Genomic DNA, 144,179 nt, shown 5'->3' with positions numbered 1-144,179 from the left:
AGTTAGCTCTGTCAGCACTGCCACCATTGTTTGCACTGTTGCTAACTTGTATTAAACAATACGAAGCGATGATACTGATGGAAATATCATTAGTTTTGCTGATATTTGGTCATAAAAGATTGGCTTGATAAGGGCATTCGATCACTAAAGTTATTCCAATCAATTGATAGGAGGGCATAAATGTCTGTATCAAATTTTATGGCAATCTATTCAACTTTGTTTATATATTTTGTTCTGGACAAAAGTAGTGGACAGGCCAACCGACATTGCTAGCCCTCCAGTCATGCTACTAACATGGCAAAAAAATTACATCCACCTCCTTTGTATTTGTACATAACAACCCATGAAGCGTGTTATTATTTCTCAAGATTGTCTAGTGTGTCCCCTTTAAAAATACATTTATTGTGAGGCAATCACAGGTCTGCGGAGTAATAGGAAGCAATAAAAAGCTCCATCTTTCTATCATTTCTCATCATCCTTATAGAGATACAGATTGACTAGACCATTGTTTTGAGATAATCCATTCTGCCGCTATGATCATGCTACAGGTGACGTGTTCTAAACTCAAGCCTGGGGCTGTGCGTACGAAATGTCAGTCTGAAGTGCAGCAGTAATGACTAATGTCATAAGTCTGCCATATGGCTCTTTAAGGCAATCTGTGTTCATCTTGTGTTGTAAGCCCCTTCGATCGTCCATCTTCCTTTCTGCCTGAAGACAAAGTACTGTGTGTGTGTGTGTGTGTGTGTGTGTGTGTGTGTGTGTGTGTGTGTGTGTGTGTGTGTGTGTGTGTGTGTGTGTGTGTGTGTGTGTGTGTGTGTGTGTGTGTGTGTGTGTGTGTGTGTGTGTGTGGCTTTGGATGGATAACAAGACCAGATTTTTCCTGAAATGAAGTACCACAGTGCAGTATATGTAAGCGTCATGCTTAGATAACCGGACAGTTCTGATCCTGGCGGGACAGGTGTCAATAGTTCCTGCAGAGATAATGGGACTGTTCTAATCCTGACTGAACAGGTGTCAGTAGATCAGCCTGTCATGACACAGCCAAGTCCACAGGCTTGGTCCATAATTATAATCACAATAGAAGCTATTTCTTAGGGGTCAATCATTAAGCCGCACTATAATACAATAGGAGTTGCTTTCTTCTGAGACTGAGTGCCGACGTTAAGTACTGTGGCTACCGTCACATAAACTCCTGCACTCTTTCTTCACACCAGTGATTTTCTTTTTCACACTCTGAAAAGAACTCCTGCTGGAACGCTTTTCTTGTATAAAGGCTTTTTCCTTGATTCAGACCCCCAACTGCTTTCCTATTAATTCTTGCAATAAATAATAAGATTGACTCCAAATAGCAACATGGTCTCCTGGGGAAAAAAAGAGTTATTGCAGTTATTGAAAAGTCTATTCTTATCGTATCACATTTCAAATGGTAGGACTTATTCTAACTTCAACCTAACTAATGAATAGTCATTTAATGGATTAACGAAACATAAATCTAGTTCTGGGGCTAGCACTGTCACAATCTGACTCAATATCCATTTTATCCATTAAAAAGCTCATTAGCATGGGAGTTTCATTATTTATTTTTTTCCAAAGCAAATCAGCATCAAAGTAATATGTTTTCCTCATCCACCCACATTTGTTTCCCACTGCTCATTTGAATTTATATTTGAAATGCTATGTTAATGGAGATTTTGAGAGTCTGCACAAAGAAGCTTCTTCAAAGTTATTTTATTATGTTTATGCTATTTGGCTTTGTAATTGATTCAGCTTTTAAGTACATTAGCAACCTAAAAAAACAAATTGAAGCTACCCATATATGACTAATGCTTTAACTTTAACACACCTACATGCTAAGATATGCAGTTCAAATGGTTTATAAATTTCACTGATAGACATGAGGAATGAGCTTATTGCACACAGTTAGTTTTACATTTAAAGGACATTCATATCTATATCTACAGTAAAGCAACAGGATTTTCATTTATTTTGATTACACCTTTTCTTGTGTAGTGATATCTGCCTTTCTCTATTGTTAGCTTTGATACACTTGTTAGGGGGGACAACACTTCATCATAATGTTAGTTAAGTCTGGTTATCTAACGTAATGTCCAGCATAGCCCTGCAAACCTTTTACCTTAAGAAGAGTTGTAATTAGCCCCAAAAATTTAAATAAAAAACTAAACTTAAGTTAATTAAACCACCTGTCTGAGTAGTTCGATAGGAAAGCAATGAATAGATTATCAACCCTGTCTCCAAAATTGAATCTATATTTTGCTAATTTTGAAACAGCAAATATGTTTACTTCTAAAATCTATTGCTTCCACCTTGCTCTCAACATGGGGACTGCTGAGCTGGCGGCTGCTAACAGTGTTCACAATGCAAACCATGGCAACAGCGCTGACAGAGCTATCAGTTTTTACCTGAGGGGGAATTGAAGGGTGGGTGCTACACTTCCAAGACAATGCCATCACTCATATGGCAAAACCGCCATATGAGCGCAGTGCAGAGCGGCAGGCTTGAGAGCTTGGAGTATGCATAGCCCTCTAAGAGCTCTAGCTATTGGATTCATTCCCCACACATGCCTTAAACGTTTGTTTGCGCACTTGTGTACTGCAATGGCCTCTATTTCATCTGCATTTCTTCACTTGGCGTAGGTTGCACCAAAGGGGGCCCAACGCTTGCAGGTCTGCGTCTATACACATAGAATCTGGAGTAAAGATATGTAACTAACATTTTGCACTGGACAATTTCTTGGCCGGGCCAACTAATGTTGGAACTAACGTCGTATTTCATATAATCTTTGCCCTGTGTGGCTATTGGGTTATTGGCGAAGCTGAGGTGTTCTGTGTCCCATTGTAACACCAAGGTCTACGATCAGACAACTAACACCAGATCACAAACTATGGGTGACATCAGTAAAAAGCCAGGGAGGTACTGACTGTGTATTTAACACTCTCTTCACACAGCATTTCAATTGTACAAGAGTGGGGAAATCAATTCTGTTCCTAATGGTCCTCATGCAGCCACGCTAATCCGTGATGATCAGATTAGAGGCACACCATTTGATATTTGCGTAAAAGCGCCAGTTCGTCTGTATCTAACAGTGATTCAGATACATCAAGCACATAGAAACGGATGAAAGGACAGGGAGAAGCCTGGGATGCCGCTGCACAGATGTCTACCTTTGTCATCCCTCTGATGAGGGCCATGGATGAGCGTAAAGCTGTTGTGGAGTTTGCAAAGACACCCAGCAAACGCTCCACTTTCACTACACTGCAGGCTTGTGTGATTGTGTCACACAGTCAAAAGCTATTTTGTGTCCTCTCTAATGAATGAACAGCTGCTGCGTCCTTATGTTTAACGTGCATGTGGCATGCTGAGGAAAAAAAGTGCCCCTTGGCAGAGTCGATGAGACTGTTGGAGGGAGGAAACCCTCAAGAGAAATGATTCTTTACTGAAACTAAAATAGTTTGTTAAAACTTTAGGTGTGAATAAGGGATTTGGCTGTAAAGTTTCTGCACTTCCGTCCTCTCTTATACAAAAGCCAGGACGGCTAGATCCCACAGGTCACTCACTCTCTTAGCTGACGTCGGGGTTAGGAGGAGCGCTGTCTTCGCGGACAGACCAGCACCATGTTGCTGGCCGTGGTGCTGAAAACGCAGGACACACTGTGAGTCTGACACCGTTAGTGCTGGGTATAACCTCTTTTTAGGTCAGTATTGGGCATTTTAAAATTTTGTTTCGTGACAATGTGAGTAAGTGACTTGGCTGTGCCAGCTGCATCGTGTGTGTGCAGTGGATTGATTTGTGTTTCGAGTATGTGCCTGTATGGGGGGAACTGGACAATGCCAAGTGGGAGCATAAGCAGACTGGCTGAGAGGAAATTGCTCTTTAGATGAAAGTGATGGGCTCCTTAAAAGGGCCAATATGTTACCGTTGCTAAACTAGAATATGACATGTGTTCCCCATAGCCCTTCACCTCCACTTTCGTTGTTTGTGGGGCTACAGTGCAACCTGGTTGGAGCAGGTGGGGGCTAGCCTGTTGACTCTAACCAGGTCGCAGCCACCTTAGTATGATATCTAGGCAAGGGAGGGGGAAGGCCTGGAGCCGTTGCATGCTGAGGTGCAGCGGATTGAGGGCTTTGTTCCAGCGTCAGGACAGCGGGAAACCCCCTTTTCCCTGTCCCAGAGGGTGACGGGCTCTTAGTTTTCTGGGGTTGGAAAAACCTTGCTTCCGAAGGGCTGGAGCTCTGGGAATCCAGGCCACAGCGGAGAACGTCTGGCTGAGGAACTCCTGCTGGTAGATGTCCTCGCTTAGTAGGCCTTGAGCGCGTGCGGGTTGTTCTGCCTCTCATGATCTGATCATGAAGGAGAAAGCTGGTGCAGGTCTGCTGTTCTTGAAGAAAAAATGATTCATGGTTATATTACATGTTCTGTCACAGCCTGTATCTCAGCACAATAGAAACAATCATCCCGGTGCATGGCTATTGGATACAGTCGATTACCATTGTTATTCTTTTTATATGACATTTTTTTCTCTCTGTGCATTTTGGTCCCACTGGTCTTTGTAGTTCAGCAATCATGAAACATCAAAGTGGTGGAAAGTGATAAGACATCCTCCCTTTGAGGTCTGCTCTACTGTATGTAAATTTCATATATTTGTTCTTCACTCATCTCTTATTCTCTCTACTCTCCAGAGTCCATTTTAATCCAGGAATGAAAACCATCAAAGGGTCTCTGAATGTGCATACATTCACTCAAAAACGTACTTGCACATGTATAATATATATTCCGTATATTAACTGATCAAAACTGGTTTTCATAGAACTTTTATAAAATTATGCATGTCCTTCTGTGTTGCCATTTTTTTATTTTTTTATTGCAGTGTTTGGTCAAAATGATGGCTGATGCAGCATTCATTATTTCTTATGTATTTTATGCAAAAGCAAATTTTGGTTTCCCTATTAATGCAATCTGCTTTGCCTTGACGTTTGTCTTGCCTTACTAATTGCAAAAAGTTTACATAACTTCTGGAAGACAAACTGTTAGTGCTATGCTTTATTGGCAAAATGTAATTCACTTCAAAGTCTTTAATCTTTCACTGGCATGTAATTTAAGAAGTAGTGGATTGTGGGATTGAAATTATTGAAATCCTGTCTTCTAGCATACCTAGAAAGTAACCTCTGGCAAGAATCATATTTTGTAATCCTACTACACATATATGGTAACCTTAAAACCCAGTAGTTCTCGGGAAATTAAATAAACAAAAATAAAGACTAAGTTACAGAAATATTGCGTGCAATAGTCCCCCTCTCTCTGTCTCTCAAACTAAAATGCACACGAGCCGTGGTGCCTAAGTCCGCTTTCCTCTGTCTTTTGTCTCTGACGTCGTTCCTGACCATTGTCCTGTCAGGGGTGAAGATTGACTCTCATAATGGGTCGGGTGGGTGCGGGTAAAAGGCAGACAGTTGGTGTATGTGGGATACAGGCTTAATTTGAATCATATGGTTCCCTCAGTAGTTAGACCTTTCTTCACTTCTTTGTCCTCTGGAAAATTACTTTCACATCAGGAACATTAAGTTTGAGACAGAAAGAATTACTTTGCTCTGTCTGTTTGATTACGAATCAAACCAGTCAGTCTGTCCCGGAGGAAGGTAGAAATAATAAAAGACTTGAGTGTGAAATGTAAAAGTTTTTAATCATCGTTATGCAGATTTGCCACATGTTAAAGCAATTCGTATTACCTACTGGCTACCTTGAGGGCCTTGTATTTCTTTATTGAACTTCAGACATGGAACAAGACGTGTTCAAGTTTCTCAGACAAAGTTGTGTGAAAATTACTAAAATCTTGTCCCTTCTCAAACAGATTTTTTTTAAATTGCAACCTGATACTTCAGGTTAAGCACTGTAAAACAAACTTTAAGTCGTTTTTTTTGGAAAGTCAACCTATGAAGTGTTTTTATCATCAACTTTTAAAGAGTCTTCTAGCGATCAAGATCCCCTCAAGATGATGACGTCCTCCCATCGTCCATTTTAACACATAATAACCTTCCAGACAATCTCAGTGAGTTATAGGTGAGATTTCTTTAGTAAGTCTTTAGACCCACACTACTCTCCTCCCATCCCCCCTCTATTCTACATCTGGAGAAAGAGGGGAGCATTCAGGAAAACCAATACTGTAAGAGGAGGGCAGCAGGGTCGGAACAGTATCAGTCCTGCTGTACTCAACCATTGTGCAGCTCAACTGGCTTCACATCTTCAATATACTCAAAACCTCCCTACGCCAGTATACAGTAGCAATCAACTAAAAGCCCTGTACCAGAATCAACCAAGGTATTGTACCTCAAAGACTTCAGACCCTATGCCCCAACATCTGTGCTCAGAAAGGCGTGGGAGCGCATTATCCGCTCCTATTTGAAATCCATCACCACCCCTCTGATGGGTATTCATCAGTTTCCTTACCGAGCCAATATGCCGTTATCATAACCCACACAACAATTGGAGTCAATCAACACCTACAGCCAGGTCCTATACATTGATTTCAGCTCGGCTTTCAATAAAATAAACCTCATTAATCACTTCAATGACAGGAGTTTATTCCAGCTCACCATGTTGGTCATTTTGCTTGAACACCCATCTTTTAAACCAGTGGTTCTCAACCTTTTTTCAGTGATGTACCCCCTGTGAAATACTTTTTTAGCCAAGTACCCCCTAACCAGCGCAAAGCATTTGTTGGTTGAAAAAAAGATGTAATACTAAGCGATCTGCCATCAGTGTCTGATTTATTAAACTGTCAACACTGACGATTGCATTGTTGCATTAAATTCAGTTTATGAACTTACACTTATATTTTATTGAATATTTATTAAATAACAATTTTTAAAGGATTTTTGAATGGATGCTAATTTTAAATATATTTTTAAAAAATCTCACGTACCCCCTGGAGTGCCTTCACGTAGCCCCAGGGGTACACGTACCCCCATTGGAGAACCACTGTTTTAAACTATTTCTCAAGGTAGCCTTGTTTGACAGACGAAGAGTGAAAACATGTATTGTTGGTGTGTAATCTACAACCAATTAACCTACTTGGTAAATGTAATTTGTGAAGGGCATCCCATATTTAGATTGTTTAAAAGATCTAAAAGTATTAAGAGAGCAAAAAACTGTTCTAATAACAGTGATTGACCAGGAAGAAACATTTTAGTTTGATTGGTTATAGTCCACAGGCATATGCCATGCCAAATAAAAAAGGTTTTATGTTTATTTCTGAAAAAAGGAAATTGATGGAGGATATTTCAGATCCTCTGGCAGGAGGTTCCATTTCACAGAGCATTAAAATATATAGCTGCAGTTTTGGAGACGACTCTTGATATATTTGAAAGGCCAGCGCCAGATGACCTGAGTGATCTGGAAAGTCATAACTCATGGCTGTGTCGGATATACAGTGTATTGTGCCAGAATATTCAGAGCTTTGTTTATGACTAGGAGTTATATTCGATTCTAAACTTCACTTGAAACATTGATGTTATTTGACAACAGGAGTTATGTGACTTGCTTTTTTTTACAAGCTGCTGTGTTCTGAAAGTGCAGCAGTTTACCTAGTACCTAGACTTGAAAATAGGATGTGAAATAATCTATTTATACCTGCTGGTTCTTTGCACATGTTTCTTTTATCCAGTTTTGTCATTGTAAACTAGCAAAGTTCATATTTTGCTTCCTGTACCTGGTTACCTCTTATGGCCACATACTCAGGCTTTTAGGTCAGACCATTAGTTTAGTGCATCTTCTACCCAGTTTCCTTGAGTCCACTCCAAAAAAAGTTACTTACATTTTTAACAAGACTGAGGGGGTTAGGCATCAAATTTCACCTTGACTTTTAGAACTGAGCATGAGCATCTCCTGTGAACCAGTTCTCATGCTCACCCACTTTGAGTAGATCAAGATGTCCGGTGTGACATCCTGCTTAACATTCCCACCACCTTTGTCACATTATAAGACCCCATATTATCCACATAGTCAATAAAGGATTAGTTTTTTACTGTACCAGCACCCTATTGTCAAAGATATAATGAAAAAACACCCTCTTTACATTTTTTGTTGCTGTGTTTTTAGGCTTATTTAAAAAAGTCTCCTTTTGAACAATTTTTAGTATGTTTTTTTTAATTTATGGCATTAAATTGTCTCCTATCATAGTGAGCAATGATTACTTTCAGTGAGGCTTGACGCTAGACAGCAGGGGTCATTAGACAAGATTTTCTCTTGCTTTGTGTGTGTTTGTTAGAGAGAGAAAAAACATTACAACTGCTGAACTATGTCATTGCAAATCCACAAAGCTGTTATGAAAATGGGATGGGCTCACATTATCGTATTATGTCCATCTTGAATAATGGATTAGTGTTAAGGATGCAGCTGTTTATTGGTTTACCTTGTTGGAGGAAGTTAGTGTTGTAATGAGAGTGGCTTTTTTTCTGTACCTGCCATCATACCCATTGTGGTGTTACCCAAGGAACAATTTGAGGTCCACGTTTACTTTCCTTTTATAGGCCACCCTATGCATGAGTTACATGTCTATGATCATGATGTAAACCCCCACCCCCGCCTCCATTTCTTCTAATATTCTTTGTCAGTGGCAACTTGTTTTAGTTCCTGATCTAACTATTCTATTTGCACCCATTACTATTTATATTCTTTCCCTCTCTATCAACATCCTTGAAGGATTGAAGGTATTGAGTTTGTTGAAGCATATAAATAACATTTGGTCCGACAGCAAAGCATCACATTGGAACTTTAAGAGACTCAATTTCTTTTTACAATTCTTGAAATAACCAAAACATAAACTCTATTTTTGCCTAATTTCAATGTCTGTCTATGATACATTGAATCAATTTTAAGAATTGTTTTTCACTCTCACTGTGTTACATAAACTGCAAACAATACATGTAAACACACATGCTCTTTACTCTCCTTTTTTTCTTTGTTGTTCGGCTCTTTTTGAGCACCAGTCAGGCTTTCGACTTTCATTCTCAACAGTTTGCAGAATGAGGAGGCTCAGTTCAGTTAAACCTGTATAACTTACATACTGCTGCCATCAACAATATTATATAATATAGACATTGTTACAAATATGTACTCTGAAATGTTCCCCCCAGATGAAAAATGGACAGCAGGGAGACAGAACTTTTCTACATCTCAGTCTTTTTGTAGCTCACAGCCCTTAAGCCCAATAGTGTTTATATAAACCAGTGCATGTGCTAGCCTAAAGCTCCTGTGCTTCTCAGGCTATACTTTCAATATTGTTTATCTAGCTGTGTGAGGAAGAGACTATGGATTTTGTCTTTCTATCATGCTCAAAACTGTGGCCACCATTACTGGATCTTACAGTAAATAACAAAGGGGAGGGTATCTTTTTGTGTTTGTTTTGACCATTTTAGTAGCCTGTTTATTTAGTTGTCACTTAAATGCAATTTAAAAATATCTTCAAGACATGAGTGTCTCCTTGTTACCTTCTTGGCTGTTTATAACGGCTGATATCACAGCCACAGTAACATTTAATGTGTTTAAGTTCTTTCTGCCAAAGCAATAAGTCTCCAGCAGAGACTGTGTTGAGGCAGACATACTTAAAATGTTCAAGAAGCCGGCCTCGTAAAAAATATCCTGTCTGTTTAATAACAATAAGTTATATGGATTGTATTTCTCTGGCAGTCCAAATACGGACCTTTTCAACAAGACCCAAGAGCACATAGCAAATATGTTTCTCCTCCTCAAGTTTTTTTTTACATATTTAGCCTATTGAGAACTTAAGATGTCTGTCATAATGATGGGACAACTTTTAGAAAAGCTTTTTTGTGTAATTTTTCTAATTTACATTTGTACTTTATTAGATGATTACAAAGAAGTTAAACAGACTCGCTGACATTTTTTTGGCCTTTTCCGTCACCAAGGTTTTTGGCCGCCTCTGTGTCAACGCCGGTTGTGCATGTAGATGAACAGATTCCTTTGCCAGGGCTCCTTGCTCATCCAGTGGGCCGTATGCAGGGAGGTGGATGCCGTTCATCTGCATGTGCTGCGGTGGCACAGAGACGGTAAAAGTTTCCCTTTTGGGATATTACATGACCAGGTGTTTTCAGTTTACTTCTACAGAATTGTTGACACAATTTACTGATACACCGCATACACTTTAAAATAAACACTTGTAAATAATCACTTGACTTTTCAACTTCCCCTCTAAGCGTTTTACCCCTCATTGCTGTAATGTTGTTGTAGGACTCTTTCCAACTCTGTCTCTTAAAAATAATTTCCTAAACTACATTCACAAATATGTTTCGAGGGAAAGATATTCTCTCCTGAATTAGGGTCACAGTTTAATAAAAGTGGTTATCGTTGTGGACCGAAACAAAACAAAAACTCAACAAAATAACTTGGTTGGGTTTACTAAAAGATCTTGGTTAGGCTTAAAATATGTATGTTTCTTACATCATTTTAGTTGCTCAACTTTACGTTTAAAGTAACATTAAAATAAGTCAATGATGACTTTGACTGAGACAAACTTAATCCGGGAGAATATATATTTCCCTCGATATATACGTGACTCTGCAGCTTTGTTGTTTGGGAACATAATTTTTTAAGAGATAAGGCTGTTCTTTGGGAGCAGAGCATTTCACGTGCGACTGAAACATTAACGCAACCATAACAACTACCTTGGTCCTCACGTCTTTCAGTTAGTCCTCTTACATCATTTTCAAGCTCGACTTGTATCCTCTTGAGAAAATACGAGCCTTCATTTATCCTCCAAGCTTAATACTGACGGACTGGTTCACCACTGTTTAGGAGCCACCTAGCTTAGTTTACAGCATGGCTTGTTTCATGTCACAAGCATATATGAAACATGCGCAGAAAACAAGGGGTGCCCGAGCTTCTGTTTGGATTTCAGTAGAGACCCAATGATGTCTGTTTTGTCTCTGGTAGCGTGCCTCAGCCTTTCTCTGAATTGCCACACAGTATTATGGATTTATTTTGTTTCAGTTAATTCCGTTCACCTCCAAATAGAGAGATTTGAAGATAGATGCATGGGAAAATCTTACAAATGGTCTTCAAGGTAAATGGTATGTTAGAGGATCAAAGGAACAAGAACATACTGTCCTGATTTCTGTTCAAGTCTTGCAGCTCTGTTCCTGCAGTACCGGGTGCTACAAAAAAGCTGTCAATTTAGAAATGGAAAGACTCATATTTTCCCCCAAAAATATTCTACAGTTTCAGAGACAGTGACTGATTGCCAGTGGTATTTTTTTTTTCTTTTTGTAATTTCCTCCGGCTTACGCACTGCTGTCTTTCACTCTGTCCCTCTCAATGCTTCCAGGAATCATAAACACAGCCAACAGTGACAGCTTGTGAATGTTTCTCATCATTCTCTCTCTCTCTCTCTCTCTCTCTCTCTCTCTCTCTCTCTCTCTCTCTTGCAGGTGGTGAAGATGATGATCATCGTAGTGGTGACCTTTGCCCTCTGCTGGCTGCCCTATCACATCTACTTCATTGTGACGGGTCTCAACAAGCGTCTGAGCAAGTGGAAGTACATCCAGCAGGTTTACCTGTCAGTGCTGTGGCTGGCAATGAGCTCCACCATGTACAACCCCATCATCTACTGCTGCCTTAACAGCAGGTGGGTTACAACAGGGTGGTTGTGACGATCCAAAAAATGTAATGTTTCAACTGAACCTACTTTTACAGGGCTACTAAATGAGACTACATAAGTGGAATTGATTTAGTTAAAACACGTCACTCAGTGTTATTAAGTTCCATTATATGTTTTACTTGAAGATAAAAGTTAGGCATGGATTCATCATTTTTTGACAGTTTTTCAAGTATAGTTGCATGTTTTGTTTTATAGCATTCTCTCCATGCATCCCTTGAGTTTCATTTAGTACTTTATAAATGTTGTCCATTGTCTTTTGGTCTACTGGATTTAAAAGTTTCTCCTTTGCTTTTTCAACAACTTGTAGATTAAAGTTAAACTGAATTTATAGTGAATCTATGACATAACTCTGTCTACTCATAAAATGGATGTTTTTTAAAACAAATATTGCTTCTCTAAACATCTGAAGATGTTTTCTGCATTTAGAAAAGCATCCGTGCTCAGGTTCTCCAGTAGCTTACTGTCGGCCTACTGTTGAGTAGCCCACTCTCACTGTAAATACTGCACTTCTACATCAATTGACCTCTTTTCCATCACTGCACAAACATTTAGACGTGCATCCCTATCCATCTGTTTGAAAAGCTTTAGGGACACCTCAGTACAACCCCTTCACAGCTGAAGGGCCTGTTCACAGTATATGCTGCTTCTTGTCTTATTAAAGGAAAACATAACAAAAAAAAACACACTAGACACTTTACCATGTGTTTATTTTTCATGTTATCCTCCCTTCATTTTCTAAACTTCTCCCCCCTCTTCATGTGGCACCAGGTTTCGAGCCGGCTTCAAGCGAGCGTTTCGTTGGTGCCCGTTCATCAAGGTGTCCAGCTACGACGAGTTGGAACTGCGCTCCACGCGTCTGCATCCGACGCGCCAGAGCAGCATGTACACGCTGTCACGAATGGATAACACCATGGTGTTGGTTTACGACCCCGCCGAGGGCGACGGCGGCCCTGGAGGGAAGCAGTCCCTGTCGGCCAGGAAGAGAAGCTACATCACATCCCGCCACACGGAGATCACCGGATGCAACGATGAAGGTGCGAAAACGCGGAATGGAGAGGCTACAAGCGTGCAACCCGAGGAGTTCTGTTGAAGGCTGTTTTCAGAGACCAATGCATGCAAGAAATGTACACAGATGCATAATGCACTGTACATACAAATGGCGCACAGATGTTTGCTTTATTTAGACGTAGAAGCATTGTATCAAAGCGGTTACTTTAACATGCAATGGCTCACCACATAGATCTGTTTTTAAATACTCTGGAGCATGGATGGGTCACTGAGCGGGCTTCCTTGGTACAGACACAAGGTCAGTTTGAAACTAACGCAGCAGTTCTCACTGAGAGTCACACAGCTCATTACAACAGTAGCAAAGTCCCTTTTATTTTTTTATGCTCCTGATTTTTAATATGTGGAATTTTGATCCCAACTTATTTTTGTTGAATGCGCGTTAGTTTTCCTTACATAATACAGCTTACAGTATTAAAGCAGCTGTAGTAAACCTACACCAAGTATAGCAGTTTAAATATGTGTCACAGCAGAATAGCTCTGCTTAAAGAACATACAGCATGCATCACAGGTTTTTATCCATTGGTTTCCCAAACACATGTTGTGTCTTGTATTGTTTTGTAAATTATCTGTGGTGAGCAGTGTCTTAGTGGAACCGGAGCCTGTTTCACAAAAGCGGATTGCGAGCAGTATTTACATGCTGTTAAAAGTGGCAGCATCACAATTCACAGAGGATCGTTGCTTGCAAATTCTAGATACATTTGTGAGTCCCAGAGTGCTCTTCTATCCTAATGCACTGGTCACGGCTAAAGTGTTTGTTTTTAATTGGTGAGAGGTCTCAAAATCAACCATTGTGGAAATTTGGGAAAGATGTATACAGCCTTTCGTCACTGAAGTGCAGGGTTTGTTCTCAACCAGTAGCATAGCAGTTGAGTCATGGTTAACCTGCAAATTAGCCCAGGAAAAAAATATGACTGTGGCTGTGGTGCTTTACATTTCATGTGCAGGAGCAGCCTTGACAACATAAAAGGTGAAGAATTCTTGACTTATACAGTTTTTATCATCTAAATTCAAGGCTTTGCCTTTGAGTGACACATTATAGTCTTCTTCCTATCCCAAAAAAAGTCCCTTTGCATTAATCAAATACTGCAAGAAGCTGTTTCATTAAAGTACTTTTAGCTCTGATTGGGATTAGCATTTCAACACAGCCAGTGAACTGATGTTTAATTAAGGTTGAAATGATGATAATGAAATTAATCAGTTCTGCTTGGAGATACCAGCTCACAATATAGATGATCTAAAAAAAAACACCATGCTGGTTGTAATTATGTAAGTACGTGAAAGTTTTGAAGTATTAACTGTGAACTTTATGCGAAGCAGAGGATGCACTCTGCATCTATTTACCCCTGAAGACAAAAGTGGCCAATGGAATAGCTTTTGACTCAATGCCATTTAGCTCTGTATGTGGCTTTGAGTTTAGCTCTGCAAGAATTGAAATTGAGTTTGGCTTGCAGTTATGTAACGGTTGTAAGGACAATGCCTGCTGTAACTGGCAATAAGCCAGAGGCGAAATCCACTATTTGCAGCACGCTAATAAACAGGCTGCTTGAGAATGAGCAGATTGAAAGCGAAACAACCAACTAGGGCTTTCACTTTGGAACCAAGTCAAGAAGAAAAACAAAAGGAAGCTGCACAGTGAAGTGCAACCTCTGTTTAACTGTTCTATATTGTTCTTTTAAATGCCTTCATACAGACAGTTTTTGCCTTTTGCAGTTGTTGGTGTTTAAGTAGTTTCTTCCAGCATGCTGTTTTCCTGTGTTGAATCTTTATTTAAATCCCTGCTTGTTTGCACCTCAAGTGTTAAAACTGCACCAAGCAATATGGTAGCTTGTGCAGTGTTTGTTTTACAATATGATGAGTGGAACCATACTGTGACAGGTTTATATAAACCATAGTACCAGTGTATTCCCCTCTTATTCACTGCTGGGAACTAAGCGTGATAAGTGTTTTTCGACCTTTAAAGATAGTGCAAAGTATTTTTAAAAAAACAATGTGTCACTTTGGGATGGCAGATACATGTTGTTCAACAAATGTGAAAAGGTTCTCAGATATTCATTTTGTCATTTATGGAAGAAAATTATAGCTCAAATCTTTTAGATTGACAAAATACCACCATCGTAACACATTATAGATGTCCTTAATTATTCTTACCAACAGTTCTGAATGTTAGAAGACTTCATGAAAGTATTTACTCAAGAATGTGAAGAGAAACAAGTTGTCATGCATTTTTAAGCTGTCGTCTATAGCCATTATATTGAAGTTGTTTAAGTATTTATATGCGGTGATCTGTTTTCATGTATCTCTGTATAAATGTATGTGCTTTGTATGAATGTACAGTACAATGTGTGCCTCTATCTCTGTCAAGTGGTGACCAAATTATTTGTCGTGTCTTTAAAGGATAGTTTGTTCATTTTTGACCTGAGCCTCATTTCTTTGTTCTTACAACTAATCAATCAACAATAAGTTCTGATTTCATTACTTAACTACATTTTGTCCCTTTTTCTTTGAAATATGTACTATTACTGCTCTTATTAAAAAAACTGATTCAGGTTGAATTAACCTATTATATTTGCCTTTAAACTAATTGTAATATAAATATTGTTGGAAAATGACAATTATTTTGGTATTTTGAGATGAGGAATTGTAGGAACTTGTTATTGTTATTGTTATTGATGATCCTAAGTGACTTTCTAATTCAATGTAATATTTCTTAGGGTTTTTTATTGCTCTGCTTTGGTCAGTTGTGATGTATTTGGTTAATGTAGCTTCAAACGTTGTCTTTACAGAGTTTCTGAGCATCACAACATGCTTATGATGAAATGTAGCTGTGACGTGTTGCAAATGCAGACAAATTTGAATGAGGAAAAAATGTACAACTGAGCAATAGTGTTTTGTTTTATGTTTATTGTCAGAAACAGTGTAGGCTTTTGTAATAATGTGCAACTTTTAAATATCTCAATTCTTTATATTTCTCAATTCAGTAAGCTCCACCAAATCTCACAATTACCTGTAAATCTAAGCATTTTGATTTTGTAATTAAGAGATCATTATCTTGTTTTTGCAATGTACTTTCATGTCTACATCTTCCCAGCTTGTTAGAGGTTTTACATAAGCTACCATACTGCTACTTATCCTATACTAGCCATGAGTATTCGGGTATGAGCACCAACAGGCTTGTTGCTGAAGAGACAAAGAAACACACAACTTCTTAGAAGAATCAAAGGAAAGAGAAACTGATTAAGTGTCATCAATGCCTTTTAAATTAAAGACAAACAAAATGATGTTGAATATGTTCACTCTTAAACATTAAACTCTCTGTTGACATGATCACTGTACAGACTTTAATTCTGTCATTATTTTCAGTACCTTTAGCCAAGGACACCCACCTGTGCAAATGTTTCTTCTTATTTCTGCTGTCAGACCATTGAAATGCAGTGCAATGACAGCCTACCGCCAAAGGAGTCAACAAAATATGGATCAACTCAAATGTTGCGGATTATGACATCAATTTGCCCTCTATCAAAGTGTCAATATGTGTTGCTGTCTCTTTTTTGCTATTCAAACTTGATTAATAAACCTCATATTTAAACATAGTATGAACACAGAATATAGAGTCGTACCAGACTGTTATGTGTGGCCTTTAACATCATTGTCAATATGTCAGGAAACATATCCATTTTGACCTCCCAATCCACAGTTAAAGATATAAGCAGATATCTAGATAATTATTTTGACCTACAACTTCAAAATGTCTTTATTGCGAAATCACACATTTCATCCAATGTGTGGACACAGTGGGAATGACCAAATGGGGGAAAACTATCAGCAACAAGAAGCAGTTTCACTTGACTTGCAGAAAGAATGGTCAAGATAACATTGAGTGAGGAAACAAAGTTTCACAGTGAGCCATCCTTTTGTTGCTGTTCCTCGAAGAACCAATCTAAATATTGGCTCATATGAGCTGGAAAAAAATGCCGCAGTCTCTTTATATTCTTCGTCTGCCACACCACAGGCGTATGTATGTAGAGTTGCTTTGAGAATTGAGCGCTTAGCAACCAGATGTACTTCCAGATGTATGCACCTTGTCCTCAGAGTTATTAAAGAATGCTTCGGCTGACAGATGTGCATGTAACTAGGCAACAGTTAGACAGTCAGACAACCACTGTTGGGATTATTTCATTGCTTCTATTTTTTCACTTACGAGTATCTTTGCAATGGTCCCAAACTCGTCTACTAAGATTGTTACCAGAAAAAGCTCATCCATAAAACCACAAAATTAAGTTGAAGATGAAAAGCACAGGCAGCGGCCGATGACATGATGTTGCTTCTGTGAGCAAATCTGTTAAAGGTGACATTAACCCTGTTTGGTTTGACATCCTTTTTTTTGTTTGTTTATTCAGTTGGCATCCTGGGAAATGTAAGAAATCACCAACTGAAGCTGAATCAGGTCACAAAAGCTGAGAGAGAGAGAGAGAGAGAGAGAGAGAGAGATTCAACAAAATATAAATAACAACTCGTCAGACACTGGAATGCATTTTTCACAAATGACCCATATTAACAAAGCATGTTTATTTCCGTGTATGTATTTTTCTTTTTGAGAATAACTTGACATGGGAGATGTCCTGGAAATGAAAAAAATTTAAAGTTATATTGTTATATTATATTGTTTCAATTGATGTTTGGTAAGTAAAGTATTATAAAATAGAGCACATAGAGACTATATCCTTTCAGACATGCTAAACTTTAATGGTTAGAATGTTAAATTCTGAAACACATAAAACCCAGGGGGTTGTTCAATTATTCATCATGGTTGTATTAAACTATTATTTTACTCTACAGTGGTGAACGCTGCTAAATAAGGCAATAGGTATGCAGCAGCTTGTCTCTGCTATTTAATAGTGCAGTTTGGTCTGTGGCGATGCATTTGTCATGAATATTTTATATATTCTATTTGAATATATAATTATATATATATAAGGAACAAAAATAAAACAAATAAGTTAATGTATTCAAATAAACCTCACCAGAACAATGTTAAATCAGTAAATACTGAATGTACTCGGTGCTGAGTTATATGTGTTGGACACCATACCCTGTTTCTAAAGAAGAGGTGATATTTTACTCTGAGAACCAGCCATGATCCGCACCACTAAATATGGCAATTGCTGCACAGCAATCCATATCTGCTGCACAGGTTTTAGAAGTGCTGGTCTGTGTCAGACCATTTGGCAGCTCAGTCTCTTTTAGAACAGCCTCTTACCCACCGCAGCGGTGGAGAAGGAAAGTAGCATAAAGCTGTCAATTTCGTTAGTGCTGCTGATAGAAAAACACACAGGTTGATTTCTGGTGGTCAAAGTAATTTACTGCTTCTAGCCCTCTCGATAGGGCAACACTTATTTTATTGTAGTTGCAACTGATTTTTACGTCTATCGAACACTGAATGGATCTGTTTCAGTTATTGAAAGTAATGTTTGGAAATCACTCTAAGTGGAGTAGTTCTCCAATCAGAAGGTCGGTTTCGATACCCGGCTTCAGCAGTCGATGTGTCCTTGGGCAAGACACTTAACCCCAAGTTGCTCCCGAAGGCTTGCCATCGGTGTGGACTGGATGTTGCATGAATGTTAGTTAGAGTCTGATGCATGGTAGCCTGTCATCAGTGTGTGAATGGGTGAATGATATGTAATATACTACTGATTGTAAGTCGCTTTGGATAAAAGCGTCTGGTAAATGTAATGTAATGGCAGCAATGAATAGTCAAAAATGTTTTGCTCCATTCTCCCTGCGTCGCCGACAGTAAGACAGCTAGCAGTCGCTGAATTGAAACTGCAATTCTTCTAGTAGCCGTTTGTGACAATCTAAATCTCGGTATCTGCCCCTGTTAAGGAAGTCATTGCAATCAATTTGAAAAGCAATCACCAATATTATGGGGTCACTTCAAGCCTCCGAACCTGAGGAGACAATATGTGTTGCAGTCAAAGATGTTTGTTGTCAGAAAAACCTTTGTCGATTACAATACTGTTTTCAAATCGAGAAGGGATTGTCATACTGCTATTGTTCATACGCTTAATACAGGTGATAGACCAAAGTAATTAACTGCAATCTCCATACTTGTTTAAAAATGTGTTTTTATTTTTTTATTTGCATAATGTCAAAAACTTGAATTAGCAGAGGTGCAGGTTCATTTTTTTTCTGATGACTTTGTGGTTCTCATATACGCACTTTTGTGTGTGGGGCTATCTTAAACTACAACTTGTAATTTCAAAAAAGTGAAAGTTAATTGGATCCTATGTGTGTGTGTGCAGACAAAGCAAACCTGTCAGCTGAACAGTATAAAGTAAACGATAATTGAACTGAATCTGACTTTTTTTTCCTCCAGACATAAAACCCATTTGAGAAGCAATGTGTTCTGAAATCTGACATGTAATTGGTTTACGGCAATGGAGTGTCACTCTGAGCGGTGACAGGTCGTTAGTTGTGAAATACATAAAGATCAATTGTTCTTTCCCTCCATTCCATTATTATGTTTTGTCCATTTTCAGCCAGAGTTCACTCTGCAGTGCAAATAATGTTGTGCATGATGGCTTGATACACAATGGCCTCTGTAAAGTGAAAGCTTTGTTCCTGCTCTTTTGAGCAATAAATATCTGCTATCAAACAACACATTTAATTCATTTCTGAAGGTACAGGGAATGTAATAAAACAGCTGTTTTCCTGGAGAGCTGCACATGATGCTATAAACTTTTAAACTTTTATTTAATACAAACATTAATACTTTAATATTAAAAGATATGCTTGAGAATGATTACAAACAAGCCCAATAGCATTTTCATAATAACAATAACTTAAATCACATCATTAAAATTCGCTGAGCTGACACTTGAAGTATACAACAAAAACAACAAAAAGTAAACCAAGGAATAGAGACACACATGTGAGAAATATTCTTGTATTTTTTCTAACAGACTTTAAAGACTAGAACTAGCCTTTCAGTATGGCCAGAGTTGACTGGTCGAATTTATGAAAGGGGATCCTCATATTATGAAACCATGGGACAAGAGCTTGCTGTCAAGTGGATATCACATCTGCCTCAGTCTATAAACCAGTAAGCATCAGCTGAAACCTCACTCTGACGGATCCTTTTCCTTTTAAATTAACTTTCATTTTTTAATGTAATGGCTCTCAATAAACACCAGCACCATGAGTAAACATTAACTTAACAATGTCTTGCACAGTGTGACGGACATGTTTATGGGACAATGATAAGTTTATTTCTACTTCAAAGTTCTTTGTGGTTTTCAAAAAAGTAGATACAAACTACAGTCATAATCAGCTAAGAGTCAACAATGAGGCTATACAAGGCAATCTTGATTAGCTTGATAGGAGACACCTTGGGGTTCGGCCATTTTGTTCTTACTTAGGGTTTCATGGAAGACATTTAACATATCCCAGGGAGAAAAATGGTGTTTAAACATTAAAAGGAATGATTCTTTTTAGCAGCTTCAGTTTCCGGGTCCTGGTATTAGTTTGCTCGCTGTAACTGTTTACTGGGACACTTGAATACAACAGAGCCATCATTAATGTTATTAGAAACACCTGTGCTTTTCCTTCTATGAAAAGTTGAAATATGTGCTGTTAAAAGGCGTATTGCCACACGAGAAAATCCACGAATATGCTTGGGAGACCCATGGAACCTGAACTACCCACAAAGACTGAGCTGGTCTAGTGAAGTCCACGAAGCTGCACCAGAGTGATACCAAGCCAGCATGCGGGTAAAAAGCCAGTACCTGAAACCTCGACCTCGGTGAGTCGACCTGACCTCCCACTCTGTCAAACCACAGGGAAAGGCCCCATATTGCCTGGCCTGAGGTAGCTATTATTTATTAGCAAGTAGATCTATCATTGTATAACTTTATAAACCCGTGTGTGTTCTCCTGTGGTTCTGCTTGAAATGTTTACAGTGTCTGGACTTTCCAAGTAAAACCAAACTGTGCGGATAAAGCCATGTAGTGACAGATGTGAGTGTCTGGACACAAAGGAGCCTTCTCAGCAGCACAACGGACATTTTGTCTTGTCAAACATAGGTGTAATTAATATCAAATAATGGCTACAATCCATTTTCGTGTTCCAGTTCCAAGGCCATAGTGATGCACCTTATATGAACAGCGCCATCATTAATGTTATTAGTAACACCTGTGCTTCTCCTGCTGGGACAAGACACAGAGTGTGCTGCAAGAAAGGCGATGGACAGGGAATTTTAAGTGCTTGTATGTGTGACAAAAGAGTGAAGTACCAAAGTGGTCTGCAAAACACTGTTTGGAAAGAAGTACTTAAGAGGGTGTTCGTGATTTACAGCCCTGAAAAGAATGTTTCACCTCGGCTGCATCATTACATTACATTACATTACAGTCATTTAGCAGACGCTTTTATCCAAAGCGACTTACAGGAAGTGTATTCAACATAGGTATTCAAGAGAACTACTAGTCACCAGAAGTCATAAGTGCATCTCCTTTCTTAAACAAGCATCTTAAAGCATAAGCCAGAGCAAAAGTATAGTGCAGAGGCAAGTTACTACGAAAACAATAATTGCAACAGACTAATCCGAATATAGTAAGTGCTACAAACTACTACGAATAGGATAAGTGCAGTAAACAAATACAAATTCAATAAGTGCAGCGAACTGATACAAATACAGTAAGTGCAACAACTAATACGAGTGCAATAAGTGCTACGAGGAAGGCTCAGGGTAGTACTTCTTGAAGAGGTGAGTTTTCAGCCTGCGCCTAAAGATGGGCAGCGACTCTGCTGTCCTGACGTCAGTGGGGAGTTCATTCCACCACTGAGGGGCCAGGACAGAAAAAAGCTGTGACCGGGTGGATCGGCCGCAGGGACCTCTGAGCGACGGGGCAACCAATCGCCCCGAGGCAGCAGAGCGAAGTGGTCGGGCGGGGTGTAGGGCTTGACCAAGGCCTGGAGATAGGAAGGAGCTGTTCCTTTCACTGCCCTGTAGGCTAGCACCAGAGTCTTAAACTGGATGCGAGCTCTTACAGGGAGCCAGTGTAGAGAACGGAGAAGGGAAGTTGTGTGAGAGAACTTGGGGCGATTGAACACCAGACGTGCTGCAGCTTTCTGGACAAGCTCCAGGGGTCTGATGGCCGACGCCTCTTGAGGAGACCCATGACCACTTGATTTGAGTGAAGTAAAATTAAATGAAAGCTTCAGTGTCAGTTTAGTCTTGCACGACATACCAGGAGCATCAAACTGTGGTGTTCCCACAAAGTTTGAGGTACTTTTAGAGCTACATTTTAGTGAGGACGACCAACGGGGACAGAGATTCTACACTAATGGATGTGGTGAATTACTAAAAAAAAGAAAACTATATTGTTGCAACAACTCCTTACTTGGACTGAATGTTTATTTATGTACATTTTATGTAACAATGTGTATCAGTATTGTGAAAAAAATCCATACTAAATATAGTCTTGAATCTAGTTCTAACATTCTATATCTCTAGATGTTAGGCACTTCTTTAAATTACATACATTTGCTAAATTATTGAGCAATGTTGTTATATTTATTTGAGAATTAAAACATATTTTATAATTAAAATAAAGTCATATTATAATTGTTAGCACCAATAGCAGCAACCAACAATATAACAGACTTAGAGGATTTATGGCCGTCTCACAGTTTAAATTAATCCTCTACCTAATCCTCGGTGGATTTTCCGCTGTCAGTGCCATGCAGCAGTGACATTAATTATCCACCGTGGAAGGAAAGTTACAACAGTACACAATCCTGTGTATTCTTAAACACCATTCAGTCCATAATCTAATCTCCAGTTTACTCTAGTATGCAGGGTCTTGACAAAAACGCGTTTAACCAATATTTATTCAAATCAAATGATAAGAGATATTTAAAGCAAAGAACTTTACATACAAGAGTTCCACTAAATAGAGTCACCAGTCTACCAGAGTGCTAAACAGTAAGACAAGCTGAATCCAAATGTCAAAACTTTTTGGTACCTTTTCCTCGATGCTGCAGGTTTATACGTGCAGATTCCTGTTGAAAAAGATTTACCAAAGCTCATAGTAAAATAGACATATTTTAAGGTACTCTGACATGTATTGTATATATTTTCATGACAGGGAGTTCTTTTTGAAAACAACCACAACAACCAAACAGAAGATAGTCTTTCTTATTACTACATATATTGTGTTTTTATTTATTTAATTGTGGCAGTCCATGAAAGTTGAATAACACATTAGCATCATGCGTGTTAGTTGTTACTCTGAATATATTACTCATAATGTCAGAGGAATCAACCACATTCTTGTTCATTAAGCGCTCAGTGCACCTGGTTATTTCTGTCATTATTAGGTACAGGGCCGGCCAGCCCTTCTCAATTAGGAGAGTGATCACTGAACAATTCAAATGTTGTCTGTCCTCCGTGTGTGTACTCACTGACATGATCTGACATAGATATTGAAACGATCTGTATGGTTAGAGACCACAAGGTTTTGTCGTTGTTGCTGTAACTGGCAAAGCTTTATTTATTTGATAATTTATATAATCTGGTAATATCTGCTCATGAAGTCTAGCGGGGTCATAATTATATTAATAAAATAGACAATTAAATGTTTAATTATACCTTCTTTATTTATTTATTTACTTACTTTACTTTACTACTTCAGGAGGTCACTTGTTTGTCAATCAACCTCCAGAGGCAGGATCAACAATTACATTGAATTCCTTTTTGAAAGTTACATTACATTACATTACAGTCATTTAGCAGACGCTTTTATCCAAAGCGAAAGTAAAAGAAGAACTGAAAGAATCACCAAAGCCAAGCTCTTAAAGTTAGTTGGTTAATTAGTTTTGTTTATTTATGTTGCATTATTGCTGTGTGGTGTACTGGCATTGTGCACAGACATTATGGTGTTAGCTTTTTAGCTATGGGTTTTTTAGCTAGCCTGAAATTAAACATTTCACTCATATAGAGTTGGAATAAAAATGATTTCAGTGGAATCGTTCATTCACTGTAGGAATATGTAATTGTATTTTCAATTGATATATATATTTTTTTGTTAATTTATATTTCATTAGTGTTTTTTATGTAATGTAAATGTATGAGTATATTTAACTGTTGAGAGGAGAAAGGTGTAAAACAGTATTTTCACTTTTGTTATTTTATTCGGTTCTTTATTTGTCATTTATTAGTTTGTTAATATATATAAATCTGGTAGGAGTGGGAATTTAAGTTCAAATGACTTTTGAGGAAGAACTCTTATTTATGTTATAATATTACCAGTTACAGGTAATACTGAGCTGGGGGATTCATGGAGCTTGACATCAGGGAGCTTGAGGTGCTCGACACAGATGAAACAAAGTGTGTGGTTACAGACTTTTAACTTTAAAACATTTGACCCAAATCACGAGCTGTTTAGTTCAGAACTCATGTGGAGTTAGATTGTGTCCTCTTCATAGCAATGTTGTCATATTGTAAGGTGTTTCTGTAATTGTTCAGTCTAGTCAGTATACTTGTTTTAGGAAAAGTATTCAGGTCAGCTGTTATTTTGGAAAATACCACAAAAGTACATCTGTGTTCAACTAATGATTAGCCATGTTGTATCCTTATTAATAGGGTGGATGGCAATTTATATGGCAGTGTGGTTGACTGAGAATATGACTTAACCCAAACCAGATACATGTGAGCCTGTTCAGTATTCTATTTACTCTATAACACATAGCCCCTGCGGAAAAACTGAACTCAAACATGAGTTTTGCCTCGGGTAAATATTTTATAATTCGAGAGAAAGATTTTTTATGTACAAGGGTAGAGTACAAGCTTTATAGGAAAAGGAGACAAAGAGACTTTGGCTCAGCAGCATTAGGGGTTAAACTACATGATGTGTGGAGGATAAACATGAACAGAGAAACTGCAGGAAGAGGCCCAGCCTGCTATAGATACAGAGACCCAGTAGGACATAAACACCCTTGTTTATCTGTTCATCCTTAAACCAGCAGCAACACCAGCTTGAACCATGAAGACTGATTCTTTGCCTGCAGCAGGGGATGTTGGAGACAAACACAGGCTCATGATTTTTGTTTACGGCGGCACAAAGGCATGACTTTGGCAAGGTACTCGTCTGAATTTGATGTGATGTTTTTTTTTATTAACAAAAACACACAACTCACCTCTTATTTTTCAAAACTTCGAAATTATACAGTGATGTTCTTTATTCTATGAAACCATTTTGGGTCAAGTGTTAGGACTTCTATCAGAGAGAGTGTATTAAGTTAACCAGACAACATCCAAAATAGTTTATTATTTATTTTTGCCTATCGACATAATAACAGTAATTCAGTATAATTTGGATGTCACGGTTGTCATTGTTGCAGATGCAATCAATGGTTGCTGCTGGCTTTATTTGTCATTTACTACAACATTGACAATTACGTACAGTTAGATTCAAAAATCACTATTCTTGTGTTTTGTAAATTGCCGTCTTTACAACTCTGCTGTAAAAATGATTCATCTTAAAGACCTGCTTCTAGCAACACAATTTGAAAAACATTGATCAGTAAACCTTTGAAGCATGCTTTACTGTCACAAAGCACTAAAACAGATTATGATGATATTCATTGCATTCCCTTTCATGCTGAAAGGTGATGATGACGAGAAAGCTCTTTTTTTTTTATTCAAACAGTGTCAAAATTACAAAGAAAATATGGTATGAAGAATGTAAGTGCTATTTGTTCATCTCACCTCACAGATTTCACTTACACATTTTCCAACTGCGTATTTCAAAGTAAGAGCAGGTTCTCAGTGACTCATTCACTCCTGTGGCATGTCTGTGCCACATCTGGGGCTGCATTCATAAAGCTTCCTTATACAAAGAGTTGCTCCCTCGTGCAGGAATTCAAATTCTTAGAATTCTGACGTTTTTTTAGAAATGTTTTCCCTTAGAGTTGAGAGAAGATCCTGGTAAAGATAAGAGTAATTTACAAAGCCCTTAAGAGCTAAGGTGAAAAACTGTTCTTTTAAGAGGTTTAAGAGTTTCTTACGCGGAGGAGAAAATGGTGGAAAGAAAAAGAGCTAAGAAAAATATTCTCCAAGCTCTGTATAAAAGCAAGTTAATGAAACACTTCAGATTAGATGGTGCAGGTATAATGTTTGTGTTCGATTTCATTAAGAGGTTTGCTCACAACTCCCACCATATGCATTAATGCTATGATGCCAGAAATGAAAGTAATCACAACACTACAATATTTAGCCACTGTAAAAATGCAACAGTGTACACTGATTTATAGATTTACATGCAGACCAATGATGCTACTTATTTAGACTCCCCTGCAAACACAGACACTGATGAAAGCTGAGCCATTTCCCCCCGGTTAATATAAAATAGATATAGATAAGTACTAAAATTACATTATCGAATACATTTAAATCAAGAGCAACTTCATGAGAATGAACAATAATGTATTGCTAATGAATAAAAAATGGATAGTGAAAAGGCTTAATCCCCCTGGAGTCCAGACACTGGTGGTGGTGATGAAGGGAGTTGCTGTAATCCTATGATGAATGAGGACCTATTGACTTCACTGTCCATTATAGGCCCAATATCACTAAGTGTGCATTCTTCTTTTTCTTTTCGGATGAACCAATCCCATGTTCTTAAATGAATGTGTCATATGAAGCAGCGTGTTCAACCACTCCTGCTCACTGAGGTAAAAGTTTCTTTCCCTTCCTTGCTCAGAGTTGCTCTGAGAAGTTTCCTTAATCACTCCTAAGCTATTGGAAAATTTGAAGGGCTAAGTTAGTAGCTCTCTGAGGCCGCTGACATTTTGCATTTGTATCAACGATTCATCCATTTTCATACATGACATTTAATTAACTAAAATGTTGGGTGATGATGTACCATCATCAACAGTTAATGAATTTATGTTAACAAAGCAGCGAAAACTTTATCAGCTTTATCATATGTGACATTCAGAACAACATACTGTTATATAAGTCGCCCTTGTGCAAAGAAATCAGGTGGGAGCACGTTTGATTGAATGCATGCAACACCATGCTGTGAATTCATCTCAATGGCATTTACAAACAAAGCAATCAAAAGGAGTTCAACCATGAATGCAATTACATGGACTTCTTTTGTGAGTGCTTGTGGTGATTTGCAATGTTGAAAATATAACATACCTGGACCTGATCCATAGGAACCCTTAAAAGTACACTCTATGTGTTTGTATAATCTCTGCGTTGGTTTGCACATCAGCTTCTTAAAAACCTTAAACATCCACACACTACACCAGAGTAGAAATCTGGCTGGACTTATGTCCCTTTCACACATGCCCCTTTGTTATGTAAACGTAAATTTAACATATTGTTCCCGTCTAAATAAGCACCCAACTCACTGTTGCGTAAAAGTCACAACTGACCAACAGTAGGAGAACCATTTCAGCAACACCTCCAACAGTCTGAACTGAAAGCAATCAGGTTCACGTAGAGCACAGTAATAATGTATCAGCTGTCTCCCTCTTCATATTTCCAACTTTCATTCATGCCGACTGCATGGATGAAATGACTCTTTGAAGATTGTTGATGTAGCCGGTGCAAGAACACTGTGGACATAATTAACACCTACAGGTTCAGGAAATAGAAAGAGATTTTTTCCGGTGCTCCTTCTTCTGGAAGTAAAAGTCCCATACATTTGCTCCATAAACAGTGGACTCATTTCACCATCTATATGGCTTGGATAAAAATTTCCTGAAGATATTATCTGTACAAAAGATGTTTTTGAAATGTTCAATTTGATGATAAAAAAGACAGAAAAAGGAAACATTTATGCTATGCTGAAATGGAAAATTTTGGGTTTCATTAAAAGCTAAATACACCAAACAAACATTAATTTCATATATCCATTACATATTCTCATTGTTTCGCACTTTTCTTCTGCGATGGTTTGATGGCACCAGTTGAACAATTGTCCCCATCAGCTGTTTATCTCGATGCACTCTAAATATTCACATAATTTAGTCGATGGAAATAAATACATTCATTTGCCTTTTCTTTTGCCAATTTTCTGAAAATTCAATTAAAAGTTGCTCTGAATCTGGATGGAAAGTTGACTTAAATAAGGTGCATTTAGGTGGGAAACAAGTCATTGAGACGTTGTATTAACCTTTACAACATTTGTTCGAAAACTGATAATAAAATATGCTGAATACATGTATTTACTTTTAGATCAATTTTGGAAAACTTATCACACAGAGCTTAACCTCAAGGCATTTGCCTACAGTGTCATCAATTACATCAAGCCTCAAGGCTGATAGTTTAACGAGCTCCTGTGTATGAGATCCAACTAAGTATGGAAAGTGCTTATCTACCACAGCACACACTGCTGTGAGGAAACTGTGTACAAGTGCAGATGAAGGACATCTCCTCTAGGGACACTCTTTGGGATTGTGTCTGTATGTGTGAAGAAAAATGACTCAAAGAGCAGACATTACAGATGACTGCAGGGTAACAGCAGTCTGGTACACATAACTGGGCTGAGTTGCACTTTCTTACTTTTTTACGAGACATAAATACAATATAGCCAAACATGCTCTGTCAAAGCAGCCAGAGAGCTTGTGAGAGGACCAGGGCATTGTGTAATTATATAAATTTTCCTGTGTTTAATGTACAAATTCTGAAGAAAAAATGGGTTGAGAACCAGATTAGAGCAACACAAAGAAAACATTTAATGCTTTTCTAATGCTGTGACACTTGAAAAGATTGCTTCCTTTTTGTTTGCCACTGTAAACATTATTAACTCTGTTCAGCACGACACAGCCAGTCTTTGATTGATAACATTGTTTAATGATTGGAAAAAAAATACTGGACTGCCTGGAAAGCAACTGTTAGAAACTAAGCTGATAGTTGATCTCCCGTATAACTGATTTTTAAAGTGATGTAAGTCTTATCTGGTTGGTTTGAAATGGGCTGTAATTGCCTTTTACTTAGCAGTTAAATTGCAGTTTAAGCAAAAAAACAGCAGTTGTTTTGGAAACAACCTGATTGAGAAGAACTGTTTACTCTCAGTGGTCCTGGTGCCTTGCAATCGCAGCAGATTGTAGATGTAACACAATTTCCTCTAAGGTTTCGTGGTTAATTGGATCAAAAACAAGATTAGTTCGTTGCCGACGCTCGTGTGTTGCAGGTTTTTCTCTCCGGGTAAGTGGAGGTACTGATTGCTTGACTATTCTTCTGATTTGTCTCAAAAGAATGAGCCAAAGGTGACGGTCCTCCCAAGAAGAATTTCAACAGTGATTTGTGATTGGTTTGGAAGGCAGACAAATGACATTGCCCTGCCGATAGGTATCAGATCAGAAAACACTTTCATGTGTCGTTCTAGAGGGCATAGATAAATGATGTATTTTGTCGTATACTTGCAGGACTTGTTGTGTCATGACATGTCTTAGTTGAGAGGAGTCAAGTTCTACTATTACTTTTATCAAAAGTAGCAAATAAGGTAGGCATGTTTTAATATCATAGGAGCCACAGCGTCTGCATAACACTTTGTGATTTTGAAACTGAGATTAAGTGCATGTCCTCAGTGTTTTGTGATTATGCTGTTTGAGGTTTCAAAAAAAGTCTGATAGTCGCACCAAAGCACTGGAATATGATATGGCAGCAACACTTCAATCATGGAGATTTTAAGACATTAACATAAATCAAATCCATAGTGGTGTCACGCTGAGGCAGTCCAAAATTATTCAGAATGCAGGAGAGTGTTTTGGAGTTTAGAAAATCAATCCAAGTGATGGAGGGTCTGCAGTGTCATCAAAAAAGTCAGCCGAATACTTTGATCCACTTTACACCAGATGAGATACATTATCTTTTTAATAAAAGAGTAAAAGCTGCTCCCACACCTCTTTCCTCATTTCCAGTTTAATGAGTGTGGTTAGAGTCAAACCTCATTCATAAATTTCAAGGACTCAATTACTTTGCTATTATTTTGCTCTGACCAAGGGGTAAGTTTGAGAGCAAGTAGTTGCCGAGTGGAGCCGAAATGTTTGAGACCTCGGTTGAACTTATCCGTCTCGGCTCCCCAGGCCAGACAGAGCAGTTCTCCCATTCTTGCCGTGTTCATTATTAACAGGACTCTTTGTGGCGCAGACTGTGCTCAGGTCAAAGAGGAGGTAGAGAATGGAGTGTTTAAAAAACCAAACTAAGTGAAACCCGCCTGGTAATTTAATGCCAGCACCTCTATTTTCTCTGAGAAGCCTAAAAGTGCTGAAGGGGTGGAATAAGAGTAAGAACACTGATCCATGAGCTGGTTATAAACAAGCTGAGTCTATATTGTTTTGTTCACCTGCTGCTACTGAGACTGCTGCATAGAGTGTTTGCTTTTGTCAGTGAGTGGATGGCTGTTGTTAACCCTGTCTCCTAAAGCGTATGCTGTATACTGCTATATTGTTTTTTTCGTATTACATTTTGGATAATATTGAGTGGAATGATATTTCCTGTCCACAATTGTGTCCAGTGAAGTGACACTTCACTGGACACAACACCGGCAACAATCCAACATGTGACCTCCTACACATGTCCCTCCGCCACTGCTGAGCAGTGAAACAGTACAGGGAAGTTCAAAGAGGGAATTCTAAAAAGACTTTGGAAGCTAGCCCCTTGAAATGACTAACTTAGACTGTACTTCAGGCTGACCTTGCACTTTCACACCAAGCAAAGAAAAAATAATCACAGCTAGCTACCAAACATTTTCTATGTCGATTTGAGTATTGTAGAGACATACTTGGTGACAAAAACAAATATATCCTTTAAGATTTGGGTTTTGCAGAACCATAAACTGAACCTGTTGGTTCCTTTGTTGGCTGCTCATAAACCTGATCACACAGTAACCCGGTGTCTTCTGCCAATATTTTCTTTGGCTTTGTTATATCTGTATGAGTGTTGTTTGTTTTGACTGGGGGGGATCCTCAGCAAGATAACAGATCACAGTAAAGACTTAAGGTCATGTTAATTAGGACATTGCTTCATCCCAAAGCCTTTCTAGAATAGCACTGACCTTGTTATGTTATGAAATGCACCCATCAATTTATCAATGGGTTATGATGTCTCATTGGTTCTTTTATACATACTGTATGTGCCGGGATTGTAAATGAATCTCACCAATCTCTGTATAAATTAGACAACAATTTGTAAGGCATTTTGTGCGCAACAAAAATGCAGCCGTTCTTGCTTTTTTGTTTGTCATAAGCAAGCCATGTAGTATGTACTGACTTCAATGTAAACGCATCTGCATAAATATGCTAAGCTCTGAACAAGAGACGAAGTATCAAATGTAAGAGAGACCTATTATGATGGATAGTCCAAACAAACACAGGACTTGCAACCAGGAGACTGGTGTTTGACACCAGTGTCCCACGTGTATACCTGTTCTTTCCCACGTGTATACCTGTTCTTTCCCACGTGTATACCTGTTCTTTGTTTCTGTACGTATTTTACCTAGTTAATGTACTTATTTTAAGTCCAGCCATAATGTCATTCCTGGGTCACAACTGTTTTTTGATTAAACTTTTTGCGTAAAATGACACACAAAAAGCCTAAGATGCTTAATATTGACATGCGTAAATGTGGTGCTATTCACAGGCCTTACCATGAGATCAGGTTGCTTGAATTATCCTCCCAGCAAAAATGCATTTTGTTCCCAGGCGTCAATGCTGCCATCTTGCTTTAAGATGAAAACCACCACACACACTCCATCCATTAATAACCTGGAAGTAACGTGGGACTCTGTTTGGCAAGAGTGCATGGAGATAAGGAGAGAACCAATATGTGACACACAGCAGTCCTTAATAATGAATGTGATGTGAGATCCTGATGTGTTGATTTGTTATTATAACATTCAATTCAGTTGTGAGGGAAGGACAGTTTGATACATCTTCTTTCTATCTTTAAGTTTATCTGAAACAAACTCAGCATTTTAGTGGTTGGACAAAAAAGGTTACGGTTAAAATTATATTTTATTTGCAAAACATGTCTGAGCTAATTAGATTTTCTGACAAAACACAAGCATCAATATGGTGCTATGAGAAAATAATAACATCAACAGTATGTTATTAAATTCAAGTGACTTGCTTAGTATCTACAAAAAGAAAGACATGGAAAGAACCTCATTGAGTTTCTAGCTCACGTCTTTTGATATCAGCACTCAGCCGTATCATTTTCTTTACATTATCTTGTAGAGGGCTGACAAACAATGTCTGCCTGATCTCCCACACAAATACATTTTTGAAGGGCTCTGCTTGTTCTCTCATACTTCGTGTATTAATCTTATCTTGATGATACTTCATGTGTTACTTGCAGCCTCTGTGTTGGCAACAGACCAATTTTGCACAGCTTAGCTTCCTAACAAATTCATTCTTCTCATTTTATCACTGAAGAAATGATAGAATAACAGACTTTCTTTCTCTGAGACCGAGTTAGTTACAAATGAAATGCACTCAGTAATAATCTCCTGAGGGATTTATAAAAATGCTACATGCTCTTGAAACCTCATTGAATTTAAAGTTGTGCTGTTTCTGTTTTTAAGTTTTTTGGCTGTAAAGGTCTTTAGCACTCGTTGCAAGGAGCCAGGTAAATGCATTTCCAATGACCCTTTGTCTTTTGCAAATGTCTTTAGTGATTGTTCCACAGGACCACCATATTCTTTTTCTCCTTGAGAGGGATGAATCTGTAAAAACTAAGAGAAGAGTGCACCCATACCTCTTCTTTAGCACACCACTCACAATTGGCTCCGTTCAGAGTACAATAAAAGAAATGATGTCCACTCTCTGCTTTCCAATTTCTACATTGGTCACTTGACTTCAGTGTCCACCTCTATAGGAGGCCTGACTGCAAGCAGCTCCATGCCTGTGACATCTTTGTCAACGTTTGAAGAATCAATCAACAGACTATTCAGCTGCCGTGCTTTCCAAAGGCAATCGCTGTGCTGGTACTCAAGAATGAAGCCAGGAAATACTGGGGTGTGATTTGTTGGGTGTTGAGTGGCGTTTTGACACATTCCAGATGTTGCTAAGACGTTGCTTAGCAAGTCAACTCTTCCGCAGTCAACACACATCATTCAGAGGTTTGTGCAGGTATAATTGCCACTGCTTACATATAAACCAAAGCCACATCTATACTTACCATTGACCTGCCTTGTGTTTCTGAGCATTGAGTGGGGTAGTTGGATGGTTGACAAGGTGCCACATGATCTACATTGTTTCCCCGTCTGTCTATATTGTGCCATTTACTTGAGTTTATCCACAAAGGCATTTAAAAAGGGGAGCTTTTGACATGGTTCACAACAAACACTGTATAATTGGGGTTTTGTTCTGTCACCTTTTGTTCACTACAGTCGATATCCATGCACAACCCCATTCAGGTTTTAAAAACAGACTCAATACTTCTAACACAGACATTTCAAGCTTGTTACTCCCTCTTTTTACTAACCTCTGGTGTTTTGGTAAGAAAAAAAGTTTTAACGATCTAACATCTTAACATCTACAGTATACTGTATATCTGCGTTTCAATCTTATGTTCATAAGATGATAAAAGAAGATGATGCATATTTTAATTTAAGTAGCTAATTTAGGGAGCATATTAAGGAATACTTTTTGGTGTTGGTGAGGACTGAACCAGAGCTAGTGTTTGGTGGACCGAAACATGTGTCTCTGTGTCTTCTGGATATGTTACTAGGCAACTGTTTGCTAACATGTAGACATGACATAATAAGTTGATGATATCTGTGTACTACTGAGCTTGGTTTTCCGCCCTTTAGTTGTCAATAAATCAATGATTGTAGCTTTAATATACTGTAAAATCTATAAACCAGGACCAAAGACCATCTAAAGGGAGAACAAGAATTATTATTGAATATGAATCTAAATACTAAACTATTCAAATCAAATCAATGTGTATGAACCTGTGTAAATATGTACTGTACCTTTTATGATGGACACTGTTTTGCTTTAGGTGGAGTCTTTGCTCTGCATAAAATAGCATTTTGATGAGATGGGAAAACAGCCTTGAATTGAGACATAAACTATGGATGTGATGGATGTTATTGAGTAGCTGTTGGAAAAAGTTCTTGAATAACACAGTATGAATTTTTCATGAAACTGGTGCTAGTATTGTTGGTGGCTTCACAATCAGCTCAAATAAATGTTACCTTTCTGGCTCGATGTTCAGTTTCACTTGTTTCATCTTAGGTTCAAAGAACTGCAGGAAATGGTCAGTCTGCCATCATCACTATGCCGGAGGGTTTCCGAAAATATGGACCACTGTTCCTCCCTGGATGTTGCCTTTAAATTGTGATAAGTTCAGCTACTTAGACTTAAAATAATGCAGACTTTCCTGAAGCGTTTGTAATACATATGTTGGCAGTATGAGGAGAATTTAGTGCCCCTGATGAGAAGCCCGTCTGTTGGTAGTGACAGGAATATTAAATGAAAAATTGCTAAACTTTTCATCAAAGGATATTCACAAGCAGTGCACATTATAGCATCGACTAAATACAAAACCATAATAAAATTATAAATGGGCTTTGTGAATAACATTAACTGCAGGATGTGGTTTCATAAATGAAATTTTGTTGTATTCAGAAAAGGCTCAGCCTAAAAAGAGTGATGTTTTTCGCTGAACTGAAGGATAGCTACAAATATTTGTAGTGTTAGTCAGACACCACAGTAGTCGGTTGCCAACTGTTATTTCTCTCTCGCTCTCAAATATTTAGACACACACAGCATGTGTGCTCGAGGACTTTAAACTCCACTGCGATGTGATAAAGCAAGAAAACAAGTCCATGCACCAACAAAATGAGGCCCTGGGATAAGAAGGCCAGGAGGTTAACAAACGGTGATGGAGAACAGACCATGAGTTATTATCATGAGGCTCTGCAACAAGACGTGCAGGAATTGAAGGGCACATGATTTACATTCATCTGAAGTTCAAGAGACCCTTGTGTCCTGTGATAGTCTGTCAACCTGCACACTGCCTTCCCTCAATGTAAGCTGGGATCAACTCGAGCCCCCTCGCAACCCTGAGAAGGATAAATATTAAAAGATGATAGATGGATGGATGGAAACACAAATTTTATTGTCAAGGGACACACAACTCATCATGTGTCAAACCTTCTAACCTGCCACGGCAATCTGGAGCTGCTGGAGCTGCTTGACTATTTTGGCCTCTTCCTCAAAGCCCTCCATGAAATGTTGTGGATCGAGATTAAGGCTGCAAAATGGTTCACAGAGGAAACTTAACTTTAAAAGAAAGTGGAATAGTTGTGCTGTAGGAAGTGCACTCAAGATTATAATTTTAAATGTATTTATATATATTATATATATATTTTTATTTTTATTTTTTATATATATATTTATTTATTTTCACAGATTTGCATACACCATATTCCTAACCCCAATGTGACAATTGGAGATTAAAGGTATAGTTCAAGATTTTCAGGAAAATAAGCTTATATGCTTTTCTTCAGTTTATCAGTTCAGTTTATCCTTCCACAGAGCTCTTCTGTGCCTGGCAACCTCATAGTGACAAGAGTCTGGGAAGGAGGGCTGTCACCAATTTGAAATTAGAACTACGGATAAAACTACTTATAATATTTATCTGTATGCTGAAATCAACTGCAGCTCACTTGTCACACAAGTAAGCTGCAGTCAGAGAACACAGTCAAACTGAAATCTTGCATGCCAACATTGACTCAAGCACTGAGGAATAAAAATGTGTGTGAGGAAAAACGCGTGGGCATACTTGAAAGCAGAAACTGTAAGACCTAGCGTGGTTATCAGGCTAAAACAGTGCTCCACAAATCATACATTAAATGTCCCTGCACTCAATTAAGCTAAGTAGCCTCCCGATTCACTCTGTGTTAAACTAAAAAGGTAGGGTCGATTAGGAACTGGCAACAGATTCGTCTAGCTCTGTCCAACACAGAAATTAATGGGCAGCGAAATTTGTTTGGGCACGACCATAACATCATTTAGGAGAGGCTATACTTGTGTTGCGTTGATTAATTACTAATTACATTTTCGGTTTTATTCATTAGAACCTGATTCTTTTTAAAAAGTAGCAGCCCCGCTAGGAAGTCACTGCAAGGGGCTGCTGTTTGCCAAAAGTATGCCAAAAAGTATTTACATCAAGTAACTCCCAGTAAAGTCACAAATGGTGTAATAAACAAAAGAGATCTAACATGTTTATTAGAGATATTTAGAGGTGCTGGTACGTGTTTTTTTTTTAACTTTTGACAGAGACAGACTACCTGTTTACCCCTTTCAGTCTTGGCATGAAAGTCAGAGGCTCTATCTAGAGCCAGTGGGTTTTTTTTCTGTTCTTGGCTGCTGTAGAAACATAACTGGCTGTGTGAAGACGAACCTCTACGTATGTAGAAATAAACGCAACCTCAACGATTCTTATGCTCAGGTGATTAGTAAAGAAAACACATTTATATTATATTCCATATCTGCCAATAGATCCACCTAACTGCTACACATTGTATATTCAACTTCCTTGCACTTAAAGCACAAGAAGTAAGGTGTTTATCATTAGTTTATTCCAAACCAACCACTCACAGGATTCATACAGTTACAAACCTGTCCTCTGGTCTGCCACTGCCTTTAATCCTCCTCTCTCTGTTTTCACAGCAATTGGTATTTGATTTAAAGATAGCTTGTCAGATGGAATGGTGCGAAAAATAAGCAAATAAATGAAGGCCTTGGAACAACACACAGGATTATGTATTAAAGCTGGTGATATATTTCTGCTTTGGCCAGGTGACCTCTTCAAAGCTGGAATCAAAATCCACATTTCTCACGTTTCAAATGTCCAGACAGTGCTTGATATAAGCCCAGTGTAAACAGTAGCTATGTGACATTTGGGTGGCCGTTTTACCGTAACCGGAGAAACCGAAACAATCAATCTTGTCATATTCCTACAATGATAGAATCCAGCTCTTGCAGATAGGAAATTGTTGATGGGATTTTCCAGCGAATCTATGGCAATAAACGTCACTTCTCTGTCCAAGGCTGCTGCTGGTCCCTTGACAAGACACCGAGCCATCAGCCATATTGCCTCTTACATAACCTGTTCTCCCTGAAACAGTTGGACCTACTTGAAATGGAAAATAGCACGTCTATATAAGTGAATCAGACTTATAATAGACAGAAATAATAAAAGCTCAAAATAATAGTGTGGGTGTGCACGTACATATTTGTAGGAGCCAAAAATTATAAGTTAAATTTCTTTTGTGACGTAGTACATTGTTAGACTGTGGTTGGTATTACAGCCCCATGTGGCCAACCATGGCATTAAATTGACACCCGTTGACTTCATTATCTTGTTAGTACCAGCTGTTAACAGGGCATGCAGCTTAAGGACACAAGAGCCGAAATACTTTTTCAACAGGTTTATATAGGTAAAGTTATTTGTTCATTTAACTAAGAGAAAAGTTTATGCTAGGCTGTTTCTTTGCTTTTGGTTGCCGCGGCATATCATTTATTTTGTTGTTGTAGCTTAGTTTAATACACACACACATTCACACACAAGTTGTCTTTCTATTCATTCATCCGCTTCATCGACCTGACTACCGCCGGACAACGTAATTCTCACCAAAAAATAGGATAATATAACACCTTCCCTGCGGTTGAGTTGTACCCTAATGATATGACGTGTGTTATCTCCTCTTAACTCTCCTTGTGTTACTCCTGCAGTTTATCACCGGCCTTTTTCCACTCATTCTCTGCCAGATTGTTAAAGTTGCTTCATGCCTTTGTTTTACTGCCCGTTTGTACTCTGCAACATGTGACCTGGAATCTTTATCTGAGCCCCTGCGACCTGTTTCCTGAAGCCTGCACCTTTTTCCTGCCTCATTCTGGTTATTACCGGTGGATTTTCAGTCACTTCTGTTTGGACTTTAAGTAAGCTTAGATAACTTCACCTGGTCAATTAATCATTGAACTGTCCTTGTCTGCCTTATTGGTCTGCGTTAGAGTCCTCCCCCTTGGCTGCCTGAATTTGTGACTCTGCAGTTTATTTTAGCTCCTTTCTCTCTTAGTGTCTTTGGTTTTACGGCCCACACCTTTACCTGTTTTGGTTCAAACTCACTGCTCTCATTATTGCGATTTCTAGCCACAACAAGTATCCATTTTCAGTCAAAAAAACTAATTTAAACCGACTGTACACAACCTGCAGGGCTGCACGGTGGTGTAGTGGTTAGCACTGTCGCCTCACAGCAAGAGGGGCCGGGGTTCAATTCCCGGGCTGGACAACCTTCTGTGTGGAGTTTGCATGTTCTCCCCGTGTCAGCGTGGGTTCTCTCCGGGTTCTCCGGCTTCCTCCCACAGTCCAAAGACATGCAGCTTAGGTGCATTGAAGACTCTAAATTGCCCGTAGGTGTGGATGTGAGTGTGAATGGTTGTCTGTCTCTATATGTCAGCCCTGCGACAGACTGGCAACCTGTCCAGGGTGTACCCTGCCTTCGCCCATTGACAGCTGAGATAGGCTCCAGCACCCCTGCGACCCTTAACTGGATAAGCAGGTTACGGAAGATGGATGGATGGATGGATGTACACAACCTGCCAAGCTCCAAACGGCTGACGTACAGTTAGTTATTAGCTGGCCGACATAGTGAGAGGAGCATTTAGCTGCTAAAGAGCCAGATATTTCATCCAGGAGTTGGTGAAAACTAAATATTTAACTTATATTTATCTGTGTCTAGAAGCACAAGACCAAAGAAACATTTTACAACCGTATTTAAGGTCAATGCAGATGTAGGAAATGAAACCAAACAGTCCTGTGCTCAGTCTTGGTTTTAACATTTGTTTCCGTCTAATTAATAAAGTATTTCTCTAACAAATGTCTTAGAAAGTCTAATGCAACATTTGTTTTGTCTTTGTTTTCCTGATGGAATACTGATGCTTTTAGTATCTATAATATTTTTTCAAGAAAATATGTAAAAAAACATTTTTAGTTATCTTTGCTGAATGTCAAGTGCCAGAAAAATAATTACGCTTGGCCTCATTGGGACTTTGTAATCAATATGTCAGATCCAAATGTAATTGTAATTCATTATGAGGAAATTGTCTGTGCTCTTATAAGAACCCTGGGTTTTGCTGGAAGCTATTTATGTACTTCGTGTCAGTGCCGGTAATTGCCTCCTCATGAGCGATAAAATCATCATGTTTTCCATTATACAGGGTCCTGACCTGACCAGTAATACTGCAGCAGCACCTATCAGAGGCCAAACTACGATTCAATAATGCAGTGGTATGGTGTTCATACGGTATATAATCTGAATTAAAGATAAGGGACTGCACTAAATTGTTCTTCCTACAATTATTTCTAGGAAAAAAATTGAAAAAACGTCTTCTTACAATCACAATTTAGAAATAAATGCCTATTTCCTAACTTGTAACTTCAGAAAGACATTGTCTGCCAAAGACAATTATTAATTCTACTTATAAAAGGTATATTCTTTTTGCCTTAATAAGATTTTTCTGTCTTACCGACAGACAATGACGTCTTTCACTGACGTGACTGGATCAAAATGAGTTCTTAGAGGAAAACTAATTACAAGGAGTTTTCACAGCATGAGTGGCAGAAGAAGAGGGAGGATGAGAGAGATGTCTGTGTTTTACATGGACTGTATTTTGCAACAAAAACCCCCCCTTATAACTAAAAGATTTGTCTTTTATCAGTCATAAAACTATTTCTGAATCGCTGGAAGTTTGATCACAGACTGTTCATCCATTTTTTTAATGTATTTCGGTTGAAGACAATGTTTCTCGAATATTCATATAAATCATAAAGCTTTTATACCCAACCATGCTAATTAAATATTCATGTCTCCTGCTGTGCACTGTGCTTGATAACTGACTCCATTTACAGAGAAATGTTACAGTGATTGAAACACACTAACTACAACTGTAACTACATATGTGGTTAGTTTAGTTTTGGTATTGGGATGAGAGATGTATAAACGGAGGCAGAGACTGTAGTTTGAACTGTTTATGGACTGCAATGGCTCTATATGTGTTGACTAATTTAGTTTAAAAAAACAATGTAAATGATGTGAGTGTTGACAAGCCTTGAGGGGGAAAATCCTTTAATCATCTACATCTAAATCAATAAGCCATTAAAGGTGTGCCACAAGTCATTTCTGATGCAGATTCTGCACAAATGCATTGCGTTTAAGAGGGTACTGCAGTGATTTAGTTTTGCATCCGTTTTTATGGATCAAGCTCCAGTCTTACAAAAGAATATAGTGCGGAGAGATAACCTTGATGATTTCATAAAACATTTTTTTTCTTAACTCCCAAAACCAGCAATATGACACTCACACCCTCTTTATGCAGCAATGGGATAATTGTGGGGCGCTGTGGTCAAAAAGTGTAAACACTAATCAGTAAAAGTGGGCCAAACACAATGAGTCCAAAAGTGTTGTTGTCAAAAGTGTGTGCCATTATTCCCATTCATGCACATCTGGTCCCTCGTGTTTTCACAGGTTGAGTTGTACAAACTATGAATTGTAAACTGACCTTCATGTGTAAAACAGTAGCTGTCCCCAAAGTTGTATAAAGAACAAAAACAATTGCATTCATACAAATACAGAATACAAACTAACACTATCACAATTTTATGCTAATTCTTATGATCAAGTGTCAGATAGCACACTCACTTATCCGCATCATCAGTTGTTATCTGCACCACAGACGACGGTTAGTATAGGGCCCTCCTCGAACTCCTAGTCTGCTCAATGGGCTCTTTTTTATAACCACAGCAGTATTCATTTGAGGCCAGTCTGTATTATTTGTTTGGAAGAAATATATGAGATTTTCAATATACCCGGGAGACCTCGTTTGATAGCGCCACAGATTCCAAAACAATGTGCATCGCTGGTGATGAACAGTACTTTGAATGGGGAAACTAAATAGGCTGGCTCTACTTGAAGCTACAAATCAACAAGAGAAAAGAAATGGCTTCATCTGTTATCTGTAAAAAAAGAATTAAAATCGATTTTAACAAATCAATAAAAACATTTTACAGGGTATTCATTGCATTGTCTCTTGGTTCAGACTTTTCTTCAATCTATTAGGAAAACAGAGTGAAATGAATACTGAGGATAAAATCGAACATCCCTATAGACCCATGATATGCAGCACATCACTCAAATGAAACACATGTTTATTGTGTATTTGGATACACCTGAGATTAGATAACAGAATCGGTCATGTTCCACATCAATAATTGACCAGATGCAATTACTACCACGATGTAATTGGCACTCACTTTGCATGTTAATGTCCATTGATTGAAGTGTATCCCTTGGTTTTGTAACATACTGGATCCCTGTCCACTTAACTGTGGTGGTTAAGAAAATGATGGTGTCCTCTCTCCCCCTTGGCTTCCATTCAAGAACAAGTGTCAGGCTGGTCCAGCCTGTTGCAGATTTTCTTGCAGATTTTTTCATTCCACAGACCAATGCACTCTTTCAAATAGTCACATATTGTGTTTCTCTCTTCTGCACACATTCATTTTCAATGCACCATGAACCACGTTAAGTGATTTTACTCATGCGATGAGATTGTTCATTGTGTAAAAATGATTTAGTCCTAATCAGATTTTGAAATTGAACTTGAAAATAACACTGTAAATTAAAGTATATTGGATTTATTCTATTCATAAAACAAAGAAATCAAATATAGCAAAAAGCAATGCTGGTACATGGTATTCAGTTCAGAGCGGATGAAACTTAAATAAAAAATAACAGGTCTCTCGGATTTGAGAGGTTGACATTCTCAAATCATAAATGAAGGTTCATTTTTAGTTTACACCATTCAGCAGCCTGATATTGACTTCATATATATATATATATATATATATATATATATATATATATATTTATATTAAAATATTTATATATATATAAAAAAAATATATAAAAATTGACTATATATATATATTTTATATTAAAATATTTATATATATATAAAAAAAATATATAAAAATGGGCCCATGAGGAACTTTATGCAGACCTCGAAGGTCAATTTTACCAAGTCTTTCCAAAGCTAATAAAAGTAAAGACGTCACTCTCTCAAGTTGACATTCTCAAATCATAAATGAAGGTTCATTTTTAGTTTACACCATTCAGCAGCCTGATATTGACTTCATATATATATATATTTATATATATATATATATATATATATATATATATATATATATATACGTATATATTATATACCATTAACCCCTGGTGATAATAAAAAATGGGCCCATGAGGAACTTTATGCAGACCTCGAAGTTCAATTTTACCAAAGTCTTTCCAAAACTAATAAAGTAAAGACGTCACTCTCTTGCTCTCAATTTCATCTTCTAAAATGACAAGCTGCTGACACACACACACACACACACACACACACACACACACACACACACACACACACACACACACACACACACACACACACACTTCCTGGTTTGAAACCAATAGCGGTACAAGCATTAGGTCACATGGGGTTATGTCTCCCCCCTCCTGTTGTTTGTCATTCAGTGTGTCGGGTCTGACCTGAACAGAGGGTGAGTTTCTGTGTGTTTTTCGTGCCATTTACTTGACTTTGCAACCTGTGACTAGTAGGCTACATGCACAAACTCCACTGTGGAGGTTGTGACGTGCTGTTACAACGTGCACTGTCCCGTGCTGCAGTGAATACGTGCAGAGCTTTGTAGAGCCACGTTATAAGAACCGTTTATGCAACGATCTGAATCAAAGTAGTGAGTGCATGCTATCGATCCAGAGTTGGACAGTAGCAGAATAAATACTCATGTACTCTTTGGAAAAACTATAGTAGCTTACAGCAAGCAACACGTGAACAGTACTCAAGTACAAAACCTCATTCTGAACTTTATGGTTATATCAATAGCTAAACATGTTTGGAAACTTTATTTAGACTTTTCTAGATCCATGAATCCACGTTTTCTCCACTAATAAAGTAATCCAGAGAGTGTTGACTCTTACGGAAGCCCTGAACGGACATGATTCAAACATGCGTTTAATACCAGTATCTCGAACGAACAATATACTTTGTTTCTTATATAACTAAAGTACATGGGGATTTAAAAAATAACCTTGCAAAAAATAATTGAGTTTCTGATATTCTTTGCTTTTGAACTGCATTATGTATGAATGCCTTCAAGTGCCACTGAGGCTATCAACACCATTCATATCTGCACCATTAAAGAGCTGCCTCCACAAATCAATACAACCTTAATTAATTACGGCCCTCCTCAAGAAATAACGTTTCTTTTTTACAATCAACACTTGAAATGATGAAGGCACCTACAAATAACAAGGTAGTACAACAGTGTAACCCATACTCTGGTGTTTCATTTATACCTCTTTACTTAAGATTTCATTAAACCCAATTTATAATACAGGGCTGCTAATACAGTTTGTATTTGTATTCAAAGAACATTGCAGAGGACTTGAGCAAAATAGTACAAAACAACAGAATCACATTTTATAGGTGTAAACACACAAGAAATTTGACTCAATTTCTTTTTGCATTTCTCTCAATGTACTTGCACAGAAATAGAAGTGACAGCTAGGAAGAAGGACAACAAAGCTGGACAAATAAAGGCAAATAATAGACAGGAATGTCATGTACACAACTAGTGAAAAAATAGCTGTATTTATAAATATTTTACAAATACATGTCACAAGCGCCAATGACTGACAATAAAAACAATTATATAAATAAAACATCTATATACAAGTCAAGTGTTAAAGTGGTAAACAAACAAAAATTGTCCAAATAATTAAATACTCAATGGACATACATGGATAAACATGTCTCACCGCTGTGTGTAAGATTAAACAATCTTAATGCCAGGAATACACATTGAGAGGAAAAACAGCAGTCATACTTCAACATATATTATAAAACATTTGGTCATATCAAACATCTATTTGTTGAATGTGAGAAAACACATGGAAATGTTGGATGCCCCTTTCAGAAATAAAACTTAGAATAAGGGAGCACTGATATTTTGAGAGTGCCTGTAGTCTGTGAGGTTTATCATGGGAAACTGCATATTTATAACAGAACATTAGAATAATATAGTGAATACCCTGTCCTTGCAGTTATACGATACAATGCCACATTTCCTCAGAAGGCCTGTCACTTTTGGCTACATGTTTTCATATTGTAATAAAACTGATTTGCATAGTTATGGCCTAGCACTTAAAACTATCTGTTCCAGTGTACTAAAGATTTATTATGGACCTTTTTTTTTTCCCAAAAATGTGATGTATTTGGATCAGCAGATGTTTCTTCAACATGTATAATTGGTAACTGCAAATATCTGTATTGTCAATATTTAATGAATGCTCTCCAAAAGATATGCATTATAAGAAAGACAGCCTTTATCATGAAAATGAACCTGCATGCAATACCCTATTTTTTTGTTTGTTTTGATCACAGCAGCAGTGAAAGGTGCACTATGGGTCGCCTCGATGGGAAAGTGATTGTGTTGTCAGCCGCCGCGCAGGGGATTGGACGTGCTACAGCAATAGTAATGAGCTCTAATAAAACATTCTCATCGATACCTTTCATACGAAATCATTGAGGAAAATTGTATATTGAATAGCTTGTGGTGTCATAGCAGTTCATATTTTGACTTGATTAAATATTTCAACCTGTTTTTGTGAAATCCAAATGGTAGATTTATAACGTGATATCACGTCGTATCACCTGTAACAGCCATTTGAAAGGGTACAAATGTAGCACTGCAACAATTATGGTTATCCAAAACAATGCATTTTTCCAAATTACTGTGCTACCAAAACACACACTATAAGCATATATTTCGTTACCTGCTTAAGTTCTAGTTTTACCCTGTTATTATACCAAACGGGGGAGAAAAATCTGAATTCCACTATGAAATATACAAGTTGTTATTATAAAAACATCACCAATATATTGTGTTATAGAAAAAGCTGTTTTCATCCTGCATGAAGATTATAAACTTTCTGTTGTGGATGTTTATGTGCTGTAGATAACTGCTGTAATAGTGGCTCGTGAGATGACGCAACACAGATTCAGTGCAATCCACAATATTCTTTACAAAGAGATGGCGAAACACTTGAAGTTCACACGCGCATAGTCTTGGGTAAAGATTGGGTCATCATCACATCCATTCTATTCAAGTAATGTCCCTAAACCCGTGCCTTTTACTACAGGGCTTTGTGTTTTTGTGTAATTTGAAGGAAATCAAATATAGAGATGTCTATTTACGTCTTGGATCATTAGGTTGAAATCACATAGTATGCACAGTCGCACATGGTGTGAGGGGTCCATTGAGCTTTTTCCATTCAGACTGTAAAAGGTCCATTGGCTGATGTGGTCTGCTCTGTGGCAAATGGTGCAGTAACTCCATCAGCTGACCGGAGTGGAATGGATTTAAAGAGTGGGTTGAAAGATTGAGGTTAAAAATTCATTTTGTTGTCTATAGACATGTGGTAATGAGATTATGGTGTCTGTAATGTGTTCTGAGTTATTCCCTGAAGTCAGGGGACGTGCATTTAGATGGAAATACAGATTTGATTAGAAGATGATAATTAATATCTTATTTTACTTGACAGCCATAGACATTTTTGAATGAAAACATTTATTTGCAAAAATATTTAACTGTTTCTACAAGGGAATACCGGGCTACAAGTTTCATAACGTGCAGACATTGTGTAACCGCTTCGTTTTTTTTCTTACCTGTGTAGGCATTTGCAAAGGAGGGAGCTCAGGTCACAGCCACAGACATCAATGGAGAGAAGCTGAAAGAGCTGGATGGCATTCCAGGTAAGATTGACTTCTGTTGGTCTGAGGTCGCCACCTGCTGGGTGACCGGTGTTATGCAGCCATGATGGCTGAGGCAAGTCTTTCCCCTTTTTGTCAAATGCTTTCACAACGTAATCATGCACTAACCTCTGTTACTTGGTAGCTTTTAAAAAATATGAATTTAAATCATCTCCTAAGTTTTAATGCAATCCATTGCTTTAAGTCTTTTTTTTTTTTTTTTTACACTATTATTTTCATTGTAAATGAATCTGCCTATTATTTTCTTTTGTAATAGATCTGGCCGCCCAAGTAGTTTTCTTAAAACAGCTTCACTACAGATGATATAATATGACATGTTTTAATGGTTTGCTTTTGCCTAAAGTTTAGTGATACTCTATGAGTCAATTACTGCTCACTGATCTCCACAATACACTGATACTCTCTTAATTATGTACATTAAGTCAGTGAACATTGGACTGATCACAACTAAACTACACTGTCCCCATCATATCAATACTTATATATTATAAAATAATGTTAAAACACACGGAATGCCCTTCTTTTATTCATTGTTGTTTACCAGATCTTCAACGTATCCCTTTTAACAAGCCACTATATTTAATTTCCTATGTTGGTAACAAGTCTGCAATACAGTTAAGAGGTAAACAAGAGAGGCACTTGTTTCCTACTTCCTCATCTTAAACTAGTATTTTCTGAAATAAAATGTTACATAATAAAGACAGAAAGATAATTAGATTTTTACGTTTTCTAAACCGGATCAAGCGTCATTAAAATAAGTGTTACCTTTTCTCCAGAACCAAAGTGCTCTTTCTCTCTACACCAACAGGGATCAAGACTATGGTGGTGGATGTTACTAAGAAGGACCAAGTTGAAGCCCTAGCCAAGAAACATGACCGTGTGGATGTGCTGTTCAATATTGCTGGGTAAGTTTTCCCTCTTGTTTCTCTCTGGACTAGTAATACTGACCAACTCTACTTAATGCATTAATTCAGATGATATTCTATTGATATTGTCAGAAAACATCATGAATCCATGAGCAACACTGTGGCACTGGTTGACATATTTCTTCATTACCATTTCATATTGGGAATTAAGTTTATTTTGTAAATATTGTTTAGCACACCAAATAGTCCAAATGTGATTCTCTTTTTGCTCCTTTTTATGTGATATCCTCAAAGCATGGCTAAGGACCCACAGGTGGTTTGCACAAGATTTTTATTTGGGTCGCCAAATAAATTTGCAAAATTTCTTCCAATTTGTTTTTCATCTTTAACATTTATATCTGCAGTACACCTTTAGGCCACAGGGGGGAGCCTGAATGTTCGTATTGTTCTGATAATTGTAGCCTACTTCACACATTGAATCTAATATGAACATTCTGTTGGTTTAACTGATGTGAGGAAAAAGATGATATCCCGTCAGCTCAGCCTAAGTGCAACTATATAGTAATTAATAAACGTGTATATGTTTTTAATAACACATGCATTAAAGAAGTTGTGATTTATCAAAGGAATATGTCTTTGAAATGGCATTTGGACCAACATTTATTTTCAGTTTAATAATTATATCGCTAATGGACATATAAGGTAGTACACCTCTTAGCTAAAGCTATATTAGTGTAATACTATCCTTTATAATGCCATGAAATCAGAGTTTACATGTCATCTACTGTCTACAGGTTTGTGCACCACGGCTCCATCTTGGATTGTGAAGAGGCTGATTGGGACTTTACAATGAACGTGAACGTCCGGAGCATGTACCTCATGAGCAAGGCTTTCCTGCCTAAGGTGACCATCGCCCACTTTACCAAACGCTTAACACCGTTAACTCTGCTGTCGAGAGAATGAAATAGGTGCTGCTGTAAACTGAGTGACATATGCTTTTCATTTGTTCTCGTCCTTTGTCAACTGGGATTAGCTGTAATTCTCTGAGCCTGTGGCATGATGGGCGGCAACTGCCCAATCACTAATCCAGCTTTAGCCGCAAAGCAACAAAACTGTCTCAATGGGGAGTTTTATCTTGAATCAACTGTTACATAAAAATGAAAACTGAAGTCAGTTGCATATTATACTCTTCATTTTACCTATTATGTTCTGTTTATGACACCTTCCTTATTTATTTTGTCATCATAGATGTTGGCAAATAAGTCAGGAAACATTATCAACATGGCATCTGTTGCATCAAGCATAAAAGGTAAATGAACTTCTGCAGATCTGTTCACTCTAGAGGATTGTAGAACAAATATTATGCCCAATTAAAGGGACATGAAGTCGTTGAAGTATGACCATGTTCATTGTAATCCTCTTAGCTCAGATACTTGCTCTGCCTGTGTGTCTTTGTGTAAGTGACATATGTGTTTTCTCGACACAGGTGTTGTGAACCGGTGTGTCTATAGTACCTCCAAGGCTGCCGTGATTGGGCTCACCAAATCTATAGCGGCGGATTTCATTGATCAAGGCATTCGTTGTAATTGTGTCTGTCCTGGTAAGTTTAGAGCGATCTGCAAAATAAAAGAAAAATAATAATAATAATATATATATAATATATATTATAATATAATATATAATAATAAATAAAAGAATGTGTCCTTTGATTCTTCATCAGGTATAACTCGAGGTTACTGGCATTTTAATAGATAACAATGTACTTTAGACATCCTTGAACACAAATTGTCATCAAAACTGATGCTTTTTAATGTTTGAGGACATTGTGCATTTCAAAGATATACAATCCTTGAGTTTGTCCCTTCAAAGCCAGTCACAATAACTGCTGTGCAAACTTTCCAGGCTTCTATTTTTGCAGCAGACCCAATCATACCTATTTAGTTATCATAATAATTTAACTAGTCAAAGAGTATCTATATTTCTGTATTCAATATTGTTGTATTAATGAAGGTTTTAGAAGAAATTCAGGGTTGCTCTTTAATATTTTCTCAGGTACTGTTGATACTCCATCATTGAGGGGTAGGATCCAGGCCCAACCTGACCCAGAACAGGTATGGTATGCTCCAACTGTCATTTTCTGCTGTCTTAATCTGATAGTTTTGCCTGCATGGGTCATTTAACAGAAACATCTTATATTGGTTTCCACAAGAAAAAAATCCTGGGCATTGGAGATAGTAAATGCTTCAACTGTGACTCCTCTCTTTCTCTGTAACTCCTCAGGCTTATAAGGATTTCATGGCACGACAGAAAACTGGCAGAATGTGCACAGCTGAAGAGGTGGCGTACCTGTGCGTATACCTGGCCTCTGATGAGGTGAGTGCTTGCAGATAATGCACCCAAGTAATACATATACATGGCACATTAAATCAATAGTCAGGCAGAGCTTGCAGGGGCGTAGCTACATGGCAGTACAGAAACTATGTATTTATTCTAGAAACATGAGGGGCTTTGCAACCTAGTGAGGAAAAAATATATAATATAAACAATTTAAAATAATCAAAAAGATTTTTCAAACTTCCTTTTTGGTGTCTAATACAATGTCTTATCAAGAGGAGAGACTAACTTGGACTATAAATCCTGGCTACGTCCCTGAGTGTATGCCTAACCCCAATTTAAACGACTAATATTCCATAGTTTCTACATACAGACAAAGTTGTTGTTGTTGATGGATTAGCTGTGAAATGATGTCCCAGTGATCTGATGTTTCTTGGCTCCTTCACAGTCTGCCTATGTGACCGGGACGGAGCAAATCATAGATGGAGGATGGTCACTCTGAGGAAACTCAAGCTTATTCGGAGTCCAAATAAAGTGCACCAACAATGACTTAATCATTTTTATTTTGCATATTATGTTTACTGATTCTGTGGGAGACATTCCCCCATGTTCACACTTTAAATCAATGCTGCAAATCTATGCAATGCCAAAATATGAATATGTTGTCTGAAATTGTAAGAAATTGACCTAACTTTATTATAAATAAATCATTCAATATTTCACAAAGCAATCTGGTAAAGTGCCTCATAATGAAATATGTTTAGACATCTATTAAAACGTCTTCTTCTCAAACACCCTTGAGTGGCTTTAGGCGGTACTTACATCACTAATCCGCCTCACTCCCAGCTGCTCTCTCTGCCTCATGACTGCCAGAAAACGACGCTCACTGCACATTCGAGATGACTATGTTGTCGATATGAGGTGAGCTGATTTTATTTATATATATATTTTTTAAATCTCTTTTAATGGTCGTTAATGTTCAGGGGAGCCCCATCAGAGCGGCCTCTCTCTCTCTCTACCGGGCATGTGGGGAATGAATGGTGTGTTCACTGACTGCTGCTGGTCGGAAGCACACACACACACACACACACACACACACACACACAGCTACCGGCTGAATCAGTCTGAAGACTCCAGTGTGATATGTCGCAATTAGCGTGACGTCAGCGGTGGTTCTGCGAGCGTGGACGCCTCTTCAGAACGCGGTGCTTAGCTTTATTAGCTTTAGCTTAGCTTTAGCTTTAGCTTCCCCGGCTAGCTTAACATGCATGTGTGCTCCATGCCTGTGGGATAGCTGTGCTGCTGACAGGTGCTAGTTAACGCTAGCCTTCCCCCAGCTAACGCTAACTGCGCCATATGGTCGAGCTGTAAGCGTTGATTAGTGCGCTCTTTTCGCAAGAGGATTAACGCACGGCTGTTGCCATGAGCAACTGTCAAAACAGTGGAGGAGCGGTAGTTTCAATGCAAACGCTTTAACTTCTAATGAACGTTTGTGTGTCACATGGTTTGATCCATAACTATTAAGGGTTGGGCACAGAGTTCAGTGTTTGTTCATTGTGATGAGTTACAGGTTTATAACGTGAGGGTAGTGAACACAGCAAGCAGCACAAGGTGTCCAGCATGCAGCTACATGTAAACCTCATACATCATTTTACACCACAATACTGTGGCTTTCCCCTTACTGACACTTCTTTCTTCTTACTTAAATCTACACCTGTACCAACACCCTTGTTATTCATCATTTATTAAGTACACAATAATTTGTTTCTCTGCTGATAAAACCATGTCGTATGAATAGGAGCCTGCAGTCCGAGCCGAACATACAAAAGCAGAAGTGAAAGAACTGCCCATCAATGGCCAACTCCACCCCTCTGCTTGATGTGCTGTGAGAGAGAAGCGAGTGGACCAGAAAATCTGTAGCCAGTTGTGATGGAGGACACTAAGCCCAAACCTGCTACCCCGGAGCCCGTCCTTGTGCCCAGTCCGGCACCCAGTCCAGCACCCAGTCCAGTACTCGGCCCAGCACCCAGTCCAGTCCTCGGCCCAGTATCCGGCCCACTGCTGGACATCATTTCTTTGCCTGCAGCAAACCATGTGGAGGTATAGTTTTCTACTAACAACTGTTCTCTGATGTAACCTTGTTATATTAAGTTTGTACAGTCATAACAAAATGGAAAATGTTTTTTATTAAGCCTGATCATATGTATTGTTTCTTGATAGGAAAAGACATAGCCTTTGTGTTTTTTATATTAACAAAATAAGATATTTTAGGCTGCATATAAACCATGTGGCAATGCTTCGTTGTCTCTCACATCAGTCCGCTGTGTTGATTTACATATATTCACTTACTTATATTCTGCTATATAACCTTGTAATTTGTTGTTAATCTGATAATTTCTTCATCATCTATTGCTGTAATTCTAAAGGTCAAAACCCTGGGTACCATGACAGTATGACAATGAGGGTGTTCACGTTTATCAGCAAGTTCATATCTTTACTGTATTATTTGCCAAGAACAGTAACACGTAATCTGCTGGCATGACGTCCCTCGTGTCAATAATACAGACAGGGCACGATACTATATATGGGTTCAGCAATTAAAACGGGTGAAGGGACATCTACCAAATTTCGAATCTTTCCATAAGAAATGCAGTGATATTTTTGTCAATGTGACACCTTTGTTCTGGTGATCTGCGTAAGATGTTCAATTAATGTTGATTGCTCAGCTTCTTGTGTAGCACCTGGATATTGATACAAATTTACTACATTTAATATTGCTGTCAATAATAATTTTAAGGCATTTTTTTAACCTATTCTGCATATTAATCCAGCTAATAAATCATGAATTTTAGTAATATTTATAAAAGCAAGATGTTGCAACACATACAAAAAATGCAATTAGAATTTAGGTTGTCAAGCAAAATCAACCTTTTATCGTTTATTGCATCTACATATGTGGTGTTAAGGCATCTAACAAAACATTTTGTCCACCAGGCAATAATTACTTAATATTATTGCTTGTTCCGATCCTCCTTCTCCAGCACCTGAATGTGAACCAGATCCAGTTGGTGGTACGGCGCTGCTCCACTCCAAATGTCACAGAGGAGACCACCTATTTTATTCCTCGAAACCTGCTGGTGGATGCCGGCACTAACACAGACCCGCAAGTGGTCTGCTGCCCCTTGCTCCGAAGATTTTGCCCATGTCCACCACGAGGCCTTCTGGCCTCTCTCGTTACTAAAAGTAAGCAAGTGGGTTCCCATGTTGGCTCATTGAGTTTCTACCCAGGAAATGTATTGCAGGCCAAACCCTTCTTTCACACAAGACTGTAAAAACTGCAGATATCATGAAGTATGAGTATGTTGTATACTTTGAACTACTAAAATTGAGCAATGTTGGAGATGCATGAATACATACAATAAATACATAAACACACACAATATTTTACCTTATGTTCACATTACCAATAACAGTAGCAGAGAGATGGATAGGCTCTCAATCAACAACAACTTCTTAGGTTTTATTAAATAACTTTTTTAAAGAAGTTTTAGAGGTTAATGCAAATGCAAGTAATAATCTCGTCATCAGAAACACTATGGTGAGTTATGACATGAGACAATGATCTAATGTCAGTCCCCTTTGTCCTCTTCAGTCCTTCTGGCAGCTGTGCTCTTCGGAGTGGTGTGGTCCATCACCGAGGACGAGTGTCTTCCAGGGGGGAACCTGTTTGGCATCACAATCCTCTTCATCTGTTCGCTCATCGGTGGCAAAGTAGTGGCTCTCATCCGTCTGCCCAAACTTCCACCGTTCCCACCTCTCCTTGGTAAGGCTGACAATCTAGTGGTTATGTGTCATGCGCCGGTGCGTTTATGCAAGCCTTTCTTTTATTTAGTTACACAAATGCCTCCACCAGTGGGATGTTTAGTAACACAATACACTACCTTTTAGGATCCGTGTTAAAACTGCTCAATACCTGTCATATTATTGCTCAGCACAATCAGCCAGATTACATAAACTGATAATTGATCAGTGCACAGAGTATTCTGTATGTACAGTACAAGAATTGTATTAATACCAGTATAAGAGCCAGTTGTTTATAACAAAGGCTTTTCAAATGAGACTCAAATCTGAATGACGATTTAGGAATCACAGTTGAAGCATTTAAATAATATAAAACTAAATCCAAATGTCTTTGAGAAGCATTTGATTTTTGGGCAAGCAAATATTAATGTTGTAACATAAATACTGCATGATATTCTCTACTTATGAATTAACTACAGGTGTCTGGCAGCAGCTTAATGGAATGAGTATTGCACGTTAGTAGCCATGGACATTGCTTTAACAAAGTAATCAGCTGACTGAGTCATTTCACCTTTGTCATTGATTTAAAAAAAAGAACATAGGGTCAAATCAGATGTCTTGATTAACTGAACAACCATGTTACTCACTTGTTCCGTTCTTGGTTAAGTACACATTAGCTGCTGGTGGTTTGGATTCTGTTGGTGTCTTTTAGTATTTTGCTGGTATTTTGTTATCGTTAGCCCACACAATAATGGTCCTGTTATACTGCTATTAATTAAAAGATGTTAGGTATAAGACGTACGTTGTCACTAATTATGAAATATAAGACATGTGAGTCTTGATCAGGCTCTGGTTAAGTAAGCCTTGTTTACCCTGAGGTGATGAAATGCAATCTATTGTCTTATTTATACTGGCTTGGAAGAAATCACCATGTTGATCATAGGATAGTGTAAATGTTCTCTTATTTTAGCAATTTGTAAACATTTGAATTCAATATAATATGAATTCCTGGTGTTATGTCCTTTTGAAATGGAAATCAAAATCCACAAGCTGCACCCCTCACAAGATTAAAAAATCAAGGAAACTGGAGCCACTCCTTATTCGCAAATAACATCAAAAGGTAGATTAAAGTACAGCTTCGATAAGTTTTGAAGTTTGCTACTCTATAAACTTCTTCTTCCTGTGGTTTTCCCTCAAACAGAATTCTTGTCGACTGGTTCAGTGTCTGTTTCTGGTAACAACAGTAGAAGATTGTGTTCAGTCAGAAGTCATTAACACCGTTTAATATTTGTTCTTTCTCTTTCCCTGTTGCTGTTCATCATCTGTCTGTCTTTGATTTTATTTAAAAACTCCTTTTGAGAACCCATTTATCGTAGTAATCAGAAAGATATTAAATGAAGTACAGTTTTCAATATTCTAAATAATATTTGTAACATGGTCATGTAATTATCCCAATCATGTTGCATGTTTGAAAGCATGAAAATTTGCACTGTGACTTTTTAGAGAAGGTTTGGATATTGTTGAAACTCAAGTTATTAGTGTTATAAAACAGCATCACAGTCCTACAGTGGGTCTCAGTGTCTCAGGTGTCCGACAAGAGCGCTGTAAGTTCAAAAAGCAACAGGTTCTCTTTATCATGCTCTGTATCTATGTGAGTCCTAAAGGATCATCTGTCCTCTCTCGCTCCCTCTGCTGTGTTGCAGGTATGCTCCTGATGGGGTTCATGCTGAGAAACATCCCAGTTGTAACAGACGGGGTGTACATTGACTTCAGATGGTCTGCGTCACTGAGGAACATCGCTCTGGCTGTCATTCTGGCCAGAGCCGGTCTGGGGTTGGATCCCACGGTACGCTACATACTCCACCATCGAATCTTAGTATCTGAACACAAGAATGTTATCAATCAAAATAATTGAATTTCAAGCAAATCTGAGCCTTGTAGGAGATGTAACTACATAATGCAGCAGTGTTATCAAATACATTTTCCAGCCAATTAATCAATGAATCATTCAGTACCACTAAGCATACCTAAACGTTGATCCTCTCTCTGTATAAAAGTGAATTAATTACTGTGACAAACTCTCTAATGATGTGTGTGTGTCTGTGTTTTCAGGCTCTGAGGAAACTGAAATCTGTGTGTTTACGTGTTGCTGCTGGGCCCTGCATTATAGAGGCCTGCACCCCATTGTACCGATTTTGGTTGTAGTTCCATGAGACATCCACTGGGGTGATCGCGCGCGAGTCCAGATTGAATGGGAGTCTATCGGGCTAACGCACCTGCTTGTCGTTGAAATATCGCAAATTTTATTGTAGATTCCGCAAGTTCAATATAGATTATGGTTCAAAAGTCAAATGAGTGAGTACTTATGCCCTGATCTCTCACTTCCTCATGGGCTTGCCCTGGGTGTGGGGCTTCATCCTTGGGTAAATACAACTCTACTTAATCTCCCACTCCATTTTCACTCTCAATGTTCTACTTTATAACAAGCTCTGTGTTTCCATTATAGTATTTCTAGGACAGACAGACATGCACAATCATTTTTTTTCATGAACCAGTAAGAAACATGTCCATTATATCAATTTCAACATAATTTCTTGCAATTTCTTCTATTTATTAATTAAATAATATGGCAGTGAGGATATAGATAGGATAATAGAAAACACACTGCTCTCCAACAGTCACTTGATCATATTACAACCTCTTATCCTCTTCATCACTTGTTGTCTGATGCCTAATAGGGTTGGGAGTTGAGGCAGATATATTGACTTTAGACAACAAAGTAATCCTATTAATCATGGGCTTTTTTGCTGATTTAACACTCAAAAAAAAGTGTCTTCATATTTCTGTCTTGTCAGCATTCGTGTGACGTCGGTAGGTGGAATGGAAATTGCAATATCAGGTTTTCTAAACAGATGTTATCAGTGGATGCGGGTTACTACAAATGTTTTTGTACTGCCCAACTCAAGTGTACATTTTTGATGGAAGGAAAAAAGATTGTTCATTTGCACTACCCACCTTGTCATGATACGAAGGTTGAATGGTTGAAAATCTGAAAAGTTTCCCTTTAAGAGAGAATTTTCTGTTCATTCTTTGTTTTAAGATTGGTAGCAGAATTCTAATTTTGATGATTCGAAATGTCTGAATTCAAAAGTTTAGTCTGTGTTTCAAGCCCAGCCAAATGATCATCATTAGAGAATCAAAATCATTGTGTCAAATACATTTGGAACTGCGATCACATGTCATCTGCATTATAAACTCCATATAATGCTGCAGGAATTCATCCCTTCTGCATAATCTCCAAGCAGATTTAAAGGCTATTGCTTTCCAAAGTTTCCAAAGCCATTTCTTTTATCTGTTTTCTTCTCCTCCAAATTGTAGCTTTGTGTTGGGCGCTGTGTCCCCAGCAGTGGTGGTGCCCTCCATGCTGCTGCTGCAGAAGGACGGTTACGGCGTGGAGCAGGGCATCCCCACCCTGCTGATGGCTGCAGGCAGCTTCGACGACATTCTTGCCATCACAGGGTTCACTACATGCTTGGGCATGGCCTTCGCCACAGGTAACCCAGTGGGTGTTTGTGTTTGTATGTGTTTTAGAAAAGAAAGAGAAGAAGTTCTGACTTGAAATGTAACATGGAGTTATTTCCCAGGGAGTGGCAGCAGGTTCAGTGTAGGTCAGCACGGAAAAGTATATGAAATAAGTAGCTTCTATCTGTAGTTTGTCAGGAGCTCAGCAGAGGGTGTGAGTGGACTGTTCACTCTCATTAAAAAGTCACAGTGCATTTTGTGTTTCATCACTCCAGTCTACCACAATGTAGAGCCTCTGTAGGGCTATACTAAACTGCATTTAAAACACCACATGATACCATCAATGATTACACTGCTACTGTCATGAATTGTCATTGTCTGCACAATTTTATGATTACACTGCTACTGTCATGAATTGTCATTGTCTGCACAATTTTAGGACAATTAGTTCAGTTTATTCTATTGTATATTTTTTCTGCTGATCCTTTTAGGCTCCACTTGGTTCAACCTCCTGAGAGGTGTACTGGAGGTGGGTGGTGGGACGATTGTTGGGCTTCTTCTTGGCTTCCTCATCCAGTACTTTCCTAGTGTTGACCAGGTAGGCATGCTGCTGCAGAATTGCTATATTAGCTAGTTTTGCTATAGCTCAGTCATCCTTGCACCACTTGACACCACAGCCTGTGTGTGAAACATTACATTACATTACATTACAGTCATTTAGCAGACGCTTTTATCCAAAGCGACTTACAGGAAGTGTATTCAACATAGGTATTCAAGAGAACTACTAGTCACCAGAAGTCATAAGTGCATCTCCTTTCTTAAACAAGCATCTCAAAGTATAAGCCAGAGCAAAAGTATAGTGCAGAGGCAGATTACTACGAAAACAATAATTGCAACAGACTAATCCGAAACAACTTGGGAAGAGCCAACAAAGGCCTGTGAGGAAAATCAGTGACTTGTTCCAATTCTGATTTGAAATGATAAACGCTTAGGACTTTTGATGGGAGCACTTTGAATTCATCTAAGTGGGGAAGTGCACAGGTAAGGAGAGGAGATGTTTTGTGGGTCACGAATTTCCTTAAATCAGAAATTACTGCATTATCTCAACTCCATCAGTGTATTTTATCAGCCTGTCAGACTCACAAATTGTAAAGAAATCTTTCTGTTTGAATCAGTGTTGGTTAAATACAAGTAAACTACATTTTACGATAAACCACTGCTATAAAACGCCATGAACTACCCAATATCTGCCGACACCTTACAAGTGTTACATAGAGCATTTTGTATTTATGGTTTAAGTTATATTACAGTATTCTATATTTAATGATCGTGTGTCTTTTTCACTCAGAAACACTTGGTAATAAAGCGATCCTTCTTGGTACTGGGCCTGTCCGTCTTTGCCGTGTTCGGCAGCGGTGTGGCTGGGTTTCCTGGCTCCGGAGGCCTCTGCACCCTGGTGTTGGCTTTCCTGGCTGGTCTTGGCTGGGGGTCAGAAAAGGTAACAACAAATGCATGCCATATATGTAGTAAATGGATAATATTTTACAGCTCTCTACTCCCAATACCTACTAGGTTGCACAGTAAGTCCTTCATTGTTTACATAAGTGCATGTCAAAGATAACCTACCTATAAAAACGTCTGTGTTTTCTGTTTGTCTGAAGGCACGTGTGGAGGAAGTGGTTGGGTGGGCGTGGGACGTGTTTCAGCCTCTACTCTTTGGACTAATAGGAGCAGAAATTCGAGTGTCTGAGTTGGAGGGACTGACAGTTGGTGAGACGACCACACACACAAACACACACACACACATGATGACAAAGTCAGGTGACTGTTTTACTGTGAGAGATTCAAATGTGGCAGTATGGATTTAAATATTTTTTCCATAGTCAAAAAGAGGCCCCAGGAGATTTAAAGCTCTCTGTCTGTGTCCAGTAAATACTAAAACCTGATTCTGAGTAGCACTCATGTACTGTACTTCCATATACATTCCCAAATGAGAGTTCCCTGGGAAATTTCCATCTTTCCATCTTATTGGAGCGAGAAACAATTATATAAAATACAACATTTTGGTGATCTGCAAGGAGCGGCAGTTTAAGCATAAATAAGACAACAGTTTCTAGGAAATAATGACAGAAATTTCACTGCGATGTAACTTCAGAGCATTGTCTTCTTTAGGAACATATTTGTAGGGTTGTTATGATGTGTATTTGGAATAGCGTACAATATATTTCAGTCCACCTGACAACCTCGCCTATTAAACAACTATGCAGAGAGATGATCTGATGGTTGGCATTATTCAAAAGTGAACTTTACCTGCTTAGACTGCAGACTGTCCTTTTACAAATGTGTTCATCAAACTCTTAGTGTTCTGACACATACAATATGATAATATTGTATATATAAAATACTATGATAATGTCTTTAACCAAAAAAGTGTTTAATTACTGTTACTCTACTATTATCGTGCTTCAAAATGATGGCCATATATTTTTTTAGGAATACATTTATTGTACCAAAAAAGGCCATGCATATATCTCACCACACTAAGTTTTATTTCCTGCTAGTTTATACTATAAAATGACTCTGCAGTGTAAGAGGACATGCAATGGCTTTATGAGAACATGCAGCCTACATATCCCACAGATCAAAGATATGTCTAAGCACAGTATCATGGAGGAAACATTCAGACAGTCTGGTTTTTTTTTGGTTTTTTTCACCACTGCTGTGCCTCTCTCTGCTCTCAGCAGTTAAGGGGAAGTACTGGTGACATAATACTTGTTAGTTTTTGTGTAGCAGTACAACCAATATAGTGTAACACCTCTGTATTACTCTCTGTTTAGGCCTTGGTGTAGCCACTCTGATGATTGCCCTGCTGGTTCGACTCCTGTTCACCTTTGTCTGTGTGTTCTGTGCCGGCTTTAACATGAAGGAAAAAGTGTTCATAGCCCTGGCGTGGATGCCCAAAGCCACAGTGCAGGTATGTTGATGCTGAAATATACTCTCTGCTCAGTTTAGTATTTTTCCCGAAAATCATTTCTGTAGTAAATATCTGCAAAATACGCACACTCAAATGATTTTTTCTAACTATCCTATCATCGTGACCGTAAATGTATTTTGTGAGTGAGTAAAGAAGAAGCATTCGTGTCCCTTTGTCCTCATCAGGCCGCTATAGGCTCCACAGCTTTAGACATGGCCAGGACGAAGGGCGACAAGCAGCTGCAGGAGTACAGCATGATTGTGCTGACTGTGGCTGTGCTGGCCATCCTTCTCACAGCCCCAGTAGGAGCTCTTATCATAGGGCTCACTGGACCCCGCCTGTTACAGAAACCAAAGAACTCTACCTGTGGTGAGCGAGTCAAACACAATTTATCAGCCTTTCTCTTAGGTAGGTAAAGCCTTAAATTCACCATTTCAACTCAGCTCAACACCCCCACCCCCCCCGTCGCTTCGTAGTCGTGTTTTTGCGTAGTGAGTATACTTTCCTGTGAAGTTTTTATCTTCCTCATCTGTGTGTTAGATACTTCCACCCAGAAAAGGATTTGCATAGTTCTAGGTAGCTTCTGTTTTCCCTGTCATTTAAGCCCTTAATGATTTACATTCACACAACACTGGCATTGTTTTCATTATAGTTTCGTCTGTTTACTACTGAAACTTATTGTGGATTTTTAAAGTTTTTTTTACTTATTTAATATTCTTTACTGTATTATTACTTATTTAAAATACCTGTTTTGAACTTGTTTTTTTTTACTATGTCTCTTGTTTGCACTATCCTCTCTACTTATCTTATTTTATCTTATCTTGAATCTGACTAGCATGTAATCAGGCCTTAACTGCAGCCTCTCTCATGAGTTTTTCCTCCCTCTGTCTCCTCCTCATCTTTCCTAGGTACTCCAGGAGGAGGTGATGATGACAATGAAACTCCTATCACCTACGAGAGCACGCTCTGACATCATCTGTCTTCATCCCCGTAAGCAAGGACATTTAAAGAGACTTCTGAGATGTCTGAGCTTTCCTTCAGCCACCGAGTGGCCCCTTTTGTCTCTCTATCTGCCGGTCAGCTCACGATGTTTGCGGTGCTGCAGGAACTAATGAATCACTCTGTATTTATAGCCTCCGGTGCTTTCCAGACCTCAGGCTCCTAACAAATGACCCATATCTGAGCCACTGCACTGTCACACTGTATGACCGTATGCAAGAGGGTTTTTTCTTTGCTCCAAAATTAACTTTTAATCAGCTATATTAGTGTGAGGCACGAATATGGTTTACAATTTTGTAAAGGTGGATATTTTCTCCTGCCCGTCATATTCACTGAATCCACCTTTTGCCCATTTTTATCACAACACATCTGTTAACTATTAAATGTATTTGGACTTGAGAAGGTGGTATCATGGTTTTTTTTTTATTAGACGCTGTTTCCTTAGGAGGGCTGCATAATTGAATGCACTGACAGTAGAAATATTTTATTGTTTTAAATTAGACCACTGAGTTGACACAAGCGTTTTTTTTAGGTGTTTTTCACTCGGTACAATATTTTTACAGATGTGTTTGTGTTTTTATGCGTATGTTTAATTAAATGTGTATTAGCTGTGTCTTGGTGATGAGAAGGGTTTGTGTAGCTAACAAATACTCAGGGAAAAAATAATTTACACCTCATTCCTCTGGTTTACACACAGTGCTGCTAAAACTACAGCAATCTGCTTCAATGTTCCGAATGCTCAACATACATCATGTCCATATTCAAAACACTCATGTAAACCAAACCTTTGATTGTAAGGAAAAGTTGCTTTTTCACATTTGTTACATTTGATTTTTTTTTTTTTATTACAGAAGTATGCAGTGTAACTTAATATTTTTGATTTGAATGTATTGTCATTGCCTCTTTGTGTATTATTAGCAACTATTTATGATAAAGCAACTGAGCAATTGAGCATTAGTTTTTTACCAAATATTCCTTAAATGATAAAAATGTACCAAGAACTGCTTTTCTCTTGCATTTTTAATACATTGTAAGTATTATTGGTGTTGCGTTAAGGTAATGGCTTAAATTATTATAAATATTTGTACAATTCAATTTAATGTGTGCCTTATTATGTCCTTAATTCAAGTCACTGTCACTTTAAGTTACGGCTTCCAGTCTGTTGCTTTGTATCCGTACTAGCAGCCTGGAATCAGGGATGGCTATCGAAACAACTGTCGATTGGATTTTCATGATATTTGGTACAGATATCCACGATGTTAAGAGGAGGAATCCCACTGACTTTGGTTTCACATTAGTGGTTAAGATTGACACCCCTCAACAACTAATGCAGTCCTGCAGGAATATGACCCTGGGTGCAAGTTTTACCTGAACAAATGAGTAGATCACAATTAGAAGCGTGGTGTTCTCCGTTACCTAATCATTCATATCAAATCATTTCAGCTCCAGGTGTCCTGAGGTGTTACCCAGTCGTTATATTGAAAGAAGTGAATGAAGCTGCAGTTCTGTTTGCCAAAAACTGTTTAGTTTAACATCCCGACTATTCCTTTTTACAAATTAAAACATAGAAAAATTGATGCAAGCCATCAACTTACAAAAGTTCATAAAGACAGTCATTCATAGGCATCATGGTGGAAGTACAGATCTGACGATACAAGCCATTTATGTAGAAAATATTGCTGATGAATCGAGAAGGAATATTCCAGCAGGTCGTCAACTATGTACAGCCATTATGACAAAACAGAAGCTAGAAAAAAACAAAACAGTACAGAGCAAAAGTCTTATGCTGCAGAAGTTACTTTCTGAAACCTCAACACCATACTGAGGTTAAAACTGCATGACTGGATATTACTCAATGGTGTAGTGGTTTGAAATGTTTGTAGGCAACAGAGTTGAATACAAAATTTTAAAATTCAAATGTTTAAAGGCTATGAACATAAAAAGGTATGACCATTTCCCATATACACAATAACTTATAAGAGAGAATATATCACATCCTGAAAGAGTGAACAGTATGTAGATATTTGGCACACAAAATAATACCTACGAAATGTCCAAAATGAAGACAAACAGTACAGAATGTTGGTAACGGGTTGGACTAGTATCAAGTATTTCATTTAAACCATTAACCGGGAAAAAAAGACATTTACTCTGATGGGCTCAGAATATTGAGAGTCATCAGAAGGTCACTGCATTTATGTTTCAAGCTTTCCTCTCAAAGTGGTCCCGATGATTTGTAACGGATTCCAAAAAGGGTGAGACTTGACTACCATTTAATTTACAGTCACACAAAAAGGCTGCTCTGTTAAAGTAAAAGTAAACAATGAACAAAGGCCCCCCAAAAAAATAAGACAAAGAAAAAAAAAAAAGCTTCCTTACTGCTTGATATTATTAAAGAGCTTAAAATACCGTTTTCACACAATCAAACTGTGGAATTTTGTTAGGACCACTTTAAATAAAGACTCTGGTCGTACGCATTTCTGAGCAACATGAACGTGACACCAAGGCTAGACCAAGACTTTTGTTAAAATAAAGAAAAAGAGACATAAACAAAAGAAAGAAATAGATAAACAACTAAATGTTAACTATGAAAACCAAAAACTGGGGAGGTGAGGGGAAAAGTCTCCCATCAGCGGCCAATTATAGTATCTTCTTTTTAAGTATGAGCGGTCCCACGTTGTCTCCAGTTAGCTCATTGTGCTTTAAGTGTGACCGGTCACAAACAGGAAACTAGAACAGAGAACAACTTAATATTAGCTGAAGTGCAAGATACAGAAACATTGAACACCTTCTTTTCCTGACTTTAAAAAAGAAATGCATACATTCAGAAATTACTACCAACTGTATTTATCAGATATGTAGCGAATGAAAATAACTGACAGTTAACCGTTAATATAAATGTTGATATCTTCATGCATAAAGACGAGGTACAAACTTACAGTTTTGGAGCGCCAGCAGCGACAGTAACATACACTCGCGCTGTTCAGGTCCTCGATATCTATCTCGTTGACCACTTTTGGGTTCTCCTTCTGGATCTTCAGGTTGATCAGGCTGTCCTTCTGCTTCTTCTTCTTAGGCAGGAATGGGCGGATGGTCAGATAGCCCAGCAGAGCCAGGATACCCAGGAGAGGCAGCAACCGGAGCCACTCAGACACTACAGACACAGTACACGCACATTAGCAACCAATAACTCCAGCATGAACACCGGCATACCCTGTGTAACGAGAATGTAAACTGAAACCAGCGTTGGTATGGGTGGAAATGAATTTGTGGCCATTGGCCTGTTGAGGGGAGAGAAGCTCTAAAAAAACTGAAACCTCCATTCAGCGCCGAAACGATTATTTGATTAATCAATTTGTCAACTGACAGATCATTTATCACCAACTATTTTCTTGTGTATTTATCGTTTCATGGTTTGAGTCATTTTCTAAGCATAAATGTTGAATATTTACTAGTTCCTGCTTCTCTAATGTGAGGATATCATACATGATCATACATTAGAGTTAATTTAGTATCTTCAGGTTGTGTACTGTTTGCTGAACTAAACACAATACATGAACATGTCATCCTAGGCTTTTGGACGGGCATTTTTCCTCTATTTTCTGTCATTTTATGGACAAAATAATTAACCCAGAAGATAATTGACGGATGAATCAATTATGAAAATAACCATTGGTTGCAGCTCCACTTCAATTCGCATGCCAATTCCAATTAAGTAAACGACTTTTCCAGTCCAAACCACTCTGACAGACTTTAATCACAATGCACTTCAGTTGGTTCATTTAGATTTTTTCTTCCACTACATGTAATTGCATCCACGGTTGGTTGTCATCCAGAGGCCTGACAGTAAATAAACAAATACTGCTAGACCTGTTTGTTTGGTGCAATACTGACAACATTCATATTTCCTCATGAAGATATTAAGGAATATAATGTTAAGCATCAACGGAAAAACAAGCAGTCAACGATATAAAGGAAATTCAAATACTGGCGTTACAATCGTTTGTTTTTAAAAAAAGCCTGGTACTGTATATCTGACAACATAGTACAAGGATGATATTCCAATTTATGAATGAATTATTGTATAAACAGATTTAAGTAAGTCTAACCTCCTCATTTTAGTGAGGTAACCACAGGGTAGCACACTATCTACTGGACCAGCTGGAGGACTAGCTCACATCTTATCTGCATCTCCACTCTATTGCCTGATTAACAGCTATCGGGGTGAATGAGGCCACACTGAGGCCGGAAGAGTGCTTTAGGGAAAAACCCCATCGTACAGTCCACATTGAGAGGACAGACAAGTGAAGCGCAGAGGGGATTAAGCACAGTTATGTAATTTTGCTCTAAGCGATGAGTTATACCCGACCTCCTAGAACTTTTCTTAATACTCTTGTGACAATTGAAATACTTTCAGTAAAAGGATTTGTGCCTAAAGGGACATCGCTGATCCTTAATCTCTTAAAGGAATTATACATCAAGGTAGGAGCACTTAATAAATCTTTCATCTTCTAATCTGCACTGACTGACTAAATGGCAAATTCTTTGACAGAAACGACATCTGGCAACATCTTAAATTAAAGGAGACAAATCCTGCTCATTTTCAGGTTCATACTTGAATTTTTGGTTTCTGCAAGAACATGATTACATGTTTAAATGTTCAACAACCTCTAATTCTTCTTAGACTGTCTGTCTGTATTTACCTGTATTCCCCACTCTGTCTGAAACGCTCTGATTGGCCGGTGTTTCTGGTCACTTGCAGTGACGCTGTCGCCGTATTTACAGCATCACTTCACACTGAGACTCAATAGCTGTGCTCCAAATTGCATACTTCTTCTTCTTACTTTTAGTACATGCTGCGGCTGCCATTACTTAACTACTTACTGTTGCATGCTGGTTTGCATGCTGAAAATGTGACCGAATGTAGTAGAACATCTCGGTATTTTGTGCATACTGCATTTGGCATGTTGTGTTTTGGGACATACTAAATATCTTTTCCTGGCATTTCTAAATAGTATTGTAGTATTGAAACGCACTCACTGTGTGTCAACTACACAGAGTTTAGCCTGACTAGTAGCGTTGACTGAACAGCTGTGACATCACATCATCATGACGGCTCGTTTTAAAAGGCAAAGTTTCTCATTTTTCCGTGGATTGAGCGTTTTAATGCTTTCACAGTATTTATATAACACCTAAACCTGCTTTATAATACATTTTTAAAAATACATGGAAATATCACTTTCTAGAACATTTGACCTTTGTAAGCCTTTATAAAACTTTCACAGGCCTAACCAATTAGTTCTAATTACCTCAATCAATGAATTCTTCAATCTGTTGTGTTTAATCTCTGTTTTTGCTTTTATGTCCTCCTCAGAGAGCACTTACACAAAAAGGTTCAAGCTTGTCAATTATCACAGGAGCATTTCAGTAATGCAGGGCTAGCTCAGCTTTTCCAACGTTTTGGGGCTATTTTTAGGCTAAATGTGATACTTTGCAAATATCTGTGTTGGCTGGAAGGTCAAGTTGAAGTTGAAAATCTGCTTCAAGACGGACTTTCACTTAGGTTTTCTAAACCACTGATCCTAACTTCCTGACGATGTTTTTTTCAGTGTAAGATTGAGCCTAGTTGTTAAAGAGTTGCAAATAATTTATTTAATGCACATTTTGTTCTAAATTAAAAAGGGATAACGTGTGTAAAAAGACAAACAGCTTGTGATGTTGTCCAGTAGATGATTATTGAGACAACAGTTTCAAAAGGATATCAAAGTTTGCCATGCTTCAGTTTAGAAGAGCACCTAATGGTTATTGTTCTTACATATTTTATTAATCATTTTGTCTTTGAAAACAACATCAGTCCAAGCCAGAGGTGACATGCCAGGTTTGTAAATCAACTATAATTTGAGATAAAAAAAAAATAAGCAACACATTCTCCCATTTGATTAGCTGGAACCATTTAATGTTAGGCTTTTTTTTTTTTCTTTCTCTTTTCTTTGAAATGACTTAAATCATTAGTATATGGATAGGCTGAGTGCTGCAACTCTGCTTTTAACGATTATAATCACATTTAAATTGTCTCATTTGCAGGGATCATGAGAATTTCTGGATTTTGTATGGGGGGGTCACAGACCTGAAGAAGTTCTCAAACAATAAACTTGAAGTGGTCTTTCCTTTTTTAGAGACTGTCTGTTCCCCTCTAGTCCAGGACTGCCTGCCCTGCCTGTGCATCACTTGGTGCTATGAACTGGTTATATAGTGTGATACAGGCAAACACAGCACAGCAGAGGACAGGTTGCAACTTATAACATGCAGACACAAAATGATATCAACATTGAAACACCAAATCAAACTTCATTGCGCAGAGTATGGCTGTATAACTTAAGGTCATTGCTGAGTCCACGATGTTCCTGAACATGAACAACTAACTCAACCATGATGAAGAGTCGTATGGAGCCAAAGCAGCCCCTGAAGACACGTGTAGGGGGACAGTCTATTGCAGAGCACGCTATCGTTAGCTTAAGATAGTTTGTTCCGTGCCTGGAAAGTGTCCCCGATGAGGTGAGAAGTCATCTTCACTGACAGTGAAGAAGTTGAACACTGCTGCAGTTTAATTACCTGTCAACCTCGCGAATCCGCCGATCGTCTCCGGAAGCGGAAGCCTCTTGAGGTAGGCTGGAAGCTGGACTTTAATTATCCTTGAAATGGATTCTAAAACCATCTTGAAAAGCTCAATGTTGCAGGTTTTGTGTTTGACTTGGGTAGTTCCTGGGGCTCGTATATGTCACTGCGTTCATTTCTGAGCGCAGCTTGTCGCCGGTACGCAAACTATCAACCGTGAAACGCGGAACCGTCCGCAGGAGAAATGCGTTGGAGCGTTCGTGAATACGCGTAACGACGCGCTGTGACGCTGGAGTGATTGGCCAATCAGCGTCGGAGGAGTTGGTGGCTCGTGATTGGTCAGCTTGAATTCAGCTTGAATGAGGTGGTTTCTGTCTACTTCAAGTGCTCCTAGTGAAGTTCGTTTTCTAAACACGTAGATAATATTAAATAAATAAAGTAACCTATGACAACATTTGTGTGTGACATCAGATGGTAATATAATTATATCAATAATACATATTTTTTATATATATATATATCACATTACGTTTTTACATTAAGATAATATTAAATAAATAAAGTAACCTATGACAACATTTGTGTGTGACATCAGATGGTAATATAATTATATCAATAATACATATTTTTTATATATATATATATACATTACACATTTTTTTACATTAAGATAATATTAAATAAATAAAGTAACCTATGACAACATTTGTGTGTGACATCAGATGGTAATATAATTATATCAATAATAAATATATATTTTATATATATATATATATATATATATATCACATTACGTTTTTACATTAAGATAATATTAAATAAATAAAGTAACCTATGACAACATTTGTGTGTGACATCAGATGGTAATATAATTATATCAATAATAAATATATTTTTTATATATATATATATCACATTACGTTTTTACATTAAGATAAGATAAAATAAGATAAAACAATCCTTTATTAGTCCCGCAGCGGGGAAATTTACAGGATTACAGCAGCATAGGTATAGTGCAAACAATGTACATAGTAAAAAAACAAACAAGTATTTTGAATAAGTAAATAAGAAAAATAAAAGATAAGATAAAATAAGATAATTATTTATTAGTCCCGCAGCGGGGAAATTTACAGGATTAAAAAATCCCCAATAACTAAACACAATAACTAAAAAATATATTATATATACAGACAGAATAATTATAGTATTGCACAATTCCATTACATTTTTATCCTACGTGACACATAAGAAATTGACTCAACCATCAAAATGTGGTCCTTTTGAAATGGCCTGCATTCTCTCCATCATTCAGAGTCACCTTTCTGCAATCTTTTGATCAGTTTTCTATATTATTAGTCATGGTTTTACCTCAAAGGATTTTTCATCAGGTTACAACTTCAGCCATACAAAATATTGCGGGTCATAATGTGATATTACATTGTGAACATTTTAGGGCACTGGTCCATCATCTGGATGCACCACATAAATAGTTTGTAAGTTAGGCATGTGCTCAAGCATACACAATTGTGCCTTGCAGCAATTATGGTTTGAGTCTCAAACATAATCTTTTTATAAAATAGCATTCAAAAGATGCTCGGCCTCATTAGAGAACCAATTATATGTAATTAATGTCATTGTGTTGTGACTAAGTCTGCAACACAACAATTGTATCTTTGCTTTTGATAAAACTAGATATCCAATGATAAGAAAAAGGAAAAACTCAGTATATTCCCTCTGTCCAACCTCCAGGAACAAGGAGATGACACGCTGGTCTACAAAACCAGCTATGCTTTTAGCTCAAGAAACAGGACCTTGGACGCCATGAATTTACAGGATAAATTGATTAACTACCTTTTCTCTTACGGGGAGTGAAGCAGGCTTCTCAGATTTTTCACAAATGTGCAATGCCCTAATAGAAAAATGCTTCAATAACAAGTTAAGGTCAGGTCATATCTTCCCAGTCAATGCACTGAACAAACAGGTAGCAGCAACATGAAGCTTTGTGCATTTAACGGTAATTGTCGTAAATGATTAAGGTTATAACTTAACATGCTGTTGGTTTAGTTAGGTACAGCAATGCATTGTATTCTAAAAGTGTTGGTAATAGTTGCATCTACATGAATTCATTCATTCATCCAGATTACCTTTAGTAAAGTAAAAACTGCAATATTTCCCTGTGATGGAGACACAAAATGAAAATACTCAAACAAAGCTAATATATATACAACTAATATATATACAGTACCGGTCAAACGTTTGGACACACTTTCTCATTCAATGGTTTTTCTTTATTTTTACTTTTTTCTACATTGTAGATTAATATTGAAGACATCCAAACTATGAAGGAACACATATGGAATTATGTGGTAAACAAACAAATGCTCAACAAACCAGAATATGTTTTATATTTTAGATTCTTCAAAGTAGTTGAATGAGAAGGTGTGTCCAAACTTTTGACTGGTACTGTATTTATATTATTAAAATGTACAGTATGCTTTTGAAAGCTCCTGTAAACGAAGTTGTTCTTGCAGAATTTCAATAATTTAAAATAAACTTTCATGTTTTGCTTCGGGCAACCGTGGTGCTATTTAGCCTACTGAAATGATCCATGTGGTTGACGCGACCTCTAGTGCTGGCAGGGTTTCCTTCACGTCCCCTGTTCAGAAATACACTACCCAGAATGCACCGGGACTTAAAGCAGCCTACTAGTTTGCCTGGATAAATATTTGATTCCTGCGTCTGTTTTACACACCGTATCCACAACTCATACATTAAACAAATTGGCAGGCAATTACCCGAAAGCCCGGTCTTTATATTGAAACAAGAATATGTTTTTAGGACCATGTAGTAATCCTGGTTCTCGGGGATGTTTGTAGTCAGCTAAAAGCCGTGTGTTGGGTCCTCAGCTGCTGGTGTCATTGGTGAATGACCGAAGATGTCTCACAGCAGGTTGTTTGCCAGGCTGCTTTGTAAGTATTTCAGTCAATTCGAGTTTTAATCACTGGAAATGTTTGACAATTACGTTTCTGTAACATGAGTATACTCTGTGGTGTTGTGCTCAATGCTAGAGTTACATTCATTGAGCTTTGCATGCTCGGTCCATCAGCAGAGCCTCCCTTGGTTTGCTGTCAGGAGCTTTAAGGCTAGTTAGCTACATTAGCCGGCCAGCCGTACCATGTCGTTGTAAGTCATTGACAGCTAGCCAGCCAGCTAACTAGCTAGCTTTGTGCTAACGTCCAACTGAGACCTGACTTTAACCCCTGGCTGCTCCCAGGCCAGAGAGAGTATTGATCTGTGTTTGACCTTGCATGTCCTCTCGACTAAACGTAGCTTGTCCATTTATTCTGCTCTAGTTGTTTTAGTTGGAGTCAGTCAACGTTAGCTCAAGTTATTTTGTCACCTAAATAACCAGTTCAATCAATCAATCAATCAATCAATCAATCAATCAATCAATCAATCTTCTGCAGCAGATTGCATCCTTTTGTAGATATCTGACACCTAAGTAGGCTGTTTATGATGCATTGGCAAGCCACAGTTTTTGATAGATTATTATGATATGTCCTTCATTTAGTAGCTGTGGCATTGTTGGGACATTGAGCTAAAGTGGGACTGAACTTTGTAACTTTACAGTGTCGGATGTCTCTTGACAGAGGACCAAAGTTCATTCTCAGTGTGAGTTAATAATGCTAATCTCAGCCCAGTTAGAAGCTTGCTTGCTTCTGTCAATTGTATTATACAGTACCAGTCAAAAGTTTGAACACACCTTCTCATTCAACTACTTTGAAGAGTCTAACATATAAAACATATTCTGGTTTGTTGAGCATTTGTTTGTTTACCACATAATTCCATATGTGTTCCTTCATAGTTTGGATGTCTTCAATATTAATCTACAATGTAGAAAAAAATAAAAAATAAAGAAAAACTTTTGACTTGTACTGTATGTAGTTCAAAAATATGATTTTAAATACATGCAAATACCTTTGAGGGCTACAAGCTTCTGTTTTGATTGCCCATATTTAAAACAAATAGTAGTAACATTACTTTGTTAAGCTTTGAATAAAGTCAAGACAAGCTTCAATCTTCTTAGGCCTTATTTTACCTTTTAGTTCGTTATTAGCAGGCATCTCTTGTTTGATGCCTTTTCTGACAGGGTTGTACCCACATGTGATAGATCGAATGTATAAGCTTAAGGTTTCAGATCAACTCTTTGTCCGACTAGTGCACTGAAGAGAGGCAATCAGTTGCCGTGTAGCGTTCATTAAGGTCATTGTGTCATATCATCAAGTAGTATAAAAAGGCCACTGCAAGTTTCCGGCACCCTAGATGACATTTTGAGAAGTTGTGTTCAAATGGTTGGCCTTTTGCTTAATAAAATATTTAAAGTTACAGTCTCGTATCTGTACCATTGTCTTTGGTGGCACCTTTGGCGATGAGCAGTATTTGTAGGTGTTCTATTCCTAGAGATCATCACAATTTCGGCACAGACACCCAGTTCGTAATTCTGCAAAAGTAAGCCTTTTCAACAGTGGGCCATAGGCTCAATCAGAATCGTGCTACCTCATTAGTGGATAGATGGTGACTTAAAGGCTAACTTCAGTATTTTTCAACCTGGACCTTATTTCCCATGTTTTTGGAATTTCATTACAGCCCGTTAAGCGGCTGCCGTCTCCAGCGTTATCTTTCAAGACTCAAAGGAAAATAGGTTCCAGGTTTGAAAAATACAGAAGTTAACCTTTAACAGAAGTAATTTAAGTTAAGACCTTCGGATTATTACTTTAAACCATTCATTGATCATCGGATGTTGTTGGATTAATTTTCTGTTGTTTAATTATGGCAAACTATTCTTTTTAGCACTAAATTAGTCATTATTTAGTGTATTAACAGCTAGGTTTTAATACCTATGAAAAGTCCAACCAGTCATTATTTCTATAGTATTCATAATGAGATTTTGAAGCATGTCGCTAGTTATACCTGCAGGGCATGGTTGTTCATAACAACTGTGGTCTTTGTCCTATCAGTTGTCTCACAGTAGAAGACATCTTGACACAGCCTCTTCCCTTGCACTTTGACCTGAATTGCTTCTTACTACAGTGTGTATATATATAACCTGATTAAGCTGTCTGCAGCTGCTCAGAACAGAGTTGATAAGAGCTGTGGGACTGAACTGAACCAAACAATAAATGCATGAGCTTGAAGGGCAAAATGCAGAGCTTTATATTCTAAATATTGAACAAAATGTGCTGATCATTTCCTTGAAATCGATAGCATTGTCATACATTCCCTTCAGTAGTTGACACCATAACAGCCCCAAAGCATAAAAATCTAGCTCTAAATAAAAAATATTAGTAGAACATCTTAGAAAAATAACTTGCAGTAAAAGTCAAGGCCGACTGCGGCTCAGGAGGAAGAGCAGGTCGTCCTTTAATCACAAGGTCGGCTGTTTGATCCCCTTGTCCTTGAGAAAGACACTTGTAAAGCGTTTGTCCGTTAAAGTCTAAAGGCGCTGTATAAATGTAGTCCATTTACCATTTACATTAAGAAAATCTGAAATTGTAAGTGAACAACACTAAAAGATAATTGCAGAAATGAATAATGCACTGGTTCCCTTGACAACAAGTTGATGGAATTTTTTCATTGGATTTCTAAAAATAATCTCTGTGTTTATGATACGTTCAGTAAGATCATCTTGACAAATCAACAACACTTGAAACGCTGTGTACCAACTACAATGCAGTCGAATATTTTCAAGTTGCCCCCACCAAGCTAAAGGCAGATTTGTGTTCACCACCATGATGTTTAGTCGTCTCATTTAGCCTCTTATTAGCAATCGTCTTTTTAGGACACGTAAAAGCTTCAAAATTCACCAGTGGGATATTTACTGACTTATTTTATATCGTAGAACAAAACCTTAAAATCTCTTCAAGTTTGTGGGTAACCACAGACCTATTTTCAGTCATCAAAGCAAAAACTCATTGATTTACAAGGAAACCAGAAGTGCAAAAATGCTAACTACTTTATGGGTTTTAGGACTCATTCCTGCTGCACTCTTTTGTAGTTTTAGTTTATTGTAAGATTTAAATGGTTCATATTTACATGGCTGTATACGTATGTATATGGGTATTTAAATATGTTTTTTTATTTATTAAATTTGGACCCCTTTTTCTCTTTCTCCATTCAGTGCAGCAGAGTGGAGTCAGGCACTGTTATAATGGATCTAGACCGAACCTCTACATCACTAAGGACACAAAGGTCATCTGCCAAGGTTTCACAGGGAAGCAGGTTTGTACAGTGAATTGTTACATCACCACATGTCTGATTGGGTTACTGTAATCTTGTTGTGAAATCTCAGTTTTTCCTTACTACGCACACACACTAACACACTCACTGTCTCATTCTTAGGTGATCTTTAGAGGTCAAACAAACAGACTTTGACTCACAGAGAGGAGAGTTTATAAAAGGTTTTTAGTTCCATCACCTGTTAATGTTTTTATTAATTGATGTCCACCTTGGGTAACTGGTGGAGTTAACTAATTTATATACTTTTGACAATTCAACTCAAGTTTATTTAATCTGTATTGGCCAACATCATTTGTCTGAGTCTTTTAAAATGTGTCCAATTTAATCCACCCTTTAATGAAGAGCAACTAAATGTCCTGCGCATTACCTGACTAACTCCTACAGGACTCCTTCATAACTGAAACATATTGCTATATTGCTCCTCTCTCAGGGCAGATATGCGTAATGAATATCGTCTATACAGAGTCGACATAAGTGGCATTAGTAGAACCATAATAATGAAACACTGAATTACAGTACAAGGTCCAACTAAGTTAAATATTTTAATCATAAAATGAATAATAATTAATTGAGTATAATTTAAAGAGTGTAAACATTTCTGGAGGAAAGCCAAGGCTGGATCTGAGAACCGAATTATTATTATTATCTCTTTTATTTATTGTATATCAAATAGATTCTCTTGTTGAGAGTGTAATGGTTGGTAGAGTTGATCCTCTCCCTTAAAGGCCTATAAATCCGGTTAGGTCCTGTTTTTGGATAAATAGAGTTTTCTTCAGTTTTTTTTTTACCCTTCTGACTGTCCTTAGTCACTCTTTTAGTCTATGATAATGCCTTCACTTATTTTTTCCCCGAGCATTAAATATCTCAGGTGATTTGCTTTGAACCGTGTTCAGTCAAAGAGAATAAAAACCTTGGCAAGTACGCTCAACAAGCCAGAAACGTGGACTTTATAGATTTATATTCCCCCTTCGGTCCTCACACATATTCCATTTTTCATCTTCCATTTTCTCCTCAAAATAATAAAAGGTTGTTAAATATAGTTCCAGTGAACACTCCGGGTAATTAGAAAGGGATGAGAAATGAAGCAAGTGCTATTGAGTGCACATAGTCGAGTCTTTCTGGCTTGATAAGCAAGCAATTTTGCAAATTTAGTGTCTCAACATTCGCGATAATAATGACTTACAAAAACAGCAAAGTTAGCAGAAGGTGAACAAGTATTACAATTTCGGGGAAAGATGCTGATTCATAGCTTCTAATTCCTCTTAATAGGCTAGTTATCATTTTTACATGAGGGTCATTTATTTACACTCGTGGTTATGACCCTTGGTGACTTTATCTACATTGTTTCAGCATCTCCAGTAATATTTCACTGACTACAGACTTTTTTCTGGAAAAGTACAACCAAGTTTCACTAACAACATTTTACCTCCTAAAGTACAATGTACTGCCTTTAGTTGTCTTGCTGCTTTATCTTGTTTATTTTCATTTCAATTGGAGCCTGATGCTGATATTTGTACCAGAAACAGAACACTATCAACTACAAGTCAGAGCAGATGGCGGAAATATTCCAGCATCAATGTCCCTCTCTTTTATCTACAGTACATTTATTAACCTCTTGACATCCAGTCTCCACATTTCCCATCATAAATGATGTATCGGCTTGTTACAGCTTGTCATTGTAGCTCTATGATGTTTAAGAAGGCAGAAATATTCAAACCCTTAACTTCATTTAGAAGCTTAAAACTCAACCTACAGTCTGTGTTTTTCACGGATGCACTTTTCCATCAAATGAAAATATTCCAAGTATTTTGTGTCTTTTTCTTTAGACATTGTTGCCCCATATGTCTGACATATTTGATATCTGTGGGTTTCAACAAATATGTACTGATTTACCCTCCTGTGGGTTTGTGAGATACAAGAGGTTAGCCACAATAAAGATACATCCCCCTAAATGCTATACACCGTTCCTTTTAAAGCTAATCTGTTTGGAATAAATTGAAACCTCATTGCATCAGTCCTGCTCCTTTTTTATAAGAATGGACACATTCATTGTGTCTATGTGGTTGATTACTTCCATTGGTGCTTACTGCCGCTACACATTCTTAAGGTTTATACCTCCTTAAAAGTACAGCATACCGCCACCAGATGTAAGTTAGAATTTGTGTTAGTAAGGACAATTCATTTAAAAATTTCTATGAGGATCATCTGAAGTTAAGACAAATTTGAAAAAACTTATGATATATACGTTTTTAATTTAGATGTGTTTCTGTTTGGGCTGAAACTAATCAATTTCATGAATGTCAGGAATAAAAATAGTTTACCTGTAGAAGGGCATGACAGGTACCCGACCTCACAAAAGCCTACATGGAAGTGACAGTATTTCAATTTTAATAAAACTATCTTTCTTGGGAGATATTTTATAATCACTGTTGGAGAATATCCAAAGCTGCTTTTGATTTGTTTTTCAAATATTCTGCAAGGAGATTAATCTTAGCTTGAATCATTATTTATCTGTCAAGAACATTCATTCATTCATTCATTTATTTATTTATTTATTTATTTACCAGTAGCTGAATCCTCTAGAACCACACAGCCTCACTTCTGTGTCCTTCCCTTTGCTCAGCAGCACAGGTGATTAATCCTGGATGGCAGCATATTTCCCTCCTTCCTCTCTGTCTCTAATGATATCTCAAGGTTGATGCAACAGAAAGCGGCTGTACCCCACTTTATTACACACTTATAACTCCTCCTCTTGCCTCGCAGGGAACGTTTCACAGTCAGCAGTCTCTCGACTATGGCTCCCGGTTAGTTGGAGGTGTTTCCCCCGGTAAGGGTGGTAAAACACACCTCGGCCTGCCAGTGTTCAATTCTGTCAAGGAGGTATGTATGACTCCTTATCTGTCTGTTATCCTTTTTATGAAATCTGTTGTAAACATATTGAAGCTGAAATATGTGATATGCATCTGGCAGACTTGCTGCTAATATCCTGAAAGAGACTGTGAAGCTTTTACAGATACATTTAAAGAGACATTAGGTGGCACTATTTCATAACTTTAGAATTTCCTATTTTCTTTTCTTTTTTAATGGACCACCGATTCCTTTATTCCTTCCTCAGGCAAAGGAGGGCACAGGGGCAGATGCCACTGTGATTTATGTCCCTCCACCGTTCGCGGCGGCAGCCATCATTGAGGCCATTGATGCTGAGATCCCCTTGGTGGTGTGCATCACTGAGGGCATCCCCCAGCAGGACATGGTGAGAGTCAAACATAAGCTCCTGCGCCAGGGCAACACCCGCCTCATAGGCCCCAACTGCCCGGGAGTCATCAATGTAAGTGCACACACACACACACACACACACACACACACACACACACACACACACACACACACACACACACGTATATAATTTTTTATTGCCGGCAATAGCCAAGGTTAAGAGGTATCATGTTTTCAGATTGTCTTTCCATCTGTCCCACTCTCGTGACCGCGATATCTCAGGAATGTCTGGAGGGAATTCATTACTACTGTCGCTAGCATCAGCTTGGATTTGAGGATGAACTGATTAGAATTTGGTGGACAAAGGTCACCTTGACCTCACAAAACATGTTTTGAAGCCATGTGCTACAAGTGAAAATTTCACACAAATGTCTAAAAAGATAAAGTTATGAAGTGATGTCATTTTGGACAGGCATTGACGTAAACTGCAACTTGACTGTTTGATGAAGGCAGATAACCTGTAATTGTCGTAATTAATTAAATTTTGGTTGTGGCTCAGAGAGCTGGAAGTACAATCTTCCTCTCAGGGATCCAGTAGTTATTAAGATATAATGCATTAATATTCTGTTACCTTTTCAACAGTGAATTTAAAGCAACTAGAACCTTGAAGGAGCACAATTTATTTATACTGCTGTTTTTTTGTTTCTGTGTTTTTGGAAATAAACAATGTAGTTATTTGGGTTAAATTATTACATTTTAATAAAAAATTGAAAATGTTACTTTTCTGCAGCCTGGAGAATGCAAGATTGGGATCATGCCCGGCCACATTCACAAGAAGGGAAGAATTGGTGAGATTTCCCTAATTTCTTTTTCTTCTGAAATGCGTAATTATTTCATTTTAGTATATTTGATCAATGACAGCTTGTATGTTTGCGGCTGAACTAAAGGTTTTCCAACTCCAATCTTTAAATGACTGAAAAGAAAAAGAAAGTTCACATGAATACCTTTCTGTCCAAATGAAACACTGTACTTGAATTGTAGATTGAGCTTCTGCTGTTGACAGCTTGATAAGCATAGTCTGCTGCTGTTAACCAGTGAACCCTAGCAGGAAGTCTGTTTCTATAGTCAATCACCCATCATCATTCCCAAAGCATAGACAGAACAGCTGTTACAGAGCCGAGATCTCTTTTGTGTTTGCTGTCATGATGAAACGATTCAGTCAACTTTAGACAGAAAATGACAGTTTCATTAAGAGTCATTTTATTACCCTTGATTGGAGCAGTGTTTTAGTTGGTATTTAAAGAAAAATAATAACAAAGTTAACCTTTCTTTCAGGCATTGTGTCAAGATCGGGTACACTGACATACGAAGCTGTGCATCAAACTACACAAGTGGGCCTGGGCCAGTCACTCTGCATTGGTAGGTACCAATGACCTGTGGCATATCTAATTTATATTTAGCACACTGTAACACAGCTCCTAGTTTTATATCCGGACGATATTAAAACAAGCACTTAACTTGGACTAAAAGACCAAATTGATCCTGATGCAGTGATTTGCTTTATGGGTTGTTGGAAGAACAAACAGCGGAAATTGAACTGAGAATAATGGAGGAGGCTTTATTGGTGTGTTCCATTTGGCTTGAAGACAGGATGGTGACTGTATACCAGACACAGGCCTTCAGTTTCCTTGAGCCTCTTTGTTGAGACTTTTATTATCCTGTACCACTGTGATACAGTAATAACTGCAATTCCTGACTACAGATGTGGAACTTCCCATTACCTACTCATCCTGTTATTACCCCACTTTTCTTCCCTACAATTTCCCACAGCCTTGTTTCCGTAATTTACGGATTTCTATCCGTGGTTTAGCAACACATGCAGTCTTATAGTGCAAGCGGAAGTTGGGACATTATATGGAACAACGTTTCTTGCTGTCTTGATGTAAAAAATTAACCTCACTCATTTTATTTATTCTCTGGTTCATCTTGTTCCTCCTTACTGTCATTCTCAGTGAAATGATCAGTTGAGTTGCCCTAACATGTCTGTTGATGCAGCTGAATCTACTGGAACTATCAGCCGATCTGTTTTAATTCCATCAGACCATCTAGACTTACTGTAATAATACCATCATACCTGGAACTTTTACTTCTTGGCATCACCGCCTGTATAAAGATGAAGTATTTTACAAAGACAAATTCCTTTGGCAAACCTATCGCCCACCAGAAAATCTATATTAAAGGGCTTGCTGGATGCCGAAATTAACTGAAAAACAACTTGGCTCCATTATTATTTAGACATTTTAATTATGGAGTGTCATCTAGCCAGACTTCATAAAAACCAGTGCTGCAACAGTATTAAATAGTGTAGAGTTCATTAAGGGGGTTTATTGGTGGTTCTGCTAGTGATTTCTTAAGTCTGAGCATGACCTAAGGGCTGCAGCAAATTACAGTTGATACAATATTTAATATCAATGTCATCTTTGTTGCAGGTAATGTGCTTCTCTGTGGTTATTATTCATGTACTTTTTTTTTTTCTTCTGTTGCCAGGTTTTTTAATGGTAAGAATATAAATCTAGGTGACGAGTTGCCTTTGAAGATTCATCTCAGGGAGGTTCGCCCGTGCTTTTAGAGATCCTGGTGTCATTTCTTTCGTGGAAATTATTCTTGAAAATGATTATAGGACCGTTGTGATTTGGAAAAGCGTCATTAGTCATGTTCCTTGGAACGGGGAGGTGTCATCAAACTTCCGTGCAGAGGTAGAGGTGGAATGGGATAGTTTTAAAATGAAACAAATGTTTAAAGTGACTTTGAAGTAAGATTGAAAATTCTGCTCCTAGAACCTCAGTCCAGTTTTACATTATTTCTGAAGAAAGTGTTGCTCATCTACTCTTCATACAACATGTTGTTGTGTTAGAGGCTTAATTTAACACAGCTATACTCAATAGTTTTATATTAACAAAGGGGTCCCCTTACCTATGTGAAGCGGATCAGCATCTTTCAGCTCATTGATTTGGATTTTCAGCCAGTAATTTCACTCTTTTTATTCACTCTTACTGCTTTTATAGAGTAGTTTGAAGAAGCAGCAGGCAGCTGGTACACAATAATAAAAAAAGGCTCTAAAAACCTACCTGCTTAGCACGAAATGCCAGACAGACAAGGTTAGCGGTTAGCTGGTAAACATAGGGAGCATAGAGTGCTGCAGGGATGACGATTTTTGTCGGCCCAACCCAGAAGTTATCATCGCACCAGCTCACGCGACAAAACTCATCAATGGAATCTTTCCATTTTTATTAGGCTGAAATTAAGCTCTGAGGAAAACACAAGTTTATAATACTTGCATGTTTTTGTTCAGCAAAGATAATCCCCACAAATGAACACCAATACTTTTTGCAGTGTGAATGCAATTGGCAGACGTAGAAAGTTAACGTTAGACTATAAGCGCACAACGGTTGCATGAGCGTGAGCAAACGCAACAAGGCTGTTGATTCGCACTAGCAAACATGATGACATCGTAGAGGAAAACATTAAAATCTCTTAAACTTGTGTTAACCCCAGATCTTCCTTCAGGTATCGAACCAAAACTCATGCCGATAGCCCATTGACTTTTAGACAACCGGACCAGAGGCACTAATGCTGACTCATTTAGGGATTTTAGGACTGATTCATGCAGCAATCTATTTAGCAGGTTAAAATAGTCTTTGATATATATTTTTTAATTGAAACAATTCAGGCATTGCTAAATGGATTTGGGCTACCCAATTGAAGAGCTGTGAATAATCTAAAATGATTGGATTATCAGACCATATTGACAGAAAGCTTGGTTCCACCTGCTTCTCATTCCACTCTCTGAAAATACCATCTGATCCTTTAAATATTCACAGGAATCATCCTTTTAGGGTCTTGAATAAACAACAAGTGTTTGCTTTGTCTCCTGCAAGGTATTGGCGGGGATCCATTCAACGGTACAAACTTCATAGATTGTCTGGAGGTGTTCCTGCGGGATCCCAAGACGGAGGGCATCATCCTCATTGGAGAAATTGGAGGCAACGCTGAGGAGAATGCGGCGGAGTATCTCAAACAGCACAACTCTGTAAGGAAACTACACACTGGACACCTGTTGTTGTTATTATTATTATTTATTATTTTACCTCACTCTCCTTGTAATATGGTCTGCTACAGCACAGAACAAAGTGTCCTTGCTTTTTGATCACAGCCTCAGGCTGTCTCTCTCACTTTTCTGTGTGAAAGACAAAGGGTGGCAGATGGGATGAAGGTATGATTCACAGGACATGTTCTAGAAACCCGCATTGTTGACGAGCAGTGAACCTTTTGTGAAGCCTAAATGTGATAAACAGCAGCAGGGTGATGATTAGCTTATGTGGCCAAGAGGCTGCAAACTTGTAATTGACATTTTCAACTTCACCAGGCCTGTTCGTCACATTTTACTTCCAGCAGATGACTTCTAATCTGTTAGTGTATGTGTTTGTTTCTATGCATGTGCGCGCTCTTATGGTGCTCTTGAGCTGAGAAATAGATTTGATTTGCCCTCAGCTGCTCTAATGCATGCAAATCTCCCGCCGGCGTCTCGGGAGAATAACTTCTCCCACTCCACAAATAAAGTACAAACACCCACCACTCCCTCACCCACTCAGCCTGAGTGTTGACAGCAAGGGACAGTTCAAATGAAACGTGCATGAAAAAGCCCAGCAGAGCGTGGGAGTAAGCTGCAGATCTTGCGTTCAAAGTAAAAAATTTACTTAATTGTAGAGAAGAGCAGAAGGTAGTTATGGTGATGTTTTTTTGTTGTTTTTTTTGTCTTTTGACATTTCAATGTGCAACAACCGATGAACTAACCTAGCGCAGTCCCTCATATTTCTTTTAAAATGTTAATGTTTTTTTATAATTAATGTAAAGCACCGTATGGCTGGAAAGAAGCAGCAAGTGAACTCAGCAAAAATAATAAATACTACAAAATAGTGAAGACATAAGTTGATGATAGATTATTTATGCTCTCTGATGTTCAAGAAGATTTATCCAATTCAGAAGCGTCTTTACAAGATCAAGTATATTCATCTTATTGATCTGTTTAATATATTTTATATTTTTTTGTTTATAGCCTCATAGCTCAATATAAATCTGACAATATGTTGCAAACTGCTACATACTCAATACTTAACTCAAGGACAAATGTACAAACACAAAGTCTGGGCTTATTCTTATTCTGTAGTATTTTTTTTTTTTTTTGGTCAATATTATTAACATTGATAACTAAATTGTTGAAGAACTATGTCATCGGATCATTCAAGCCCCTAAAAGGCTTTACATCTTAAACGTTTCTCTCTTATTTAACGTTCTTCTTCGTTTGATTTATTGGAATTTATCTCTCAAAAAGTCAGATCATCTGCTTCATCAGCAGCAAAGTTGCCTCCAGACTTCCGGATATATATCTCAGATTTGTGAAGCAATTAAAAATAGGTTTAGTTGAAGGCTATTTCCACTGTTAGGGTGAACAACCAACCAATCAGAGCTTAGTGGGCGGGATAAAAAAAATTGTGAAGAAATCTTCCTTCAAAGCTAGCTGGCCACTTAAATACACCTGTAAAGAATAGAAAAAAAAAATCATGCATTAGAGCTGCAGCTGTACAAGTTGTAATGATAATTAGAAATAACTCAAATCACCGGAGTATTTGACCTTCATTAAAAAACCGTTAACTGAACGGCTTTCATCTTCATTGAAAATGAAATCGGTGGGACGGATACATCATTCACTACTGATTGGCTGGGACAAAGCAAATCATATTACAATCCCTTCCAATCAAGAAATGAGCTAATGTGAACACAAAGTCAAGCTGAGTGAATGAAGTGAAACAAATTATTTGATTCAATCTGATTATTATTATGATATTCAAATATTGCTAAGTCCTGATTGGTCCTCTCAGAAGTACATGACCTGACCTCTGCCCAACCGACCCCTGGAAAGCTCAGACACTCAACCAAAGACGGAAACATCTCATGTGAACTGGACTGAACTTTGGCGGATAACTGTTCATGTACAGTAGGACGCCATTAATCGCAGAAAAAGTTAACGGAGAAAACGAGACGCTGCTTTTTTATATTAACTTGACAAATTCTGCCTCACTGGACACATTAAGTTCAGACTGCTCAGTGAAATGTAAGGCCCAGTGTGATGATTGATTTGTGTCACGCAACATTAAATATATTGAATTCCTATTCGAGAACGACACATTATACCAAAAGGTGAAGAAGTATCGATTTCGCTATCTGTCAGTGTTACAGTTAAGTTACTGCAGACTGTTGATCCACCGACGCCTTAATTCTGTAAAAATTCAAGAAAACAACCTCATATTTCCCAGAAGGATCTGCTGTCAGATTTTATGATGCAGGGCATATTTCAAGATTCAGTCTTAATCAGTGTCTGCGACGCTTGCCAACGTAATATGGTCTTAAAAGTCACCTGTATCAAAGGTCTGCGTATCAGTGCCAGAGTCTCACAGGCTTTCTGAAGTCAGAAATAGGTTTTACACAGAATATCCATAATGCAATTTGCTTCATGCATATCAAGTAGGTCTGAGTATTTGGCACCTTTAGCGTTTACTGAGTTTTCTTTCTCCAACATCAGCCTCTTGATTTTTCTTTTTAGCCCATCCTGTCTCCACTGAGCTTTAGCTAAACCTCTTGTAATTCTGTGGAATAAACGCTGAGAACTGACGCATGTTGTAGTCTGGAGGAAGGCTGTGGTTAAAAAACAGTGTCGATGAGCTCCATGCGTACGTGCACATGCCAGTTTTATTCACGCCTACCTGTCATGTTTATAGGGGCGGATAATTGTCTCCGTCTGGCTTTTTTAAGCTCAAGTTGGATTTCACACCGCGGAGCAGTGCTGTTTTGTGTTTATATATATATATATATATATATATATATATATATATATATATATATATATATATATATATATATATATATATATAAAATATATATATAAAAAAAAAAGAACCCCAAAAAAACTCCTCCAGTCAAGCTGGCGCACAGAGGTGGGGGAACTACCCTATTGGTCACATAATTAAGGTAATCTATCCGAACTGCTAACAGTGGAAGACAAAAGACGGGTAAAGTGAATGATAGTGTAACTCCCCTCCCTGCATGCATTGCTAGTACTTAGTATCAAGAGAGGCAGGGATTAATAGAGTAATTAAACCCCTTTCGTTTGAGGTAGATTTAAGACCTGATTCACATGAGGGTGGTTTGTTTATTCACAACGTGATTTGACTCCTGAATACTGAGCGGGGGTTTCGGTGCTCATTTGTTTTGTGCTTACATTTTTCAACAAACAGAACAGATGCTTGAAACACATTTAGAGCACTTTAAAGTGATATTCCCCTCTCTTCATGCCTATATTAGACGCGCAAGTGTTAATGTCTCATTAGCGGCGCATTGCTATCCAAGGTCCTCAGCATTTCCCTGGCTGATAACCGTCCTGCTAGTCTTAATTATTAAAAGTCATCTCCAGTTTATATTAGCGACTGCCATCTTGTTCCTGCCAGTGTCAGATCTGAATTTAGAGCAGAAATTGCGGTAGACGTGGGCGTCTTTTTGAAGGACCTCGCTGTATTGCGTTGGCTGCTGAACATGCCACATTCATTCTGTGAAAGCAGTCTGCAAAGCTGTGTGTGTGTGTGTGTGTGTGTGTGTGTGTGTGTGTGTGTGTGTGCGTGCGTGCGTGTGCGTGTGTGTGCCGTCCCCTACAATTATGTTTTTATTCCTAAGTATGAAATATTAGCTTCTGTACACACCCTCACGCTCACACATACACACACACACGCACTCTGTCCCTCTTGCTTATGATGTTATTGCTTGAGATGAAATATTAGCTCTCTTCACCTTGGAAGTGATCTGTTGAACATAACATCAATCAATGAGCAAGCAGCATAGACAGGCGCTGAGCTAATCAGGGCCTCCATGACTAATTACCGTCTCAGAAATGAGATGATATGAAATGGCAGGAGCCCAAGCCCCTATCTGGTCATGCACCAACCCATGCAATTAAATGGCTTGATTGACCCTTTGTTTTAATAATGCAGGCTGAGACAGAGATGGCTGGTTAGACAAGCCTGTTATCATCTGTAATGGGAGGACATGTGGCGTTTAATTTCTAATAAATGAATGGAATGCAGGTGCAGAAAGCTTATTCTCTCTATTTTATACTGTCCCCTTGTTTTGCTAACTGCACTCACATCCTCACACTTTCCCTTGAGCTTATTCTCCTTTTTTTTTTTGTCCATTTTCACCTAATTTTACGCTTCCTTTTTCTCTCTCTCTCTCTCTTTCTCTCTCCCTCTTCTATGTTCAGGGTGCTAATGCAAAGCCCGTGGTGTCCTTCATCGCGGGGCTAACTGCTCCTCCCGGCCGTAGGATGGGCCATGCTGGCGCCATCATCGCCGGTGGAAAGGGGGGAGCCAAAGAGAAGATTGCGGCCCTGCAGAACGCCGGAGTTGTTGTCAGCATGTCCCCTGCTCAGCTGGGCAGCACCATTTTCAAGGTGAGTCCTTTGTTTCAGCAGGACGGTATCGTATACAGAGGCTTTAGGAATAGTAATGAAGAACAGTGATGGTTGAATATCATATCATTTTCATCTTTTTTCCCTCAAGTATTTTAATTCTATGTTACTTTATGCTTCTACTCCACTAAGTATTTGGGGGCATATTGACCTTTTTAGTCCACTTACAGTAACTGACACCTCTACTGTCGTTACGAGCCACTTTGCACATTAAGATTTGACATAAATCTATGATCAGTATATCAATTGTAAATATATACTGACATTTTTAAGTAGTTACAATTAGCTCTACTTCAACCACCTACCGAATTAAAACTGTGCTTACATTTTAATAGTTATAATTCAATAATATAAATTACATGATAATATTACAATTTTTAAAGGTGCAATTCTGTTTACGTTTATTTCTGATACGAAGTGTGTTTTGCTGATAATATGACATTATTTAATTTAAGGGAGATGTTGAATTCAGGACTTCAACTTGTAATGGAGTATTTTTCTCATGCGGTATAACGACTTTTACTCATGGTAAAGATTCGAGTACTTCTTGCGCTGATGATAATGTTTGTCATTGGTTCGCATGAGGACAGGACAGATTTAGTGTAAAGAGCCTTAAAAGATTTACCAAGAAAAGTATCAACATAATAGTAGAAAAATTGAATTAGTAACCAGGTAACCTTTCCGTAATAATTCATCCCCCTCTATATGGAGCTGACATTATATAACCATATTGTTATAGCACCCTAATAATACTTCCCCTCCGGCTTCAGAGCAAAATATCTTGTGATTCTGGTCACTCGTAGCACCGTCTTTCATCACCGAGCGGTTACAGATTTAAAAGGGGTTTACTGGGAACAAGAATTTACATTTTTATTTTCTGAGAGTAGCAAGGTTTGAGATTGTACTTTTAATATGCCGTAGTGAAGGCAGAAATTAATAAACGCGTGTTGACAGTGGCTGACTTGGCCCCACTGCCTCTTTATTTCAATTTATCAGTAGGGAAGCACTGTTAACAAGATGTATAAAAATTGAAAGCATGTATTGCACCCATTCATCATCCTATACTTTCATTACCACTGCTGGCACTACTGCACGCGGGTATAGATTTACACACGTTTTTCTCCCTCAAAGTTTAGTTCACAATCATCGTGTGTAATGATGACAAACGTGCAACATGGTTGTTCATTTTGCTGCACATCGTGTTCATACGTCTCTGTTAATCTCATTGACTGCTGTAATAGGAGCGAGTCGGCATAATCGTTCGGAGGTGGGCTGAAACAATGACAACCCCTGATCTCAGGCGCTCGGGCTGGTGGAGATAATTCTCTCACCTGAATCGGAGGTTTATCAATCATACATACGGCTACAGTGGCAGAACAAAATGACCTTCTTGTCTAGACCGAACATTCATTCATTCAGTCATTCATTCGATTGAGTGTCAAGTGGCCGTTCGACGTGCTCATCCTTAATAATAATAACTGCTAAACAGCAAGTTCATGCATCATCAAATTTGTATTCTGAGGAGTTTCCTGTAAGGTAATACAACACAGTAATAGGGCTCCTACTTCTGAGTGGTATATCATCAAATTGAACCAACTCTGCTGAAAATGCTTTTGTCCTAAAGTTGCATAAGCACATTTTCTGCACTCTATTTATCATAATAATAATTACAAATACACATTGCCAACTCTCTGTTAGTGTAAAAAAGATGCAGCAAGCCAGTACTGCTCTGTTGAAACTGTAAGATTATTCCCTCTAGCCATTTGACAAAATAACACACTTGCCTCAGATCTTGTTAATTTTTTTTCTTAATTTGTTGTTTAATCCACACCTAGTATACAGGTACATAGGAAATTGAAACATTGAAAAAGAAATGTAAAATTTGCACTGTCAAAACCGGTTTATCAGTATCCGGCCTGAACCTTAAGCAAATTGAAATGCAAAATAAGTGACATTGTTGTTTCATAGTGTAAATTTCATGTTTTACAAAGATCCTTAACTGAATCTCAGCTTTTAACAAGCTCAGAGCTTACACATTTTACTCTTCTTCCACCTTTCATGTTTCAATTGTATCATCAGTATAGTTTTCAAACAAAGCGCTGCCTTAATATAGTGAGAAAAAGCAAACACAAAAACAGAAATCTCTCAAGTGAAATAACCAAAACAAATGACGTGCTGATGTAGGACATGACATCCTGTTTCATCTAGCGAGACAATGTGATTTTTAGGACCTTTTACAATGAAAATGGCAAAAGTGGCATTACAACATTTCTATCAGCAGTGCTTGGAGTGATATCCAAACGAATGTTAGGTGCCACTGGTGCATGGACAAGATATCCCAAAACGTTGCGTTTATCTCAGTAGGATTTAATTCATATGCACGGTAGAATAATTTATGACCTTTTTTAATCGTTTACAAAATATCTCGAACTCCCAAATGCAGCAGCAGATAGTATAATCGTATCCTGCTCAATATTCACAGTGGAAATCTGGCATGCACATTCGTTCAGATGAGTGCAAACAAACAGAAGCCGAACACGTTTAATCTGGAGATCTTGTTTGTGTAATAAATTCTAAAGTTGAAGGCAGCGCACGCAGAGCGTATCTACGACGCCCGTGCCCCTCATACATCCGGCCCCAGGTGTGTTAACGCTCTTGTCACTGCTAGCTTGTAAATGTCTGATACTTTCTTCACGTTCATGTTTTTCTCCGCTCTCCTCAAATTTTATTCAGACGTGTTTAAAACCATCCCCCTTTTGAGTGGCAACCCTTTACTTTCCTCATTCACCCCCCTCTTGACTTGACTTGTCAGGTGTCTGAGTGTGTCTCGCACGGAAAATCTGTTTTTTTTTCTCCCCCTCTTCGTCACAAACAACTCTGCTTTTACCTTGGCGCCGTGATTCTTGTCTTGTACCCTTGAGTTACTGTCTGCTACCTTGGACCAACAAAGCATCTGTCTGCAAATGTCACCAATACCCTCCTCCTCCCTCTGTCTTGTCACTCTTTCCATCACATCACTCCTTTTATTTTTTTTTTTTTTTTTTGTCCACTTCTTACCTCCACAGCTTTTTCCCTAATAATTGAAACCCTGTGCCACTCCCTCTTTTATCCCACATCATCTGTAAAGCAAGAATCTCCCCTCCATCCGCAATGTCTCCTCATTCATTTCACCCTTCCCAAAAAGATGAGGTTAGAGAGGCAACTGTTGCCTCTCAAGCATTTTCAGAAACGCGAAAATCTTTCCTCCTCAAGGTGGCAGTAGACCTTCATGTATCCACAAGCCACAGAGGAATGGCCCGACATGTGCAGGAGTGCTTGTGTGTTCTGCAAACCTGATAAATGACATTTGCATTCAGTTACTTTCCCCCTGTGGAATGGGGAAATTCTTGGGGAACGACATATTCTATCACCGTTTGTGTGATATTCCCCAAATTGAATATGTAAATGGCTACATCCTTTTTTTTTAATGGCTAACATAATGCTTTCTCATTTGTAGTCACATGGTTGGACTGTGCTGATAAACACAGCGATTGTAACCTCGCATAAATCAGATTATTTTGCAGATGTGTAGCCTCCATCAATCACAAGAAGTGAGCTGTGTTTAGTGTTGACAACTGGAACTTACTGACACGTACGACGCTACATGATATGCGCACTCCAGGAAAAAAGAAACGACAGGCTCTCCAGAGCTCCAACCGCCTCTGTTTCCCCACCGCAACGGCAGATCTGATGCACAGAATCAAAACAGAGGCTGTTTGAATTTTGCATGAATAAGTCATTCATGTCTATCGCACTCAATTTCACTTGATGTCTCTCTTTCTTTCTCTTGTCCATCTCCTGTAGGAGTTTGAGAAGAGGAAGATGCTGTAAATTGTGCGGGAAGGCAACCGACCTTCCTCCCCCCCTCCCCCTCTCCCAGAATTGAGATGAACAGCCTGATTCTGGTGGTGGATATGCCCGACAGCATCCGTGAAACCCTGATTATCTCAACTACAATGCGCACATGCAGTGTTTATATTGTAACTTCTGCCATGAACTTGTACCTTGCACACAACAAAAGAATGAAACAGAGTGTTTTAATGGTATCCTAACAAACTCATTGTATACACTGTCAAAGCTTTCTAGATGTTTTCCTCCTCCACACAATGCAGACAGCCGAAGGAAGGATGCCACGGTAACCTAGGTGATCTGTTTTGTTCTGTTGTCCTCCTGCTTGTAAGACGTAGTCCATCACTCATTTCACTGGCTGTCCACCTGAATAAGAAATATTTCTCATATCATTTTCCTGCTGTGTTGTTTCTCTCCTTTCATCTGGATCGTTTGTGAAACAGATGTGGTGTGATTACTGAATGAGCTCGGCCGCCTTCATGTTTCTAGCCGTTTTGAAGTAACTTGACATATGTGAGAGAACACGAGGGGATACAAAAGGTGGCTTTTCAGTTGTGTAAAGAGTCCGTTACCATGTGAGCAGGTAAGATGAAGGTGCTTTAGATCTTATTGCTAAAAGTGGAAAAAAAAAAGTCACTAATCTCTTGGTTGAAATGATAAATCATTGCATTGGGTTATAGTCATGCCTATACACTTTTACAATGCTACACTATTAATGAAGAGCAGAAACGACAGACTAATGAATTCGTCTTTAGAAAGTTTAATTGAGAAAAAAAGGATAACTTTTCACTTCATTCATGCTGTTGACAGTTTGCAAGCTGCCTCGTCAGTGCTGATCTACGAGGGCTTTAGAGTCCAGAATGGAAGCTATGGTGGCTTACTAGCTGTGTTGCACCATTTGTTTTACTCAACCTCCTCTGTCGGAGTATTTAACTGCTCCACGGAAGAGGAACGGTTTGCAGTCATGAGTCGGGCTGCTATGGTCCCTTCAGCTGACTGACATTTAGCAACATTTATATTCCCTTCAATCCCGATAAGTCTTTATCGAATCAAATGATGCTCAATCCTGAGAATGAAATGCCAGGGAGGAGTTAACATAATCATTAGTTGCAGCGTCACTAATAAGGGTTGCACAATTCACCAGTATGGCATTATTTCCCTTTTATTCATTTAGTGTATTTTATCAAAGCTATTTCACCTTTCAGGTAAAGTGCACAGTAGGTATTGTTCTGAACCCTCTCTTATTTTAATTCTCACGAGTAGAGAAAAAAAAACTAAAGGGTAAAATGACCCCTGACATCCCTGGTTGTAAACACGCACCCTGTGTGAATATTCAGAGCAAAATTTCCGGTTGGCCCTCTAATTAAGACAAATCATCTAAGTTCCATAAACAAGCCATAGGTTAAATGAACACCTCATTACTGTACACACGGTAATATTCGTCTGAGTAGAGGCACATGAAAGAGGAAGATAAGGTTACAGTTGGCTCTGCTCCTTATGAATCTTTTTTAAATTAACACCAGGAAGAAAAGTGTGTAATGAAGCATATAATGGCCTACGCTGGACATCTCTACAGCCTTTTCTTATCTGTTCCACTGCAGTCAGCCAAGGCAGATTATTCTGTGTACACATTGTTAACAATTACTTCTTAATCTGCATTAGCAAATTAACATAATGACTGACAGTGGAAACAGAAAGCTTATTTGTTTAGAGGCTCAGAAGTTCCTTCTTATAGTGAAGTTGCCAAGCGGTACTCTACATAAGTTTGCCTTCTGGTGGTGTTTAGCAGCTGCTTTCTTGACTTCATATAACTTTAGTGCAATTAAATTCAGGTTCGTGATGAATCTTTAACTTCGTTGCCAAACTTTTCCTGAAAAGAAAAACTGTTTTCATTGGTTGTGATGGTACAGGGTGAACAAAAATGAAGTCGGTTCAAAGTAGCATCATGTGAAGCATGAAGCCACAAAAGTGAATATTTCTTAATATTATTTTAAGATTAATTTTTGAGTGGAAAGATACACATTAATTGTGTAATTATCTGGATATTGTTGATCACTTCTAACAAATGGCTTGCTGTGTGCCACAGTAGGTGATACTTCATTTAGTTAAATTGTATTGTCACAAAATTACAGATGGGGGGGTTTTAGCCAAAATGTGGTTAAAATGTAGCACTTGATGTATCAATGTTTGGAAATAGCATACAGTATATGATGAATGGACAGTGCTACAAATATGCTGTGTCCCCTTTCAATACTTAATGATGGTATTAAGCAGTTGATAATAGTTGCTCACAGTTGAGAAGTGACAAAATTAAGTATTTACAAAAAAGTCAGCATGTCTAAAAGTGTAAACTATGGAAATCAATGTATTTTATATAGTGAATACATTAAGAAATATAAATTAATGTAAAATACTATGACATGCTAGCGTTAAATTGAACATGTTTGTGTGATTGCTGAGTTGGTCTTATGAGGGTCATAAAATGCATTAACAATAGTCTATTATACCACTAAATATAAGCATATTATTATAACTTATAATAAACAAAGTATAGAATGATAACATTGACTTTGGTTGACATGAAATATCCTTTATTGTCTTCGCATTAACAGATGGTTTTGTATTATCAAGCAACAATTAAGAAAAATACCTAAAATTACAACTTTGCTGGAAAACGCTGTTTACAAGTCAGAAATGGGTAATTATGGTATGATATGGTCGATCTTTGGCATCAACAAGGCTAATTGAGGTGAGATTATCCAAAAACAAAGCGTGACAACACCTAGGCTTCAGCATATTGCAGGAAATTCATTGAGGAATATTTGATATTGTACCGCATGGAAGACCAATAGAAAAAGTGCGATCAAGCTCACTACTTTAGCTCCATGTTGTTGACTGTGTAGTTGCTGGGGCTGCTTCGACATACAATATTTTGAAGATCAAGTTTGCTTTCCTAAAGTCAGCGTTTTCCCTGCAATTGCAGCACGTTTATCTGTGGCATCAAAACAACGTGAAAAACGACCTGAAAATGAGTGTGAAATGTTAAAAACTATAACATATAAATGATCCGAGCCATTCAAATTAAAATCTCAAGCCATACTTCCATTCCATGCACATTTTGAAGCATTGCATTAGAAAAGCTGTATGGAAACGGCAAAAGTCGATTAAACTTCCTGAATAGAGAAAAAAACATTTTCATGCTCGCGTGGGGGGTTTCATGTGCTAAAAGGATTATTGAAACACCTTTGCCAAATAATTTCTGACAGAGTGAACATTTAACCCGTATTCTGCTGTTGGATGTGCAAATGCTTTTCTATTTCTCTGGACAGCATTAAATGTTAGCACCGTTAACTGCTAGCCGCCAGCTCAGCCATCGCCATGTTCAGAGCCTGTTGGAGGCAACAGATATGCTCTGAATCTCGTAGAGAGCCCTTAAGTGTGCTCAGCGTTAAATAAAGATTGTTCACATTGAGTTCATTCATTCAAACCTTTATTCAAGCCCCAAACGTTAAGTTATCAACTTAAAAACTGTACAAAATGAAATGTTGACCTTTGCATTTAATCTTTCGTAGCATTTAATGAGCAGTAGGCGGCTGTGAAGCATGTCACACTCTCGCGCTCACGGACATGCAGACAGTAGGAGCCAGGGATCAAACCCGCCGACCTCGTGATAAAGGATGACCCATTACTTTTAGCAAACAAAAAAAAAGGAAAAATAGATACAATTTTCAACCTTTGACTCCTTCAACAAAGCAGAAGTGATGACAGCTGTATTCAGTTTTGATGTCATTCTTTTGGCCAAAAGAAGTGAGGACCTTGGGCTGGCAATTTATTCTCTCAGACTAAAGAGCTAACTTTATTCATAAGCCCCCGAATGGCCAACAGAGACACGCCCACGGACCCACGGCAAAGGCCTCATTACTAAAAGAGTCGTCTGCGATGAAGAAACAGGAATATTCCACGGAGCAGACGACAGCTCTAATGAACTCAGCAGGGTACTCTGCAAGTGCCCCTGAACACACCGCAACACCTTATGACTAATGTATGTGAGGGGAAGTTGAACATTGCTAAAGTGCCCAGCATGTAAATCAGTCATTTAATTAAATGTTTGCTAATGAAATTGACAAGATAAATCTTATGTTAAGAGGCAAGGGCTTTTTTTTTTTTTTTTTTTTTTTTTTTTTTTTTTTTTTTTTTTTTTTTTTAATTATTATATCAAAACTGTGTTCAGGGATGAGTAGGGGCTAACATGCTGTGTACGGCAAGTCATTAACAATGCCACTGAAACGTAACAATAGCACAGGCTGCCACCTGCCAATTAGGATAATTATGTCACCGTACCAAGAAAGTTCTGCGATCTAGAAGCTGTACGGCTGTGGGGTTAGATTTGTCGCCCCTGTTTCTAATTACCTGGCTTGTTGGCAGCAGCGCTCAATGAAGTGCTCATCCATTCAATGTCACATATTGCACTTTTTAGCCTGAAAGTGCCTGCGATCATTGTCAGATTGTCCTATTGATACCATTGATCCTATTTGATGCTGCGAAGTGTGGATGGCCCACTCCCCATTAAAGCACCGAGGAGCAGCAGAGAGAACAAGAAATAAAACCATGGGGCTTGACAGCAGCAATTTGCATGAGGCAGTATTGTTTTAATAGAATCACTGACTTGAGATTGCTTTGGGAATTGAGGGCAGGAACGAGGATGGAGGAGCGGATGTATAGGGATCTTGGAACAGAGCCTCATTCTTCTTTCAAGTTTTCAAGTCAGCTGTGGATTGGTTTCTTCTTCAGATAGGAACAGTTTTATTAGGATGACTTATGATAATCGAAAGACACAAGATAATGCCTAACACAGAGAATGTGCGGCCCTTTTACATAATTGACGTTTTGGCAAATTCATTCATTCGTTATTGGCATCTGTTCAATGGTAAAAGCAAAAAGACCGTCCTTGTGTTATTAAAAATCATTCAATCATCAATAAAAAACATTTGCTTGAGTGTTTTCTTTTTTTTAATTTTGGAACCAATTTCTAACAAGCACCCTTGGGTTTCCATTTGTAAACAATGTTTTATTAATGGTTAATAAATCCATGGCTTTATAAATTTGGGACAAGCCAGTAACAATACTTAAAGGAATAACTAGGCTACAGCCAGCAGCCTGTTAGCTTAGCTTAGCACAAAGACTGGAAACGGGGGGAAACAGCTAGCCTGGTTCTATCGTCAGGTTAAAAAAACTATCCACCAGCACCTCTAAAGCTCACTTATTAACTTGTTACATCTTGTTTGTGTAAACAAAGCAACACATTTTGTCTGAATAGATACCAATTTTATTGAAGTAAAACTAAAAGTAAATGCACTCGTAATGCCGCTACTAATCCCTCTTTGCTACAGTAGATGAAAGTCTGTAAATGGATATCTGATAAAAAAAATGATACAATAGCTACACATACAGAACCTTTTAGGTCTGGAAAAGGCTGCAGAGCATCTAGACCAAAATCAATTTATTATGATCTTATTTACATTTACAACTGCAGACTTGAATAATATCCCTTTAACAACAATTAATGACTTACCAGCGTTCCTATTTGCACATTACCTGCTGATGGTTCATAGAAAATGTGAAACCTATACCCTTTATAAATAAGTAAGTGAAAAAACTGGTGTGGAAAGGCGTTTTCTTTACAACCTTTTTATATCGACTGTGTTTCTTTTATGTCTCATACTAATGCCTTTTTATGTGTACTTCCATTTGTCTTGTTGTTGAAATAGCTATGCAGATAAACGTGCTAATGGCTTATTATTGGCTAATAACTCATCTATAAAGCTTTGGTAAATTATTTAAAGGCATTAAAGTTCAATTTATAAACCCTTTGTAAAAAATGTCTTATTAGATAGTGAGCGTGGGTTTTCAGCACACGGCAGAGAGAGACGCTGTGCAGGAGGATGAGTTTACATGCTTCTCTGTTTGTGGCCATATAATGACTGTAATGGTGAGATCACATGCTGGGTTATCATGCCTGACCAGTCGATGGTCTTGCTGGGAATGACAGCAGTGCCAGTTAATCCCCAGGAGAGATAGGTTTTGATGTGCAGGTGTATATTATGTGATATGAACATGGGTGGCCTTTAGTTCTCTCGTCAGCCACAAAATGGTGTTTGCAAAAAATAGAAACGGGGCCGATAAGAATGTGAAATCTAAAAAGCAGAACTAGGCCTTGACAGGATCATTACAATTCCTTGTCCTGTCGTTCCTTGATGTCATTTCATGAGCAATCTGCCCCGCTAACATTACTTTGTCCCATCATCTTTATTCATGCCAACAACATTTATTCAATTTTTTGCCTCCAATTGTGCAAACACTCAAAAGCATGAGCCTGGTTACACAGGACTAGTCATGCTGCTCATGTTGTACGGATATTCTGCAGAGGCTTACACGCAATAAGCTGAAGTGACAGAGGGATGTTTAATGAATATAAGTTCTTCTGATCCTTTAATGTTTATTTCAATTTCAGTTTACTCGCTGGTCTGTTCGTCTGCAGCCGGAGGACGGATTTATCTCTTTACGTGTCATGATTAGCAGCTCGGGGCGATGCCTCAGGACTTGAGACTCTGTAGAACATGAGGCACATTTTAAAGTGCATTCATTTTTCAACTCTACGGATGTAAATGAAATAGCCCGTCCCCCAAGAGGATCCGTTGAACTTAGGTGAACATGCTTTTAACTGTGTCATGATTTATTCAATCAATCAATCAAACTTATTTAAGACTCAGGGTCCAGATAAGACAGGTCATTACATGAATAAATTACATTAAAAAGCACGATATGAAAAAATGAATTCATAGACCTACCAATGCCTTACAAAGAGACAGCTATACCAATGTCTCCACAGCTGGGATTGGTAGCATGTAGTGCTAAACCTTATATTGATGCACTTGTTGTCGTTTTGTCAACATTAATAGCCGAGCTCGGCCCTCTCACCTGCTGTCCACTTCAGGTCCTGCCTGGGCGTTCATAAACACTGATGATAGTGATACTGTTACGTCTATTTCACCCCCCCTCCCAAAAAAAGATGAAGAAGACGTTAATGTCTCTACATTAATGATTGATGTATTGATCATGGGGTTCCTCACAGCGGAGAAGTGAGTTTACCTCTGCTTTTCACAAGAGTAGAAGATTGAAGAACATTGCATTTCGCCGCATAATGGTTTCCTAACAGCCCGGAGTCTCATCAAAAAGGCAGTGATCTCCTCTTTCAGCACACTCTTAGTCCCTTATTGCAGAGCTCTGTGGAGTACCTCCTCACTACTGCCTATCCATCAAACCCTGAGTGAACACAACAGTTCCCGTAATGTTAGACTTAACACAATTTAAGCTTTTCTCTATGTTGTGCCTTTATTAAATATAGTGCCAGTGCAGGTATGTCAGGGAGTCTCTAGGCGGTTGATAGGTAGACAAAAATCCCAGGAAGTTACAGCTCCTGTATAACAACACTTTGGAAAAAATCCTGAGAGAAGATCTCCTGTGATTTAAAGGTCACAGGTTTGATGCCAACTAAAGGAAGAAAATTTGAGCACTTTCATTGGCCTTAAACCCCACAGGGAGTCTTATAACACCCGAGCTTCTTGGTGAAATATATCTGAGCAATAACTGACGCAGCAGTCTGGACTCTGAAATATACTGTATGTGGCAGTTTGTTGCTCCAAAAACTCAAATAATTAAATAAAGCAGAGTTTTTCACCCCTCATTCTAGTCTTTCACTGTACTTTTTCATTCCATTTTGCTTTAACCAAAGCTGCCCAGAGACCCCCAGTGGCCCTCAATACACCCGGATTTACTGTGTGGCAATTGGTTTGTGGTAACTTAATGTACTTTAACTTTATTTGGGAGTATGGGAATACTCTTTACTATAGCACAATAACAGCTGCCTCAAGGACTGTCCTACTTTTATTTTACCCGGTCTTAAAGCCCTGTGTCTAAATCTTGTTTTAAGGTATAGTTTTCAATATTCTTAATTGCTTTCTTGCGAATATTTGATACCACTATGACGTCTAAAAGTGGTATTTATCTTCTCATTTGGTTTCTCACAAAGAAACTGAAGTAGCATATTTTCCAAAATGTTAAACAATTTCATTATTTCAGCTCATCTTACATATAAATATCCATAAATGAATTAGCATTTCATTTGATTTCTGCACAGCAAACCTGGAATTACATTCCACAGCGACAAAATAAAATATATTTGGGGCCCCAAAGCAGGTGAATGCCGCCACAACAGAAACTAAATAGGAGTAGACCAGACAGTCCCATTCAAATCAATGCTGCATTATGGTCCACGTTGCAGCCATTTTGATTTGTACCATTGCAGTTGAACCGTTGTAGCAGGCTAACTTCCATACAAATGAAACCGACTTACTGCAAACCGTTGAGTCGCTAAGGTGTGGTTTTACAGTTCCGACTAAAACAAGCAGTGTAGTAGTAACGTTAAGAAACATAGCGATAAAATCGAACAACTTAATGCTTCATCCACACACTATTTCACAGCGTTGCAAAGCACAATGCTATTGCCAGATGAGTGACAACTTTGTTCCCTAACAAGCGTTCGATCGGCTAGTTAGCTAACTAGCTTGCTAAGTCCACCATGCTTTAATGCACCACTGGTTACAGAAAATGAGCCGAACAACGGGCTTGCGTCTGACGTTACCTCCGCCTCACTCCCCGTCGCTCTGGAGAAGCACAACCTACCTTGAAAACTTGCCGGCCTTCCGTCTCTGGAGCTGCACCCGCTCTCCTACCAACGAGCTGCAACAACATTTTATGGCCCCACTGACCCATATTAGCAAGTAATTACCATTATCTTAGTGTTAGTAAAATGACTATAGAAAACAGCTAAAAGTCTCTTCTATTCCTCATCTACTTCAAGGGCAACCATGGCTATAACACAGATGTCACTGTGACATTTTATTCTTGTTTTATGAAACTACTGGCTGCTCTCGCTAAAGGAAATGCACCACCTAAACCTCTTTGAATTCCTCCACAGCCACACACTGCTTTATATTATGAGGCCATTGTCCAAGCCTTAACACTGGAATCAAACAGCAGAACATTGCTTTGTATTCGCAAAATTCAGATTTCGCCTTTGGCTTTAGCCTTTTGATTTCTTTTTTTGTTTTTATCTGGAGTATGACAGCTTTGTCTCTGTATTCACACAGGTTTTGTAAGCCCTCACCTTTTGACTCACAGCTCACTGTGCTGAAAAATGACATACCTTTTTTTTTTTCCTCTTTCACTTTTTTTTTTATCTTGGAGAAAGTCAGCTGAGCATGCTTGCTCTTTCCCAGCTATGCCCTGCTTAACATTCATGGTACAGTTGCACACATTCACGCCTGGGAGCAGCTCAGTACAGCCGCAGTCTTCAACTGTTGACCACCGAGCGGCTCCACTGGAGCGACCGAGTTAAGTGTCTTACTCAAGGGCACAGGGACGAGAGCAGTGACAAGCCCTCCAAGGCCTGATATGACCCTGTGTGCTTTTATTTGATGTAGCTTTTTGTGAAATAAATATACATAAATACTTGAGGGAAGGAAAGTGAACATCCCCCATCTCCAAAAAATGAAAAGCAAAATTAATATTAATATGAATTTAAATTCTTGTAGAGGGTAGACTGGCTGTTCTTGATGTTTTCAACCCTAGAAAAACCTCAGCATACTTTCTCTCTCTCTCAAGCAATGTCTGTTTATTTATCTTTTTTCCCTTTGCTCTCTATATCTGTCATGCTGGTACTGTCCCTGAGGTGTTGAGCCAATTTTTTTCTCACAACAGCATAACAGCAATAATCATCTCTATGGTAACTCATTGAAAATGCTTGCTGCATTCGAAGGAGAGCGGACAACAAGCGAGAGCGGGAGGGGGGGAGCGAGATAGGCTCAGAGCTTTTCTCTTCATTTTCACCTGTTTTCCAGCCATCAGTTATTCATCCATGATTTAAGTCCATCACTCACACTCACTTAAGAATCCCCCAGATTGCATCATAAATGGGTGAATGCTATTTTTCCTGCCAATCTCGATCTATAAATAAAAAATAAAAAAGTTGTGCTGTCGAAAATAATTTATTCCAACTGCATGTCTGACTTCTCTATGCAGTGCTGCCCGTGTTTATCAATAGCAGTTAGAGGGAAAATTCATGTTCTGGTTTGAAGTAGATATGCTGTCATCTTTTAGGACAGTGCATTAGCCTCATAAAGATCTCACGCTCACCATCAATCATCATGGAAGTTGTAGTCAGTTTTCCACTCTGGTCTGTTGTTAGGAAATAGGGCTGTAAGTGGTGGTGCTGGAGTCACAGATGAATAATCTATGTGTCCACAAAATTCTGCTCTCGTACAGCTGGGAAATGAATACAAAACCAGCAGTGCTCAGCGAGGTGTGGGACTCAAATCCCTGGCTCTTTTACTTTTATCTTTTGGTGCAAATATTTGTCTCATGAATTTTTCTTCCAACTCTTCCCAGAGATATTATATCCCCGAGATAGAGCACAGGTTCTCCCCGACATTTATTTAAATCTTTATTATCAGTTCAACCTCTCCCTAAAACTCTTAGCTCAGGGAGCATTGCATTCATACGTCTGCTGGTGGAATATGTACATAGTGTTTCAGCGCTTTCTCCTGGTGTGAAACGTATTCGTCTGAGAGGAGCGCTGCTTGCTTTAGGTGTTGGTTCAACCTCTGAATGTATCACATTCTGCTCAGATTAATTAGTGCTGCAGGTATGATTTATAGGTCGCAGCCTGGGGATCAGTCAATAGGACCAGAGCAGCTTTTGGACATCTCTGGACAAATTAAATGTACATGTAAGGGTAGAGCAGAGTACTGTGAAGCATCCAGGTGCTAGCAATGTGTGTGTGTGTGTGTGTGTGTGTGTGTGTGTGTGTGTGTGTGTGTGTGTGTGTGTGTGTGTGTGTGTGTGTGTGTGTGTGTGTGTGTGTGTGTGTGTGAGAGAGGGTTTTACCTAACTTGTGGGGACATAACTCTGTTTACACAGTCACATTGTGTGGACTTGCCTTCCTTCCGGTACAAAATGTGGACAAATTGCACATCCCGCTTCCGTTAATCAATAAGCTAAGGTTAGCTTCTAGTTATTAGCCTGTTTTTTTATTCAAACTCTGTATGGCATCGCTACCATTATCTGAAGTGGACGCGGCTGGACAGCTGCTCGCCAGTCGAAAACTGTGAATTTCTGCATGTTTATGTTCTGTTTATAACTTCTAGATAAAGTACCGATAGCAGAACAGTTAATTTCGGAACTTATCGAGACACTGGGTTTCACTATTGTATACTCAGTTCCCGTTTGGAACAGAGTTTCGGGGGCATCTCGAGTGGTTACGCTAACATAGTATAGTATTTGGGTGTTTTTCCTTTTTGCACTATAATACTAGAACTAGCTCTACCCTCCAATACAAGAACACTACTGCTCCTTTATCTCCCTTGTCTTTAACATGGATCATCAACTGTTGAGGAGTCTGATGTTTTTGCCTTGGGCATGCAGCATCAGCCTCAGTCTTTACAAGGTTCAGCCAGTCGGAGTTTTCAGGCGTAAATTAGCAAAACTGACCAACTAGAAATGATAAACCAAATATTTTACTAATTCTGCCTGAAATCCATAAATTCTGAATTCCATCCGCTACGGTTGTCATTGCAAACTTCCAACACAATCTCATACCACAGCATCAAATAATGCAGTTTTTCAGACGCATTAAGCTTCAAACTATGACACACTTTGTACCCCTATAGTGTCCGTTTTGAACGTCTCAGTGACGGAGTGACAAAATATGCTTGATACATGCATAGCTTCTTTTCAAAATAAACTTTGAATCATGTCATCACAGGAAGTTATGTTGAAGCAACAAAACCACTTAGTTTGGGTTAGAAAAACGTCACTTTACTACATGTGAGAACACATGAGTGACTGATGACACTATGACTTACAAGACAACATCTCAACATTTTCTTTAGTCTTGCAAGGGAAACAAACTGCGGCCTCCAGGACAATTGTTCTGTTTTATGTGTCTCATCCACTTACTCTCCCACCAACCTTCTGTAGACTATTCCGGTCTTCAAACTACGTCAGTTACATGAAAAGCACATAAGCATAGGTGCTTTAGAAAAGGGTGGTTGCAGAAACCCTGTAATTTTGAATTCATGGTGAAATATATTATTATTGTCTTTTCTGTATACTGTTGCGAAAGCAGGGACCTAAATTATACAATTTCCATATTCTGCTCCACCCATCACCTGGCACTTATCATAATGATGTCTGAGAAAATGTTTAGCTGCTCCCATGTCCCAAAGAGGATTATTATCTCAGCACCTCTTAACACTGACATCAAAAGACGACTCCTATTCCCAGAGGTACAGCTCTTGGTCTCCGAGCCTTCTTCTCTGTATTTGCCCATCATTTCCTGAGAGACAACAAACTTCTCTCCCGTGTAACAACAATGTTGACCCAGCATGACTCGCCAGGTGTTGAATTTTTCTGCAACCCCCCCCTTCCTGAAATGTTGCATTTACACCATAGAGGGAAAGTGCGAGCATAATTTCCAGGCAAAAATGGGCTAATTAGGATGACTGTCTACCATGCAGGCTGCGTTTTAATTTGCCTCTTACAGTGCGGAGGTTCTGTTGCACTTTACAGTTTGTTGCCTGCCAATGTGTGGGAACAGACTAAAATGCTGACATGGTATAGGGACATTAATAAGGACATCACTTCTGCTACCCTGGACGCCCACATCTAAATAATGGCATTCAAATTGTACATACTGTGTTCTGCACAACACTCTGCTGGAGACTAAAGCAATTTAAAGGCAATCAGAAAGTGACTAGAGAGCAGTACTCTGATTAGATAACTACTACCATTATAAAAGATTGGCAAAGCAACACTGGACTCTAACGGTTTGCTAGCATTTGTTCCACGCACCCTCCTATAATTTGTATTAGAACAGCTAGCAGGATGCAGAAGAAGAATGTTGCAAAGACCACAAATTGTCTTCTGCTGACTAAATGACAGCCTGCCCTGGAAGTGGCATGCAGCTTCACGCATACCACGAGGCATAAACCATTAGCTAGAGTGTGAAATGGAATGATGGAGACATATTTTGTGTTGTGGGACTCAAAATTACAGTTCGGGGGAGGCAGGGGACAAAAACAGGGAGGTAGTGGGGAAGTTTTGGTGTGTGGGTGTACGAGCAATGAACATGAATTGTGAATGAGCAAGTGTCTGAGCTGAGGAGAGAAATACGGCTCGCTGAAACTGAAAAGGATGCAGAGTTTTTATTTTAAGACATCTTGTCGTCTTGTTCACATTAAAGGATGCAAACTTCTCGGCATGATAACAGTTTGCACATTAAGGTTATTCAGTCATGAATTATTGAATGTTGTTATGAGCACATCCTCTAAAGATACTGGAGAATTTTAAATCTCTGATTTATATTTACATTCATTTTAGGTTTACAGGTCTTTATGAGGCTAATTAGCTGAACTAATTTAGCAGATTACCTGTTCTCAGCAGCAGCCTGGGGAAATGGGAACTGGTGCAAGAAAACTGCTCAAGTGCTGAAGTGTCACTTCATACATCTTATCACCTTATCATTCTGCTAATTAACCATTAAAGGGGAACAATTGTTGCTATTTCCATTACTGTGCATTGTTGTTTTTTTGTTGTAAAAGAAACTTGAAGCAGCGATGAAGACACAAATGTAATGCAATCTCTTAATTATCAATTCTGGAACTATACAAAAAAGTTGAACTGCAGTAATTGTGGGGTCATGAAGTCATGTTAGGAAAAATAACTCTATATTGGCTAGTTGGCAGAGTAGTACATGTTTGTGTCTGCAAGCTGCTGTCAGTGTATATTCAAAAACAATTGGAGCTGATGACTTTTTGTAGCTTGCTTAAAAAAGATGAAATACAATAATTTGGTCTGGTCTGACGTCGACTACATTTTAGCTCTAGGGGAAAGAGTTAGTGCTCCATTTTGATTCATGGTAATTCGACCAGGAAGGAAATTTTAAACATTTGTTGTATTAATGAAGCATAGGAACAAAATGTTCTTATAGGGATGCACTTCAATAAAGTTGGGGAACTCATGAGAGACAGATTTTAATAAGGATTTATCAAAATCAAATCAGCAGAAGTGGAGATATCCTGAATTTTAGTCCCATGGGTGCAGCTCCAAAAAGTTCTAAATCATACACTTCCCATAATGCAACTTGACCTTCCCTGCTGCAAAAATGTCCACATCTTTCAAGTCTCCACCAGCTTTCTGTTATGAATTTGTATTCTCCAATATCGAGACAACCCTGATGATATCAGACTTTAGAAAGATTACTATCCATAGACTCTTGTGCAATCATTTAAGATTGTATTTATTATCAGACTTGTATTATGTTCTTGTTACCTGGCCTAGCAAGAAATTTATTTCCTTAATTTCATTGTCTTTAATCAATGGTGGTTCACTTTTACACTGTGATCTGTAAGTTTTAGCTTCTACTTTATTGCTGCGAGGAGTATTATATAACAGAACTACAATGCAGCCGGAGACACAATTATTCCTTGCCTTTTTATTGGACATCAACCTCACGTGAACGCTTTAAGTTGCAGTTACGCCCTTGAGACAGAGCTCAGACAGACACCTGCACAGAGCCAGAGGAGACATCTGCGTGGAATAAAATGAGAGCGCATCTGTTGTGTGAGACATGCGAGTGAAAAACATGTCAGATACACTTGCGGTTTGGACGGGAGGTTAGCCAAATGTGAGCTGTGTTCATTCAATTAAACAATACAGAAGTGGTTGCAGACACAGCTGGTGGAGATCTGCACTCTACTGAGTGCACCTTTCTAATTAACATCTTTTTTTGCTTCTGAATCAGTTTGACATCCCTCCAACGCATATTGTAGAACTTTCTATTATTTCCAAAAGTTAGATAATACTTATGCCGGGAGTGCAGTTAGTGACAGTGTGAGCTCCATGGAAGCTCTGACAGCTTGACGGTGTAGCAGTGGGGGGCGGGGCTAAGCGAAGGGCCAATGAAGAGTCAAAGCAAATAGGTAAACCTGCATATTTATAAATGCCTCACTGTCATGTAATCTCTGCCATTATTTTCACCTTAGTCTTGCTACATGTTTGTTAATGTTGTGGTGAGTTTTGCACCATCAGTTTCCCATTAAAAATTAACTGTGTGGTGTCAACTGTGGGGGGCAGCAATACTCCTCACAACACAGCCTATCGGTTACAGAACAAGACCAGATGATCACGCCAAATATTTAATTTTGAAGATTATCGAGATAGTTAATCAAATAGAAGATCAACTAATAATAATTTAAGTTCGGTTTTTGGTTTGAAAGTAATCAACAATGTATTAGTATAAGTATTGGTAAAGCAAATCACCTCTCTAACCTCCCCCAACAACACTGGATGAACTAGAATATATGTGCTGTTTTCCATTAGTGTGACTATAAATACCTTCATTTTACAGAATAATGGCATGCAGCACAAAATGTGCTCAACAACAAGTGTTCCACCATGTTCCACATCACATGACGCACATATTTCTTGCTGCACTGTTTTGAATCACTTGGACACACAATACCCGCCAGACACTCAACTACACACCCGATACACAATCAGCTGGCTGCAACGACAGCAACTCATGCATGTAGGACGGTCACTGAAATGTCTTTCTGTGTCCACCTGTCCTGTCACAGGGCATTTTGATATAGTAAGTAATCAGTTAAAGTGCCTTCAACAGCGTAGGAAATAAAAATATTCAACATGTACGTCATATTGATTTTCCATTACCCTGCTTGTGGATACAACAGAGATGCCACTATTTTTGTTTTTCAGCTAAAGCAGCATCTACGTGGCCTATTTTCATAAGAATGTGCATATTATAATTACTAATAATTTTGACTAGCTGTCACCCTAGATTATGTAAAGTAGATAATGTTGGCACAATATTCGTGATTACAGCGGGGTTATTTAATGGCAAGTTTGCCATGAAACTTTAAGTGACGCTGTGATACAGTCTGATGATCTACCATGGATTTCTGTTCCTGTTATGCAGCTGCTAGAGCGTGTCCTCTTTCTTCTTTGCAAATATGCATGAACTTAGTTTCTTCTCCTTTACAAGCTTTGCCCTCTGGCTGACACATAAGCGCTACTGGAGAAAATGCTTTCTCCTAAATCATTTAGCACCACGTGTTGTGGATCAATGATCACTCAACTTTGGAGAGATGACTCCTATTGGTATTGATGTTTCCCAAAGCAACACTGAGTAAATATATCTGCATTCACTGAGCTGCCCCGCTCAATCACTCGGCTTTGGCTGCAGCGCTGCAAGATAGCTTGCACCCAGGGGGAGATACAGACTCTGTCAGGCGTCGCTGACTGCTCAAGCGCCTTTATCTGTGCATTTCGTAATGGCATGGTGCTCGCGCTGACTTTTATGTTAAAAAAGAGATAATGTTCAAATTGATGTTTTTTTCCCTCATGACTTAATTAGTGATAATTATGCCACAGAAGTAAATCTTTTCAAACTTGTCCTGACTCTTTAGTCATTCTTTCAGGTTTGCTGCAACTGGACACTTCACAAAATTGATTCCATTTCTTTAAAAATGCTTTCAATTTGAATCTTTTGGCATGTTTTCACTCTGTCATTAGTAGGTAGTCTTTCAATCATACGCTGTGGTTCTTGTTAGCCATTAGTCAACATATGAACATGATGTAATCACCTTCAAGTGTTTTGTCTGACGTCATTTGAAAAGAGTAAACCCAAGTGTCGTACTTTAAGTTTCCGGGAAAGATCAGTGCTTCACCTGACGAGCTCTCTCAGATTAGACGACCTCTAGACATCCACTGTATATCCTCCGCTGTCATTTGACAAGTAATCAATCGGTCCTTGCGAGGACAAAAACAACCCCAGCAGACCATTATAATGTATACATATTTTCACTTGCTTAATAGGTCGTAATACCTCAGCTTGTTCCAAGGTGCCTGCCAAAAAGGGGTGATGCCATCTGTTTTAAATTAGCACTGGCCAGGAAGGAAGCATTTGACAGTGTTGTTTAAATCAATCAGACGGTAGATGGAAGGGATCTCATTATGGTTATGCTGAACCTGAGAATCAATCACGATCCTGCAGATGTTTCCCCCCAAAAATTAAGTCTTCATTTTGGCCCTGCCGTCATCATCATCTGCCAGCTTTCCAACATCAGCTTAGAAACACGAATAATCAGGAATTACTCTCTTTAAGTGTAGAGGTAAAACAGAGCTTAATGCTTGTTCTTGGTTTATTTTCTATGATCTCTGGAACTGCATTAACATTTCTCTAAAGTATATTACCTGTTGTAAAGCTGCTCCTTTGTCATTTAACAGCGTTTTAAATGTGTTCCTTTTTTTGAATAATAACGTACAAATGAAAACATCTCAATTAGAGGCCCCGCCTGTGAACCCTACACTTCAGTTTCTACCACCTGAGCATATTCAAAATGAGTTGTAATGAGACAAAGTGAAGTACCCACTTTGGCGTTCACAGTATATGGCCATATGGTATGTGTGTGTGTGTTTGTGTGTGTGTGTGTGTGTGTGTGTGTAACCCATGCATATGGATTTGTGTGTGCTCACGGGGATAACGCCCCAATGGCTGACTGTGTTACTAAAAGGAAGGAAAAACAACTTTAGAATTCTTTTGCAGTTTGAACCTGCAGCACAGTCTGTCCATTTACAAAATAACAGAAACAACTCACCATATAATAATATAATATAATGTACTCCAAAGCAACACCAGCAAAAATCACGGCCTTAAAAATAAAGGGCTGAAGGGCTGAATCAATGCAATGTCAACAAACACAACTAAATAATCTGTAAACTTCACATGAGATGCTTCTCTAACGGTATCTGAAACCGCCTCCGTCCACGCTTTCTTTCTTCATCCATCCATTTTGTGTGTGCAATCAACTGCAACACCTTTAAGGAGAGACTTTCCCAAAGTCTCCATTTGCATGATTTATCAATCCTTTCTATGATGGCAGGTTTTTTTTTGTGTGGAAAGAGGAACGGGTAAAATGCTTTTGCCTTTCCACGTCAAATGACATGTTGAACCACAAATCACTTTCCCAAAGTAACATGATTTTAGTTTGAATTAATTCAAAGTCAAACCACATAGCCTATCCTAAAATAAACTGTAGAATTATGGTTGTGTTTTTCTTTTGCAGTGCCTCCACTGCCTCACTTGAGTGACAACATAAGGCACTGTAATGCAGTAGCATTTTACAAAGTCAGCAAAAAGCCTCACCTCTTCACAATCTTTCTATCTATGGTGTTGAATTCAAAATGCTTCAACATTACTTTTAAACTCGCTACTGCTCTTCCTTCTGTGCTAGCAAAGAGAACAACAATAGGGTTAGACAGAATGTTGCACTTGTAGATTGAAAATGTAGAATTTTAACAGATCATACATTTTCTTTTTTTTCAAGTGTGAATTTTGTCTTTTCGATTTTTGTGTGACGTAGTTTGTTTCAAACATACTGAACCCCTAATGCAACAGCTTGACATTTTGGGCAACAGCCAGCAGCGGATTATCTTAGTTTAGTTTATAAATTGAAAGGAGTGGCAAACCTTCAGGGAGTCACTGCTCCCAGTCAGGAAACAACCCGGCCAACTCACCCTACAGGTTTATGCAGTGCAAAGCTGATGATTAGATTGCATTGCTCAAAAACAAAACTGAACCGCATCATTCCATCAGTGTCTCCAGGTTCATCTTTTTTGGTTTTGTCCTACAATTTTTGGACTGGAGTTTTTGAGTGGTTTTCAACAGCCTATACTTGAGGCATTCAGCCTGACACCAACCTGGCCAGCTTTGTATGCTCTGCAGATATTTTTGAGCTGCTGTACAACACGCAGATTGCTTTGCACTCAGAAATGGTGGTTGCTAAGAAACCTTCTCCTGACCTGGAGGTCTACCACTCCACCCTGCTTTGTGCATTGGCTCAAGGACATTCTGCCTGTTATGACTGCATCTTCACAAACCCTATGCACAGAATATATTAGAGAGAGAATTTGGCGACCCTTCTTAGCACAGTTTCATATTAACATACATCCAGAGGAACTTTAGGCTACATGAGTGGGTTTTATTTTATTTATTTATGTAACTGTACATTGCACCGATATATGTAACTATTGTGACATTTTTGAAAGACAATATATGCTTGTTAACTGTCTGGCAGCCTTTTTTATATTGTTCTGTTTGTTTTTTTACACCTTTTTTTGATAAATGAGATATAACTTAGATATAAAATAGTGATCTTTAGAGGTGCTGGCAGGCGCCTTTTATTTATCCTTGGACAGAGCCACGCTAACTGTTTTCTCCTTTTCCATTGTTTTGCAAAGCTATGCTAATTGGTTGCTGAGTATAGCGTCATATTAAGGGCCAGAAATGTGACTGCTATATTCTCATCTAACTCTGGGCAAGAAAGCGAATGAGCATATGTCTTAATATTGACCTTTCATTTGACAGTTGTTCATCCCTGTAATTTTGTCCACTTTCTTTGTCCAATTCTTACAAAGGTGGATTCACATTAGAAACAACGCTGCCAATGTAAAATACAGAGTCCAAAATGCATGACACAAGATTGAACCTCCCTCCTCCTAGCTGCCAAAAACACACACACCAAGAGCGAAAACAGAGTGCACACACAAGCACGCGCTCATTCACACACATAGACACACACACTTACACAAGGGCTTTGGATAAAAAACTAATAAAAAGCCTGGCAGAAGAGGAATGTTTTGAGCCTACTCTTTAAATTGATAAGATTAGGGGCACATCTCAGGTCATCTGGCAGGCTACTCCACAGTTTCGAGCCAGAGTGACTAAAAGCAGCTTTCGCCAGATTTTGATCCCATTCTTAGAACAACGAAAAAAGTCCCCGTACCAGACGATCAGAGAGGTCTGCTGCTGATAAACAGTGAGAAAGTGACAAATGTTTTTTGTGGAGCCAGGTCAATCGGTGCTTTATAAACCAGAAGTGCAATCTTAAAGTAAACACAGGAGGCTTAAAGGGAGCCAATGTAAAGGTCTGAGCACAGGAGTGTTGTGTTCAGCGATTTACATTGCAGTCTGTGCAGCAGCGCCATGGTCTACTGGGGGGAAACCAGAGAGGGCAGGCATTTCAATAATCTAATATGCTGGACACAGATGCATGTACAAAGTAGAATTAAATAAAATGAGCATATTGAGCAGTATAAAGTTTTTGGACATCCCATACTTAATGCCATCATTGCAGCCAGTCAGCGTTTCCACCGCGCTAACACTATTGTTCTGACATCATACACCAGGGGGGCTTTCATATTCAGAGCCTGCAACAATTCCTCGGGATTAGACTGGAGGATGTCATCTTCTGATACACTAACCATATCAGACTGCAGCATCCTCGGGGGAAAGGTAAACTTCACAGACTAGAATATGTGATTTACACGCCGGATGATTTACTACGACAGGTGTCTGTGGTCAATTCTTTCTCTGCTACCCTCTCAGAAAAATATTTCAAAAGTTCCTCTCACGCCTCATTGGCTCGACAACCTTCGATTGAAGTTGAAGAGTGAAGGACCGCTCCTCTCTATCGGGGGGCCTTGAGGTATTTTTTAACTCTGTGAGAAAGATGGAGCACTGAGGAAGACTGATTTATAAGGTGCTGTTGCTATAATTAGGTTGATAGCCAAAGGAAGCAGTGTGAAGCGAAATTACTGCCTGACTCTGCAGTTCCCCTCATCTCTACGGAGCTTTACTGTTTTGCTTCAGTTTCCATGCTCTCATCCACCTTGTCTCCAGCCCCAGCAGGCAAATGTTTTCAGGGAAAGTGGTCTGATTAACCTACGTGCCCAGAACCAAACTGAAAACTAGCGGGTGAACATAGTGGAGCATTTAGCAAATAGAGAGCCAGATATTAGAGCTAAGAGGACACCACTGGAGTACATTTGCAGGGACACGACTGGATGTGATACAGATGTCACTTGTTTCATTTGATGAAAGGGTGAAGGACTGCTTTCGACATGTTACTACACTGATGTTGTGCTCTACCTGCTTCTCTGCTTCCTGGATGGGCGGAGCCTCAGAGTCAATAAAGGCATCCAGCTCACCTGTGGCAAACCCTATTGAGAACAAAGAAGCTGGCCTCATGTGTACGCCTCGTCCCTGCAATAGTTTATCCGTTCATGTGATACGTAAATTTTCTTTGGTTTGAATGCAGTTATAGCAGCTTTAGTAGTATGATATATTTGCTGTACTGATTAAGTTTAAGTAGTGGTAACGTTATTTCTTCACTCTGAGATATACGTTGTAATTGTGTTTGAGGTTAAATTGGATTTGAAGGATTAATTGTATTGTGAATTAGGCTTTATGCCTGGATTAATATCCTTATCCTTTTCTATTGTTGTTAGATAAACCCAATGAACTATGCAATGTTAATACATCAGACTAGAACTCCTGCCTTTGATCATTCGTCCTAACAGACCAATGGCATTGAGTTGGTAATAATCCTGGAACCAGACAATCCTACAGCGAAATTAGTAATCCTTTAAATGGCGGTAAAAACCAGTCAACTTTGAAACGACTAAATTAAATCTTCTAAATAAAATATATTTTAATTTGCGTAATATCTAAAGCATGTACTATCCATCCCATTCAACAACTTAACACCTGAGGATGAAGTAAAACTCACTGTACCACTCATGCACACTGCATAGTCACACACAAAGGGACAGCCTTCTTTTCTTTATGTGGTATGATGACCTTGATGTGAAAAGAAATGTCACTTGTGAGTCGACACTGATTCCCTCAAATCATGAACATGTGCACTCAAGTGTTCTCCCATTCATTTAGTTTGATGTTAATATATTCCAAGTTGTTCTCAGCATTTATTCTCCATTTACCCCCTCTCTGCGCCCACTCTACGCCTGGCTAGAAGAAGGCTCCCTCTCTGTCAGACTCTTTCTTCCATGTTTTTGTCCTAATGAGATTTTCTCTGTCTTTTTTTCATGATGTAATATTATTGGTGGTTTGTTGTCTTCATTTATCAATTCAAACATACTGGTATTATGAAGACTTTTGAGGATGTGATTAAGAGCTATTCTTAATCTTGATTTAATTCGACTTGACTTTGACAGACTTAACTGGTGATTAATTTATGAATTGGAGAAGATGGTGACTCTAATCTTGGTCCTTCAGCATCCTATCTTCCGCTGTTGCTGTTGTGTTTGTCCCAGCAGGTGACGGGGGACACAGGTGTGAAGCTGAACGTGGTTGGCTAAAAACGGGTAAAAAGTCTCTTTGCGACCTCTCCAAGGTATTTTGGAAAACCAAGGTATTTTGGAAAACTACCACTCTTCAATATTGCATGTGAAACACAAAGGTTATGCCAAACACACAGTAAAATAGTCTTTAATTCCTCTTGAATGGTACTGAGCTTTCTGTGGCCCTCGCCTAAAGCAATGCAACATTGCAACAATGCAACAACAATGCAACTTAATGTCTATATTTTAATTATTGCCAACAGTCCTATGAAAAGACCCAGATTTTAACTTGTTTTTCAGTACTTTAGTCTATTAAATCCTACTATAAGTCCTTAAAAAGCACAGGTCATAAATATGTCATTTATTTTTTTATTCATTTTTTAAAAGTAATTCCCTAAAATAGGATTTTTTGGGCAAACATCACTCAAACGGGATGAAATAGTGCATTACTCAAAATAAACTACAGTGCCTAAGTTTGTTGTATTGATGGAAAATGTCCCCTAGTGCAACAACTTTTTCATAGTTTTTGAAAAAAAAATGGAGGTTAATGAGACAGAGTATTAAGTTTTATGGGCAATATGTGTTAGTAGAATCAGTTTATTGTTAACTTTGATATTTTGGGAATTTGTTGAAGACAAAATTATCATATATTGCTTTACTTATCCTTTCAAAACATAATTCAACTGGAGACTATTTACCTGCTGCATCACATCATCTTTCATTTAAGTCACATTTAATAGGCATCAGGAGAGCCCACTTAGTTCATTAAGTGATTTGCTCCAGAGTTCCTCTAACGGTTGTTTCACTGTAACAAATAATTTGTGTTGACACATTTAACAAAAGTACTGCTGAGTTTACTAATCGCATCAAATCTTCCCTACTGGGTGTCAGCTAGCCATTTGGCTTGTAAATTAATTAAAGGTATTTACTTCTAATGACTTAAAATTCAGGCATATGTGGAGCAGTAATCCCCGCTGACAAGTACATTCGTCTTAGTACTTCCCTATTTGCAGAAACCACGGAATAAGAGATAAACAACATTTTAGAAATGAAAGAAAGGATTTATCTGTGGCGCTAGTGGGTGGACGGCTGATATAAGGATTATCAGCAGGACGTGTGATAGTAAAATGAGTAAAGAGTGGTGGAAATGTGTTAACAGTCTCCAAAGCGGTAAGAATAATTATTCTCAAACTCATAGCACCACCATTGCAAGTGTGATAAACTGAAATGAAGCAAACATAATGAAAATAACTACAGCTTTAGATAACGAGTAATTTATAGAACTGGCTTATGAGCATGGTACTTTCACAATGGAAAAATATACTTTTAAACTACTACCCTTACATCTGACTTTGTCCAAATTTACCTCTGACTTATACAAAGTCTACTTTTTCTTGGACAGAAAAAGAATGTCAGAGGCAGATGTCATTAAAATTTTGGTTTTCTGTTCAAATAGCCTGTGTGACATAATATTAAACATTTGTCTAGACTTTACATGATACTGGTCCAGCAAATGGGTTACCTTTCTCTGTACGAAGAATCACAGTTGAAGCTTTGGAAGGTGCACTGGTGGCAATATCTCCCACGACACTGTATTGTTATTTATCCTTCCTCTCCAGCTATTTATTTTTATTCTCTTGTGCTTGACAATCATATTGTTGTGGTTGCCAAACAGTGCAACACACTGAGCGCTGTGAGAGACTTTACCTTACTCATTAAATTTCAAGACGCCAGGCACACATAGTTCTCTACTGTGTGTATGTGTGTGGTGCATTAATGGGTTTCACATCAAGTAGAAACTATGCAGTGTAAAAACAATCTGGGGAGCGTGTGTGATGCCTGAAGTGGTGTACTGTGCTGTACATTTAAAAGATTAGAAATACTTTTATGTAAAAGTAGTAGTTATGTGAGAAAATTCCCAATCTGATGATCTGTATGTAACTAATGCCGCTCTTGATGATTAAATAACATTAACAAGGTTACAAGTTGCAAGGACCCCTTTCTCAGAGCAATTCATCAAAACGTAAGTGTCAGTGGGGGGTTTGTTTTAGGTGGTTGCTGTCTTGAAGCAGCTGGAAACAATGAAGTGACTGATATGTTGAAAATGTCAGTGATGACATCAGTTAGCTGGCTGGCACATGTTCTTAGTGCATGGCCAGATATGTTATCAGGCCCCAGCAGTTTTATTTACATTCACTCTCATCAGGGTTTTTCTCTCATCCACTGTGGATGCTGATAATGGCCGGTCCTCTGGAGGTGGGGCAGACTTGACGGCTTATTCTTTGTTGAGGAGATCAAAGTAAGAATAAAAAGTGTTCAGCTCATTTAGCAACATGGCCTCACATGATGGGGTGCTCTTGTTTTGGTAGCCTGTGACATTCTGGATTGGCTGCCATATATTTTTCTGGAGTGGAGGTCTCACACAAGTCTCTCCTGATGTCTCCATTTTGCCTCCTTGATTCCAGCTTTTTGGTGGTGTTGTGTGCTTCCTTGTCACCTGACCAAAAGGCAGCTTGTTTGGCTTTGAATAGTCCCATCACCTCTTCATTCCTCCATGATTTCTTGTTAGGGAAGGATTTTATTATCCTTATGATCACCACAACATCAACAGGTTGATCAATTGGTCCGTTTGATTAGCTGAGCATAAGAAGGAAGCAGAAGCAAACATGGTGCAGTGTATTATTTCCTCTGGTGGAGATGTGGCCATAATGGTTGAATGTAGGTAAAACAGATGTGAGTTTTTTATTTTTATTTTATTAAAATCACCAGCTATGTTGAATTGGCAGGTCTGCTGATGAACTCATACAGTTTCTGTAGTAAATTTTTTGAATTTTCATTGGGACGAACTTAAACAGCAGCAACAAAAACATTGGTGAATTATCTGGGCAGATAATGGGCGACGACATAACAGTAAAAAAAACTTCCAAAATTGAGGTAACATTGTCCATCAACTTTCACTTACTTTGCACACCAAGCATCATTGATGTAAACACAGTGTCTGCCTCCCCTCTTCTTACCAGAGTCTTGCGTTCTGTCTGCTCTGTATACCGTCCGCCTGTCAAGTGCAATAATTAGATCTGGGATGTTATGATGAAGCCAAGTTTCTGTAAAGATGTGTGCACAACAGTCTCTGATCGCTTTGCCATGCAGATGCTCTTTGAATAGTTAATGGAGTAATTTTTTCATCCAAGCAAGCAGAGAACACTTTAAAGTAGACGAAGAAATCAGAGACTCACTGTTTGATTTATGCTGGCCAGGCTAGAGCATTTGATATGGTTTGCTAAGTGAATCACATTAAGATGATAACACAATCATAAATTCGCATTAAGAGGCATCAGATTGTTTTGCCACAAAATGCATAAATAAAAACAAGCGCACTTCTTAGATAAAGTAACATTTTACTAATTAAAAAAGATACACATGCATTAAAATGACATCAACAGATCAATATGTGCATCTCAGGAATAGGAATCCTGTAGACTGAGAGATATGAGTTTGGATCTGAGAACTCCTGTTTTAAAATCAAGACAAAAAACTGGTGTTTCAGAGAAGACACATAAGCATCCAAGAGAATATTTGTTCATATATATTCAAAAATATACATTCTAAAGCTGCAGAGTTACCTGATCTTTGAAGTGAACTCTCTTGTGTAAATAATCTGTTCCATATTAATGGGAGTAGTTTCTCGCCTGAGCCACTTCCTGCCAGCTGCTAGTCTCTTTTGCAATTAATTTGATTCCATTTATGTTGAAGTGGTGTTTGGGCAGGAGACTGGAGACACAACAGTAGGGAGAGACGACGTCTTCCGACAACGGGAGCCTTTGAAGTCGTCGGTGGCATTTTAAATAATCATGAAAAGAAAGGAATGAATGAAAACAAAGAGAACATGTGGCTAAATCTCAAAGACAATGGAGGGTGAACCTGTTTCACTCGTTTACTGAAGGAGTCTCTCCTTAATGATTTTTAATGATATGATAATATGATATGAACAAACTAAATCTCCGTGGTTGTGTTGGAATCTTAAATAAACACCAGATATTTTTGTTTTCTGCACCCTTTGAGACAAAGGGACAGAAAGAGTCTGACAGTTCTTTCTCTATTGTTCAGTACACTGCTTTGAAAGACGAGTACCTTTGTTTATTGAGTCTCTTGGTTCTCCTTGAATTCCAACAGTCATTTTTAAAGTAAAACAAATGTAAGATCACAGAAAAGCACCTGCTGTGATGACAACACTGAAAGTAGTAGGTAGTTATTAATATACACCACAGTGATTATATTCTAGGGCTGTGTATTGGCAAGCACCTTACGATACGATACTTATTGCGATGTATATTATATATATATTGCAATACTCTCCACTAAAATAGATTCTTATACGTACATCAAATATTGATAACTCAGCTGACAAATTGCATCAAAACTACTTAAAAAGGTATTTGCATTGCACATAGTCACTCAGCAGAGGACACACTGAACTAAAATGCACTTGCCATAAAAAAATATTTTTAAATAAAGTGCATACTCTATTCTCACACATCACTGAACACTTTTTTACTATACTAAATTTGCCACAACTTCATTTGAAAATGAAATACATACTGTACTTTTTTCTTATTGTGTTACTGACCATTTCTTAACTTGCATGTAGATGCCATAAACATCATGGGAAATAAAGGGCATTAAGTAAAGTTGTCCATCACTATGGCTGGTTCCTTCCCATTTATGTCCAATTCCTCCAGGTTCAGTTTTCAAAAAACTCTGCGATATAACTGAAGGAATGGCTCTCGTGCTGTGGTGTGACATTATCGTAACATACGACTCTGTGGCCTAAACGTTTAACATTGCATGTCAGGGCTCATCTCTCTGCGGGGGGAGTTACACGTTTCTTCACCTCTTCATAAATCCGCTGCACTACACTGATAGACCCATCATCTGTCTGCAGGAATGATTCGGGATCACATAGCACCGCTTTACAGTTTACGGCTGCACGCTTGTGAGTCTATTGGGATTTGGCTGGATCATTTGACAGGCCGGGAGGTCACTGGCCTTAGCTAAGAAGGCAATAGGCAGCGACATTTAGCGTTACAGAAGCGGAGGGGGAGGTTGTTTGACACACACAGGGATTTGAGGAAATTTAAAGGACATTTAAAGTCAGTTTACATTTTTTTTTTTTTTTTTTTTTAAATGTATCGATAGTCGTCGCGGACATATCAATACACTATCGTTTAAAAAAATTGTGATAGTAAGCTATATCAATATTTTTGCACAACCCTAGTCTATTCAGTGTCTACATTTGTATCTAGTAAGTCATCTTATTTCTATGGACCCTAGATAATTGTTACAATGTGTAGTGAGCTTAAAGAGTAATTTAACACAAGGATGCACAACTGTGACGTCACGGTGTACTGACACTATTGAGGACACCTTTATATCATTGAGGCAAGGTGAGGAACCCCTGTTCTCAGCAAGAACATGATTTTCAGATTGTTTTCAAGAACTCCATGGGACACCTTTAAGTAATGCGTTCTTTCAATAATTTGATCCTTTCAAAATTATTCAGTACTTCAATGTCCTGGACCGTGTTATTTTTCACGGATTCTTTTTCTGTTAACAAATATCACCATATAATATATAAAACAAAGGGGTACATAAAACAGGACAGTTTAATCCCGTTTTTTTTTTTTAAATATTGTATGTGCACTTTTTAAATCCAAGAAAAAATTAAATATAACTTATGAGTCGCTGCAAATAAACAAGTTGAGCAGAATTGTTTATTATGCTTTTACTCTGATTATAATCGCTGCACTTTAATAGAGATAATTATGTAAAGTTGTTTGCAGTTTTGGTAATCTTTTTTGCCGCCCATTAATAGTGTACATGTAAACATATAAACAGAAAGTATTACAACAGATGAGTTTAACTCTAAAATAAAAACATTTGATTTCCAGATTTATTTCATTTTAAATGCCACATTCAAACAAAAATAATTATCACTAAAACTTCATCACAACTTTGGTACAGCTCTTTACATCTTCATCTGTAATTTCAGATAAAAAAAAAAGAATCAATGTCTTGAGTCAACACTTTCTAAAAGTGATCTAAAACATTCTGTTTTGAAAAATTAAGGTACAGCAAACAAATGCTAAGATCCTGAAAGCTTTCTCTAAGGTGGAATCAAGGGAAGCTAATTGAGAAAAGCAATTTATTTAGCCGGTTTAAAGTTTCATAGTGAATTTGATTACCACTCAGTGAATAATTTCCTCAAGTTTTTTCTCATTTCACACAACCAGGGCTGTAATTATCCAACACAGCATCAGTTTTTTTTCTATTCCTAACAAAGCTCATTATCCACTGCTTTCTGCTCCTCCTCTCCTCCTCCCTCACTTCTCCTCCATCCCCTGGCTTACTTTTCTTTTCTGCTCCACAGCTCATCTTGCTCACTGCAGCCAATTTAAAAGCAGCTTAATCCTGGAGAGAATACTGTTTCTGCTTCCAGTTGCACTCCTTTGATTGATGTCTGGCAAGATCTAATCTAATGTGCAATGTTTGTGTGATTGACACCACACAGGTGTGCTCCGACAAATCTAAGTGGATGCACAAAGCGCATAGGGAGTTTACTTTGTCCTCCCTGCCTGCTTAGTGATTAGAGACACATGTGAAAAACTAGCAAGTGCTTTCTGATTGCTCTTGAAATCAGGTTGCAAAATCAGGGGTTATTTTGTTGTCCTCTTCTTGCTGACTGTTTTTATCACAATATTTGCAACGGTCTTGATTGCCTAAAAGGGGTGGAACTGTCACATGGTGTATGAAGAAGATGTAAGAAAACAAGCTCCTCTAAAAGAAATGAAGGCGTTAAAAGTGGGACATGTAGCCTGAGGGAATCGTTTTAAAAGAACATTTAACCCACTGGGATTTGAAACACAGAGGGATGGTTGTTGCAGACAACAAACCACATAACAGTAATTCAAAGTAAACCACAAAATGCAGATTATCATAATTTTAAGGAGCGCACATATGAAATTCATGTCTCACGCACATCTCTTGTTTTTCTGAAAGATCTTACAAAATACAGTACCCAACAGCTTGTTACCCATGGGTCCTTTAAAGTATAAGTGGGTGTAGGTTTCAATGGCATTTCATGCCAGCTGATTTCAGTTACATACGCTGCAACAAATAAGCTGTGACACATCTGGAATGTTTACTTTTATTATTATATTCCTTTATTGATCCCCATGGGGGAAATTCAAGTGTTGCAGCAGCTCAACTACACAGAAACAGATAATAAATACACATATTATACAATAAAATAAAAATAAAAATAAAAATAGAATAAAATAAAAAATAAGAATCGATAGCTAACGGGTAGTGGATGAGCTTTTAAAAATAGATGGTGAATTCTGAAATATTAGGTAGCATTGAAAGATAAATAGATGATAGAAAATAAAAGTAAACCTCAAATGCAAAATCGGATACATACATACAGATACAAAAAGGGAGAAATCTCAATGGTTAGTTTGTCATGTACTTTTTGTGAATACCTGTTTTGCCTTCACACCTGCCTAGCCAACACCACTAGCTAGTCCACCTAACATGTTGTGACTTTGAGAGCAGGTGAACACAGCAACCAACACCTAGTGCTTGTCTTGTTGTTGACCAGTAGTTCTGGCAAGACTCTGAGCTCTCAGGTCTGTCAGTTGAGCCGCTGTTCTCATCAGCGTCTCCTTCTTCCAGGCCTACTCTCAGAGATGTAAGGCCTGCTTGTCCTCAATGCATACTTGCACAAGGTAGAAGTGACAGGTTGATGGTCTTTGCAACCAAACTATCCGTCATCTGCCTCTCAGGTTCAAGTCTTTCAAGCTGACACCCCATTTGCAGGTCCGCTTCACCAAGTGGGTCAACCACGACACATTCAATCCCCCTTGTGCACATCCAATATTCCACACATTTAAAGTAACGCTTGTCAAGACGATCACTTTGTCTTCTGTCGCTAGTCTCCCACCTCTCAGCTGGCTTATGACTGGTCAGCCAGCCAACATGGTCAAACTGCTCATGGGTGGGGGGGGGGGGGACTTCGCTGTCTGGATTGTGAGGTCTGTTTATCTGAGGAGAGGGTCTGGGTTCTGAACCGTGGGTGCTCAAAGTGCTGCCTCACTTAATGGGAGTGTAATACGTATCACGTCGGACAAAATTATTCTTTACAATTAAAATAAATTGGGATTTTTTTCTGTTACCTTAACTGTATTCTATTTATTTACTCTCAAGGTGGAGGTGCTGCAAATTTAGAGGAAGAACTAGAATAACTTAATTAAGCCCTTATTGGGAAATTTGTCTCAATTAGTGATGTTTTCTGTATGTATGATAATCCCAGAAAAACCCTTATGACACGACCTCAACGCACCAACATCTTTCATGTGTTTAACTGTTGCATAAAATACTAATCAGTTACTTCTTTTTTTATTTTGAACAAGGATGTGTTTGGCTGCCATGGTCGAGAAAGTGTACCTCCAGCCTGCCTTAGCGAGAACACAGCAGAGGTAGGCTGCAGTGGAAACATGTGGCTGCACTGATAACAGCCCAAAGGTGCTGGTGAGGTTCACAAGAACCTTCACAATAGCAGCCTTGAGAGGATTTTATTGAACTATCCGCACACAGAAGTCAAAACTTATTTACAGAAGCTGTCTTTTTCTCTGTCTATATTGGCTGCATTCTGATGTTTTCTTCCCCAATTTCCACTGTAAACATCCTTTTCTTGTTTGCCTCTTGAAATTGCTTTTATAACTTGAACCTAAAATGTGGTTTAGCAAATGGACAAACCTTTTCCATCCCCCCTCCTCTGTCAAACTTTGGCAAGCATAAAGTATAATCTAAAGCTTGACTTCTGTATTCAACTCTCTCTAACAAGTTACAGATTGAACATTTAAAGCAACCATATGCATTTCTCCATTGTAAGGTTCTAGTTCTTCCCTCCTACACCGTAAAGCTGGTGAGGCAGTACATTGTCACTCATCCTGATGAGTTGCCTCAAAACAGCTTCTAGCCCCTTGCTGATGTAACCAGCATCAGACAAGACAAGCACAGATGTTAACGAAAGGCAAGGAACATGTGTTGCTGCATCTTTCAGTCTTGCTGTTCATTTTCTTCCTATCTAATGTCAAATATATGTGTGTATTGTAGATTTCAAATAGCTCTAGCACATCAGAACATGAAGAATTTGACTACTTTAAAGTTCATAGGAAGCATTGAGTTCAACTAATGTGGTGTTTGTTTTGAAAGTACTCCAACATGCCCGACAGTGACATTACAGTACATCTGCCATTATGCAACATAATGTGTTTGCAAGGTCACCAGTGTCTGCATACTGTTTTGCCAGAAGTTATATGTGAATTAACACGACATAATGGGATCGCAGGGCAATGTTTAGAGTCTTGGGGCCAATTACTTAAGGTTGTCTTGATTTGGAAAGAAACATTCTTTGTCATCTATGGTCTCTACTGCTGCGTTATCAATGTAAATCCTGTTAAGTGAATGTGCTTACAGAGCCCCAAATGATGATTTAATCCAACAGTAAGTGTTCCTGGATGATGCTGTGAGTCCCTGTGTGAATGTTAAATTAAGTCTCAATGCTATCCTAAATCAGGCTCCATGCCAGGCGTCTGTAGTGGCCGGACAGTTTCCCCACACACTCACCGGAAAATGTGTGTTTGGGCAGATGCTGCGAGTGTGTGCATGAATAATACACAGCATTTCTTATGACTCTTGTGCTCAAGGCTGGAGTGCTGTTTGTTGCTGCAGTTGGTGGTCTTGTGTCAACCAGTCCGACATAAGAATCATGCCGAATTCTCTTCTGTACTTTAAAAGCTTTGAAATATTGTCTGACTGCAAGAACGAAAACGAGGTTAAAGTTCTCACACTTGCGGGAGAATACTGTAGCTACCTCAGACTGCATTGGTGAAGGGTTTGATAACATTGCAGGGCAATAACTGATGTTTTTGGCCACTTGGTGGTAGCAGAAACAAGTTGTTAACATATTGTAGTATTAACATATCATCATGCTTATTTGAACATCCAGAAGTTACAGAGCAACATTATCATTAATTTGGAATCGTATTTCTGTCCAGCCAATGATTGTAAATCCATTCACTCTCCTTTAACTCTGACTTTGGTCTCTACCAACTGCTGAAGGGAATATCTGGCTCTTTAACTGCTAATTGCTCCACTATCTTCACCAGCATATAGTCTAACTTTCGTTGGTGCTTATCTGTGTTCAGTGGGTGTAGAGCTGATTCCCCTGAAAACAGCTGACTGCTGGGGCCAAAAACAAAAGGCAGTGAGAGTGAAACAAAACAGTAAACTCTCATTGATTGTGAGACTCACGCAATTTAAACTTTTCACACCCTCTCATGTCCATTAACTCACGCAATAAAAAACGAATGTAAAACTGATAATGTTGCGATGCAAAAAGAGGACACTGACAGTGAATGGACAGACAAGACAGAGCAGCACAAAACAACAGCAGCACTGTAAAACACTGCTGTCTATTTGTGCATTTATGTTACTAATACTTAGAGCAGCCAAAAAGGACAAAGAAAGACTCACTTACTCACAAAATGTTGCACATTTTGTACACCGTATAAAACAGCCTGTAAAGAAGTCCTATGACAATATACAATTTGAAATAGTATCACTGTATCTTACTGTACTGTCCTGTAAAATGTTTGAGCTAAATTAGATTAATAACTGTTTTTCTTAAAAAGGTTTGTTCAAATATTCAATGTAATGGCAAATGGACCTGACTATAACCATGTAAAATCTGAAGTAATTTTCTTAGCCCATCTCACTCCAAACTAAATTGAAAAGTTGGCAGCCCCTGCTAAACAATGAGCAGAAACTCGCTATTAAGCTCTATAAAGCCGATGGGAGCGGCAGATTCTGGTGACTTTTATCTGCAGGTTTATCACTATGAGTGGCCCTTATCACATTGTTTTCCCATTCTCATTTGATACATTGTAATATTGATTATTTTTGCAGCTTGTTAAAAGCCCACAAACATTTATATTCTAAATGTGATCCGTTTGCAGCTTTCCAGTTTGTGAAGAATGACATCTAGCCACACTTTAAGTACGAAGCACTTCATTTTTTTGTTTAATGAGTTTTACTTTAGACCCCAAAAACCTTTGACAAAAGAAACACCAGATGAGGCATAATTTCAACATTTCTAACGACGTTTTGAAGACAACATTTGTAGCCAAGAATATTAACATTGATGAGAGCAGTGGGGAATGCTGCAACATTAACATTTCATATTTTTCAATATTTGGCTTCTGACAATGATGAGCTTTCACAAAATAATAACAAACAAACAAACAGCATCATATTGTTGTGGTTTGTGTTTAATTTCTTTATAATGAAGTTTTTTCATTGATTGTCTCAAAGCAGCTGAGACCGGTGCGCCTTGCTGCTTTGAAACAAGAAAATCCCACCAGGACTGAGACAACTGATTAAAAAAAAATCCTGTTTTCTTGTTTTTACTGGATACAACTGCTGTCCTACTACTACTACTACTACTACTACTACTACTACTACTACTACTACTACTACTACTACTACTACTACACAATCAAAAATACAACACCAAAGCTGTAGCAGAAGAATGTATATTTCTCTTAAGTTGGTGTGATAGAATAAGACAGCATTCATCTGCTTTCTCTTTATAGCAAAGTGGCACAGTTTTTGCATGTGTCTGCAGATTTAACTATCCTACTCCCAATGATTGCTGTATTTTATGAATAAATGCCTAGAGGACTGACTAAAGTCTCGTGGTGATTCATTCCACATGGTGAAAATGAGGGTGAGATGAGCTGTTCAAAAGACTCAGGTGGTCTTGATTAAATGTTATGGTGAGAGAAGCAGCTTTTGCCCATTTCTTCATCTCCCAGATTGTAAATGAGTGTGTTGCCTCATTATGTGAGTAGTCAACTACATTATCTACAGCATCTCTGAATTCCCATGAAAGGGCGAGTGTGTTTCTGAAGTGCCTTGAGACCTCTGTGAAGAGTATTTAACAGCTGTTGCACATCATAGACACCATGTTCATGCCTTTATGTGAAATCTGGAGTAGCTGGTTTGTGGAAGAAACAGACCAAAGGATCCCCTCGACACGTAGACAAGGGGGAGAACATGCAGTCTCCACACATAAAAGGCTGCAGTCAGTCAGCGGATTGTGGACCTCCCTTCTTGCCAGTGCTGGAAGAAGTATCCACATCCCTTAAAGTACCATTAGAACAATGACAAAAAGATATATAAATTCTGCACATAAAAACCTACTTAAAGGAAGACTGAGTGGCATTTACCTCAAAGTGTAGACTCTTACAAAATAATCCCTCTCAGTCATCGCTTATGACCCACAAGAGGTGCCTGGCGTTGTCTGTATCTGCAGAGACTCTTCCCTCTGCCTGTATTTTCTTACTTTGCTGTGTTCGGGATGTTTCTGGATGTCAATCTCTGTGAAAGCGTAGCAACCAAGTGCCAGATTGTAAGCACGCACCAGAGAGGAAGCTACTAAAAGAGGGGGATAGTGTGCCAAAAAAGACAGATATAGCGAGGGGGAAAGCCAAACTAACTATACTCCGTCCTTTCACCCACCAGCAAGCAACCTAACTGCGGTCAAGATGGGAGTAATCTCAAACTGCTTTTAAATTACAGGTACGCAGTGTTATCAACGAAATGCACATTAAGTGTCAAAGGTAGAAGTACTTGATCTGCAGAGAAATATCCCCTGTTGCGGCTGGTTGTTGTGGAGCTAGCTTTAATCACTTTACACAGTAACTTAATTTAGTCCAGTGGCTCCCAACCAGGGGGTCGGGTCCCTTTAATGAATCACAAGATAAATCTGAGGCAACATTAGATGATAAATGGGATGTGAAAGAAGACAGAACAAAGTTTTGCTTCACAAATTTGTAGCCATGTTTTGGACTTTTCTCTAATCTTTCCTCTTGTTGTGACCTACTTAAACAGTTGGAAAATTAAAGCTGGTAAGAAGTTAAGAGGGGGAAGTTTCTATGGGAACAACAACAATCTGAAACGTGACAAAGGGCCCCAACAAAACACTTTTTTTTCCTGATGGGTCACAAGCCAGAAAGTCTGTTAACCACTGGTTTGATCTTTTTGCAATGTGTTGTATGTTATAATCTCATCATGTATTTTTTATGTAACTCGTTACTAGAGCTGCCAGATAATTGTACCGGAGTTAAAAGTAAAATATTTATCTCTGAAAAGAGCAGAAGAAGTAATATCAAATGTAAATACTCAGGTCCATTCTGCTGTGAGTTGACAGTGCTGACCATTGAGCCAGAGTGCAGTTGTTGAAACAAATAATGCTGCATAAACCTTTTCCATCATTAAGATACAGGGGTTGAGATATTGGTATGAATAAATGCTTTGATTAATGGCATCTTCTCTAGACAGCCTTTGTGAAAGATGTGCCGGTCCTCCTTCATCAGTATCTGTAAGTGTTTCATTGCTGACCTCTCCTGTTGTGTTGCTTCTGCAGCGGAAAAAGAAGAAATCTGAGAGTATCAACAGAAACATTAGTCTTTTATGATAACATTGTTATTATTTTCATGAGAAACATTAGGCTAGATCCATCTGGCAAACTGCGTCAAGATTGATTAAAGCATGAAACGACAATAACACGAGATCAGATAGCTGTTTTTTATCTTGTTGTGGTGCTGTTATCAGTTTAATCAACGACTCAATCCTTAGTCACAAAGGTTACACAATAAAAATATTCTTGCACATCATGGCTGTTCATCTCTTCATTTATGGACTCTGCTGCTGCCATGAGAGAGGCTGCATGTAGAGTCCACCTACTCCTGTTGTGATGATGTGTTTGAGTCAATTGAACCTGTATGTATGCAGCCTAGATGACTGAATGTTGGTATATGCCAGACATGTTAATCTAATGTGACAACAGCAAAGTATTACTGTAGCTAACATTCTTGCTAGTTGGTCCATCTACTGGTAACGTGTGCATCCGCATCGCTAATTGACCAGAAAAATAGTACTCGCACTAGAAGTCACAATACTCCTAAAGCAAATGTCACATTTCTGAAACATACTTCATGGCAATTTACAAGCCTGCAATTTGTGATGTTTTTGTATTGGAGTGCATTGTATTGTATCAGATATCTATATTGCTGTTCTGCAATGTTGTCTAAATAAGGTGGACAAAATACAAAATACAACTTCCTATATAGCGCAGTCCTGACTGACTGACTTTAGTTAAAACATGTAGCTCCTATTGTGACATTACAGATGACATTTATAATAAAAACAATTATTTGTAGCTATCATGAAAAAGAAAGCTATTATTCTATTTGTTAGCATGGCTAGCTGGAGATTGTGTCTAGTTAATGGATATTAATTGATAAGAATGATTATTCCCCCCCCACATCTTCATACTGTCAACTATCAAATACCATTAAGGCAAAGTGATATTGTTAAAAGATTATGTTTTATTTTAATGTTATAATATCCAATGCAGTATGGTGGTTAATTCAGATAAAGACTTGTGAATACTTGTGAAACTAAAGTATCTGTACAGTACCAGTCAAAATTTTGGACACACCTCATTCAATGGTTTTTCCTTTATTTTTATTTTTTTCTACATTGTAGATTAATATTGAAGACATCCAAACTATGAAGGAACACATATGGAATTATGTGGTAAACAAACAAATGCTCAACAAACCAGAATATGTTTTATATTTTAGATTCTTCAAAGTAGTTGAATGAGAAGGTGTGTCCAAACTTTTGACTGGTACTGTAAATATACATTTTTATTTATTTTAGATTTGGACCATTACCTAGTGGTCTATGGGAGTTGTAATGGCATAGTTATAGCAGAAGGTGGCAGCAAAGCGAATTTAATTGGGCACCACAGAGGGTTACTTTGGGGGTGTGACCTGGTGCGACTGGCAGGTAGCCCCGCCCCGTATTCACGTCACTCACTATCTGTTTCACCTGTCAGGTAACAGTTGCAGGCGTCAGCTAGCTTTCTAACTAATCTAGCAACTATTTAATTGACGGGTTTTGGGGATTTATTTAATGCATCAGCACTCACGTATCCTCAGGCCCATATGAAGAAAGGAACAGCACTGTAACGTTAACCGCTGGCAGCACGTCGACTGACGTCATCGTTGGACTTCATTACGTAACAATCCCCTGCACAAGAAGGACATCACTTCAAAAGGTAAGAACTTTGTTGCATGCTGTTTGCATCTCTTGCTGCTGTTGATGCATAAAACATTAGGCCTAGCTTTTTCAAGAGCAACTTTATGCAACTGATCTCTGTTGTCATCTGTGTTTTTTTTTTTTTAATGCTGTGTGAGTCTGTGTGCACTTAATGTGGAGACTTGTGTGCTGCATTATAAGTAAGCTATTTCTGTCTGGCAGCTGCAGCAATGGTAAAGTATTGTTTCGGCTATGAATGGCCTAGTGGTGGGTCATATGTTTGTTTTTTTGCAGTGTTTTGCTTTTTGACAACCTGGTATATTTGCATTCAGACCTATTAGTTGAGCAACATTCACAGTTTAATTTACATTGCATGTTTCATGGGGGAAGAACCAATTCTTGGTAACGCTTATCGTACAACTCTATGTACATATTAACAGTTACAATACACTCCTAGTGACACTCTCAGGGGCATTCAGATATAACGTAACATACTTTGTTCCCTGTGTGGAGCAAGAAGCCAGAAAGCTTAAAACATTATCTGAGAACTGTGGAGAACAAGCTTTCAGTTTCCTAGGTATACTTGTACAATCTGATGCAGTGTTTTGTCGACCCTCATTTAGATACATGAGAGAAACAGAATGTTAACATCTCAGTATTATTAAGCAATCCAGCACCACCAATAACTGCATAATCAATGAGAATCGACACCTCTTGGAGACTGCAGGGCTAATGGATCCGGTGTAGAGCTGCTTCTTGGCCTAATAAACTTGTTTGTTTGCTATATTTAACCAGAAAAGACATATTTCATAAGACAACCTTGAAACAAGCTTAAAGTGAAGTTCATCCTGTTTGTTGGGTAAGATCAATACTTTCAGTGACTGTCTTGTCACTCTGCAACCATTGAGAATTTGTTACATGCAGGATTTGTCAGCTTAAAGTCTTACACCATGCTGTCATTGCACAATGACATCACACGTTTTATGGCTAGTTGTAACACTAAAGCCGGACGTGATGGCTTCTCTCTGTTTGTGGATCTATCTGGCTTTCCATATATATCATAGATGGAAAAGAACAATGCAGGTCTTGTCTATCATTGATGGATCCAGATTGGTGGTTATTCATTTAACACTAGGTCTATGTGTTGGTTACATGTTTCAAAATGGTGCTATGTTTTAGGCAACAAGATGATAATTAAGGTAATATAAGGTTGGATTCGGTGACTTACATACACAGCTCAGTAATCGAAAAACAAGTATGTTTAAGAAACTGACTTACGTAAGCCGAAAACACTCTTTTCCACAGATGTCAACAAAAACACATCAGAACTTTTTTTAGAATTAGCGCGAGACTGTCTGCTGGTGTTGTGCTAAACTGACCGGAAAGCTACCCTTCTCAACCCTGTGTAACTATTTAAAATAATTAATTCACAATCATAGTAATCTCTTAGGAAAAGTGATATGAGGCACCTCTTAAAATGTCTATGGATGTATTCATTTATAAAAATGAATTAATCTTAATCTATGTTATCAATATAACCTTTAAATAGCAGATAATATCATAGTTACTTGATTTAATGGTGGGAATAGTAAGAGGCATAATATCTTATCCAGTCTTCAAGATTAAATTATCCATGATTTGTGGTCACTTTATCCACTATCATTTGCTGGTCTCGTCCAAAATGGCTTCACCAAAGATCTTTTCTCCTTCACTGATTTAATCCTCTTTCAGCAACAGAAATTGATTTCTGACTGTTTACTCTCAATTTCTGTTGCTAGGCGTCCAGTTGGTTATATCCAGGTGTATTTTTGTTCTCAGGCCTGACGGCATGTGTCAAAGCCTGCACTTGATAGAAAGGCAGGATCTGCACCTACCAAGTACCGGAGACTTTGGGTTAGAGACAATTCTTAGGGATAATGTTGGGATATGTGGGAACATGGCATAATAGCCACGGTTGGAAGTTCAACCCAGACATTCATCCATTACAAAAAAATGACCAAAATCTACCAGGAACTGTAACATAGATCTTAAAGACAAATATTATGTTCTTCTTTTTTTAAAATCAATGTTATGTATATATTTTAAAAAACGATAACATAATATTTTGCCAAAATAATAATTATTAATTATTATTTTGTTGCAAAAAGAAGCACCAAAAAAATGTCTAAGCTATGCTAAATGCTTTTTCTTCAGTTATTCATGTCTTTTTTTCAGTTATTCTAGTGGTAACACAATTGCCTAATTCAGCTTTTATTCCATTTCCTGCATCATATGGATTTAACATAATTTGATCGTAGAGAAATGTAAAAATAAACATTGCTACTTTCATTGAACAGTGAAATTACCACATTCTCAAGTTTATAGAGAACCACACTTATTATTACTGTATGCAAAAAATTAATTCTTATCTTCCATTTTACTATACATCTAATTTGCATGCTAGCGGTAGAGGAAACAAACGGAAAGTGGGGAAAAAAGGAGAAGGGTTGCTCACCTGCAATGTGCACTGTTTTATTTATGAAGGCTCTGCCAGGCACGATGGAGACAAATTACCTTTTAACAATGTGAAATAGAATTTTGTTTACAAGGCTACGCTTCCCCTTGGTTTTTCAAATGAGATTTTTCACAGTCCCCTCATTTGTATCTCGCAGCATTATCGTCTCAATCTTTCAAAACCAATCAGTCTCAAGACAAGAACAGAAAAAAATAAGAGTGAATCACTGCTGTTCATAAAACAAGCCATTAGGTGTATTTTATGAATGCACAGCACATCAGCCACCAGCCTCAGACATCCTCCTCCTCTGTCCTCCTCCAAACCACCCCTCAGTTCAGTCATTTCACCGACATACCCTCTATGATTTCATTTAAAGCCCGATACAGTCTGCAGCATGGTGGAGTGTCATCTGGGAAAAGCAGCTCCAGGTGAGACTTGGGAAATGTATACACAATCTGAGCAGAGACAAGAGGAAATAAGATAGCAGAATGAAAACGCACTCACCTAAAACACAACTGTATCACTTCATCACAGAGCATCCATGAACAACCATCTCTAAACCTGGAATCCGTTTCATAGATTATCAGCATTTGATATAAAGGGTAACCAAGCGAAGCATACGGTCTTTGTTTGGAAAATACGGCAAGGGATTTTAGACAAAATCAACAACCGTTAAATCCTCTTTTTTAGCTCACTCTGTTACATTGCCGTTGTGAACTGGTTTTGGATTTGTTTTTGTTTTTTAATTGATTTATTGTGTTTGATTCAAATACTTAGTTGTAAAGATTTTTCTGTTTAAGATGAATACTGTGTTGCTGTTACAGCTACAATATTACAGGAAAATAAACACATTTTATCATATCATGAATTGCATATAAGAACATTGAACTGAGAAAAAAAATATACATTACAATAACAAATACAACATATGCAGCTAAACTAAGCTGAGTCCCAGGCAGCATGTTAGTGACAAATTCAGACATGGAACCACGAATAATAATACATCTCTTTTGTTAAAGTGCAAATCCTTAAAATCGCCGTTCTGGTTGGCGACACCCAGCAAATCCGGGTTAATCTTACAGGTCACAGAATACTGGGGGCAACCTTACTAACTACTCTTGCCAGTAATTGGCCTTTTTCCATCAGCCTGTGAGCTACCGTGATCTGATTTTATGCTGCACATAGCATGAGTTGGCTGCCAACAGTGAAAGTAGTTGGTTTCTTGCTGAGAAGTTGGAGGAGTGCAGCCTATCGCCTGTAGCTCTTCATCTAATAGCTCACTCTGGCTGCTCCTTCTTGTTCCATTAGTCCTGCAATATTTCAAACTGATCCACTGTCAAAGAATGCCGAGAATGTTTTGTAGACACATTTTTGATGAATGATGACAGTCAGTGTCAAGCTCACTGACAAACACATTGCTTTTCCTGTGACTACTTTGTAATAAAGGTCAACTCACGTTTTGCTTGTGAAATGTCTTTAATGTGTAGCTGCAGCAAATGTTGGATAAGCATTAGCAGAAACTTGCAGAGTTTACACGGGAATGTGGCAACAGACGCCTAATTTGTAGTACTGCAAATATATAAATATTGCAATAATTTCATCAGTGGGCCATAGACTCGATCACCTTTTTGTTTCCTCATTTGGTGATAGATATTGACATAACCGGCTTTTATTTAAATGAAAATCTTCAAGATTATTAATTACTTTATTACAATGGAAGTACACATTTCAATTTTTTTCTCATGCAGGATATTAACAATATGGTATTATTGATTTGATCATACAGTCAGAAATTGTGTGTAAATCTAAATTTAAAAGCACCATGATGTATGTGAAACAATTTTTTAATCGAACATAAGCACTTTGAATTGAAATCAAAACATTTGGTGGCTGGAATAATTTCAAAACTTTATATTTTAATATAGTGAGAAAATTAAACATTTCATTATGATGAGAAGTCCAAAGAGTGGACATTGAAGATTATATCAGAGAAATGAACAGAGACTAATTGTTCCAATATTCAAAAGAAAATGACAAATCGATTTTTTTCGTAGTCAATTTACGTGGAACAATTTTCACAAATTGATTTAATTTCATGCTTGGGATGAGACACTCGAGTATTCTACAGCACAATAGATATATTTAACATGCATACATTCCTATTCTTATTCTTATGTCGGAATGCATAAAATAGAATAGCTGTGGACATAGCAGTGCAGTGACTGTAATGTTTATTTGTCAGTGAATAAATGCTACAATTCAAGACACAAGCCAAGTGCCTGTGTCTTGTTAACCATCTGGTGTTTAAAGTGAAGGAGGAAAGCTCCTGAAGCTACTTAACCAAAGGCTCACTTTAGGTGGGCCAACTATTCTCCTGAGAAGCCGATCCTGAGTTTTGCTCAGCTTTTTATTTCTTATTTTTTAAATATTTCTTCTAACTGTTTAACTGATAACATTAATCCGTCAAAATTCAAATTGTCTGTCATTGGTTGATTGTTAACATAGCAACCCCAGACAGCTTCCCTCTCTGTACGAGCAGTACTCTTTTCTACGGGTGCAGTGGTTTTCAACCTGCATTTTATTAAGCCGGGTTTGTAGTTTTTTAATCTTAATAATTTATTGTCTGCTCATAATATTTAATATCTGAGCATTTATGACTGGAATGGGTAATGCAGTTCTATTTAATGCTTTTACCAATCTTCGCCTTTGACTCCTCCACTCGCTGTGTCTTAAATACAGAACGTCAACTCTGCTGTGAAAAAAAATGAGAAAAGAAAATTGATATTTGCTGCCGGACAGCAGCCTTGCCAAAAGGGCTGGCATAACTACAGCATAGCTGTCTCCGGGCCAGCCCCTCTCATTGCTGTGGTCTTTGTAGGAAGAATGAGTGCTGTTAAATTTTTTACAACCCAGAAATGGTGCAATGTATTGTACATTTTTTATAATCTAACAAAAAGCGTCTTGATGATAGGTGTCCTATAAAAACGGTCTAGCACGTATTGCATGGTTCTCTCCGTGTTTGTCAGCAAAGGGGAGATAACATGTGGTTTCTTCACAACCGTGTGCTAATGTGCTCACTGTAGTCCTGCCAAACCTGCTGTGCAGGATAAAACATCAAGATGGAAGAGGTAGGAGTAAACAGGACCCCCTATCTCCCCCTTAGCAATGGAATAGTGCTGATGGACAAAATGAAAAACCTGAAAACATGGCTTTCTTTTTAGCCTTGTTTGAGTCAGCAGGGACAAGAGGTGACAGAGTTAAATTGGGGTCATCAAACAAAAAGAGAAAATATAGCACTTTACTTTACTGCCCAAGTACCCAAGGCTGAGTGATTGATATGGTGTTGACCAAGTAATCTCTTATAGACTCTCTCTCATGCTGTCACTCTCTCACAATCCTGATTGAGTTAATATCAGATCGAGAATCTAGGAATTGTGGCAATTATGCCAACTAATTGCTGAATGCTAAGACACCCTACAATATCAATGAATTAATGCTCTAGTGTAACAGATATTTATAGAGACCATCTGGAGTAGGGAAATTAAAGCTGGTGTTTTTATTAAATAATGCCAGCTAGGGTTGGGCGATGTCTGGCAAATTGGCATATGACTATTTCCACAGTGAAAATTGTGATGGTCGATGATATCATTGTTTTTCTATGTGAAAAGTGTTTTTGGGCCAGTGTTTATTACATGATCCTGCATTAGTGAGAGCGACAACTACACCAAAATTGCCTGACAAGAGCTTTATCCATCATATGATTTGAAAGAATGTCTGTCATTTCATCAATCATAGCGTTCTTTAACCAGAAATAAGTGCATCCCTACCATAGGGCTCTTTCTCTCTCTACATGATTACTGTACTATCCAAACTGATGCCAATAATCGTTTTGGGATTGCTTGTGAAAGCACTAGTGTCCACCTTCAGTTGCACTTACAATATCTGCCCACAGATTTGCTTCTTTCTAGGCGCCAGCAGAAACCCGCGCCCCGGTTTTTGCTTATGTGGTTGGGTGCATGCTGTTCGGCTCAGTCAGTGAAGGCGATGGACAATGGCATCTTTCATCGGCCCACTCTAGTGTCAGCATACATGGTTTCTCATTAACCTTGTAGTATAACATTTTAAAGTTTAGTCGTTTTGTGGCATTTTGGCCTTTTATCACAATAAGTAGAGAGTTACTAAAGACAGTTGAGGAGATGGAGGGAGGCACTGCTGTGCAGTACAAGTTGTCAGTTTGGCACATAACGTCCAGGAGTTGAGTTGAAATATGGATCTCCATTATTATAGTCTTTTTGTACAGTTTGTTCATTGGAGCTTCAGCATAACACTGGACTAAGTCTGTGCTAGAACGTTGTGTAACCGTGTCCTTATTGCCCCTCTCAGCCCTCTAGTTACCACACTGCAGTATCGCTTTGTATTAAATACGGCTGCAAATTATTTTCATAAACGTATTCAAATGGCATATTTTGATTATTTATGTGCAAATAAAATGTAGGTTTTAGTACCGATCTTTGGACATGTACATCCAGCGCATACAGAATATGCGTCTCTGGGAGTTTTACCATAGTTTGGGACACACTGCCTCTTTCCTGTTTACTGTCAGCTCTGTGTGTTGTACAGTTTGCAGAGATGCATGCCTAAAAAAGCCCAACTTTCTGCTCGGAAGGAAAAACACACGTACTTTTAAAAGATTATGAAAGACTTGGATATCAACAGGTTTTTGGATATGCACACTTTTCCCAACGGTGAAATTTTCAAGAAGGTAGTTGAAGGAATAAAAGAGGGAGGCTGTGTTTGCACGATCAAACAGTCCTCCACCGGTTACCTTAATCTGAGTATGCACGGCTGCACGCAAACAGGAATGCTAGTAGAATATTAATTTTATTCAGCCATGTAAACAGATTAGTAAGAATTCTGTGTTCTTAGGATAAATCGAAACAACTGGAACATTTGGTGCATTTAAACGTAGTCATTGAGAGTCCAACCTGGATATCCTCCTCCTCACTCCTCTGCTTTGGTGGACACGTTTCTAATTGGGAATGCAAAGTTTTTCTAATGTACAAATACTTTTGTTATCTGATACTAAAGCTTTACTAACTACTTATTTTATTAAACATAATTGTTGTCATTCAATGTAATTCTGTGGTTTAGTTGTGCCGTATGTTGAACTACAGATGCAGTTTTGAGTCTTCAAGGGACCAGGGATTATGAATGGGTCCAACTCTGGTTGAATATTTGTTAAGTAGAGCATGTTGGAGACCACAGTCTGTCAACATTCTGACAATGGCAACTCAGTCTACTTTTGCTTTTTTGATATGACAGACATTGTCAGATTTAAATTTTCACTACGGTTCAAATAATCCTCTTTCACGCATGATGAATGACCGCCTCTTGTCATGTAATGTTATTTTCCTGAATGACTTTATAGGATAGCTGACATGAAAGAAAGGATAGCTCTCGAATATCGTACTGCTGCAGCTGGCAGTGAGAGGTTATTGTCATTCATTGCTGAAATTACTGAATAGTGGTGGATGCATATGTATTCGACCCCTTTACTATGAAGACCTTAAATAAGATCTGGTACCAAATACATTAAGAAGTGACATAATAAGTTCTTTAAAGTCTACCCGTGTCTTGCATGATCTAAGGGATTACCACTAAATCCATCAGAACAAAATGGAAAGAATATGGCACCACACCAAACCTGCCAAGAGAGGACCAATACCCACGGACCAGGCATGGAGGGCATTAATCAGAGATGCAATAAAGAGACCAAAGATAACCCTGAAGGAAGTGGAAAGCTCCACAGCGGAGATAGGAGTCCATATGACCACTTCAAGCCGTACGCTCCACAGTGCTGGGCTTTATGAAATTGAGGTCAGAAAAAAGTAATTGCCAAAGATTTTTTATTTTTTGTACTTCTCCTTCGAACAACTGCCTTTATTTTACCTTAGCTCTTCTCCTGATGATTTGAACGGATTTGTTTTTCACAGTGTAGCATTATCAGGGATCGGCGACTAGAAAACATGAATGGCGATCCCCCAATTAGATATTTTTACGGAATATTGGCCGTTAATAAAGATCACATTTATCTTTCACTTGCCCAATCGGACAACTGAATGAGGAATTCCAATTGCCCAAACACAGAGTTTACTTGTCCAGGGCAAGCAGGCTAGCGTTAATGTCGAGTTCTATCATTATTATTATTATTAATAACGTTTTTTCACGTCATTTTTCTAATCCGTAACATGCGATATAGACAGCTCCTGCAAGCGCACGCTAAAGGGTTTTACAGTCCTTCGCGATTCAGCTGAATCACACTCAACCAGTCAATCTACTGAATCTAAAAAGAGTTAGAAGTCTCTTTGAGGGACTTAGTTAAAGTAGGCTGTTATATGCACGCTCTCCAACTTTCTATTAAACAAAAGGCCATTCTTTGGTTGTGATATTCAGACTTCTCATATGCCTGAGCACCCTTTGTAAACTACTAGGTGAAAGGGGGACTGCATGTTTTTTTCCCCTTTTGGTTAGCTGATAGTGCTGTAACGGACCACTGTGAAGCCAATTAAATCAGCAAACTTTTTCTCCATTGTTCAAATGCATTGTTGGAGACAATAATCTCATTTTTTGAGACACAAACATTTCCCCGCTGCGGGACTAATAAAGGATTATCTTATCTTATCTTATCAAACTGTGTTTGTTCCATTTTGCAAGAATGCAAACACATGCTCTCAATTGTGTTGTGTTATACTCAACACAATTGAATTCTCTTCATACAATATGCAAAAATCTAATATTTGTTTGAAAAAAAGACATAATGTAACAAAAAACAGTCCATATATTTCATGTAACAAAGGACACTGAACAAACACTTTACCAAAAGGCAGCAGGTTACAATAGACTATACAAATTCAACAGCCACTCTCTAATACTATGAAATTGAAAATACAACAACTATATGTCTGGATATATTTCCTGAACTAGTTATGTCAAAATTCACTCCAAAACATACTGGGTTCTTCCTTGGCCCAAACTGTGTCCTTCAGCCAGTTTTCATAAAGATTTGTCTAGAGGTTTTTAATTTATGCAGCTGACAAACAGACAAGAAACCAACAAACTGAAACTTAGATATCTAGTTTGCATTGGCGTTGTAGCACCGCGGAAACCATTGGAAATGATTGGTTTCGTAGCGCAGTGGTGACGTTGCCGGTTCTGTGTGAAAGGCCCTTTATCTCTCTTTCTCTCATAGCTGACTGGGAAGCAGCAGCAGTCTTCCAGCTCCTTGCGTTTCATTTGTGCCCACCATAGTGTGACTGACTCGCATGGCAATCAGCTTGCTGGGCTGACCTCAGCATATGTATCTACCTGCGTACAGCTAAAAGTTTCTGTGTGGAACTTGCGCTTGTGAACTTTGGTTCAAAATGACATGCGTCAATCTACATATTGTGTGTTCTGCGTGCACCGGACCTCGGCCCCCTTAGACACCTTGAATAACAACCAAAAAAAGCTTTGCAGTGACGTCCAGAGAGATGAACACTTTGACCTCAGTGAGTGTGTAATAATACAACATTTCTCTTTTCCTCCCACTACATGTTTCAGCTTCACCATTCTTTGGCTGCTTTGATGCAGCAATTAGGCCTTTCACCATCTCTCCTAGTTCATTGTAGCTGATACATGGTCTTAGCTCTCTGGATCAAAGTCTAATCATTCCTTTAATTAGCCCCACAGGTACAAACTGGTACCCCCCCACCACACACACACACACACACACACACACACACACACACACACACACACACAAACATACAACTTTAAAGCCTGTTTTGGAAACTGGAGCATGCATTGAATTTCTTTTCTGTAGAGCTTGTTAACGATTGCAGTCAGACTGCATTACCATGAGGTCAATATGACACAGAATGTGCCTTTCCTGTAAATTCCGCTGGCTGATGGGGCTGTATTGAAGTCACTTCTGAGTCACACGCTTGCCTCTATTGATCGATGATCTATTAGTTAGAGTATGTCGATATTGAAACTTGACAATGAAATGAAAGGACATAACATTTGTAAGATTGATGCTTTGCGAAAACTTTTTCACTGCACTTTATATGTATTTTTGAGTTTTAATCCAACATATTTATTTAAATAAAGTTAACTAAAGTACCCATGTGCATTACTTTTTATTCAAGTGGATTCTCAAGTCAATAGTTAGACCACAAGGAGGTGGCATGCCACCTTGAGAAGTAATGGTAGCTCTAAGGAGAGGGATCAATTCTCCTCAATGTCACAGACTCCTGGTCTTCTCACAAGGATGAGCAAACAGTGATTGTCTTGACAAAGAGTTGTTATTAGTGTAATACTTACAATAACAGGTACAGCTGTGTGGATGTCTGTCAAAGCCCTATGAAATCCATAATTTTTTTCCCCCCAGATTCTGTGATTTAAGTTTTAATTTGACTGACTTCAGTTTTTTACAATTTAAGCACATTTTGTTATCAGAAAGAGTGTATAATCATGTTGTGGATGAATACAATTTCAACAGTTTAATGAAATTCAATGAATTTGATGTAATACAACAGTGTACCTATTTGATTAAAGGTGTTCATTGCACATATTCTTGCTCGTATGTCTGCAAAACTTACAAAACTTACAGAAAGCTGACTAGTCATTTGGATATTGCACTGCTCTAAATTTTGCTGATAGAGCAGAATTCCTCATTTCTTTTTGGATGACTTAGCTGCCTCTGACATGACTGTGTTTGTGTGTGTGTGTGTGTGTATAGTGGAGGGGCTGAGCTCCGCCCTCAATGAAACACCAAGAAGCAGCGTGCCTATAAATTACATAGCAGCATAGTTCTTTTCTGTTCATTTGGCTTAGGATCTGTGAAAATCACTTTATAATGGTAGGAACAACTCAGCTTTTTTAAAACTGCATCCTGACTTTTCGTGAATTCCACAATATTCCTGGTTTTAAAGTTAATAACATTTTATTGTGAAATTCGCAGGTTCTGTCCGTGTCGTTGAAAATAATTGGGCTCTAAATGAGGACCAGCCCTCTTACGGTCTCAACTCCCCATGTAGGCAATGTGGCTCGGGTGCAAGATGATGGTTTCAAAATGATTATTTTGTACAAACAACACTTAAAAATAGAAAGACATTTTATTTTACGATAATATAAAATGAATGAAACTCTTCACATTTGAGAAGCTAAATCAAGAGAATGTGCTTGATAACTGACTTCAATTAATTTTCTGTCAATCAGCTTATCATATATATGACAGCTATGCCTGGCAGTGAAAAAAAAAAGCAATTAGTACTTCTAATTAAAGAAGGGGGGGCTGGTGCCAAATACACATATTTATCATAAAATGTATCCTTATTTTTAGGCAGATCTGTCTGTGTGTAATCAGCATGAAACTCCTAAGAAAAAAAGTGTTTGATTATTTATTGTAGTAAGAACATTACTCCTGAGGCAATATGCATTGTTACAGCACGAGTTGCACAGCAAATTCTGCAGAGGTCCCCTGGTCTCTAATGAAATTTAAATAGTTGCATGTCCCAGAGCTAATCCCTCTTTGTTTTCCGTTCTTGGCAGGTGTACTCATTAGGAATGTAATTTCATTTTAAATTAATTCAAGAAAAAACACTTGCATAGAGCCAGAAGTTTATTTAACTTTGCATACTCTGGAGAGTTGACCCTTCTCATATTATCCTCTGACAAGAGTAAGGTTTATTGCTCAAGGCAGAGCAGTGTGATTTAACACTTATGTATGTAAGAATGTGTTGACAAAATGCCCTTGCAAACAAATTGTGCTACTGGAATGTAATTAAATCAAACTTTTCTTAGCTGTGCTTAAATACAAGCGGATTATATCTATCCATATATAATATATATGTATATAGCTAGATGGATAGATAGATAGATAGATAGATAGATGCATAGATAGATGGATAGATAGATAGATGGATAGATAATAAGGAAATATGTATTTCTTAACCAAACACTTATAAAAGCTCTCCAGTGTTTTTCTGTGGATAGAATCCCTTCATTTGGTAACACAAGGATTTTATTCTGGAATATTTGTGTTGTGGAAAATGCAGTGACTTGCACGGCTCCATATGTTAAAAAGACTATCGGCTTTTAATTCTGTATTATTAATATTACTATAAACAAATATTCATACATACAACATTCATTAACCACTTTCGTGATGATTGTTTAGTCTATAAAAAGTCAAAAAAATGCTAAGAAAAGCAAAAGACAAACAAAAACAGAATATCTAAGAATATTGTTAATGTTTGCTTAAAATATGCCCTCAAAGACCAATCAACTATCAAAATGGCTGCCCATTGTTTTTAACTAGATCAATTTACTGATCAACCAACTACTTGTTTCAGCTGTGAATCAATTATTTGAACTTGTACTTCTTCTTCAAACTTCTTGTATCTCTGTATCATGTTCTACTATGTTACTACAGTAAGTCACTGTTTATCATAATTAAAATCTATTTCATCTGTTACCGGGTGCTTCTGGCGTTTATCTCCCCTAAACATATGTGTGTGTGTATACTTTGCCTCAGGGACTTGTCACTAGATGGAGACATTAATCTAAAAGACACACATGACTTCTTTATGCTATGGAATACAGAGTATGAGTTGTGTGGTCCATTGATATCTTATTTGGAATTACAAGCATCCTCCAACCCACATAACAAGCAAAGATTTTTGTCTCCGGCATCGTCAGGCATTTGAAGTTGAGTCTTTTGTATCCTCATTAACTACTCAGCTGTGTATTCCTTGGCAGGGTAGTTGGGTTGTGCCTGTTGCTTAGCAACAGAGGAAAATGCCCCCTTTCTGGAGTGCTCGAAGATGTTAAGGTAGTCAAAAGAGGAGCAAAACGGTAAACAATTAAGTACAATTTTGAAGGCCAAAACACAGATCAAAGAAGAGAAGAGACCATATGTTGGACCCAGATTGAATATTGTTGCAAGTGTGTGTGTGTATTTATGCTAGCATACATATATAAATGCCGGTGTTCTCAAACTCAGATATCCTAGATAGAGACCATGTTAGCTTCTTTCAGCGATAGGGGAATTAATGTCTCTTAACATCAGAATGTAATTGAACAAAAAGATGAGCAACATAACTAATGAGAGTTTACTTAAAATGTTCTAAGTATTGTTATTACAGTCGTACACTTTTGCACTTTAACACACCGTTGTTGTCCACCACCAATGAAAGGGGCAGAGAAAAGCTAGTTTTATGTTTCCCTGTTTGTCTGACTCTCTGTTCTGTCTCTCTGTCGCTGTCTCTCTCTCTCTCTGTCTCTCTCTCCTATATAAATCTATCTCAGTCTCTCCTTCTCTGCAGAGCTGACACCTGCTGGCGGAGTACCAGTGATTCTGACTAATAAATCCTGACAGCTTCATGCCGGAGCCAATATTAATGCCGGCTACCTGGCAGGCCAACCTGTGAGAGTGTTTCAATAAAGCAGTCTACCCAGGGCTTCTTATTGACCGGCCACAGACAAGCCGATTAAAGCCTGGCCGGACTTTGTCCTCTTTTTCGCCACAGCTTTGAGGTTAATTACCAGCCTGGGCTTCAGACACTGCTGCCTTGCCTGCTACAACCAAAATGACTTCCGCCCACCTCAGTTATTGTGTTAGATGGCTCGCTGTCGGACTACAATTTCCATGCGTCTCATCTGTTTCGTGGCATTTGTCCACAAAGGTTAAGGGGAGGTTAAACCTTCCCTGATGAAACTTGCAGCCCTCCCCCTCACCCCCTTCCTCCTGAAAGCTTGTGTTTGCTTTTGATGAGATCTCATTGAGGTAGCTCCTCATCTCATTTTACATTCCTATCACTGTGCGCTGCTGCAGGCCTCCTGGGTTTGGTGTTCCTCTGAGTCTCAGCCATCACAGGCATCTCTTGAATTCCTCCGCAGTAGAAAGCTGTGCAGCCTCAGTTCCTTTTCGTTTAATTCACCTTCTCTCCATCTGTCTTCTTTCTAGTTTTTTTTTGTTTCCTCCATCATGGTGGGAATTGAGTTTCAGAAGTTGGCTGATGAGCAGGAAAAAGAGCATCAATTATTTAGAGCGGGGGGGGGGGGGGGTTGGTGTGAGTTATCATAATGCACGTCATGCTAGCCACCCTTGCTGAAGTCGGATTTTTATTCCACTTGTTTTGTCACACAAATCTGTTTCTTCTTTTAGACACCCCTTGATGTTATACTGTATTTCCCACTAAATGGTGAAATCACCTTAGTGAACGTTTTCAGAGACGAGGGATATGTCAATGCAGGACAACAATGATCTTACAATCTTTTCATCCTTTTTGTTTCATCTCGAAAAATATATAAAATACTGTGAAATTGACCTTGCATATCTTTTGTTTGAAAACATACTTCTTAATTGCCTTAGTTTGCACATTGCTAGGATTTTACAGCCACCAACTGTCTGTGGATTAGGGTGCCGTGGTAGGAGTGCGTATTGGGTTCATCCTCTTGCACAAGATACAAACATTTCTCCATAGCACTACTGGTGGTAAATAATTCGTATCAGGTCTTTATCATTTTTATATAGCCCACAAATTATCCTAATTAGCTTTACAAGAATTTCTCTTCAATGACTTATCAGATCAATCATTTAAACCGTAGATAACTGTGATGAATATTTGAAGATAACTTTTGTTTTCAGTGCTGGAGAGTACCCTAATGAGCCTTCTACCCTGACCCTCCTCATATGCTTTGTTCACACGAGGAGCGACACAGCAATATTCTGCAAGTCACTTTGTGTGCAGCTGCATGAGTCAGTTTCCTTTCTCTTCCAGTCGTCACTGTTTGCCATTTGTAAGTGTCAGTCAAGGTAGCATTAGTGATGACACAGCGATAGCATGAACATAGATTAATACTGGGTTTGCTTTGATTAGTTTGAGACATTTTGCTGGAAGATTACCCATGATTACAAAAAATGGCATTTGAATGTGAGGGAAGAAAAAAACAAAACAGCCTCTCACACTGCTGAATCCACAGCCTGAGTTAGTCTGTTCCAGTTATACTTCCACATGTGTAGGCAGCTTTTGCACACACACAGGTTTACACACAGACAAACAAGCTTACCACCACCTTTGTCAGCAGTATTGGCTAACTCCCCTCTCCGCATCCCCCCGCCCTCATGCTGTGTCTTGTGCCCGCACCACTGCAGCATGCTCCAAAGCTCTTTGGGGTGCTCAAGTAATTTCCTCTGTTGTCAAAGCTTCAGGGCCCCATAAAAAATGCCCAGTGTAAAACTATGGATTGTTTATATGGTATAAAGCATGTGCAGCAGAGACACTGCGGAATCATTCTGCGTTACCTGTGTGTTAAACAGGCATTTTGACCAAGCATGACCTCCCCTGTGAATTTAAGATTTAGTCGAACACTGCGCCTCATACCAATGAGCCACAAGTGAATACTTAAACATATCTTTATATTTGTGAAATATTTCCTTTATTCCTGATTAAATGCCAAACAGTGAGGGTGCTTAACTGTTCTGTGAAAAGGTCAGAACGTCATGTTATGCCTTTTCTTTTCTTTTTTTTGAAAAAAACCATCTGCACTTGAAAAATAGCTGCCAGAACTCGGTTTTCAAGCCTAATTCCAACAACAGGCATGCTAGTAAAACTTTGACCTAGAAAGAGTCATGGCTTGGTGAATGCTTTGAAATCAAATGGCTTTGATTGATGCATACAAGGTGTTCAACCAACAACCCACACTCCTGGAGTAAAAAAAAAAAAAAAAAAAAAAATCAAACTTCCTTTTTGCTTGTTGACCACATTAAGGTTGTACGTTTTTTCTTTTAGATATATAGAGCTAGTTTGCTAAAGGGTGGTGAGATAAAATAACTGAATCTGTATCCTGTATGAATGTGCGTTAATGTTTACAGTATGCCTTTGATCTGTGTGGGTGGGGTTGATGTTTAAATTAAATTAAAGCTGTCAATAGTGCCGAGTGAAAAGCATGTCCTATATCTTTACTTGCAGCTTCTAGACATTGAGATTGAAGATTGGAATGGAAAAAAAAACGGGCATGGTACCAACAGTCAAGGTTGCATAAATTTCTATACAGAGACCTCGAGCCTTTGCTAAGATCTCTGCAGCAATTATATCAGGAGGGAGGGCCCGTGTTTCGTTTTATGTTGCCGCAGCGAGGGCTTGGAGAGCACCCACTGTCTCCTGGCATGACTCTCCTCATCAGAGCAGCAATAAATCAATTTTCATCCCCACACCCTCCTCACCTCCTGCTCCCCTTTTCTCACCACTGCTATACTACCACTTCTTCGCTCCTTCTCCTCATCCCTCTTCCGTTCGTCGCAATGATTCTCAGCTCTGACTGGGAGGGATGCTGAAGTCATTTTGACTCTCCTCCCCCTCCTTTTCCATATTCCTCTCTCGCCTCAAATGAAACAGATGTGTGTTTCTTTTTGGTGTCTGAAATGTGAATTAAGCTTGACCTGATGTTGACATGTGTGCATAAACTGTGACATTAAAACGCCTCGTGGGTAGGCTCGCTGTATGCATAAATGATTTAGTAACTTCTCACTTCACATAACGTGATATCCTCCAAGTCTGAAGAAGCCCATGAGCAATGTAACACGGAAGCAAAAAAACCTGTAAAGTGCCCTGACATGAAACTAAGTGAGAGCTAGTCTTAGAGATGTCTGTCAAGTGGAGTTTCTGCAGGGCAATGAAAAGAGAGAGGAAACAGCAATCCAGGTCCTTCTTTTTAAATGTCAGCCGAGCTCCAGCCTCAGGACAGGTAACCAAAGAGGGCCATTCTCGTTGGTCTCTTAGTGTGAATGGCCCTCGGTCAGCTTTGATCTCATCTCCATATTAACCCGAGGGCACTTAGTGATATTTGGAACGTTTTCAAAGAGCTCCTATTTGTCTCAGGAAACAGGAGAGAGAGAGAGAGAGAGAGAGCATTGTTTATAAAATCAGGAGGCATACACATAGCTACGACTATCAGATCAAATATTTATTCTATTGGTTCTTGCATGAATAGCTGCTTCATTCATCCATAGTAATTGTGTGGGTGATATAACCTAATTTGTAGCTCAATTATGTAGTCATAAGTAGAGGTGGAACTAATGATTGTTTTCATTATAGGTTAGTCTGCTGGTTATTCTTTCAAGTTATTGATTAGTTGCCAAAGTCTATAAACTGTCAGCAAATAGTGAAAAATGCCCATCACAATTTCCCAGTGCCCAAGGATAGGTCTTTAAATAGAATTGATTTTACTGACCAAAAGTCCAAAACATGAAGGTAATAATTTTGCAGTGACATGAAATCAGAGAAAATCGCAATCCTTACAATTGA

At 38.4% G+C, this 144,179-nt stretch overlaps 5 protein-coding genes across 6 annotated transcripts in view; 4 read left to right on the top strand and 1 right to left on the bottom strand.

The window, feature by feature from the left end:
• The window catches only part of tacr3a (tachykinin receptor 3a), a 22,691-nt gene extending 9,775 nt beyond the window's left edge, over window positions 1–12,916 (top strand). Inside the window, exons 4-5 of the mRNA XM_054604774.1 lie at window positions 11,460–11,656; window positions 12,458–12,916. Of these exons, the coding sequence (XP_054460749.1) occupies window positions 11,460–11,656; window positions 12,458–12,779 (519 nt within the window). The 3' untranslated portion in view covers window positions 12,780–12,916. The remainder of the gene's footprint in view (window positions 1–11,459; window positions 11,657–12,457) is intronic.
• Window positions 12,917–42,299: 29,383 nt separating this feature from the next.
• Window positions 42,300–49,597, top strand: bdh2 (3-hydroxybutyrate dehydrogenase, type 2). Of its 2 annotated transcripts, none has more exons than XM_054604104.1 (10): window positions 42,300–42,386; window positions 44,291–44,381; window positions 45,583–45,661; window positions 46,488–46,584; window positions 47,340–47,448; window positions 47,794–47,854; window positions 48,032–48,145; window positions 48,598–48,656; window positions 48,826–48,918; window positions 49,328–49,597. In XM_054604104.1, exons 2-10 carry the CDS (start codon window positions 44,310–44,312, stop codon window positions 49,379–49,381), a joined length of 738 nt encoding a protein of 245 aa, XP_054460079.1. In that variant the 5' UTR covers window positions 42,300–42,386; window positions 44,291–44,309; the 3' UTR covers window positions 49,382–49,597. The 2 variants fall into 2 exon arrangements, with proteins under 2 accessions (XP_054460079.1, XP_054460080.1); XM_054604105.1 differs by having other exon boundaries at window positions 42,339–42,386; window positions 44,294–44,381.
• Window positions 49,598–49,704: 107 nt separating this feature from the next.
• si:dkey-162b23.4 (sodium/hydrogen exchanger 9B2) lies at window positions 49,705–61,216 on the top strand. The gene is made up of 14 exons (XM_054604108.1): window positions 49,705–49,800; window positions 50,678–50,979; window positions 51,921–52,122; window positions 52,532–52,702; window positions 54,384–54,526; window positions 54,793–54,866; window positions 55,041–55,103; window positions 56,059–56,234; window positions 56,694–56,800; window positions 57,551–57,700; window positions 57,864–57,972; window positions 59,040–59,176; window positions 59,362–59,545; window positions 60,085–61,216. Exons 2-14 carry the CDS (start codon window positions 50,809–50,811, stop codon window positions 60,144–60,146), a joined length of 1,749 nt encoding a protein of 582 aa, XP_054460083.1. The 5' UTR covers window positions 49,705–49,800; window positions 50,678–50,808; the 3' UTR covers window positions 60,147–61,216.
• A 468-nt stretch (window positions 61,217–61,684) lies between these two features.
• cisd2 (CDGSH iron sulfur domain 2) lies at window positions 61,685–67,210 on the bottom strand. The gene is made up of 3 exons (XM_054604106.1): window positions 66,788–67,210; window positions 63,115–63,329; window positions 61,685–62,905 (listed from the first exon to the last, which is right to left on the bottom strand). Exons 1-3 carry the CDS (start codon window positions 66,888–66,890, stop codon window positions 62,816–62,818), a joined length of 408 nt encoding a protein of 135 aa, XP_054460081.1. The 5' UTR covers window positions 66,891–67,210; the 3' UTR covers window positions 61,685–62,815.
• A 2,444-nt stretch (window positions 67,211–69,654) lies between these two features.
• Window positions 69,655–89,160, top strand: suclg1 (succinate-CoA ligase GDP/ADP-forming subunit alph). The gene is made up of 9 exons (XM_054604659.1): window positions 69,655–69,759; window positions 72,969–73,069; window positions 75,851–75,967; window positions 76,203–76,415; window positions 77,094–77,151; window positions 77,639–77,722; window positions 80,242–80,393; window positions 84,672–84,860; window positions 88,722–89,160. Exons 1-9 carry the CDS (start codon window positions 69,726–69,728, stop codon window positions 88,746–88,748), a joined length of 975 nt encoding a protein of 324 aa, XP_054460634.1. The 5' UTR covers window positions 69,655–69,725; the 3' UTR covers window positions 88,749–89,160.
• Window positions 89,161–144,179: the final 55,019 nt, after the last annotated feature.

Source organism: Anoplopoma fimbria, chromosome 9, assembly GCF_027596085.1.
Source record: "Anoplopoma fimbria isolate UVic2021 breed Golden Eagle Sablefish chromosome 9, Afim_UVic_2022, whole genome shotgun sequence".
In the NCBI taxonomy this organism is placed as follows: Eukaryota; Metazoa; Chordata; class Actinopteri; order Perciformes; family Anoplopomatidae; genus Anoplopoma; species Anoplopoma fimbria.
Note: the sequence above shows the minus strand (reverse complement) of the source record. Positions and strands in the feature narration are given on the sequence as shown.

Bases quoted from the DNA above. Each gene is read 5' to 3' on its own strand.
- bdh2 (XM_054604104.1), top strand. From the start codon at position 44,310: ATGGGTCGCCTCGATGGGAAAGTGATTGTGTTGTCAGCCGCCGCGCAG. The intron at 46,585-47,339 runs GTAAGTTTTCCC...TACTGTCTACAG, and splicing joins GTGCTGTTCAATATTGCTGG to GTTTGTGCACCACGGCTCCA. The intron at 48,919-49,327 runs GTGAGTGCTTGC...GCTCCTTCACAG, and splicing joins TATACCTGGCCTCTGATGAG to TCTGCCTATGTGACCGGGAC.
- si:dkey-162b23.4 (XM_054604108.1), top strand. From the start codon at position 50,809: ATGGAGGACACTAAGCCCAAACCTGCTACCCCGGAGCCCGTCCTTGTG. The intron at 50,980-51,920 runs GTATAGTTTTCT...CTCCTTCTCCAG, and splicing joins CTGCAGCAAACCATGTGGAG to CACCTGAATGTGAACCAGAT. The intron at 56,235-56,693 runs GTAACCCAGTGG...TGATCCTTTTAG, and splicing joins GGGCATGGCCTTCGCCACAG to GCTCCACTTGGTTCAACCTC.
- cisd2 (XM_054604106.1), bottom strand. From the start codon at position 66,890: ATGGTTTTAGAATCCATTTCAAGGATAATTAAAGTCCAGCTTCCAGCC. The intron at 63,330-66,787 runs GTAATTAAACTG...CTGTGTCTGTAG, and splicing joins CGGATTCGCGAGGTTGACAG to TGTCTGAGTGGCTCCGGTTG. The intron at 62,906-63,114 runs GTAAGTTTGTAC...TCTCTGTTCTAG, and splicing joins GCTGCTGGCGCTCCAAAACT to TTTCCTGTTTGTGACCGGTC.
- suclg1 (XM_054604659.1), top strand. From the start codon at position 69,726: ATGTCTCACAGCAGGTTGTTTGCCAGGCTGCTTT. The intron at 77,723-80,241 runs GTAGGTACCAAT...GTCTCCTGCAAG, and splicing joins GGGCCAGTCACTCTGCATTG to GTATTGGCGGGGATCCATTC. The intron at 84,861-88,721 runs GTGAGTCCTTTG...CATCTCCTGTAG, and splicing joins TGGGCAGCACCATTTTCAAG to GAGTTTGAGAAGAGGAAGAT.